Below are 144,179 nucleotides of genomic sequence, written 5' to 3'. Positions count from 1 at the left end.
GCAAAATAAAAAGACAGTTAGAGCGCATCGTGAAGCAGGCAACAAGCGCTTACTTACGTGCTTCCAGGCGCTTCTATTCATCACACGGGCTCCATCTTCAACTCACTTCAGCCCGTCATCCGCCATCGCCGGAACCCTGCAAAACAAGAAACATCATTACTAAAGACTTTAAAGACATTAGAATTACTCGAAACTTACCGTTCGTGCAGTAAACGACGGACAGCAGTCCTCTGAAGTCAAGAGGCCTGCTCCCCTTATCCAGTGAAGAAACTGGTTACAGCACCCTGCCCCGAGGCAGATGGAGAGCACAGCGTTCACTTACCTAAGGTGAGAGCGTTAACCTTTGGGGATCTACAGGAGAAGAGAAAGGGAAGAAGAGAGAGACATTCAATAACCCAGTTCCTTAATCCCATATTTTCTATCTGCAGGCATCTTACCCTTCAAGTCAGACATACAGTGCACAGAGGTCCAGCCCAAAGAGCCAGCCGTGTGTTACACATCACCTTTGCAGATACGGTATACGCCCAGTCAAGACCGGCGCCTCTACGGGAATCAGGTGAGCGTTACAATTGGCCCACACTCAAGTAACAAGGGTAGGATTTGTCAACACCCGATTGAAGCCCCTCTCTCATTTTGTTATGAAATTAGAATACAGCAAAGTCCCAACCATGAGTTAAAAACGAAAGGTGCTTTGTACATTCGAATGGATTGTACATTGGAATGGATATTGTGAAAGTGGAATGTCGGCTCATGGACATACAGTAATTAGCACCAGGAATAAAGATCAGGGTGTTAAGGGCCAGCATTGTGTGAAACAAATCCGGTATCAAATCCGGTATGGCATGCCAAATGCAGTAATTAGCACCAGGAATAAAAATCAGGGGAACATAAATGAAAGAAAATGATCATCAAAGGTCAGGAGAATGCTTCATATTTGTGCTAGGCAAAGGAAAACTACCCAACATAATGCCCATGTTGCTTCACACAACCAAGATAGTCCAGAGGACCAAAGACAACTGAATATCAGGGCGCACCAGGCTGGTTCACAGAGCCACCATGAGGATACTGCTGACTTCGGTGCAACAAATGGTGCAATGGGAAAATAAATGGAAGAAAATGCATGTGATCCCATACTTGCCAACCCTACAGATTTAGGAAGTAGGCTACTGCCTTTTAAGCAGTCCTACCGCCTACAGATTTCCGTGACAGATCCTACTGCTTTTTACAGTGGCGGCATGTAATTTTTGTGACTATAAGGCAGGCTTCAGGACAAAGCATGCAACACATTAGTCTGTCTATACAGTGGACTGGTAGGTGATTACTTTAATTGGACTCTGACCAATCCACTCAACTGACCACTACTTGACTCTGTCCAGCACTCTTGCCGGGACAACTCTTAGGTGAACCACCAGTGAAAGCAAGTGGCAGAGTGTAACACCATCACACAGCATCTGCTGACAATTTTGTGTTAAGTTACCATTCACAATTATTCAATTTTTACATTTCAACATCTTTCCATGTTGTGCTGTTTGCATGTTTTGTATTTCCCTGTGATGTCATTGTTATGGGAATTATTATTTTTGAAACTTGAAAAATGCTACACATCTTTTTGGTCACAGAATGTTGGCAAGTATGCGATCCTCCTCGCATGCGAGGGAACAAACAGCAGAATGTTTGGAACAAGGAAAATAAATGAACGAAAATGCGTGCGAGCCTCGCATGCATTTTCTTTCATTTATTTTCTCTGTTCCAAACTTTCTGCTGTTTGTTCCCTAAACAGCAGAATGTTTGGAATGTTTGGAACAAGGAAAATAAGTGAAAGAAAATGCGTGCGAGGCTCGCACGCATTTTCTTTCATTTATTTTCCTTCCCGGGACTCTAACTTCCTCTGGTAACCCTCGCGAGGGGTTGCCAGAGGAAGTTAGTTTCCAAGGTGCTCTTCCGGCAGCACTGCAGCAGGCAGCTGTGACTGGCAGAAGTGTCAGCCAGTCACAGCGTCGCTCAAGCTGTGACTGGCTGGCAAGCCTGTCAGTCACAGGCTTGCCTGACTCTGCCATGCCTGACCTCTTGATGGGCGGCCGGCGGGCTCATCTCCCGTCGCGTCTGTGTCGGGAGATGCACCCGCCGTGGCTTGGTGGGATCGGGGGGCCCCGGCAGGCCCAGCCCACTTTAAGCACTGCCTCTACCGCAAAACCACTGCATAACTTACCCACAAACGAGTTTGACTCGGGCAGTCCAACATCCCTGTTGGCCCCGCCTGACCGCATCTAGCCATGAGAGAGCCACCTCAACCTATGCACTGCCCTAGCTGCCCCACCAAAACCAAACATACCACTCTCTCTATGTCACCAACACTGACCTGCCCATTCACCATACCGCCAACTACTTTTCTGCGATCTTGATGATTTAACCTCGTCGTTCACTTACCCGGGCCATGGCCCACCAAGATGCCTGCACATATCCCCCTTATGCTGTCTGTCCCCTGCACCGGCCACACCAGGCATTCCTGCTTGTCGGCATGGCCCTATTCCGCCCACTCCTTGAACAGCCACAATGACAGCATCTAAGCCAAACAGTCTGCAGAACTGTCACAAAACACATGCAAACTATGCATCATAGCCACAACCACAGAACACTGTGCCCACTGCACCCTGAGCACTTCCCACCCTGAACAAGTCTCTCAGAAAATCACAACCTCCCAAACCTACACTCATGTCCACCCCACCCATTGCCCCAGCCCTATTCCACTGAAGCTGGCCCCCAACACTGAACCTGACTCAACCAAGCCTACCACCAGGCCTACCTCTCCGACCACTGTCCCCGTGGCACCAAAATCCGACCACTATGCCACACCAACAGCTACCTCTGCCCACCAAAGGAAAATCACCCACTTGCCCTCCTCACAAGGAACTCGAAGCGCACCGCACCTCCAGTACTGACCACTGCACCAGACCCAGCTCAAGCCAAGCCTACCAGTACCACGCTCACCACTGCAGACCCTAATAGAGACTCACACTCCATCAAGGAAGCTCTAATCAATGCTAGATCTGTGACTGCCATCTCAACCTATGCACTGCCCAAGCTGCCCCACCAAAACCAAACATACCACTCTCTCTATGTCACCAACACTGCCCTGCCAATTAACCATACCGCCAACTACTTTTTTGCCACCCTAATGATTTAACCTTGTTGTGCACCTACACGGGTCATGGCCCACCAAGATGCCTGCACATCTCCCCCTTATGCTGTCTGTCCCCTGCACCAGCTGCACCAGGCATTCTCACCTGTTGGCATGGACCTATTCCGCCCACTCCATGAACAGCCACAATGACAGCATCAAAGCCAAACAGTCTGCAGAACTGTCACAAAACACATGCAAACTATGCATCATAGCCACAACCACAGAACACTGTGCCCACTGCACCCTGAGCACTTCCCACCCTTAAAACATCTCTCAGAAAATCACAACCCCCCAAACCTACACTCATGTCCACCCTGCCCATTGCCCCTAGCCCTATTCCACTGAAGCTGGCCGCCAACACTGAACCTGACTCAACCAAGCCTACCACCAGGCCTACCTCTCCAGCCCCGTAGCACCACAATCCCACCACTATGCCACACCAATGGCTACCTCTGCCCACCATAAGAAAGAAAATCACCCACTTGCGCTCACAAGGAACTCGAAGCGCACCCGCACCTCCAGTACTGACCACTGTACCAGACCCAGCTCAACCCAAGCCTACCAGTACCACTCTCACCACTGCAGACCCTAATAGAGACTCACACTCCATCAAGGAAGCTATAATAAATGCTAGATCTGTGACTGCCCATGCGCTAGACATTACTGACCTAATTACTGACAACAAAGTAGATTTACTAGCCATTTCAGAAACTTGGCTCCATGTAGCCTCAGGCCCTGCTCTCTCCCTCGCTCTTACCCAAAACGATGACATCTTCCGCAAAGAGAGATCAGAGGGAAGAGGTGATGGGGCTGTCATTATAGCCAAGAACTCCCTAACCATCAGAGACACCAATACCCACATCTTACAAGTTGGAGAAATACTATCAGTCAAACTTACCCTCTCACATGCAGCCACGGTAACCTTTCATTTGATATACCAACCTCCTGGCCCTGTACTTTCATTTGAAGAAGACATATCTGATATCCTCTCTGTTAACTCCAAACCTAGCTCTAAAATATGAATCCTTGGACACCTAAACCTTGGCCTTTATGACACCACTGACTCTAACACCCTCTCTCTAGCCAACACCGTAGACACTGCTGGCTTCAAAAAGCATCATACATCCTACCCACAACTAAGGCCGAATCCTAGACTGGCTTTCTGACCTAAATTGCAGCGTCACCATCCTCTGTAATGCATCCTGACCCTGGTCTGATCACAACATCATCACCTTCCAAATACCCAGGCAGGTAGAGCATCTCAAACCTCCCCAACTGAACGCAATACAAACCAGAAATTCTAGGAACATCGTGCATGCAAACATTCTACCCTTCCTAAGTCCTCTCCTAGAGCAAGTGTTGCACATTAGCGACCCTACCATCTTGGTTGATCAATACAACCAAACTCTAACCACCACCATCAAGCAGTCGCCCCACTGAACAATCGGAGACCATACGCCCATGTCAAACACATGGTTCACCCATGACCTGAAAAATCTCTGTACAGCAAAGCGTAAAGATGAAACTTCATGGAGAAACAACCCTAATCAACCAAACAAAACCCAATTCGCACCTGCAACTAAAGCCTACAAGATCCCTATCCTTGAAGCGAAAAGTTCCACATACAAGGCCAGAATTGCAAAAGCTAACTCCAGCACTAGAGAGCTCTTCAGTAAACGCTGTGAGCTTGAATCCCCGGCCCCAACTAACACCAACTGCACCAAATCCAAGCAGACGTCCAAGGCCAAATGGTAATATGTTACAGTATAGCACTTACGCTTAAGCTCTTTTTTATAGAACAAATATGCATACAATATCACACAACCTGTGTTGGTACTCACTTATCGACCTAAGAAGGATGAAAGGCTCTTTGGAAAAAGAAAAAAAAAATTGAAAAAACACCATTTTTTTTTTCAATTTTCTTTTCTTCGAAAACTGGCCCAGGCATGGCCAGAAACCGGCCCCCACTCCTCAAGGACGATTACGGCCCGTCCACGGGCCAAAAGGCCGAGGGGCCAATCCAACCCTGTCTAGTACCATTCATCTCCTCCCTCATGAACGTATCCTTTGCTGCAGGCATTATACCAGCCAACTTAAAAGACACCTGGGTACTACCGCTCTTGAAAAAACCCATACTTGACCATGACATCCGAACAAACTATCTCCCCATCACCCCGGTACCATTAGAGGAGCATATCTGCAGATCTATGAACACCTGGAATCTAACAACCTTCTGGGCCTGAGACAATCTGGCATCAGACCAGGCCAAGGTACAGAACAGCCTTACCGGACCTAAAAAATCAGGTTGACAAATCTAGAGACTGAAGCAAATTTGCCCTCCTCCTACTGCTTGATCTCTCAGCTCCTTTGATTTAGTGGATCATAAAATACTATGCCAGCACCTACTCACTTCAGCCCATTTCTCTACAAAAGCCAACTCCTGGATCACCTCATTTTTATCAAACAGAGCAATGAGAGTCTTCTCCACCACTGCCTCAGGTCCTCGACACCTGTCACATGTGGTGTCCCACAAGACTCCTGCATGTCACTGACACTATACAATATATTTACGAAGCCACTTTGAAACCTTTGTGATGTCCAGGAAATCTCATACACCAATTACGCCGATGACACAAAGCTACTCCTACCCTCAACCGGTGACTACGCCACTGACTCTGTCTCATTGCAACAAGTCTACCAAACCATCCAAACTTGGATGGCATCGCACATGCTCTGCCTCAAAGATGAGGAAACTGAGCTGCTCATAGTCGGCTCTCCAACCTTACTGAACAAATTTGACCCAGCATACAAATCCTTTGATATCAACGGCATCGCTATCGAAGTTGCCAATCATGTCAAAACCCTTGGCCTTTACCTATACTTCATGCTATAATTTTCCAGGCAAGTCAATGCCATTGGCTTATCAGCAGCATACATCACCAAACTCATCTGCGCCTGTCGACATTCCTCTCCTCAGAATGTTGCCTCAACATTGCAACGGTGCTGATAGTGTCAAGATTGGATTACTGCAATGCCCTCTTTGCAGGTACCTCATCTGGGAACATAACCAAGCTACAAGTCATACAAAACAACACCTTACGAGCTGCACTGAACATTGCGAAAAAAGAGCACATCTCGCTGGCTAGAAGAAATGCTCATTGGCTCCCCATCAAAGAGCACATCCACATCAAAACTCTAGCCATAACCCACAAATGTTTGTCAAGGTCCTCTCCAAGATATCTAACTTCCAGATTCTCAAAAGCCTCAAACTCTAGGCTCACTTGCTCACCCTAAACAAATTGACTCAACACCCCCAGAATCCTCCTCGTAAGAGCTGGAGGAGTGAGCTTCCTGGTCATCGCTGCCAAGACTAGGAATGATCTCTCATCAACATTGGGACTTGAACACTCCTACTGGTCATTCCGTAAGCGCTTAAAACCCTCCCTTTTTTTCCCAAGATACTTAGCAACAACCTTCATCTACCAGCTAAGATCTATATCCTCACTCTTGTTTTTCACACCCCCTAAGACTGTTAACAATTCCATGTGTAAATATTTTACTGCCTGCATCAATGTGTCTTGATGCCCTCAGGCCTAATGCACTACATAAATACTAAAATAAATAAGTAAATAAATGATCACACATTATGCAAGCTATTTAGCTCTCCACCTACTTTTGCATATACACACAGTAAACACCTAAAATAACTTTTAGTGAAGGCAAATATTCCAAATTCACAACATTTGATTTTGAAACACAAATGCCTATTTCCCTGCCTTCAATTTGTTATTTGTAATATTGTAATGAAATGTGACACTATTTTCCATCCAAGTACAAGCAAAAAAATACAATATTTGCTGTTTTGCTACTTGCAATGCTTCAAATATTATTAACTCTATCCACTGGGCTTGTGGAATGTGTTACATTTATTATGTGAGACAATCAGGTAGGAAAGTGAAACTTAGGGGGAATCAAAATCGTTCAAATTTAAGGGCAAGATATTTGAAATTGTTGATATCACTCAATTGTTTGTTTAAGAATCATCACATTCCACAGATGTGGTTCCAGGTTCATGAGGTGGATTATCCACTGCACATAATTCTAATGTATTCTGTCTACTGAACCATCATATGCATGTTGAATTGACCATATACATGGTGTCATACCTTGTGGTATGAATGAGGAAAATAATTTACATTGCTTTTTGTTATTGTTTTTTGTGGATACCACAGCAGAAACTTGTTTCTTGAAACCTCTTCATGCTTTAGTGAATACCTTTGCAGAACCATTTCAAATACACACAAATCAATTGATTTTTTCATAAGTCAATTAAGTAGATGATCTGGTATTTTGGACATGTTTATACATGTTTTTCTTTAGTTTCACAGTCAGCCATTCATTATTGTATTTTTATTTTATATAAACCATTCTTGTTATTTACTTTTGCCATTTACATTTTGACCACAATTGTTATGCACAAGTACATACTGAGTGAATTTCATATTTACATGTTTTCTTTGCAAAAAAGACCAATATATTCTAGATATCCTTGTCGTCATGTACATTCAAGAAAACACCCTTGTGCATCATTACCTGGTGACATCATCACATTATGAGGATCCTCTGCCACCACCGCACTACTCACGCCCACTTCTCGCCCTCAGCCACTGCCTGGATAGCATCCTTCCTTAATGGAAGAGTGATGAGATTTTTCTGAGAGATCACCAACGCCTCTCACTCTCCTGTCACCTGCGGTGTGCCACAAGGATCCTGCATCTACCCTACGCTCTACAATATATTCACCTAGCCTCTATTCTACGCTCTAGATTCGCTTGGCATAGCTTACACTAACTATGCCGATGTGACACAAATCCTTATCCTCCTCTCAGGCAACTGCATAGAAGACTCTAACTCCCTTAACACACTCTATTCCACAATTCAGACCTGGATGGCAGCCAATCATCTGTATCTCAACAGCGACAAGACAGAAATCCTGATTGTTAGCCCTCCAAGTGCACTAAAGTCCCTCAATAATCAATATTCTGCCTTCACAATCGACAATTGCTCGATCCCTGTCTCTAACACCATAAAGACCCTAGAGGTCTATCTAGATGCATCACTCACCATGACAAGACTAGTAAGTGCCATTGCCTCATCGGCAGCCTTGTTACCAAGGTCCTTAATGCCGCCAGACTATTCATCTCTAAAAATAACTGCCTAACTATTGCACGTGCAATCATTGGCTCAAAGATTAATTATTGCAACATCCTATTCAATGGCACCTCTTCCAGAAACATACTCAAACTTCAAGTTATCCAGAATAACGCCCTTAGAGCAGCCCTCAACATCCGAAAAAGAGAGAACATCTCAAATGCTAGAAAAGATGCACACTGGCTCCCCATCCAGGAGCGAATCTTTTTCAAAACACTCTCCATGACTCAGAAGTGCCTATCGAACACAGCACCACCTTACCTGTCCAATAGAACTGCCAAAGTCCACTCTTCCAGACCCACTAAAACCCCCTACACAGATAGACTAATTGTACCCAAAGTGAAAAAATGCAAAGCTCTCCATATATGGCTGCCAAGCACTGGAACAACCCCCCAACCTCCTACCTTGAGGGCAGAGAAATCCCACTGGATTGTAAAACTCTAAAAACTCAGCTTTTTTCTTAAAACTAACCAGTAACTTTCTGTCCTACCCTACAACTGCCCGTTGTGTAGGATAATTGCCACCTGGTATATACTTGTGTATGTTTCTGCATGTTTTCTTTGATAACCTCTGTTTGCTCACCCTTTGACACTCTGTATTTGTATGCAACTTAACTGTAAAACTCTAGCTTGACTAGTACCTGCAACAGCGCTTCAATGACTGCGGGTTGCATGTGCGCATTACAAATGAAATAAATAAAATTGATTTACACAATTGCTGCAATTTTTATTTCAACACCACTTTAAAAGCAGGATTTACTGCATTGTTATTGATTTGAATGATTTTCTTTTTGTAAGTTTCTTTGCCAGAATAAAGGATATTATTTAATTTGTGTCTGGGTCACACAAGAATGTTTGACAAGGTGAGAGAAATTTGACATTTTGACTATGTGTATTACAGTGCAATTGGTTGATTATTAGAGGTTGATCAGAAGACATTGGAAATGTATCTGGTTTGCATGCATTATTTCAAGAAGGCAATACACAATCACTTACAGAGATATGACTTGCAACAGCCATATTCAGATATGTGATACTTTTCATGCTTCTAATGTTTCAGATTGTAACCAGTACAGTGGGTTATTCACCTTGAAGATTTTTATTTGTTATGTTAATGATTAATTGGAGTCCATATTTTAGTGCTATTATTTGTATGATTGAAATCACAGGTATGTATGTCTTTCTTTTTGAAATTATTTAAGAGTAGTTATACAGTTTAAAGTTACAGTTAGCAGTGATTTGTCTAATATTACATTACTATATATTTCATACATGTTTGCCGTGATGGAGAATGAGTTCATCAGCAATGGATTGGATCTTCGTGTCTGTCTTCTTATAACATATGGATAATGCATTATATAAGAAGTAAAAAGAGCAAACCATTAGATATGGACCGACAATAAATGATGTGCTACAATTATCACAGCCTGAGGTGGTATGTACGATTTGGCGCACCCAGCAATCGTTCAACTCATATTTACCAAAGCCTATTGCATATCTTTTGAGCCGGGAGGAGACCTCAGAGGCAACGGGTTTGTTTTTGAAGGAAGACAACACAGAGCAACGCAGGTTTGAATCCCAGTTCCGCGCATAGAGACTGGTCTCTGGTATTCAGTACGTAATAAAAGATGAATTAATGAATTAAGTCCCTCCATTTAATCCACAGCTCAGATATTGCTCCATCACATTAAAGACTCATATGTTTCATCAGCTAGCGCGCAGCTCCCCTCTTAGGGAATAATGGATATTAACTATTTCCAGTAGTTCACTGTCAGACGTCTGCCACACAACCTCTTTCTATGTGTAGTCTCAATTTCGTTTGCCCATCCAGATACCAACTGCATATTGTATTGTAGAAGCAAACCATTCAACTCAGCAACGCATATTTGAATGTGCCAATCGATGTAACTGTTTCTTTTATACAGTATATCTGTGGTATTAAATGTTCACCTGTATGTGGCCTGCCTTCGGCAACACCTAGTTATTCCTTTGTATATCAAATTGGCACTGTTTAATCACATGTAAAATATACGAACGAACAAAGCCCTACATTAATGGATAGGTCAATTAATAAAATCTAAATGTTAGATGTATTTTGCAAATGGAAGTGGCATATGGAGAGGAGAAAGGAATAACAATCTGTACAAGTTTTCACAACCTAAGTCAAGCATGATCTCTACTCATGTCACCAGATTATTTTGCATTGGAACTGTGGTTTTAGCACCTAATATTCAAGAATAATCAATAATGCAGAAACCACATCAGTATATCAGACTGTGACAGGCAATAATTCAGTTTTTACATGCAGTGGTGACTGGTGACATTTATAATTGGAAGGGCATATATATTTGCTATAAATATGCGAGAGCAACTGAGCATAGTGACAGAGCCCAAATCAATGAAGGGTGGCTTATGTGGGTTCTCCCCCAAAGCATTTTTTGACTAATGGGTTAAAATGGTGCATCATACCACTCACTTTCGGTGAAAAACTGGGTTAAAAGCCAAACAGATTGCAATTGGTTTTGTAGGGTATCTCAAGAAAGAATCTAATAAATACAAGTCACCAACAGTGTAGAGGAAAATGGCTGCAGCTGTATATGCCAGGAGTTCCCTAAACGAACATACTGAGTTTTGCTTTGCACATAATTCGAGTAATGATACTATAAGAAAACATGTCCAAGCTGGCTCTGCCAATATTTGCCAATACCTGCACATAGGAGCACACTCCTGTTGGCTCTTCCATTAAAAATGCCATGTCATGGGAAAACAGATTTGCTCAGTCTCTACCAGCCAATAGTCCACCCATTGACTACTGCCCCCCCTTCAGACAATACTATGCAGACTGGAAACGTGCCTCCATGGCAGAGGAGGATGGGTTGCCCTAAACAAAAACACTGGATGGAGGAAAGTAGGTCCTCCTCACAATGAATGGGAGCCTCTGGACCCTGAGAGTTTGCTGCAGTGACCTAGAGTACAGCCTTTGACCTGAAATAACCTACCTAGGAAAGATCTGGCAGAAAGCAATCAGAAGAAGACTGTGGGATCTATGAGTCTGTGTAAAAGGTTTAGTTACAGAAGCTGTGTAAAAACTCGTTATCCAGCTGTACAAAAATGTGTTTGGCCCCAATGTGTCAAGTTTGATACGGGGGGGTGGGATACCTGGGTAAGTGTTGTTGACTGGTTTAACTGTGTTCAAAAATAATAAAGAAAGGTTTTAAAAAAAATGGCATGTCACAATTAGAAAACATGTCCAACATGTAACAGCGCATGTCATGTTTGCTTTATCATAGATGGCCAGTAGATAATTCCATGCCACAGTAAGAAATTGTTAGACTGGATACACCAAAATGCCAGTCTCGCCACGTAATGACACATATGATGTGTTCTTTATCATACATGCCCAGCAAAAGATGTCATGCCACAATAAGGAATGGCTAGACTGCCTGCACCAAAATATCAGCCTAGCCATATAGTGACACTTATCATGCTTGCTTTATCACAGATCATCAGTGATAAAGCAAGCATTTTTATGTATTTATTTATTTATTTAAATTTTTAAAGTGCGCATACGGCCCTGGGGCATCGTGGCGCTGTTACAGGTTACTTGCATAGGACATATGGTATGATGTTATGGCACAGTTAGGCATTAGTGTAATCAGGCAGTGGTAATAACAGTTACATGGTAATGACAGAGTACATGGTAATGACAGTGTACATGGTTGATACAGTAATGATACATCACACTGGTCTACGGTTCAAGCAGTTACAGGGGTGGCTGACTGTACTTGGGGCCTGGTTAGTTGAAGAGCTTAGTTTTTAGAACTCTGCGAAAGGCAGTGAGGGGTGTCTCTTCCCTGAGAGCATGCGTTCCAGTTCCTGGGCACTAGGACGCAGAAGCTAGAGCCTCCTGCTTTGGATCTTTTGAAGGTTAGGACCGTTGGGACAGTCAGCTGGTTGTGTTATTACATGGCTAGACTGGCATTTTGGTGCAGCCAGTCTAGCCATTTCATACTGGCTATCTTTGGTATTTGGCAGGCTCACAGGTTATGGTAACATCAGCCGAACCTGCTGTAAATCTTGTATACCCAGTCACAACAGGATGGCACAAATGCTGCACACACAATTACACCCATTGAATGTGATCACCTTTCTTTAATGCAACTATGGGATATTCTTATTCCTAGACGTTGCTGACTACAAATTGCATGTGAGTGTGTGACATGCAAGTACATAGGTTCAGTTAGAGTCATGGAATTGTAATCCCCTCCCTCTAGCAAATTCTGACATTTCTTCCTTCCTAATCCCTGACTGATGGTGAATGTCATTAAAAGTGTTCACTATGATGCACTCTTCAAAATACTTTTAGCTGCATGAAGATGTCAATGTGCTTCATTACGACTTTGGAGGTAGCCATGGCGTTATTGGCGCAATGGCTGCCTCTAAAATCAGGTCCGGGTTCCCTGAATGGGGAATTTCCGGGCCATTCTGAGTTTGGAGGGCCTGGTAATTCCTCCTTCAGGGAACCCGGGCCCGGACGGTCACCATTCCCATTTAGGCCCCCATAGGGCTCAATGGGAATGGGTGTGGGAGCTAACAACGGGATGATTATGATCAGCCTGTTGTTAGCTCCCTGGTCCCCTCATGGGACCCGCTCCAGACGTCCACATCGGGTCCCGCGAGGGAACCTCGTAATATTGCGGAATGGGTTTAACGGCGCCGCCACCATTAGCGGCACCCGTTAATCCTTTCCGCAATAGTTATAATGAGGCCCAATGTATGTTGCACATTCTGTTACAGCCATTGAACGTAACCTGCCTTTAACCAATGCTAGTATTTTTTCTTTGCTAGTATTCTCTCTAGTATCAAAAGTATGGCAAAAGTATGGCACACCCACTAATCAAATTTCAATTTCCCACCTCTCCCTCCACTAAATCGTATTTCAATGTTCTTCCTCGCACTCAATTTAATCCTATGTCGATTGTGTGCCACTATTTCATCTAAAATCTTACATCAATAGTCTATATATGTGTTTCCTTCCATAGCGACCCCCTACTTCTGCCTCAGCCTAAAGGCTGATCACATTGTGCCACTGCACATGCCTTTATGTTTCCTGAAAAGCTGCACTTGTCCAAACCTCGAATGAAGTATTCAAAATAAGAGACTTGCCCTATCTTGGTGGAGATTCATGAGCTGTTCCAATTCTTTTGCCCAGGCGTAGTCCTGACAGCAGGCTTCTAGGTTGTGTTCTAGTAGAACATTATTAGATAGTTCTGCAGGATTTTGCTTCCAACGGTTTTTGGTTCTGTAAGTCATGGAGGTGTTATGATCCAAGTGTGTTTTGTGTGAAATAATCTACTTAAATTGAATCAAGAAGTGCCAATGCATCCTACAATGCTTCAATCTGTTTACAATGACAGAGATTACCTTGATGTTCCATAGCTTCACTGTGTCAGTAGGTCTGTAGTTTGATAGCCCTGGAAGCCTGCCTGAACGGCTTGGGCCACAGTTCTTCTCTTTCTAAACCTTTCCTGGCCTGTGCTAGACATGACATTTTTTTCCATATATAGCACAGTTCAGTTGTTCACCTGAACGAAAATATTGGGGTGCAATTTAGCAAAATCTTTCCAGGATTCGACAAGCGTTGAAAGCCAATTCATTTTGGTGCTTCGGAGTTTCACTATATAGGTCACCAAAGACTACTGGTTGTATTCCATGTTTTAATTTGTTTCGTGCTAGTTCTTTGGCTGTATGGAATAACATATGGTAGAGTCTATTGTCATGTGACTAGACTTACTGTCCTCTTGCTACAATATAAGTACCCGCAAAAGATCTAATTCTTTCTTAAAACATAAACAAGATATTTTAATTGATCTGTTTAATACACCAATGACAACACTTTGCCCATCTAGTTCTACATAAGTGATGAAACAGAAAAGAATAAGATCATGTATTTATACCTTCCTTACTAAAATGGAATGTTGTTACTTATAAATTGACCAGCATTTATTTACACTTTTAAATCCTACTTTTTTGTTAGCTGATGAAATAACTCACTCTCACTATGTATGGCAGTCGCTTGAGATATCATTAAATTGGGTCACTAGCACGGCATTTAGCACTATATTAGACTAGCAGGTGTACCCGTGCTTCACACAGTAATTCCTACTTCAGTCCTAGTTTGGCATTTATGTAATACACTAAACCAATGCTTCTTTGTAGAAAATATTGCTAGTCTTTCCTGTAGGAGTTAGTGTGAACAAATTGCCTTTGTTTCTAACTCTGGAGCAAGTCACATAAAGCCGACCATGAGAAAAGCATGAATCCCGTAAATCGGTTCCAGCTACTTTTAGTTGGAGTGTTGAGATTGCGCAGCAACATTACTGGTGTCCGGATTTACAGCTGAGGCTGCAGCGGCCTCATCATAAGTGCCGTACATGTAGAGCTGAAGCATGCAAGCTTGAAGTTCTGTACCAGTACGTTTACGGCTAAAGCATTTAACCTTTGCACTGTTGAGATGGCATACATTCATCAACTTCCGTTGGAAATTAAGTTTCTGTAATTATCATGAGAGATTTGCCACAATGTGACGCCCAACGTCATTGCGGACACTATTGAACCGACATGCCCCGTTTTCTGTCACCCACATTACTACAAAAACACCATACTGTGTCACCTACATGACTTCAGAAGTGTGTGCTGCTAATGTCAGCTAGAATGCTGATAGTGTGGAAGGTTTAGGAACAATGAACTGATGCAGTTTTCATGAACTGGTCAAATTTAGGAACAATGAACGTCGAGCTATGGCAGAGCTACAGCACAGAGAGCCAAATGGCAGAGGTGCGCAATGCAGACCGCTTAAAAATAAAATCTGAAAAAGGTTTCTTTCATACTTGTTACATTGTCTACACCATGGAACCTACCCACATGCCACATTTCAGGTTTGTTGCATGTTGGGAAGTATGCGGAACATCTCTAATAGAACCACACACATATCCACACATTGCCCTTTAATATATATATATATAGAAGACAAATATTAGACAAATACTTTTAAATAACATTATTATGAAAATCTGATATTATTACACAATTTGAAAGGCTGAAAAGACTTAAAAGGACCAAAACCCCTCCATTCAGCTTCCACTCACTTGCCACCAAAGACTTCTTCTTAAGCAGGCAGACTACACCTAATCATAGTTGAGGAAGTGATGGGGATAGATGATTACAACACCATGCAAGCTAGTGGGAAGACAAACTGCAAAACAAGCTGTCATTGTATTCCAGACATGGCCATGTTTCTCACCAAAATGACATCAAGTATTTCATGTATAAAAACATTGGTGTAGACATTTAGATTTGCTTTGTTTTGCTTTGATTCAAGGGGAATGAGAAACTGATTTGGAAGTAGGCGCTGCATCATTCCCTAAATTAGATGTAGGTGGAAAGGAGAACACAATTGACAAAAGTTTCTGTTGAAAGGATGGAACAGGATCAGCAGAGAAGTTGCTGTGTTGTAACCTCAGTATTCATTAGTATAATTTGAGACACGAGTAAGGAAAACATGTAATTAAAACCCATCTGAAGAAGGACAGGGATTGTTTGAAACATATTATGAAATGTAATCAGGCTTATGAAAATGCTTGAGATCGAATTTGCAATTCATTACAAATAATTTAAACTAACAGTTAAGAAGAAGAATTGCATTCGTATAGACTAATTAAAGGAAGTATAACCATTTGAATGACAAGTATTGCTAGAATGGAAATCATACGATGGGAGGCGAGAGGGATATTGGTTTCTCGATATTAGATATGTGACTGTCATGATTTGCTCTTTGCTCTCATGTCAACAACTCTCAGCCTTTGCTATTAAGAATCCATGGAATCGCCTTTTTATCTCGCACTACCCGTCTGTATTATGCATTGATTTAGAAGTACATGATCTTTGTTAGGTGCATATTGGAACGCACGCACCCCACCTGTGCAACAGCAGATCTTACCATTTTGAGAACATTTCATATTCAGAAATGGAGTGCCCTCAGTAATGAGAGGGCAGGTCCATGTATTCGCCCAACTTTGACTCTACTCAGAACAGGCGCAGAGCTATCCACATTGAACAGTAATCTCACTCCAACACTTGATTGTATTTTACACAGTTCAAATTAATTTCTGCTCCTTTGTCAGGGGTACAAATAATATATTTTCCAAAATATTTACAACTTTGCATGGCTGGCCCTTCATGATGAATTGTCCTCCTAGCACCCTTGTAGATCCTGATAATCAGGGGATAGAAAGCTGTCTGGCATGCATCTTATGAGCCCTGGATGTGCATCAATGTGTTGCAAGCCTGGCCACCCCTACATGCGTAAAACAGAGAGCCTGATTTACAGAGTGTTTTCCTATGGGAGTGCACCATTATAAAACGCTTCTGTGAATCAGGCCCATATTGTTTTAATGCATTTCTGAAACAGGGAAGGTTTGCCACAGTCCTAGTCCCTTTGCTTTGGTGCAAAAGTTCATTAAAGGAATATGTTACTTGCACTTGTGCACTTGGGGACATTTCTTTTTTTTGAAGAAGTACACATGTTGCATAATAGACCCCCCACCATTCCCCCCCACAACTCCACGAGCCACCAATTGTTTTCAATTAGGCCACATAAATGATCATACCTTAAAACGAAAAACAAATTAGATCATCTTACTTGAGCGACAGAATGCGGCAAAGAAACAAAAGGCTGAACAAAAGTGCGCCAACTGTTTAAACTTTAATGTTCTGCTCTTTAGAGCGTGCACCTTCTGTTTGTGCCCCCATGCTCTCCTCGGGGTGCAGCCACGCAGCTCAGGTACCTTCGCATTCGTTTCCCATTCAACGCAGGAGCCCGAATTTAATTACTTTATGTGTCATGTGTAATCTCGGGAGGGCTCCATTTTTTATTGAAGATTAATTAAACATAACAATAAACTCAGCATCTGATCAGCTTGACTGCATTCGGCATTCATCAGAACAACGGATATAGTAATGAATATATTTGATGTTAATGTCTGTCCTAATCGTGTCTGGAGACATTCGATTCGAATTTGGAATAGATAAACTGTTGCTCTGAGTGGTGGATCTACCCTACTGACATCATCTGCAGGAACAGCTCTTGAACAGAGCTCTGATCGAAAGTGAATACCCGAGCATTGTTCCCAATGTATCATGGCTTCCTTTCTGTTTCCATTGAGCTCATCTTCGGCTAATGTAATGGACGTCTGTCTTTGGAAGTCACAGAGCTTAACAAGCACTTCACCACTCGGCAATCACTCAGAATAAAAAACAGCTGGCCCCATCAAGAATTTACATCATGGAAGAGGTGCTGCCAGACATCACTGCCTAATCCTGCAAGTGCAAACACCATCAGTGTTAGGTTCGGTTTAAAAATAGCACATAAACCTCCCTTCTACCTGACCTGTGAGAGAGTAAAACAGGACATGACAACATTTCAGCCTGAAAAGGATGCCTAGAGTGTGGAACTGCTTCATGTGTTGTTTGGATGAAACGGCCTATTCTACTCCCTAATCTTGCTAATCCCCAGAGTCTGGTCATCCTGATCAAGGGTCCCTTCAGTGTTTAATCATTTGGGAGTTTAATGCTTTGCAACGTCTACAATGTGTGTCTTTATGTAAAAAAAAGTAGCATGTGCTCCTCTCCAGAAAGAACATGGCATGATAACCTGTTCTGAGATGAGAGTTTGCAGCACAGGCTTTTTGCTCACTGTACCTTTCACAGATGGGAAATATGTGTGTCTTTATCCTACTGTTTAGTTCTATGAAATCTCCTGTAAAAGACAATGGACCCGATTCATGGAATTATTTGTGCAGAAAATAGAGTACTTGCGTGGCAAACTGTGTGCAAATCTGCGTTCGTGATTCATGGAATGGAATGCATGTTTTTTTCCAGGACTTGTGTGGAGTTTGTACAGGATTGGCACGTCTCTGCGAGCCATCGGGTGCCTTGCACAAGACAACCACACAGAGAGTGGGCGGGGCCTAGGCAGAGGGTAGAGTAGGGGGCGGAACATGGAAAATGGGGAAGAACATGTGAAAAAGTAGGTGTTACTAGGGACGGCACACAGGCAATCCCTCACACGCCCACAATTGCGCCGATGACAGATATACATGGAACCACCCACGCAGACACTCGGCATAGTAATGGCCATGCAATTCCCTCGATCTCCACACCACCTGAAGGCACGGATAAGTACACTTGCACGTAGGAATCGCAGCGCGGAGGTGGGTATGCATGTCGGATAAAGGGGTTCATGTACACAACCGTGGTTCCGATCTCACATAGGGGTGTGTGTATGCAGTTTAGCAGGTTGCAGGAACTGTTTACGGGGTTTGCAAGCAGATTTCCTATGTAATCAATGAGTTATGATTTTTCATACGTATGTTGTCGGGTGCCAGCAACAGTTATGGGGGACACTGCACAGGGTCCCCGAAGGCCTGCTTGCAGGGAACCCCATGCACTGTTTGAAGGTTGCGTGCATTCGTGCCCGGTGGAGCACACAAAGGTAGTTGTTGTGGCTGTTTATGCTTTGTGTGTGGGCGTGTCGGGGACGTTCAGGCACAACTTGCAAATATGGTTACTTTGCGCAGTAAATTCCATGAATACGCTGATCGTGCATTTTATATTCTGCATTCAGGCTCGAACATTGGCCTTCTCAGCACGCTACCCTTGCAGGTGTTTCTGCACACATTTCAAGGAATCAGGCCCATTAGGAAATCATGGACAACATTTACGGGTAGCTCCGGATACTAGCTGGTACTTTCAGATTCCCCTTTGGTATCCAGGGCACTTTCATCATGTATCACGTGTTGTACTGCTATGGTATTCACAGACGCTATTCATAGAATGTTTGGCTTAGTTTCCTTTTTATAAGTGGTGCAGAAGGGTTTTAAATTACCAATATTTTGCGATTAGCAGGGTAATTCATAGAATTTCGCAGAAAAGTGTCGCAAGCGGCTGGCGCAGAGTGTCCGCGTGCGATTGTCTGCGCCAGGCACGTGCGCTAAAACCGATTTCCGCGCACAGCGTATTCATGGATTTCAGGCTCCCAAACCAGCCGTGGCGCAGAGTATCGCAGCGACCCTGCAGCAGCGCCAGTAACGCCCCCAAGAACGCCCTCGCGCAAGGAAAAGCCATCAAAATCGCTAAATCATCGCAAAGGGCTGCGCTAACCCTGGACCAGTCTACAGGGCTGCCAAACAAGGAACGCAAAGCGGGTAACGTGCATATCAGGGGTACGCGTGAAGTTATACACGCGATTAGCCAGGGTACGTGTATTACAGGGGTACGGGAAGTTCTACACGCGATTGGCCAGGGTACGTGTATTACAGGGGTACGCGTGAAGTTTTACACGCGATTAGCCAGGGCACGTGTATCACAGGGGTACGCAGGAATTATCACACGCGATTTGGCTGGGTACGTGTATAACAGGGGTACACGGGAAGTTCTACACGCGATTCGGCTGGGTACGTGTATTACAGGGGTGCGCGGGAATTCTCACATGCGATTTGGCCAGGTACGTGTATTACAGGGGTGCGCGGGAATCATCACACGCGATTTGGCTTGGTACGTGTATTACAGGGGTGCGTGGGAAGTTCTACACGCGATTGGCCAGGGTACGTGTATTACAGGGGTACGTGGGAATTATCACATGCGATTTGGCTGGGTACGTGTATTACAGGGGTACACGGGAAGTTCCACACGCGATTCGGCTGGGTACGTGTATTACAGGGGTGCGCGGGAATTCTCACACGCGATTTGGCTTGGTACGTGTATTACAGGGGTGCGCGGGAATTCTCACATGCGATTTGGCCAGGTACGTGTATTACAGGGGTGTGCGGGAATTATCACACGCGATTAGGCTGGGTGGGTCCTCACAGGTGTTCCCTGTACACCCTCCACGGCCCCTGCAGGCAGCCCACAAAACAGGGGACTACCCTGCACACCTGCTCATGTCCCCCTGCACCCCCACCCCCCAGCAGTGCAGGGGCAGCCTCCACCAGGCCCCCACCCATGTCTCTCACCACCCCCACCCCCCAGCCACCAGGGGCAACCTCCACCAGGCCCCCATCCATGTCTCCCACCACCCCCACCCCCCAGCAGTGCAGGGGCACCCTCCACCAGGCCCCCACCAATGTCCCCTATCACCCCCACCCCCCTGCCATCAGGGGCACCCTCCACCAGGCCCCCACCCATGTCCCCTATCACCCCCACCCCCCAGCAGTGCAGGGGCACCCTCCATCAGGCCCCCACCCATGTCCCCTATCACCCCCACCCCCCTGCCACCAGGGGCACCCTCCACCAGGCCCCCATCCATGTCTCCCACCACCCCCACCCCCCAGCAGTGCAGGGGCACCCTCCACCAGGCCCCCACTCATGTCCCCCATCACCCCCACCCCCCTGCCACCAGGGGCACCCTCCACCAGGCCCCCACCCATGTCTCCCAGCACCCCCACCCCCCAGCAGTGCAGGGGCACCCTCCACCAGGCCCCCACTCATGTCTCCCAGCGTGCTACGTGTATTTCAGGGGTGCGCGGGAAGTCCCACTCGCGAATAGCCTGGGCGCGTGTATTACAGGGGTGCGCGGGAAGTTCCACACGCGAATAGCCTGGTCGCATGCATTTCAGGGGTGCGCGGGAAGTTTTACACGCGACTTCAGCAGGGTACGTGTATTTCAGGTATGCGCGGGAATTCTCACACGCGATTTGGCTTGGTACGTGTATTACAGGGGTGCGTGGGAAGTCACACACGCGATTAGGCTGGGTGGGTCCTCACAGGTGTTCCCTGTACACCCTCCACGGCCCCTGCAGGCAGCCCACAAAACAGGGGACTACCCTGCACACCTGCTCATGTCCCCCTGCACCCCCACCCCCCAGCCACCAGGGGCAGCCTCCACCAGGCCCCCACCCATGTCTACCACCACCCCCGCCCCCCAGCCACCAGGGGCAGCCTCCACCAGGCCCCCACTCATGTCACCCTGCACCCCCATACCCCAGCCAGCAGGGGCAGCCTCCACCAGGCCCCCACTCATGTCTCCCACCACCCCCACACCCCAGCCACCAGGGGCACCCTCCACCAGGCCCCACTCATGTCTCCCACCACCCCCACCCCCCAGCAGTGCAGGGGCAGCAGGCAGTCGGGCAGCAGCAGGTGGGAGCGTGCTCGGGCTCTGGGGGGCAGTAGTTCGGGCTTCCGGGCAGGAGCGTGGTATTCCGTGTGCGTACGCGTGGCCAGCTTGGTACGGAGTGATTTTGCATGTGAAAATCCTGCACGTCAGCGTGAAAACTGAGGAAAGGCCCTCAGCGCGTAAGCGCGTCTGTGACGTGACCCGCACAGGTGTTTCCCACACAGCACGTGATGACAGAGCACACGTGGAAAGACTGCACGTCAGAGTGTAATCGCGTGTGATTGGTGGAAATGGCCCTACACGCAGAAGTGACAAAGCGTGTAATTGGTGGAAATGGCCCTAGCGCGTACACGCCGCGTAAGTGACGCTGGACGTGTGGGCCTGTATAAAAGGTACGTGTAGAACACGTTTTCCTTGTACGTGCTTTTCGTGGAGAGCGAGTGGGTGAATTCTGTACTTCTTGTCGTTTCACACGCGATTTACTTCACGGCGTTTCTAGTTCGTATTCCCTGTTACCTCTGACAGCTTTTTCTCTGTATTCTCCTTTACTGGTTTACCTGGGCCTGTTCCCTCAAACAGTGTTCCCTTCTACTGTTGTCCTGTCTCCTCAGACAGCGGACAAATCTTCTTTTGGCGGGGGTGTTGCCAACCAAACGTGCTCCTTTTACACGCTCGTTTACCTGGCAGACGGTGAGTCACGCACGTATCTAACATCTGTGATAGCCCCGTGTGTAGCCTACCCCTTCAGAGGTCATTCTAGGCTGCGTGTGACACGCATACGTTCATTCTTGTGTTTCTGGGTGCCACAGCGTAGTGCAGGTTTTTCTTTCTGCACACGTGGTCTAGGAGGGGTTGCGTGCACGTCATCTCCCTTTTTTGGGCCTCCTGTGCGTTGCGTGACCCGTCATCTTTCCCCAGGGGTTACATTCAGCCTTGCTAGAGCACTAGGGTACAATTACCATCTGGTACCCAACCCCTTTGACCCCCAATTGCCCAGGACAATAGTCTACATCCACTCCCATACGCACATTAACATCAGTGCCATGGCTGGGAGGCGAGGATTCCGTAAGGGTGGCAAAGGTGGAAGAGCCACAAGTGGTGGCCGTGGTGGATCCGGTAGGGGACGTGGTCGTAACTTGCAGGGTGAGCCTGTCCCCCCATGTGTGGAGGACCAGTCACGGGCACCCATAATCCCCCCCCCTCCCCCCCTCCCTTTGAGGCTGATGTGGCTGACACCATCCATGCTCAGCCCTTGTTGGACCAGCCCATTGTGGCACCAGACCTGGCTGACTCCATGGCTGACTTCCAGGTCAGCAGGGCTACGACACGTGCGCTGGTGCACGTTGATGCCATCATGCCACGTGGATCTGGGGCAGCAAGGTCATCTGCTGCACCAAGTAGGCAGGGCGGAGAGGCTGCAGGGGCAGCTGCGGCTCCATCCACCCCAGCCCCCACACACCCATCCAGGACAGTGTCGGTCCTAGTCCATGCTGCTGACATTCCCCCTGACACCATCACACTAGAGCTAATGCCTGCACCAACTCCCATGCTGAGTGTGCAATCCCACACTCCTGATACAGAGTCCACCAGGGCTCCTGCCCCTAGTGTCCAGAGCGGCGCAGGACACTCAGGATCACCACCACCTTCCAAGCGGAAGAGGAAGAGTGCTCGTCCGGCACAGGCTGATGCCCCAGACACGGCTACACAGTCCGGCCCGTCCAGGAAGCCCAGCTTCACGGATGACAAACTGAATGCACTTGTCGAGTATGTGTCCGGACATGACAACGAGATGGTCATTGTTGCAGGATCCAAGACCACACCTGCACAACGCCAGGCACACTGGCAGACCGTTGCGGACATCGTAAGTGCCCTTGGAATTGTGAGGCGCACAGCCAATGATTGCTATAAGCGCTGGAATGACCTAAAGCGCAGGGCAAAGAGTAAGCTGGCCTCAAGTCATGCCGCAACTCTAGTGACTGGAGGTGGGTCTCCAGTAGTAGACATGGAACTCACTCCACATGAGTCAGTCGCTGGGACCTACGTCACGGAGGAACAGATCCAAGGCGTGGGAGATCTGGCTGATTACGAGGCATTGTCCGGTGAGTGCACATGCATGTGTGTGTCATCCATGTGCATGGTGTGTGTGTGAGGGCTTCTGTTCGGGTGCCAGGTGAGAGTGTGTGCGCCTGAGTCGTATGGGTCAGCCATGTGCTTCATGCAATCCTTCCTGCGCAGCTGCATTTGGCCATAGCAGTATCCCTTCTGCCAACAGTAGACATCTAGCACAACTGCACGCCAGTTGCCCTTGAAGTGTCACCTTGACACAACATATTTGCTTCTTTTTCACTGTTCATTCAGTCAGTTTGTTTGCATTCCACCACTTTCACTAGGCATGTCGCTGTCCACTAGTCACATGTCTGACATGGGTATGGTAAAGTGGAGTGACTTTGTTACCTGGATATCATTTGTACACACATGTCCCTGTGCAATTTGACCATTTCAGACTGGCAGCTCCAGGTGAAAAATCTGACCTGTTAGAATTAGAAAAGCAATTACATGCGGGAACTGGACTGAATGAATAGGTGCTGCCCTCCTCTCCATCTTCACTCAATAGCAATGGTACATGCCATCTGTGTGATGGCATGTGTGTTTCACCTGCCAATCACAGGCCAATGTGTGATGCCACTGCCAGGCAGCATGCAGAAAATGTGTTCATCTTCCATCTTGGTGTCATCAGTGTGTGCCATTTGCCTGCACTTCATACGCAGTGAGGGTGCATGCATGGGAGGGTTTTAGTCATGTGGGACATGTGTCAATCAAGTACTGGTTCTCTTGCTTCTCAGCCCTCAATGTGTGCCATGGTGCTAATGCCTGTTTCCATTTCTTTGTTTTCATGTCTTTGCAGGGGAAGACGCACCTGATACTGCTGGGGTTGTGGAGATGGTGCAGACCCAGGAGGTGTCCCAGGGCCGACCAACCACCAGTGAGGGACGTGGTGTGGTGGTGGGGGAGAACCCACAAGTGCTGCAGGTCGTGCTCTCAAGGGGTGTCTCTGGCTGCACCTCCCCCGAGCTGTACTCAGGTGTTGATTCGGATGAGACCTACGTGCCGTCGCGGGTGAGTGTTCCAGGGAGGGATTCTGTTCTGTCTCACCCACCTGCACCAGGGTCAGTACCCTCCATGGGGATGTCAGTGTTGGCAGCTACGCCTTCGGTGGTTACGGATGCAGGGTCACACTCCGCGACATCTGATCCTGTTCCTGGGCCAGCAGATCAGAGGGGGAATGCAGTCCTGCAGCCTCAGGCAGTGCCGGCACAGCAAGGCGCAGTTCGCCTTGCCCCAGACAGGTGTGGTGCCCGCCGACGTGGTGGCCGTACGCCACCCGGCAATACCGCATGGGAGCAATCCATTTACGGTATGGCTACCAAACAGGCTGCATCATCCGAGATGATGGCTCAGGCCATGGATAGGGTGGCCACTTCCATTGTCCCCCCAGAAAGGCTGATGGAGCGACTAGAGCAGGCAACCGACTCCATCTGCCAGTCACACAGGGAGGACATGTTGGGGTCCAACAGGGACAGGCGGGCGGCACTGGCGACTCTGCAGGAGGCCATCTCCATTGAGTCCCAGGGCCACAGGGAAGCCCTGAGGCAGGAGCTCCTTCACCTCAGGACGACTCTTGTTGAGCTTGAGGCTTCAACACACCAAAGGACAGAACAGCAGCTGGAGCGTCTCACCCGTACGCTCTCAGCTGAGATGCAGGCAACGAGGGCGGAGGTCCGGGCATCCCGTGAGTTGTTGCATGGGGACCTCCGCACACTCATCCTCCAGAACCAGACCTACCACACCCGCATGCTTGCAGCCATGGAGGAGCAGACTAGGGCCTTGCGTGGGCTGCCTCCCATAGTGCAACCACCTCCGGATGCAGCTGCACAGGGTGATAATAGCGACAGCAGTGATACTCCCACAATAGGGTAGCCGTGTGGGCCATGAGCCCATGGAGGTGTTTTATCTTCCCAGGATCCACGCAGGTGGGTTCTGGTGTGCATCCTGTCCTCGGACCTCCTGGGTGGCCTCCCCAACCCCCCCGGGCCCATCAATGGCCATTTTTGATTGTTTCTTATTTTTATTTTTATTTTGATTTCTTTTATTCCCAATTTTTTTGGGACGATCTGTTGGCTTCGATCTGTTGGCTTCGATCTGTTGGCTTCCGTGGTTCCTGTGGGCATACGCTGCATTGTGGCTGGGCACATGCAGGCTTGTAATGTATTTGGTTCAGATGCTTGGGTTTGAGTCACACACACCCCTCCTGCTTCCCGTTTCCATGGGCTTGCAAAGGGTGTGCCCAAGTGACAGTGAATTACACAGTGACGTTGGACTCCCATGAGCTGTGTGGCCAGTCTGTAGTCAATACTGTGTATACATTCATAGTGCATATTGCTGTTGTGTTGTACACTGCATGTTGCATTGATGTGTAACTCTTCTTCTGTGTCTACCTCCCAATTTGCAGGTCCCTTCCTCATGTCCACACAAGGACCTCTAGTCTGGAGATGGGGACCATGTTGGCAGCAGTGCACCTACAACTCTACATGGCGACAACACTGCACAGTTGGTAGTGGTGGGAGTGCAGGCATTTCCAGGTGGTGAGACTACTAATATGTAACATTTGTGATGTCATGTTAATGGTACTACGTGCTCAAGTATGTTGTTGGTCCGGCATTGCTGTGAGCATTTCAGGTGTTGCAGGTTTCTAATAGTGCCACTGTACATAGTGAGACTGATGTCATGTTGTGGGGATTACTTTGTTTACCTGCAATTAGCATGACATGGCACGGTGTGTCGTGTGGCGGTGCTGGGGTTGGGTTGGCTGACATGGCACTGTCCTCTTGTTGCATTTTGCAAGTGGGTATTCATTTTAGCTGCTTCAATGTGTAACTTCACAAAACTGCATTGGTGGTGTCTGTGTGGGTAGGGATGCACACATTGTGACACTTCCAGGTGAACAATCTCAGGCTGACATGGTATTCCCGGTTCATTCTCCAGACATTCAGGATCAGTGTCAGGTTGAGTCATCATTGATTGTCAGATGGAATGTGCCAGGGCAGTGTGCACTCCACAGGGGTGTGATTTCTATGTGAAGTAATTAGCCACTAGCTGTGTACGGGCTGCCTCCCCCCGTGCCCTTTCCCCTCCCATGCGCAGCGGCTGTGCATGTGGTTGGGGATGTGGGGCCACCACCATGTCCACGGCCAGGCCCCGGCGTGTTGCAACGTTGTGCAGGACACATGCTGCCACTATGATCCTGCACACTACTGGGGGAGCGTATAACAGCTGCCCGCCAGAACGGTCAAGGGAGCGAAAGCGTGACTTTAGCACTCCGAATGTGCGCTCCACTATGCCCCTGGTTGTAATGTGGGCTGTGTTATATCTTACCTGGGGTGGCGTGGTGGGGTTCCGAATTGGCGTCATCATGTGGGGGCTGAGAAGGTAGGCACTGTCCCCTGTGGAGGTGGTGATTGGTATCATTGGTGGGGTTGTGACCTTGCTCAGTATCCAACATGCATGCATGTGCAGTGGCATACATACTCACCAAGCAGCCATGTATCGCCATGCCGCCCAGCCTCTAGGTCCCGGCTTAGGGTGGACATTCGGTAAATGAAGCTGTCGTGGGTGGAGCCGGGATAGTTGGCATATACTGAGGTGATGATTCCCTTGGCATTACATGCTACCTGCACGTTGATGGAATGCCAGTGCTTGCGGTTCCTATAGATGTGCTCAGATGCCCTGGGGGGACGTAGAGCCACATGGGTGCAGTCGATGGCACCTAGCACTTTGGGGAATCGTGCCACAGCGTAAAAATCCAGGGCGGCAGCATGCCTTTCTGCAGGTGTTCTGGGCAGGTATATGTGCCTGCGGACTGATGGGCGTGCAGTCATGATGTTCAAGACCTGGTGTAGGCAGCGTGACTGGGTGGCCTGTGACACCCCACCCACTATGGCACTTGTCCGCTGAAATGATCCAGTGGCTAAGAAGTGCAGTACATTGAGGACCTTCTCCAGGGGGCTGAGTGCTTGGGAGCACAGGGTGGGTGATGTGAGGTCATCCTCCCACTCAGTCACCAGGTCCAGTATGATGTGTGGTGGAAACCTGTACCTCCCATACACCTGGTCATCAGGCATCCCGAAAAGGCTGGTTCTGGGTGTGAATATTCTGGCCCTGACTATCCTCCTCCTCCTCCTTTGGTAGCCCACTGCCACTGCTGCTAGGAGAACGGTATGTTCATCCTGGCGTCTGAGGTTGTTATTGTTAAAGTCCGCAAATTTATGCTTTGCGGGTGTTCTAGGCGAGCGTGTGACCCGGGCACCCCTGGAATCCAGTTCCCAGTCCAATAGCGTGTGGATATTCACACGCACCACGGGATACAGCGTGTGACCCGCGCACCCCTGGAATCCAGTTCCCAGTCCAATAGCGTGTGGAAATTCACACGCACCACGGGATACAGCGTGTGACCCGCGCACCCCTGGAATCCAGTTCCCAGTCCAATAGCGTGTGGAAATTCACACGCACCACGGGATACAGCGTGTGACCCGCGCACCCCTGGAATCCAGTTCCCAGTCCAATAGCGTGTGGAAATTCACACGCACCACGGGATACAGCGTGTGACCCGTGCACCCCTGGAATCCAGTTCCCAGTCCAATAGCGTGTGGAAATTCACACGCACCACGGGATACAGGTTCGCTGACGTACTTGCGTGTGTAAGTGGCCGCGCACCCATTAAATACACGTACATAGGCCAATCGCGTGTACGCGCACTTTTGTCCAATTACACGCAATGAAATACACGTACATAGGCCAATCACGCGATGACACTCTGACGTGCAGTATTTCCACGTGTGTTCCGTCATCACGTGCTGAGTGGGGAACGCCCGTGCGGGTCACGTCAGACGCGCTTACGCGCTGAGGGACTCTGGTCCAATAGAATCGCGTATGCGTGCTGACGCGCTTACGCGCTAAGGGCCTTTCCTCGGATTTCACGCTGACGTGCAGGATTTTCACGTGCCAAATCACTCCGTATCAAGCTGGCCACCCGAAAACACACGGAACACCACGCTCCTGCCCAGAAGGCCGAGTTACTGCCCCCCAGTGCCCCGAGCAGCCTCCCACGTGCTATCTGCTGCTGCCTGCCTGCCTGCCTGCCTGCTGCCACCGTGCCCTGCCATTTGGTGCCTGCACATCAGCCATCTGCAGGGGTCCAGTTGCTGTGTCCACCCCTGCTGGAACTGAAGACTCCCAACTGGGATTACATCGCTCCACAGCCCAGCCCCAGGACCCAGTTGCCCACCCACACCTGCCTCTGGGGTTGCCATGTCGGGCACTTCCACATCTGGCACCAGTGGCAACCCCAGGCCAGAGGGGCAGAGGGGCACCAGCTTCACTGCCACCGAAGTTGGTGTCCTGGTGGAGCATGTCCTGGGGCAGTATGATGCCCTCTTTGGATCGTCCCGCGCCAGCAAGGAAGGACGGGAGAGGATCTGGGCCGACTGTGTGGTTGCCATCAACGCGGAGGGGGTGGCAACCCGCAACGTCCAGAAGATCAAGAAGCGCTGGGAGGACTTGAGGTCCAGGACCCTTGTGAAGGCCCAGCGCCTCGTGGAGGGGGGCCGGGGCCGCATGAGTTCCATCCAGAAGAGGGTCCTGGAACGCGTACGCCCAGCGCTCCACGCCCAGGTCCTTGAGAGGGAGGCCCGTCTGGAGTTGAGCGGTATGTGTCCAAGCATTACTGTGTGAGACAGGGCATGTTGCGGTGTGCTGGTTCTATGATACTTGCCTGTATGTGTGCCATGGGCCATGTATGCATGTATGTGTGCAGGGACATCATGGTAATGCATGTGCGACCAGTGATGTGTGACCCACATGGTTGTTGCATGTGTTGAAATGCGGCATGGGGAGCCCTATGCAGATTTTGGACATGAGAGCATGCCAGTCTCTGTACCTGGACATGGATGGGGGTGAAGGATGGGTGCTGATGCCAGGTACATATATGGTAGCCATGTCTGTGTGCCTGACCTGCGTGTCTGTGACTTGTGCATGCCATGGATGCATGACACATGTGTGTGACAATGCACAGATTCAGTGACGCACCCAACTTACCCTTGTTTCGCCTGTGTTCGGTGTGTTTGGGGCCAGATGGATGTGACTGAGGTGAAGTGTGTGCATGTGATATGCATGAGCCATGATGCATGTGAGTTACATATCATTGAATGTTTCTAGAGTCCATTGGACATGCATGGAAATGTCCATGGCATGCACCATGCCTGTTACTGTGTGTGTTTTGCCTGGACTGACCCATGTGTTGTGGAGGGACATGATGGAAGTGTACTTTGACAGTGGTGCTCATCTGCTATTGCTTCCTGTCTAGGGGACCATTGTACAGTAGCCTGATGCTTGTGTCCTTTGTCTCCCTCTACGCAGCGGCTAGTGAAGAAGAGGGCGGAGACGGCGCTGTGGAGCAAGGCGGCGGGGATGCCCCCACGGCTGCAGCGGAAGGGGTGGGTGAGCCCCCACAGGGGCCTGCTACGGTGGGAGACGGTGAGGAGCCATCCAGGTTGGTGGTTGCACAGAGGAGGAGGAGGCCGACACTGGTGCACACATGGGGCCTGGTGGGAGCATCCCTGCTGGTGCAAGTGGTGCAGTCCAGGGCCAGGGGCAGGAGGCAGCACAGGTCACCGTGGAGGGGCCTGTGCATGTCACTGTCCCTGACCCTGTGAGTGCACCACCATGCACCAGCAGGGATGCCCCGTCCCAGGCCCGTCCGCAGGTAGAGGGGATGTCCATGTCACCTGACTCCCCTCCACCTGCGGACGTGGTAACCCCTGGCCGCGTGGAGAAGGTCCTGATTGGGGTCGCGATGCGCACGGCTGTGATTCGTGATGACGTGCGTGCTTCCCGGGAGGAGCACGCACGTCATCACGAAGTGCACCGTGCCGACGTGGCCCAATTGGGATCGGCCATGTTCGGGGGTTTCCTGCATGTGTTGGCCAATCTGACGGCCCTCTCCTCCTCTGTGCAGGCTATCCACCGGTCGTTCTCCTTGCCGTCTTCCGGCCCAGATGCCACCAGGGCCCCCTGTGGACCTGCCCCGACCAATGCAGCCAGCTCGGTGGGGATCCCATCCCTGCCACAGTTGGGAGTCGGAGGTCCAGCAGGGGTGGACAACACAGCAAGTGGACCCCAGCAGATGGAAGATGTGACGGCATCATCGGGCAGGGCACGTGCACGACGGCGTCGGTGGTTTCCATCAGCCTGGATGCCGTCGTGCTGGCAGAGGCAGTGGCGTCGGAGGCAGCAGCGGGCTCGACGTGGGAGGCATCATGGCTCGGGGCCATCAAGATCAGAGGGGCAGGCATCGGCCGGAGGGCAGGGCAACCCTGGGATGGTGGTGTGTTCCGTGTGGGAGGAGTTTGGCCAGCGGATAGGTGCGGAGCGGCAGCGGGCGGAAGAGGAGCGGCTCGCCATGGTCAGGGCGGAGTTCTCCATGCGTCGGGCATTGAGGCGGGCTGAGTGCCTCGAGGAAGCTCGCAGGGAGTTTGAGGTGGACATGGGGTTGTCCCTGCGAGACCTCGGGGCCAGGACAGAGTCCCGCCTCCAGGACATCGACATGGAGTTCGATGATGCCCTGGCCAGCAACATCACCAAGTGAGCCGCAGGACTTGCCCGCTGCCTTTGTATATAGTTATTTAGTTAGTTAGTGCTAGGTTTCCTTTATTTATTTTTATTATTTTGGACCGCTCGGACAATGGCCACTTTTTTGTACATATATTTTACATTAGTTAGTGGTAGGTTTCATTTTTGGTGTTGGGCTCATGGACCCTGGAACATTCCTGTATATAGTTTGTTTTTTGGGGAGATACATTTTTTTAATTTCTTATTGTTTTCACCATGACGTAATGGTTTTTCATTAATTTCCTATGACATGACATTGCTTTGGACAAATTCATTTTAATTTTTTATTCCTTTGTTTCTTTGTTTATCACTTTTGTTCTCGGACATGGACCATTTATTTACTTAGCCACATCGTTGTATGTTTGAAAAGTTCACTTATTTTTGGTATTTAATACATTTTTTATATTTTCTTACACTTGTGTTATTTTCTCATTGGTTTGTTACATGTCATGATATGGGTTTTGACATTCACTTGCACCCATTGTGTATGTGTGTGTGACGGACATGTGTTCTTTTGCATACTTGGCATTGGGGTTGTGTCATGTGATTGCATTCACTATGTGGGTGGATGCAATCCTTGCCTGGGTGTTTGTGCTGGGTATGCTGGCCATTACTGCCATGATTGTGTATCGTCAGGACCTGGGGCCAGGGGGACATGTGTGGGGGCCTGCTGGCAGGTTCCCCACAGTGCTGGGGGGTGGGGGTGGTTGGAGACATGAGTGGGGGCCTGGTGGAGGCTGCCCCTGCACTGCTGGGGGGTGGGGGTGGTGGTAGACATGGGTGGGGGCCTGGTGGAGGCTGCCCCTGGTGACTGGGGGGGTGGGGGTGCTGGGAGACATGAGTGGGGGCCTGGTGGAGGGTGACCCTTCACTGCTGGGGTTTGGGGGTGGTGGGAGACATGAGTGGGGGCCTGGTGGAGGGTGACCCTGGTGGCTGGGGGGTGGGGGTGGTGGGAGACATGGGTGGGGGCCTGGTGGAGGCTGCCCCTGGTGACTGGGGGGGTGGGGGTGCTGGGAGACATGAGTGGGGGCCTGGTGGAGGGTGACCCTGCACTGCTGGGGTGTGGGGGTGGTGGGAGACATGAGTGGGGGCCTGGTGGAGGGTGCCCCTGGTGGCTGGGGGGTGGGGGTGGTGGGAGACATGAGTGGGGGCCTGGTGGAGGGTGACCCTGGTGGCTGGGGGGTGGGGGTGGTGGGAGACATGGGTGGGGGCCTGGTGGAGGCTGCCCCTGGTGACTGGGGGGGTGGGGGTGGTGGGAGACATGAGTGGGGGCCTGGTGGAGGGTGACCCTGGTGGCTGGGGGGTGGGGGTGGTGGGAGACATGAGTGGGGGCCTGGTGGAGGGTGACCCTGGTGGCTGGGGGGTGGGGGTGGTGGGTGACATGAGTGGGGGCCTGGTGGAGGGTGACCCTGCACTGCTGGGGTTTGGGGGTGGTGGGAGACATGAGTGGGGGCCTGGTGGAGGGTGACCCTGGTGGCTGGGGGGTGGGGGTGGTGGGAGACATGGGTGGGGGCCTGGTGGAGGCTGCCCCTGGTGACTGGGGGGGTGGGGGTGCTGGGAGACATGAGTGGGGGCCTGGTGGAGGGTGACCCTGGTGGCTGGGGGGTGGGGGTGGTGGGAGACATGAGTGGGGGCCTGGTGGAGGGTGACCCTGGTGGCTGGGGGGTGGGGGTGGTGGGTGACATGAGTGGGGGCCTGGTGGAGGGTGACCCTGCACTGCTGGGGTTTGGGGGTGGTGGGAGACATGAGTGGGGGCCTGGTGGAGGGTGACCCTGGTGGCTGGGGGGTGGGGATGGTGGGAGACATGGGTGGGGGCCTGGTGGAGGCTGCCCCTGGTGACTGGGGGGGTGGGGGTGCTGGGAGACATGAGTGGGGGCCTGGTGGAGGGTGACCCTGGTGACTGGGGGGGTGGGGGTGCTGGGAGACATGAGTGGGGGCCTGGTGGAGGGTGACCCTGCACTGCTGGGGTGTGGGGGTGGTGGGAGACATGAGTGGGGGCCTGTTGGAGGGTGCCCCTGGTGGCTGGGGGGTGGGGGTGGTGGGAGACATGAGTGGGGGCCTGGTGGAGGGTGCCCCTGGTGGCTGGGGGGTGGGGGTGGTGGGAGACATGAGTGGGGGCCTGGTGGAGGGTGCCCCTGGTGGCTGGGGGGTGGGGGTGGTGGGAGACATGAGTGGGGGCCTGGTGGAGGGTGACCCTGCACTGCTGGGGTTTGGGGGTGGTGGGAGACATGAGTGGGGGCCTGCTGGCAGGTGCCCCACAGTGCTGGGGGGTGGGGGTGGTGGGGGACATGAGTTGGACATGGGTGGGGGCCTGCTGGCAGGTGCCCCACAGTGCTGGGGGGTGGGGGTGCAAGGGGACATGAGTTGGTGTTCATTAGTTCAAGGAGACATGTGCCTTTGCTGGGGGGCATGCCCATGGTGGGTGGGCTGCCTGCGGGACATGACCAGGGATGCAGGGTAGTCCCCTGTGGTGTGGGCTGCCTGCAGGGGCCGTGGAGGGTGTACAGGGTACACCTGGGAGGACCCACACTGTCAAATCACATGTGGAACTTCCCGCGCACCCCTGAAATACACGCGCCCCGGCTATTCGCGTGTGGAACTTCCCGCGCACCCCTGAAATACACGCGCCCAGGCTATTCGCGTGTGGAACTTCCCGCGCACCCCTGAAATACACGCGCCCAGGCTATTCGCGTGTGGAACTTCCCGCGCACCCCTGAAATACACGCGCCCAGGCTATTCGCGTGTGGAACTTCCCGCGCACCCCTGAAATACACGCGCCCAGGCTATTCGCGTGTGGAACTTCCCGCGCACCCCTGAAATACACGCGCCCAGGCTATTCGCGTGTGGAACTTCCCGCGCACCCCTGGAATACACGCGCCCCCAGGCTATTCGCGTGTGGAACTTCCCGCGCACCCCTGAAATACACGCGCCCAGGCTATTCGCGTGTGGAACTTCCCGCGCACCCCTGAAATACACGCGCCCAGGCTATTCGCATGTGGAACTTCCCGCGCACCCCTGAAATACACGCGCCCAGGCTATTCGCGTGTGGAACTTCCCGCGCACCCCTGAAATACACGCGCCCAGGCTATTCGCGTGTGGAACTTCCCGCGCACCCCTGGAATACACGCGCCCCCAGGCTATTCGCGTGTGGAACTTCCCGCGCACCCCTGAAATACACGCGCCCAGGCTATTCGCGTGTGGAACTTCACGCGCACCCCTGTAATACACGTAGCCAGCTACCCCAGGCCCGATCGCGTGAGGAACTTCACGCGAACCCCTGTAATACACGTAGCCCGCTCCCCCAGGCCCGATCGCGTGTGAAACTTCACGCGAACCCCTGAAATACACGTAGCCCGCTCCCCCAGGCCCGATCGCGTGAGGAACTTCACGCGAACCCCTGTAATACACGTAGCCCGCTACCCCAGGCCCGATCGCGTGAGGAACTTCACGCGAACCCCTGTAATACACGTAGCCCGCTCCCCCAGGCCCGATCGCGTGTGAAACTTCACGCAAACCCCTGAAATACACGTAGCACGCTCCCCCAGGCCCGATCGCGTGAGGAACTTCACGCGAACCCCTGTGATGCACGTACCCTGCTGAAATCGCGTGTTAGACTTCCCGCGCACCCCGGTATACACGCACACGTATTTTTTGTCAGCGGGTGTCCGTGTTTGTGGGTACCCCTTTGCACGTCATTTTTCCTGGAGGGCCACAGTATGGGACATTCATCATGGCAGTATATAGGTGCTATTTGTTGGCGCACCTTTTGGCGCACATTTCTTACAGCCGCAGAGACGCTACCGCCTGCTTTCTTGTGGCGGTCGTGTTTGTGCCTGTGCGCTGGTTTGAGCGTGCGCTTTTTTGCCCTATTCTATTCCATGAATACGTGTTTTAGGCGAGCGTGTGGGCGTTCCGCGCACTTGTGCCCTGTACTTCCCCCGTGACGCCCACGTTTTGGCAAGTTGTTCCCCATTCCGAGTGTTACGCCCGTGTTACGCCTACTTTTGTTGCGTGCGCCGCGCTATGTGCGAATTTCGCTGTGGCCTGTGCGATTTTCGCTGTGACCTGGCGCACGCTGTTAGATGGCCTGTGCGCCAACGTGCGCCGCGCACTTTTTTATCGCACATCCGCTGGTTTTCTCGCGCACGGCCTTCCATGAATCGACGTGCGCTGCTTTTCGTGCGATTTTCGCAATTGCACTGCGATTTTCGCTATTCCACTGCGATTCGCACGTTTTTGCCCACTTGCGCCGCGCTAATTATTCCATGAATCGTCTCCTAGATTTCTTGCTGACATATTTTATCAAATGATGTCAGAATTAGAGCAGAAGTTTAGACCTGTGCCCCCCCCCCGCAACAGATCAGAGCGGGGCTGAGAATGGGCTGTTTCCGCTGTTCGGGATTGCAAGCAGGCAGGCATTACCTAAGCACCAGAGTACCATTCACGCCAATGTCAGAGTAGTTGTTGGAGCAGAGGAGTAGACCAGGCCGCCCTGCAGCACAGTGGGCCAAGAGTAGGATGTTCTCACGGTTCCAGAGGGCCCTGAGCCCTTGGTGACTCCTGTACCTGATCTGAGACTTTTCTTTGGAGTGCCTATTCTCCCTTTGTGATCTGCGATGAGCGAAACGCTCTACTGATTATTTTCAATACACAATTGAATATTCGGGAAGAACTAATAAACAGGTAAGGGCTGTGTTTTTTTGCTGTGCAACAGGTGACGAGGACAACACCTTCTGCTGCTGTGGCAACCTTACCCCCAGCCTCTCCTAAAACGAGTCTTACTATTGTCTGTATGAGCTTTGGGGGATAAGGTTATTTGTAGTTGTTGATATCTGAAGTCCTGGCTGGGTCTACAAGGGTCTAAGAACAATTGTTCTGTGGAGGTGAAGTCTCTTTGTAGATGTATGCAGCAGCTGTGAACTAATGGCCTTCCAATTCCACCTGCCCAAGTGCCCCGGTAGTGGGAAAGAACTCAAAAAGAGGGCTGATCAAGCAGCCCCCATGGCCGAATACAAAGATTCTGGCAAACTCATCAATACCCAAACGATGCTGGGCTCTAATAGCGCCATGGTTGCCGCCAGTATTTTACCGATTCCGCCATGGTGAATGGCGGAATTACCGCCCCATTCCAAGGTTGGCGGGGCGGTAATTCCCCATTCACCATTGGCCCTTCCCCATTTCCATTTTTGCCCCATAGGGCTCAATGCAAATGGGGAAGGCGGTAGTTACAGTACCGCACATTGCGGTACCATAATTACCTCCAAGGTTCCTTTTCAGGTCCAATCCTTAACGGCTGGTAAAACCAGCCGTTAAGGTAGGGAGCCACAAAGGGACCTTGTAATTAGGCGGTAAGGGGTTAATGGCGCTGCCACCTTTTACGGCATTGTTAACCCCTTACCGCCTGGGTCGTAATGAGGCCCAATGTGTTTGTCAATGCAATATGCAACAGATTTAACTAATCCAAGCCACAAGTTCTCAGTTCCTTTCCCTCGCTAGTTGGAACTCATGAGGGTTTAAGCATTTAACAAATACTAACCAGCACCAATTGAACAATTATGATGTTGTACTTCTGCAGGAAACTTGGTTATGCCTTGCCCGAATGTGGGTTGGGTATGAGGTATTCCTGAATCCAGCTATTAAATCAATGTTGGGAAGACCAATTGCAGGCCTACTGACTGCTATTAAAATCAAAAAGGGTCTTGCATCTAAGCTGTGGGCGATACCGAATGACTTTATGATGCTGGTGAGAATTGAGGCGGGCTTGGGTAAATATGCTGTCTTGAATGTTTATTGGAATTATGTTGCCATAAGTGATGAGTGTTTTTTTAAAGATCTAAATGACTTACTTGACATGGTAGTAGAAGATGGCCACACAAGGTATCTCATATTAGCGGGCGATTTGAATTTGAAGTGTGTGAACATAAAGAACAAGCAAGTCAATCAGAGACTGCTTCGATGGAACAGTTAATAACAAATAGAGGCTTGCATATGCTTAATGGTCCATTTGTTTCTGATACACCGCCGGCACCCACCTGGCATAAAGGTTCACTAACTTCAATCATAGATTATATTTATGTCAATTTAGATCTGTGGCCTGATGTCTGTGAATTCAAGATTGTAAACACCAATGCCAGTGATCACAACATGTTGACAATTAAATGAACTCACAAATTTTACACAAATGTATTTCAAAGGTATCAACGAAGGGCTGTTTAGTGACTACCATGAGAGGAAACCGCCTCTGATGGACGGAGGATGCTTTAGTTCACTTTAATGAACTACTAGAAACGTCAAGATTTGAAGATAATAATACAATAGAAAATGTTGGCATTATATACAGCAATGCCATTCAAACATTTCAGCAATCCAAAGGGTCATACAAAACAAAAACATTTACATGTTTTTGATAATATGATTCGAATAAAGAAGACGGTATATCGAGCTGAATGAAGGAAAATCAATAGGTATCCTCCGTATCTCAGAACGGTGCTCTCTAAACAACTGCGCAATGATTACAGGAATTGGGTCAAGAGTCACAGATCTGCTTTATATCAAAGAGATGGAGCTAGAATGTTGCATACTCTTGCTAGTAAATCTATATCCAAAATGTGGGCTACAATAAACCAAACTGTAGGTCAACATCAAATTGTCACGCAGACCTGTGCAGTTAGTACGCAACAGTGGGTAACACATTTTAGTCAACTTTATGCTGCCCCTAAAGAACAACCTAGTCTTGAACTAGCAAAGATACCCATTACTTTCAATTTACCCTTTGATGAGTTAAAGATTCTTAACTTAATTAAAAGAGCCAGTAAATCTAAAGCTGTTGGACCGGATGGCTTGTCTAACTTTGTTATGCAAAAGCACCCGGTGCTTTGGGCCTCTATATTATTTAAAATCTTTTGTGCGAATAATAACAGCCAAAAACGACCACGCACATGGACTGAGGCGATAACAGTTCCCATTTATAAAAAGGGTGACCGTCAGTCGCCGGATAGCTATCGTCCAATTTCTTTGTTAGATGCCCCAGGCAAAATATTCTGCAGAATAATACTCAAGAAATTGAAGATATGGGCTGAGGACAACTCGCTATTAGATCCATTCCAAGCAGGTTTTGTGAAGGGCCTACGCACTATGCCCAACATATTTGCACTTTCAATGATTCAAGCTGGCCAATCATCTCAAAAACAACCGCTTTATATAGGATTTGTGGACTTTAGAGCCGCGTTCGACTCGATCAATCGAACAGCGCTCTTGATGAAATTAAGAAAACGAAATTGCCCCCCCTCTCTGTTAGCACTAGTTGCCCTCTTTCATAATAATACATCAATGCGTGTTCGAGTGTCGTTAGATGGCGAGTTTATACCTCCAATCGCCACTCATAGAGGCTCGAAGCAAGGCTGCGCCCTAGCTTCATTTCTGTACAACTTTTATATCCTAGACATTGGTGACCATCTCACAGATTGTGTGGGAGATCCCCCAAAAATCGGTATACAGCAAGTTCCATATTTACTTTACGCTGACAACTTTGTCCTCTGGTCTCAGACACCAATAGGGCTACAAAATATGCTGGACCGGTTAAATGCGTTTGCCAGAATAAATAATCTCAGTATTAATAATCTGAAGACCCAAATTCTTAGCTGCACCCCTAATCGAGGATCAAAAGCACGCAGATGTGATTGGCACTTGCATCAGTATAAACTAATGAATACATGCCTATATAGATATCTTGGAGTGTCAATCCAACACAACAAAACATTGATACAATATATGTGTGAGCTGAAAACCAAGTTACAATCTCTGGTGTCCCAATCTAAGATACTAATCAAAAAATCTGGCAAGTTCTCAATGAAACATATCATTTTGTATTACAAAATGAAAGTTACACCTATATGTTGTATGGCATTGAAGCAACTTTACCAAAGGAACGCCAGTTTTGGGACTCCATAGAGGCATCGTATTGGAAACAAGTATTACAACTACCAAACAGTACGCCGCTCGCGATCATCCAATATGAACTAGTTCTCACCTCCCTAAACTCACATGTATACTGGAAGAGGTTTGCTTATTTTCGTAAATCCCTAGAAAATTTAGATAAACCTTCTATATTGCAAGTAACAGCCCATAGTTTGCTCACATCAACAAGTGACTATCCTCAAAAATGGCGTGAGCACATTGTAGACATTCTGAGCAATGCAGGCATCTCAATTCAATTACTGATGGAAAATCCTGATAGAGCTCAAATCAAAATATTCCAACATGATTGGGCGGAAAATTACACAAAATGTTTGTCACATAAAGATTTTGACATTTATATGTTTGGAACCAAGAAACATGGGATAACGGCTGAATATCTAATTAAATATCCGTGTTTACTGTTTTGTAGGAAATATATGAGATTTAGATTGAATTTGTGGAAGACTTGCGATATACTACTGAGGAGGAAAGTCATAATGTGTGAGCAAAATGACTGCCGTTACTGTCTAAATGTCACCGAGAGCGAAACTCTAAAACATCTGTTCCCTGCTAATTCTTCGCTGAAACTGCACTGTATCTGCAAGTGGCCCACTCTCACCGCCCCCGGTCCTGGGCCCAGCCACTCTCCACTTGCACTGCCTCCCTGGCAACCCCTGCACTGCGGGACTGTCTCTGTAGCCCTACAGCCCCCCCCTTCCCAGCACTTGTCTGCACTTACCTTGCACTTGCCACCAGCTGGCCCTTTTTATTTATTTTATTCTACTTACCTTGTACTGCACTTCTCCCCTCCCCTTCCCCATGCACTTTCTCCCTTCCCCCTACCCCTGCACTTGCGCGATCTGAATGACACCTGGCCTAGTAGGATCGTTGTCTGTCTTCCCCTTGTTCCCCCCTCCCTGCCTCGTCGTGCCTTGAAACACTCGTTTATAGGTGCGTTACAAATGCCATATCATATCATATCATCATAGATTGCGAGGCCCTAAATAGCATGAGAAGCAGATGCTTTAAGAACAAATTATTATTTCAGAATCACCTCACACAATTGGAAAAATGGCAAATACTATTCTCGAACGCCAGAATTACAATACAAATAGCAATTGTTAAATTTCTGAATATTGTTTTGCCATCCACAGCGTGTAAGACAATCTGCAAAAACTCTGTTTGATAATCGGATTCGGTAGTGATAATAGAAAACAAGTTTTGTTATTTTATAATTATTTGATCTTGTATATATGTGTTCAAACTGTATATAAATGGAATGTTATTTTATTTGTATGAGTTAGAAATATTGTATTGAAATGTCTATTTGTAATTGTAAGAATAATTTGAAAAGTTGATTCATCAACTAACCAAATAAAAAAAATAAAAAAATGACTTTACACACCCTTTTTCTTTGAAGGTCCAGCACACACCATATTATGTGGAGTGCTGGGGGGTTACCTAGTAGCCCATTATCCTATTCTCTAATGTAACATGTGTATGTTACCCTCACAACTTTAAATGCGTGGTGGCAGTGGTTTAATTTTTCCTACCATTGTGCTTTTCTACCGCAGGCCAAACCCTCAGCTGCAGTACAGCACTCATGGGTGACCATTTTGGCAAAATTGCCCCTTTCATCTTTTTTCTCTGTTTTCTGTTTATGAGGTCTTTCTTGGGTTTTACTCTGTGCGTTGAGACAGATTTGAGCCCTTTGTCTTGACTATGGTGGGCTTCATCCCTGAAGCTCGCCTCTGGCTCCAATGTGTCTGGAAGGACATGATGTGAGGGGGGGGGGGTCCCAAAACTCTCCTGTCCTTTGTCTCTAGGAATGCCTGAATGAAACTTGTTCTGATTGGCTGGCTGGCTGTCCTTTCTGGACAGCCACCCTGCTGTGTGATTGACAGACTAGGCTGTGCATGAATGTAAGAAACCTGCTTAAAAGGCGAGGGTTTTGGGACTAGAGGCAGAGTCGACCACTGGGAAAAACACCCGATGAAGAAACCATGAACGAAGCTTGCTGCATGCTCCTCAACCTTTGAATTGCCCGGTGCGGTGAAGCCCTGCTGATGTGCTGAAACTCCTTTTTCAATTCGACAGAGAAGTTCCAGAAGGGACAACCTCTTCCCTTGGGTTAGTGGGACCAACTAACCCTGAGACGAACTCCACTGGACCGTCTTCCCTGGCTGGCTGTAGTTCTTTGCTGCTGCAAGAACTGAATGGCAGGGGTCAAGTAATCTGTAGTCAAGTGCAACGTCTGAAATCTGGCTAGAAGCACCAGGAGTCTCCTAAGGGCCCCCCAGTAGCAAGACAACCAGTGCTTGAGTCCCTTCACCAGAGTGCAGGACCCAAGGAGTGAAGGAAGCACAGCCGGTATCCGAGATCTGCGACGGTGCTGTTTGCTAAGCGCCGAAAATGTGAAGTGCTGCTGAACTGAAAAGATCCTGTAGCTGCCGATGACCTCCCAAGTACCACCGCAGGAGTCCTCCCGATGTCTTCCCTCTTGTCCTCATGACTGAGGCTCAGGAACAGGGGGTCTGCACAGCTTTAGCAAGACAGAATCCAGCTGGACCACTCTTATTCAAACCAGAGGTACTGTTTAGATTTGGGGTACTTATCTCATTGGCCCTCATTACGACCCTGGCGGAGTGGGTTTACGCCAGCGTTATTCGCGGCGGACCCGTCCGCCCTACTACGAGTTCCCGTAGCGCCATGCAACGTTTTCCGCCTGGTTTTTCCGGGCGGAGAAATCCATGGCGCTACGGGACCTTGATGTTAATTACGCCACCGTATTTTGCGGTGGCGCAATTAACGCCTTCCCCACTCCCATTATACCCTATGGGGCAAAAATGGGAATGGGGAAGGGTAAAATGGGGAATGGGGATTTACCGCCCCGCCAAGGTCGGCATGGGGCGGAAAATCCGCCAACCTCCATGGCGCTATCGGCAGCTTTCCGCCGTGCTCCGCGGTGCATTTAGCACCGCGATTTCCGCCAGGGTCGTAATGAGGGCCATTGTCTTTTAGCTGTGCTTTTCTCAGTTGGGAATTGCAGTGGCTTTCCTTTCCAACTCTCTTTTCACAGGCTTAACAGCTTGTGACCCTACAAGCGATTTTTTAACAAACTCTCTAACTTAGTGCAAGACTTGGATTCTAAGAAGTGCCTCAGCTCTATAAACTGTTTCAAATTGACTTTGGCTCTCCTGGCTCTCTGCAGACTCTTCTAGCCCATTGACTTTGATATTGATTGTCCCTCTATGGTGGTAACTTGTTTCTAGACTGTTACTGCTGGGAAAGGCTTGTCTAGATTTCATTGGAAGATTTACGTGTCCTCACATATACGGAGAACCTGTTTAACCTTTTGCTTCCTTAAACCTTTCTTTCTGCAACCTCATAACCTGCAAAGTATAAGTAGTGTGATATACAAATAACATTACTGTCCTTGTGAATGAAGTCAACTCAGGGTGTAGTAATTGTGTAAGAAGCATATCCAAAGATTACCCACTAACTTGCTATGATCCTGAAAAGTAATTTTAAAGTGTATTTACATTGTTAGATGCATTGCCTTTTTAAAGAACGCTTATTTAAAAATTGATGTTAAATAAATAAACAAATAATTATTTATAACAGAAACCTTGAGTGTAAGTGTTACTTGGCTACTTGTATTCACAGATTTCATTGATACTGCTCTACATCTCACATTTACCCCTCTTGAAATAGGCCTGGCTGCTAAGTCACACTACCAACTTGTGTAATACAGACATATACCAAAAGGTGGGTTACCTAATACCAAACAGATAAGTGTTATGTAGTCTCACACAGTGTGACTGCATCAATTCTTACCTAACACCCATGGGGCCATTGTAAGAAGCCTGAGCAAAGCAAAGGCTTTAACGGAGTACTGGGGCATTACCTGACTGATAATGTCCCCCCGAGGGTCATATTGCTATTAGTACCACGGCACATCGTACTGGGGTACTAATTGCAATCGGTCTCAAGTTAAGAAATGCTGCTGCGATTGTTTCTCGACACAAGAAAAAAAAGAAAATAAATGTCTGCCTGGGATCAGAGAGAAGGGACTACACGCAGTCCTCTCTCCCTTTCCATGGCAGCCATTAAAATCAATGGGAAAAAGTAAACAAAGAAAATGGGCGCCATTGAAATGGTGAAAAGTCTACATGTAGTCCTTTCTCCCTTTCCATGGCGACCAGCCGCGGAAAGCACTCCGGACGCCACGAAGGAGAGAGCCTTCTCGGGCATGTAATGCCCGGACGAGGGTCAATGAACTTGCATTTTATAAGCTCATTGACGCCGGGTACTAATGCTGAAAATGTGGATTCTATTATTTTGGACAGCGAGCAGATGACTTATGCTGAAGTCCTGCTGAACATGGCTAAAGAGCTAAATCTTAAGAAGGCAGATTTTACTGAGACACATCTGAGGTCTATGAATTGTTTTAATAGTTTAAAAAAACATGTGCTTAACTCACTGTTAATTATGGATGATGCTCTAAGCGTTGAACAGAAAGAAATACAGTCACTATCCTTGTTACTCCAACAATGTTCTGGCTAATCTTGGACCTTTCCATGGTCCAGTATCCTCCATTACTATGAACCTGCCTACCCTGGAGCTTTTATCTTTATCTTCAATTCGCCTCAAATAAGCAAGTCAGAAGGAAAGTCACAGTGGCCCGAAGACCTTAGTTGAGATTCACAACAAAACTAACACACAGAAATCTGTCCCACAATGAACCCCATTAATTGCATGGAAAGGAGCGATAGCCCCCACAGTTTTAATTTGCCACCGGCAGCATAACCCCTGCTTGGGGTTTTGGTAGGCAGGCAACATCTGCCAAGCTCTCCTAAAGAAACAACCCCTTCCCTAATAAATACCACAACTCACTGGATCAACACAAAAGTGGCTGGGTTGACGACAAAATGAAAGCATTTGGGTGAAATTGTTTTGTGGCATCATTTTTTAATCCGCTAGCTATGTTCTTAACTCTAACATTAGTTTTGGGGTAGCAAACGTACATTCAAAATGTTATCACTGACGTCTTTTTATCCCTTGTTTTCTAATTCTAGTACCTCATGGCATCCCAATTTGCACATAGCGACAAATGCACATAATGTGCTGAAAATAAAGGTATCTGTATACAATGTTGAATACAAAAAGTCTGCTGCAGATATGAACGTTTTTCTGTTTGTTAGCATTTTAGTTAAATGTAAAAAATACTGAAACATGTCTCTGTTGTTCTATTTAAGTGAACCAGTACATATCATGGCATTTTTTTTGTTATTTAACAAATGTTCTATTTACCTTCATTTTCTTTCTTAGCCGATTTTTTTCTGGGTTTCCATACTCACGCGAGATTTTGCGTATTCACTTTATCTTCAGAAGTGCGCATTCTTAATGAAAAATACTGTTAAACGCTCGTATGTTGATTGTGAGTTATTGGTTTTTCATCGGCATTCATAAAGCATAAGTAATTGTAGTTTGATGCCGGTTTTAAGGTTTTGCTGGTTTTAAATACTTTTCCGATGCTCCATACTGTGTGGAAATTGTGCCTGTGTCACAAATTAAACCCTCCCCCATAATAAAGTCTCCCTGTTCTTCAGTCAAGTCTCTGTTGAAATATTGTTGAGCCATCACCCTGATGGGGAGAGACTCTGTAGAATAACAAACGCTCCCTCTTGAAGGGGAGACTCTGTATCAGAATAAACTCTCCGTCTTGATGGGGGAGATTCTGTACCAGAATGAACTCTCCTCCTTAAAGCAAAGACTCTGTATCAGAATAAACTCTCCTCATAGAAGTGGGAGACACTGTATCAGAATAAACTCACCCTATTGAACGGAGAGATTTTGTATCAGACTCAACGGTAACACTTAAATGAGAGACTCTGTTGCAGAATAAACTCTCTCCCTTGATGAGGGAGGCTCTATATTGGAATCATCTCTTCCCTTTGAAGGGTAGACACTGTAGCAGAATGAACTCCCCCCTTGATGGGGAATACTCTGTAACAGAATAAACTCTCCCCCTTGAATGGGAGACTCTTTAGCATAATACACTCTCCCCTTGATGGGGGAGACTCTGTAGCAGAATACATTCTCCTCCCTTGAAAGGGGAGACTCTATAGCTGAATAAACTCTCCCCCTTCAAGGGGAGACTCTGTATCAGAATACACTCTTCCCCTTAAAGGGGAGATTCTGTATCAGAATAAACTCTCCCCCTTGATGGGCGAGACTCTGTACCACAATAAACTCTGCCCCTTGTAAGGAAAATGCTATGTCAGAATATACTCTCCCCACTGAAAGGAGAGACTCTTTGCCACAATGAACTCTGCCCCTTGAAGGAGAAATGATTTGTCAGCATATACTTACTCTCCCCTTGAAGGGGGAGACTCTGTAGCAGAATAAACTCTCCCCCTTGAAAAATGACACTCTGTATGAGAATAACCCCCCCCCTTGATGGGGGAGATTTTGTAGTAGAATACACTCTTCCCCTTGAAAAGAGAGACTATGTACCAGAATACACTCTTCCTCCTTAAAGGGGAGACTCTGTATCAGAATAAACTCTCCCCTTGATGGGAGAGATTATGTATCAGAATAAACTCTCCCCCTTCATGGTCGACACTGTAGCAGAATAAACTCTCCGCCTTGAAAGGGGAAACTCTGTACCAGAATAAACTCAGCCCCTTGAAGGAGAGACGCTGTGTCAGGATAAACTCTCCCCATCGAAGGGGGACACTCTGTAGCAGAATAAACTCTAGCCCTTGAAAAGGGAGACTCTGTATCAGAATAAACTATCCCCTTGATGGGGGAGACTGTAGCAGAATACACTCTTCCCATTGAAAGGGGAGACTATGTACCAAAATACATTCTCCCCCAAGAAGGGGAGACTCTGTAGCAGAATAAACTCTCCCCCTTGGTGTATCCATGTCCACTTCATTTCAGAGGTGCATGAAACAGCTATGTGCAACAACTGAGTCGACTAAAAGTTCTCCCCAGGCATGTCAGGCATGTGAAACATGCCAGACGCTGGGTGAGTAGGGTACCTTAATAACCATAATCACAATAATCATTTGGAGATTATTATTTCAATATCCAAATGACATGGACCCATGGATGCCACTTTTATTATGCAATTCTGTTTCATCATACAGTTTGTAAACATTGCAAAGCTGTTCCATACAGGTTTTGAGGTTAGTGTTTTATGAAACTTGATGCAAACAATGATAAATCTTTGTAATATATTGGTTTTACAGCAAAAGTGCAACATATTCCTTACCACTTAATTTAAGATACTCTACCTGTTATATTATAGGTTTACAGATGAACGTGTTATTGTTTCCTCATTGAATTGAAATGAACATAAAGCTCCAAGCCCTGATGATGGATGTCAAATCCGAAACGCGTTGGCAAACTTATAATCCAAATTGGAGTTGATTGGTTGTGAAAAATTAGAATTTTGTCTAAACACAATTAATTATTTTGATCTCTGTTTAACGCTGAGGAGAATTGGTTGTTACCTTCTCTGGATTTGCAAAGCGTTCTAAGACTACAAATGAATATGGGCCTCATTCCGAGTACGGCGCTAACCAATGGCGCTATTAACGCCTTGGTTGACGCCGTACCCGGACCGGCAGCGCCTTGGTGGATGGCGGAATCACCGCCCCATTCCAAGGTTGGCGGGGCGGTAATTCCCCATTCACCAAGGCTCTTCCCCATTCCCGAATGAGCCCCCCACTCTGCATGCCCGCATTTCCACCACTGCATACGTCAAGGCCTGAGAGGGCAATTGCACAACTCAAGTAAAAAATTAAAAAACAAATATAAAAGAAACCTGGAAAGGCCAACTAAAAAAAAGCCTGCGGTCTACAAAAGTCGCAAATAAAAACAACTAAAAAAAATCTTAAGTGTCCATCATGGACGTGGGGTCCACCCAGGAGGGGGCAGTGGTAGGGTGCATATCAACAGGTGGATGTCCAATAATAAAAAATAAAAAATCATAAAAAACAAAAACCCCTTCATGGGCTCATGGACCTCACGACTACCATGGACCAGGGGGCATGTCTGTGCTGGCAACCCCATCCTGCATTGAATCTGCAGATGGAAGTGGTGCTGGAGGCTGACAACGCAGTGCCCTGGCCTGGTCCTCAGTGGCAGCCATCATGCATGACACTGATGAATGCAACAGCAGACTGAGGGCTGTGAGGTCACTATGCACAACCACACAGGTTGCACAGAGTTCCTCTGAGATTGTCTGCCTCAATGCTAACACCTCCTGTTGGAACAGTCTTCTGGTGGCTGCATGTTCATCACAGATTGCAGCCCTGTGGGCTAGCATCTCACACCTCAGGGCATCCCTGTGTGCACAACCCTCTGCAAGCAGTGATTCCTGCAGACAATGCTTATCTGCCCATCAGTCCCTGATGTTGGTCTCCATGCACAGCCTGTGGGAGAGGCATGTGGACCGCAGGCCCTGCAGCTGGTGTTCCACCTGTGTTGCTGGAGGGTCATGGAAGTGGCCACCCTATCCAAGCCCTCAGCCAAACTCTCAAAGGCAGCACGCTGTTGGTGTGTGGAATGCAAAATGTGCTACTCCCACTCCCTCTGCCCAGGCTGCACACAAACCCCATGTGTGCATGGCCCATGACTGCCTGGTGCAAGGGAGTATGGCCCTTACTGTGATGCCCCTGTCCTTGGCTGCAGGACTGCAACCCTCCCTTGGACATCTGGTCCAGAACCAGAAACCAATACAGAAACCAATACATGGGAGGGTGGTCTGGCAGCCATAACCACTGCAGATGGAGGGGGGACAGCTCACTGGCCTAGTGAAGGCACCTGGCCACCTGCAGACTCACGGGCCACAACTGATCCACCCATTGGTGCACTCTCCTCTGCCAGCATTGAGGGCTGCACATCTGCTTCAGCATCAGAGCCAGCTGAGTCCAAAGATTCCGAAGAGTCTGCAGCATGGCTGAGGATGGCGGGAGCACCTGTGAGTTCTCACGGCCTGCCATGCCACATCCTCCAGTGGTGGTCTTCTTCATCCTCCTCCCCCTCTGCATCTGTTGCAACCTCACATGCTCATGGACAGAAAGACATGTGGAGTCATGTGCAATGTGTCTACATTAAATATGTGTATCACATACCTTTCATACAATTAAATGCAGGTCATGAAGTCAGAAGAAATACAGCATCCACAAACTATGGCCAACAAGCAATGTGAGCATGCCATAAGCAGACTGGCCAACACATTCACTGCACAGGATCATGGTGCCAGTGGAAAGATTGCCAACCAACAGGGTTGTTAAGAAGCACGTTGGGGTCATGATACATACTCACCTTTGACTAATACCAGTGAAATGGGCATGGAAATCAGTCTCTGTGATGTGCAATTACATTAAATGGCAACAGGCAGCCACACATATGCACATGCAATGCTGCATCCATCACATGCCACACCAGTTGACTTCGTACAGCCCCCACCAAAATAAGATGTATGTACAGTCCCTGAAATTAACGGAATGTGTGGCACCCCCAAAAAAACCTGTACTCCACTTATCCATCTCCTCCCCTTAGCATGCACGTCCGGAGTTGCTTTTACACATACTTATGTGTTTACGAATATGGCATGCTCAATGTCTGCGTGCAGCACGTGTCAAGTAAGTTACGTGCTGAGGGCCTTTCCTCTGTTTTAACGTCACTCTGCTCTTCTCTGTTTTTACGCGCAATATTCCTTTCACTCTTTTTTCGGCTGACTTCATTGTGAGACATGGAAGACTCACGCTCCTGCCGCTTTTCCATTTTAACTGCCTCCTTGTGCCCTGTGCTGCCTCCAACTTTGCCAACTGCTGCTGCTTGTACAGTGTGTGTGTCTGCTGCCCAACCTGCACTGCGTTTGGAATGCCTGCTGTCCAGCCATTTCCTGTGCTGCTGTCTCTGGCCCTGTGACCATCTCAGCTGCTTTATTGGACTCCCATCGTGTCATACCACCACCACCACCATTTCACAGCCCAGCTCCAGGACCACGTTGCCCACCCACACCCGCCTCAGGGGTTGCCATGTCAGCCACATCATCCTCTGACCAGAGTCGCAACCCTATGGCAGCGAGGCAGAGGGTTGACAACTTATGCGCCAGAGAAGTTGACATGCTGGTGGAGACAATCTTGGAGCATTATGATGTCCTCTTGAACCCTCTGATGCAATGCAGCAAGAAAGGACGTCAGCAGATCTGGGACGGGAACACGAATGCCACCAACGTGGAGGGGGTGGCAGTCTGCACCTTCAAGACCATCCATAACCACTGGGAGGATCTGAAATCCAGGACCCATTACAAGGCCCTGAGATACATCCAGGCTAGTGCTACTGCGGAGGAGCACTGTGCACGCAGGTGCAGGTTGTCGGGTAACAACACGCAGATCCTGGAGAGGTTCTACCTAGCGCTGTATTCCCAGGTCAGCGAATTATGCCAACGTTTGGATTTGAATGGTGAGTAGCCATGTGGTGCACTGCTTTATGGTGCATGTGTGTTATGCATGCACATGCATGTTGGCAGAGACACCTTTAGGTTTGCAGCAAGTACGTTTCTGAGGCAGATGTCTGCATTCATGCTCAAGACATTGCTCTCTATGTGTGCATTCAGACATCTTTGGATTTTAAATGTGCTCTTACTTGCATTGTGTGTTGCAGTGCTGGCTTGCAGACCATGCACATGCATTGTTACTTGTGTATGAGACATGCAAGGATGGCAAGTGTGCCAGTTAAGGTAGCATTGCCCACATCATGTGCATGCCCAAAATGGGAATGTGTGACCGGGTATCACACCTGGATGCAACACATGCATTCAGATGTCTGTCTTAGTCACGTTGAGGCATTGCAGTTCCCGGGACTCTGATGTGATTGGTAATGGCTCTGCCTGGGCCCTCTGAGATTATGTGTGTTCATGACATGTGTATGTGATTGGTGTCATCACATGCTCACATGTGCATGTGCAATTGATGCATGTGTGTATAGCATACACAATTGATTGTGACAGTGGCATGTAGTTTGATGTGATTGTGTGGAGTGATGGCCAGGCAGGTGTCTGCATGGATGTGGATTGCATGTCCATGTGTGTGGGTGTGGAGGTTGATGGTTGTTCCCTTGGCAAGTCATGTTCCTGTGAATGTTGGTGATGCCATGCTTGCTTTGGTGCAGTACACTGATGTTTCTGTTCTATGTCTCCTTTTCCAAAGTTGCATCTGATGAAGAGGGCAGAAGCAGTGCTGTGGAGCATGGATGTAGGATGCAGGGATGCCTCCACCAGGCAGAGGCGCAGGCCACAGCCATGCACCCATGACAGCTCATCTTCGGGGAGCGATGTGGCTGTGGCAGCACCAGTGACATCGGGCATGGCTGCTGGGGGTAAGTCAAATAAGGTGAAGGTGGGAGTGGACTCCTCAGCAGCAGTTGGGCCTGGTGATGCCACACAGGGGCCATCCATGGTGGAAGATGCCTTGGAGTCACCCAGGTTGATGGAGGTAGGTGGGGGTATTGAGGTGGGCATTCTTACTGCAGTCCTATCCCAAGGGCATGAGGCTGTGCAGGCCACTGTGGAGGTGCCTGTGCAAAATCCAGTCCCTGGGGCATTGAATGCAGCAGTGTGCGCCTGCACCCAGACCACCCCCCCCTTGGCTTCTGGTGTGTCCATCCAGACCGATACCCCCTTGCCATCTGGTGGGTTCATCAAGGATTATGTGTTGCCCCTGCCCGCCCAGTTGACGAGGCGGAGAGGTGTCATCTGTGATTATGGGCGTGATACTCGTAGTCTGCTTGCCCATCATCACAGTGAGCTATACCGCCTCGTGTCCTGACTTGCAGCATGCCTGTACCGTGGTGCACTCCATGGGCTGTTCACTGCTGTGACCACCTCCTCGTCTTCCTCCTCTGTGCACCAGTCATCCTCCAGGGTGCCTTCCGGCAAACAAACTAGCCAGGCTCCCTGTGCACCCGTCCCACCAACAACGCTATGTATGCCGGAGCTTTCATCCCTGACTGTGGTGGAAGTCCCAGGCACAGCAGCTGAGGTGGTCATTTTGCCTAACCAAGCACTGACAGGCTCACATGCAATCATGGGCGTAGGACATGGGCGGGACAGGGGGAACAAATCCCCCTCACAATTTTAAGTGGGGGGGATGTAATGTCATTTATCCCCCCCAGAATATGTCTTTGGTGTGTCGTGCAGGGATCTGTTTTTGAAGTGGGGGGAGGGGCTGCTTACTATGTAAACTGCCCTCTCCCTCCTGCCCCCAAAGCATGGGGGCAATACCCTGGGGGCAGATGGGTGATCATCTGCCCCCAGGGAAGGAGGGCAAACCAAAAAAATATATATATTTTTAAAACGTAGTTTTGGGTGAGGTGGGAGCGGGTGGGACCACTAGCCACCAGGGATTTTTGACAGGGGGTGGCACTCTCCCCCCCACCTTAAGTTGAGGGGGGCACCTTATGTAGCCCTCCCTGGGGGCAGATTTCTGCCCCTAGGAAGGGGTACATGAGAGGCCCTCCATCCATTTGGGGCGGGGGAGAGGCCACTGCAAATATTGGCAGAGCCACCCCTCCCAAGCCGGGGGCAATACGTTTTGACCCCCCCTGGGGGGCAGATGGCCACACACATGTGCCCACCTGCCCCTAGGGAAGGGCAAAACAAAAAGATATATGTATATAATAACTTGTTTTGGGTGGGGGTGCGGGGGGGCACTAGACCACCAGGATTTTTTGTGTTTGAAAGCCCTCTCCCCACCCTAAGTGGATGACGGGGCACCTTATGTAGCCCTCCCTGGTGGCAGATTTCTGCCCCTAGGAAGGGGTACATGAGATGCCCCCATCCATTTGGGGTGCGTGGAGAGGCCACTGCAAATATTTGCAGAGCCACCCCGCCCCCCAAGCATGGGGCAGTATGTTTTACCACCCCCCTGGGGGCAGATGGTCACACACATGTGCCATCCGCCCCTAGAGAAGGGCAAAACAAAAATATATAAATTACAACTTGTTCTGTTTGGGGGTGGGGGCCCACTAGACCACCAGGATTTTTTGTGTTTGAAAGGGGGGGTGGCCCTCTCCCCCCACCCTAAGTGGATGGGGGCACCTTATGTAGCCTTCCCTGGGGGCAGATTTCTGCCCCTAGGAAGGGGTACATGAGATGCCCCCATTCATTTGGGGTGGGGAGAGGCCACTGCAAATATTGGCAGAGCCACCCCCCAAGCCTGGGGCAGTACGTTTTGCCCCCCCCAGGGGGCAGATGGCCACACACATGTGCCCATCTGCCCCTAGGAAAGGGACAAAACAAAAATAAAACAAATTATAACTTGTTTTGGGTGGGTGTGGGGGGCCATTAAACCACCATGGATGTTTTTAGTGGAAAGGGGGGTAGCTCTCCCCCCCCACCCCAAATGGATGGGGGGCATCTCATGTAGCCCTCCCTGGGGGCAGATTGTTAGCACAATCTTCCCCTAGGAAAGAGGCAAAACAAAAATAAAAAAAATGATAACTTGTTTTGTGTGGGTGTGGGGGTCAATAAACTACCATGTATGTTTTTAGTGTAAAGGGGAGCGCCCACGGGTGTCTTCTTTTCGGAAATGCATGGGGTTATCTGTTTTCCTTGGTGGCTTCGACACCCTAGGCCCAAATCTGTAGGTTGTCCACATGAGCAAAATCTGCTTTGCCGAAAGGCTTGGTGTTATCAGTGGGTTAGCCTTTTTCCTTTGCTCCGAGGTAGGTGCATCCACACATGTGAGGTACCGTTTGCGTCGGGACACCTGTGGGAACACGGGAAGGTAGGATATCTGTTGTTGGCGGTGTGTTTCGGTGGGGGGGCAGAGGGAAATGTCTCTGAAATTTGGTGGAAAAAGACAATTTTCAGACATTTCACTCTGGCCCCCCCTACAGCAAACCTGGATTCCTGGGTGGCGTTACGACCACCAACATGTGGGAAAAAAGGGGCCAACTTTGGCCGAGATATCTCATGTAACAAAGAAGTTACAAGGGATTGAATGGCGACATACCAAAATCACCAAAAAAGGCCTTGGCACTGGGGGGAAATACCGATGACAGTTAAGGGGGTAAAACGGTAAAGCCCCAGAGGAGATATCATTTGTAAGGTAGCTCAGTTAGTTAATTCTCCAAATGCAGTTTGTGCACAGGAATAAGTAACACCTGTGTTCAGCACCTGGCTTAATCTTCCGGTGGGATAATAGGCAGAGTGAATGCATTCAGCTTCCGATGCAACACAGCATTTTCCAGGTCAATTGGTTCAGAAAAAGTGGTGGAAAACACTATTACTGTCGCTTTTTCAAATTGGCCAGATTTTTGTGCATTTTCTGGGTGGAGTTCGGGAGCCGAGTGGACACACCAGGACCCCCTGTATTTCCCGCTCCATCAGACAAATGCGGCCTTACTGCCAGCATAGATTCTCATGCTGCAAATAAGGAAAGGGATTCCTCTGGGATCTGCTTTGAAATGAAACCTGGTGTCCAGAGGAAGCCATTGTCAATTTCGCCAGCAATCGCTAATTGCGTGAAGTATTTACACTCTTCCAAAGTGGAAAAGCAATGTGATTTCACCTGCCTTTTACGGTGAAATCTTCCATTTTGTGGCAGAAAAGTAAAAATGTGCACCAATGGAAGTGGTCCACTCCATGCATTTTACTTTGTGCCTTGATGCTTGGGGGTTTTGCGTGATGCTGCACATGTAATAAATAAATAAATAAATACATTTAACATGACCCCAGATAAATGCCAATTTGAGATCAGAATGAGTGAGCATGGCATGTCGCTGGTAAGAGGGTGTCCTGTGCTTTTTGAGTGCGTTGGCAAATGCCCTTAATTGCCATCTCGCGTTAAGCAGGTGCTGAAACCCATCAGTGTGGATTGCGCAATAATAAGTCGACAGAGATATTTCAAATGGCCAATTTCGCTCTTTGGGTGACATTGTCAAATTGGGAGCATGTTGCCCAGCATGTGCCACTCTCTCTGCGGAGTGAATTGTGCCCACCCCGAGGAAGAAGTGTGAAAAACCCACAAGGGCACTGTGCCCTGCTCTTTCTGTGTGTGTCTTCCCCACAGGGCGACAGATGCTGACTCAGACATGGGTAAGTCTCAGGTGGCAAGCCTGTACCCTAATTGATGTGGCAAAGGATTCCAGACTTCTGGGGCTGATAACATTAGTAGCACTGAGTTACATGCCACCTGACAGGTATGTGTGTTAAAGTTGCAAAGCAGAGCTGTTAGTGGGCTAAAGCAGGAGGCAATGTCTGCCTACCCTCAAAGGGTACGTACAAGCAAAAGTAATAGGCCCCTCCCCCATCATGGCTGTAGGGGCCAGGCTCCAAAACAGGGCAAGAATGTCCTCCAATCATCCATGCCCACGAGTAGGGTACCCCTCGTGCTCCAGGAACCGTGTTGAGCAACCTCTGTGCTTTCCAGGTGATACTAACTGTATTTAAAGCCGGAAGTCTAAAAGGCAATCGCTTAATTGCAGCTGGAAATTAGCTCCTGGCGTGATCAAAATGACTTAACCAAGTGTGACATCATCCCCTTCCTTTATAAGCAATATGTGTGCTCTCGCGTTTCTTCATCCACTGAATTACTTTTAGAAACAAAGGCAAGAGTTATGTCTCTTGTGTAGGCATTAGGAAGGCAGTTGCCAGCCTCCGGCATAATATGCCCATGTTCTTCCAATATTGGCTAGCTGTTGCCCTCTTATGGCCAGGTAGAACCATCATGGCAGTGACTGGCAAATGGCTTTCCCCTGCAGACAGAAAAGCGGAAATAAGAGAAATTCAAGACACGGAACAAATAGAAGTTAAGACAGACTGCAGCTGCCTTTGCTGCGTTAGGGAGAATATGTTGAGTGTTCAAGCAAGGAGGTATGTATTAAGCAAGCAAGCAGTGAGACAAGGGAGAGGCAAAGAAAGGCCAGAGGGGCTCTTTGAATAATGTAACAGGGCAGAGGACCCATGCTCTGCTGTCCTAGTAACATATGAGAGAATCAAATAGATCAAGCTTTGCAACAAATGTTAAACGAGAAAAGAACAGAGTCCAGCTCTGCATTCAGAATAACAAAGACAAAGAAAGGCTAGGCTCTGAAGCCAGCATGAGATGGAATAAGAGGGACCAGACTCATCGTGAGAGGCTGGCCCGGCCCTCACAGAGGCGCTAGAGGGGCAGCCCACATAGCAGGCTGCCCCTCTGGCCACCCCCTGCGTCCACATACACCCCACCTACTAGGCATCCCCCGGGTCCGACACATCCGGCCGCGGTCCTGGGGAGTGCTTATAAGGGGGTGGGCTTGCGATCACTCATCCTCCTTGTTTGCTGTATCCCCCCCGGGGACAGTCAAAGCAGCAACATCACACACCTCGTCCCTCTACTCCTGTAACAGGGCTTACTCAGATTTCCACTTTCTTTGAAACCCCCATCTTTCCATTCCAAGAGACAAACACGTCTACTTGCCCCATACAAAAAAAGTAGCAACTTGCAGTTGGTAGAAAAGGCTTCAACTCCTTTATTTGGCAGGAGTCCACTTACAGGTGATCTGCCTTTTAACGAGCTGGCGTCCCAGCTGTGGCCCACTGGAAGTAATTGTTATTTCCTCTCTCTTACCATGAGCTCATAGTCAGATGAAAAATCCAGAAATGTAACATACAAATACATGTTCTTTGCTGCTGCATGCTTTAATTTTCTTCTGTTTTCTTTTCTTCTTTTCTCTTGTTTTATACAGTGATATTTGTAATTTAATATGTACTGCTATTTTCATTCTAATTTTGTGACAAGTCCAGTTCTTTGACTAAAACACAATAAATAAATAAATCCCCAAGATATCACCTGTCCCCCCCAGATTTTATGTGTCTCCTACACCCCTGCAGGCAATGGAGAGACAGCAGGCACCTATGAGTAGTGCAGGTGCTTTATGCCCCCGGGGATCGTCATGAGCTCAGAAGGCGTACCAATGTAGCAGACAGCAGGTGGCAAAGAGGGGGAGGTTGCAGGGCAGACCACCAAAAGGATGCAGGTGGAAAGTGTGGGGCAGGAGGTATACATGGACATGAGAAACAGAATGTCTTCCATGTTCCAGCAGTATGAAAGGCAGATCGTGGCAGAGATGCAGCAGGCACAGGAAGCAAGAGTACTGATGGGCAGGGCTGAGATTGCACTGCGTTAGGCAAGGAGGCGGGCTGCCATCCTGGAGGCCACTTGCAGGGAAGCACGAGTGAAAGAGAACCAGATGCTGGATGACCTGCAAGCCCTCCAGGCAACAACAGAGACCCGTCTGAGAGGGGTGGGGTGCGCAGTGTTGAACCCAGCCCTAGTTGAAAGGCTGAGTGAGATCAGCGGGGTGGACTAGCCCTCTGCCTTTGTACATAGTTATTTAGGTGTATGTTTCCTTATTTTATTTATTAATTTCCCTAGACTTTTCAGACTTACCTTCCCAGTTCTTCATGTACTTGAAAAAAGAAAAGGAATCCGAGGAAATCGTTTTTTTAATATATATTATTGTTGGTACAGTAAATAGAACAAATTTGTCTTGTGGATTGATAATAGAATTCAAATAATTCGTGTTCCCACAAATTTGTCTTGTAAATTGATAATAGAATTCAAATGTGTTCCCTCGACATGCGTTTCTCCACCTGTTTTGTGGTGGTTCATCAGGAGGGTTGCAACAATACAAAACAAGTATGTGACCTAGACCAAAAAATGAAATGAAATAGATATAAAGACTTCTGATCAGTTATGACCATTCATAATATAGTGAAATAAGCTTTTGATTTCAGACTCAACAAGTGTGTATTATTAGTAGTACTTACTATACTGATTGGCTTTTACGCTCAATGTTCATTCCATTATAGCCATTTGCAATTTGGAAAGCATGTGTTGTAGTTTTTCTCGTAATTTTATTCAATTCTATTTCTATATAAATACAGACAAATGTATGCCTGTGAATTAGGTAAACTCTTTTTTACATTTCAAAATGTCTAATTACAATGTTGGCATCACATTCGCTTACCTTGAATTTAGAATTTCAAGCTGGTTTCCCATTCGAAAAAGTTTTGCGACATGATAACCACAGAGAATCCAAGATGGCTGCTTATTTATAGTGGTGCAATGACACAGCCGCGTTTATTGTGCACTGCCGCATCATCACATACATGCCATCTTGGGTTGGGCTCATTTTAGTTGTTCTTATATGCAACACTTATCGTATATACTATCATATATATTATTAATGCAGATTTGAATATGCAAGCCATTTGGTCAACTGGGATCAAATGATGTTAAATTATTTAGTGAATAGGCTTTAGTTTGTATGTCGGTCTGAAATCAAATGTTATTATTACATCATTTTGAACATAATAGTACATTTCTGTTGGCCCATTTTTTCACACACTGTATAACCTTAAATATAAATCATACAGAATGCATTTGCGTGCAAGGGCTCTAGCATGCATTATATAAACAAAAGAAAGAATATAACACCAATCGTTCTTAATTGGCTGAAAATGCTTATCTTGTATGGTGATGCTGTTAGGTGTCACTGATTAGAGGTATTACATTTCATAACAAGTGGTGCATCTCCATATCTGAATTTAGTCCTGCTATGCAAGTGTCCATTAGACATATTCATTGTGCTTCTCAGCATCTTAACCGTTTTTGCCGATTTCCTCTTCCAGGCGGCATATTGGTTTTTCATGTATATAGGTATTTAGGCATAGGGTTTTTATTTAATTTTATCCCCTGGACTGCTTTGACCTTCATTCCCCATTTTACTTGTCCATGTTTATATTCAATACATCTTTCATTTGGTTACATTCCACACTTCATGCAGTTCATTTGTGAGTCAGCAACTTTTATAGGTCACTTTTTAGCCAGTGCATCTCTTCATTGCAAGTCCTCTGTCTTGTGGCGTGCATGGATGTGTGTTGTTGTTGTTGTGACGGTTGCTGCTGGAAGGATGCACATGTGCCTGACATGTGGGGGTGGGTCCATCGGACTGCTGGGTCTACACTATACGTTTCCAGGCCTATGGAAACTCAATACACATATACGTTTAAATTTGCATTTACCTGTGCTGCATCACTGTGTGTTTGGCATCAGTGTGGTTGGGGTGGAGGGAGGTGTGCTCACTGTGGTGGTGTTCCATGGTCATGTTTATGTGTTTGTCATTGCTGTGTTAAACCCATGTCATTCAGACACGCCCACCAGCATGTGTGTCACACACTGCATTATCTCATGTGTTGCTCCACCTCGGACTCTGGAATGCAGTAGTGAGCCATGTTTGCTCTTTCAGGGTGGAAGCACAATTCTCCAGTCTCTGTGACTCATGCACTCTCTGACTGCCCTCCCATCACCCACACATGGCCCTATCATGTTATTGTTCAATGACAGGTATTTTGACACACCTTCCACCCAGGTCACTGATGCTCAGGCTGTGACGTGCCTGGCCATTGTTTGTGGATATTGCACATTTTTTGTATGTTTACTTCTGTTGTGGGCACACACTCAGTTAGTCTGCTTTGATGCCTTGGAAATGTGCCATGGCCAACATGCACATGGCACTTGGCATTGCATTCACTTGTCACATGTGTATGGGGTGGGCTGATTAAGGTCTGGAAGGGTGTGTCAGCAGATGCTCCAGTCCTGGATAGATCTCCGGTGCTTCCTGTTGATCGTGTTTGCAGTGGGCACGGTGGTGTTCCACTTCAGGGTGCTGGCAGACCACGGAAGATTAGGTGAGCTGCAGACATGCATTGCACTGGTATTGTGGGAGACTTTCAGGGGGCTGCCTGGGGGAGTGTCACAGGTGAGGGTGGCTGGTGGGTGGTGTCCAGACTTGAGGGGGCTGTTGGGTGGTGTCACAGGTGGGGGGCCTGGTGGGTGGTGTGCAGACTGAAGGGGACTGCCTGGGGGAGTGTCACAGGTGAGGGTTGATGGTGGGTGGTGTCCAGACTGGAGGGGGCTGCCTGGGGATGTGTCAGGGGTGAGAGGGTTTGGGGGTGGTGTCCAGACTGCAGGGGGCTGCCTGGGGGGTTTTCACAGGTGAGGGGGGCTGGTGGGTGATGTCCAGACTGGAGGGGGATGCCTGGGGGTATGACAGGTGAGGGGGGCTGGTGGGTGATGTCCAGACTGCAGAGGACTGCCTGGAGGGGTGTGAGAGGTGAGGGGGACTGGTAGATGGTGACCAGACAGGAGGGAGCTGGTGGTTGGAGTCCAGACTGGAGGGGCTGCCTGAGGGGTCTCACATTTGAGGGGGGCTGGTGGGTGGTATCCAGACTGGAGGGGCTGCCTGGGGGTATCACAGGCGAGAGGCCTAGGGGTGGTGTCCAGACTGGAAGGGGCTGCCTGGGGGGGTGTCACAGGTGAGGGGTCTGGTAGGTGGTATCCAATCTGGAGGGGGCAGGTTGGTGGTGTCTGGCTAAAGTGGTTGATGTGCAGTAGGATGTATGCCGCCAGAATGGGTGACAAGGGCGCAGGGGGTGGACTCACATTTTCCCAGGGATGCAGCCTGGGCTTGTCAGGAGGGCCTGTGTTTTTGCAGGGGTGCAGCCTGGGCTTTTGACTTGAGGTGTGCGATTTCGATGGGGTGCAGTCTGGTCTTGTGAGAGAGGGTCCGTGTTTACGCAGGGGTGCAGCCTGAGCTTGCGAGGTGAGGCACGCGATTTCACTGGGGTGCAGTCTTGCCTTGCGAGGGAGGGCCTGCGTTTTCACAGGGGTGCATCCTGGGCTTGCAATGTGAGGCATGCGATTTTGCTGGGGTGAAGTCTGGCCCTTGAGGAAGGGCCCGCATTTTTGCAGGGGTGCAACCTGGGCTTGCAAGGTGAGAAGCGTGATTTTGCTGGGCTGCAGTTTGACCTTGCGAGGGAGGGCTTGCATTGTGGGATACATTTCCCCACTCAGCTGTACTCCCTTCCAGAACCAAGCTGCACTTCAGCAGAAGGAGCAAAATGGCTGCGCTGCCTCCTGTGAGCACCACTGCCCCACGGCAAAACTACGTTTTGCAACTACAAAAATATGGCTGCACGATCTTGCCAAGCACATATTGGGCAGGATGGAACAAGGGGACACACTGAGAAAGCCTGCCAGTGTGTTCGTACATGTACAAAAGAAGGGGAGTGAAAAAGCAGCGTTGAATTTGCTTCAAGCACAAAGTTCCCATTTCAAAAAGGGAAGTATTTACATTTAAAAATGTTTCCGCTCTGATGTTTTTTTCCTCTTATTCCTCATCACACTACTTTTATTAATGAGACCCTGCCATGCCCATCCACATTCACATTGTGTTCCAACAGAGAAGAGCAGTACCCCTGAATGACAGGCTGTTGTGCAGATCTAAAGAAATCAAAAGAAGCTTTACTTTAGCTACACAGGAAACACTTTACTTTTGGGGCTACAAAATATCAAAAATCAATGTGTCAAAAAGGCCCTGGCTCTCTGGGCCCATGGTAATTTCAATGCATCTGTGTTTAAACAAATTGCTGCATCCAAGAAATTAACTCTGGCTATAAAACATTGTGGGATTTCAGAGGGAAGAGAAAAAACGAATTTGCAAGGAAAATGTTAGCAGGCATCACATGTTTATATGTACTTTTGCAAATAAAGAAAAATACTTATCTAGCAATGAGAAGGGGTTTTGTGCTGTGAAACATATATGGGAGATCTTATTCAACAGGCTTTATTCTGACTTATAACAAAAATAAATAAAACAAGGAATTAAATTGCATTGGCTGCATGGGGGAAATCAGCCCTAAACAGGTTTCTGCTTGGGGGTTGCCAGCAACAGAAGGCCCCTCACAGTAGATGCTAGAACACACAAGTGCTAATCGCTACCTTGGCAGACTTTTGTCTGGGCTGAGGCCTCTTACAATGGAACTTCTGGCACACTAACTTGTGAAGTGGAGGGGCCCATAAACATTCAATCAAACTGGGAAGCTCCCTCCCCATACTGGGCTGAATTGACAGATGGTGGTAGATGAAGAGAAAAAAATTGTTCCAGTGAAGGACAAAGGATGCCCATTTGTTTCAAAAGACAATTTTATTAGAAAACTTTTAAGACAGTTATTTTTGCAACAGAAATTCGCAGGAACGTAAAAAGTTAACAGATTTAATGTAATTTTGTGGGTTTTAATTTAAGACGTTGTAGTCTTCACAGCCACCTTGGGAACAGAAATGGCAGAGAATTGGGTATTCCATGGAAAGTGTACCTGATGCCAATGTGAAAATAAATACTGATATGCCTAATGAGGATCCATACACATGTATAAAGTTATAGAATTTTAGGTTGAATATTTCACAGTAAAAATGACTAAAAATGATTAGAAGTGCGAAACAATGTCTCACAAACTGGAGAGTTGGACTGGCATGTCCTGCATAAAATATGTAACCTGCTTATCTAATTTGTTAAGAGGCCCCAACTGTACAAATGTGCCATTTATGGCAAAACTGGATTTTAGCTTAAGTAACTGTGGGAGGTTCTGGACATTGTAAAACTCACATCATAAATCTGACGCCATGCCCTTGAAACCCAAACAGTTAACAAGCAGGCAGTAACAATCACCCCTGTCCAAACCAGTTGTTTAGGGGCGTACTCAGCTAAGCCTGACCTATCATATAATACTGTGATGTCACCATGTTTTATATAAAGGATGGCTGACAGAACTCTTAACAGACTCTCTCCTGAATTTCCAGCACCTACATTCCTGATCTTCTTCATCCATCTTGGACCATTCTGGTGGTGATAGTGCGCGGTACAAATATCCTTTAACAATTACATTAACAGATTCCAGATTCCACTACAAGGCCAAAGCACACCTGATCCTACTCCAGCCAGGCCAAAGCATAGCTGACCATACATCAGCAAGGCCTTGATCTAACAAGCCCACTAACCAAGAGGGAAAACTGTGGTATGCTTTGTGGGGAGCATTCAGTAACTGTGCTACTATCCAGTGACCTGAATTGCCCAGCTGTTCGCTACCTGACTGTTCCAAAATCCCAAATTCAAGCGTGGACTGTGAGTATTCTACCCATCCCATGGAAACACATAACCTATCCCATATTGACCCTTTGTCTTTGTTCCACTCTCTCAGCAGCCCAATCCATACCCTGATAACTTGTATAGACTGTTATAATTTTCTGTACACCGGGTTCTTGTTTCCTAGTGTAAGCACAATTCTTTCATTCATCTCATCTTGTAACTCATTAGTAATATTTGGAGTCATTTAAATTAATTCCCACATTGATCAGAACCCGATGGGAAAAGGTTGACGTCACAAATCAATCTTTGAACGTACCATCGCTTTCTTTAACAATATAGTCTAAATAATTTAGTTTAAGTAAATTTTGCATTTAATTTTTAAAACCGATTTTCTCTTTTGAACTGCTCTATTTTCCTAAAAACGAACCTCATTCTACCTTCCAAATCTCTCTCAATTCACCAGCGATAGCCCGCCTTTCACTTCTGTATTGGCCCTGTGCTGTGTATCTCTCACCGTGCCCAATAACCGCATTCCGATTCAGTGTTTTTCACCCGTTTTATAAAGAAAAAAAACTTTTGGCATCTAAAACTGTAAACCAGAAAAAAAATCAACATTTCCATGTGTGAATTCGGCTGCACTGGGTTTTCAATTTCAATATGTTTTGTGAACTGTATGCTTTTGTGATACCTTACCTTATGGTTGATAGTGATATAATATCCCTAATACTGTGATAAAACATATGTATATCCTTATTTAAACATAAATATAATTATTTGTCAAAATCCAGGTGTCATTTTAGGCCTTTGCCTCTTATTTTGTGAGGGAAGGTCAGATTTCGATTCTGTTTGCTGCCTTTTATCCTTGACTACCTGGTGCTTCGGTTTATCCCTAACACTGTGATAAAACATATGTATATCCTTGTTTAAACATAAATATAAGTATTTGTCAAAATCCAGTTGTCATTTTAGGCCTTTGCCTCTTATTTTGTGAGGGAAGGTCAGATTTCGATTCTGTTTGCTGTCTTTTATCCTTGACTACCTGTTGCTTCGTTCTATCCACTCAGAATTTGATTATTTGTGGGTTGAGGGAACATTGCAGGGGGAATCTTAACTTGCGTGCTATCTATTCCAATTTAAAAAGTACACCTATTCAAATGTGTTTTGGATATGTTTTACTAGAAGGTTTACCAAGTGCATTGCGTCCATTTCCATTGTCATTATCACCCCATTGGCGATTGCCGCCCAATCTTAAAAATGTGTGTGATTTTTGTGAATTTCAAAAATAAATAATATTGCATTTTCACCAACCGGCCTGGTTCATGGTCCATTGTGACCCGGGGTATTTGTAAAAGGGGGTGTGAGAAGGTTCGGGTACCGGCTCAATTTGAATTCATTGATATTAAAGAAATAGCATTCCTATTGAGCACCACATCCCAGTCTAAGACCAAGTGTCCCGGTCCAGTGTGTGATGCCCGATTGGAATCCCTAACAAATTGAGCGCTCAAATCTGCGATTGAGTTTGGTTATTCAACCGTGACAGCCTAACACAGCAGAATAACCTTCAAGGTAGGAATACTTTGTGTGGCTGGAACACTGTGTTATGCTGTAGAAGCGCCTCCCCAAAACAACAATCCTAAATACCAGGCATGTAAAATCAACCCTAAAAATAGACAAAAAGCAATAGAAAACAGATTACCCTTACATAAATAAATTAATAAAGAAAGAACACTCTCCAAAATGGCCACAGTAGAGATCAACATAGCTAGGGAACACCTTCTGCACAAACTATTTGTCAGGGGGGAATGGCCAAAACAAGATGAAAAAGTCTGACTAGAAGGAATGACGCAACAGGTCACTGCCATAGACATGGATACATGGCAGGACGGTGGCCTGTTACACCAAGCTTTGAGCGAGTTACACATGACTCCAAAAAATAAAGAGGAGCAGACTACAATTGTCAGAATGGCGGCCTATATGTATCTGCATATAGTAGTGATGCGGGAAAAGCATGAGGAAAATACAACTCTTGCGCAAAATCAATCCGAACTTTTAGCTCAGATACAGACTGAACTAAAATAAGCAGAACAAAAATCGCAAAAGAGCCAAGGTTTTGAGGCAGAATCTAGACATTATATTCAAAAGCTAAAAGAGGAATTGGTTCTCCAACAGCAGAATAATGTAGACCAAGAGACCCAGTTAGATGCATTGACAGAGGAGTGTAGGGAAAAGGTTGACTCAGTGCAGAAGTTAAATCAACAAATAAAATATAATAGAGTCTGTGCAGAGCAGATAGTTACTCTACAAGATCATATAAAAACATGGAAGAGGAAAATAATACATTAATTATGAGAGACTGCCACTCCCAAGCAGAATTTGATGAAGAGCGCCAGAAATTAGGCAACACATCACAACAAAGGGATTACCTGGTTGAACAAAGGGGTGTTCTGTATCAGGAGAAAGAGGCCCTCCACCAGGAAATGTGTAATTTAAAAAACAATCTGGAGAGAAAGGAGTCAGACCTTCAGGGACTGACTGGTCTAAAAGAAGAATATGATAAATTAGTGGGACTTAGGAGACTAATGGAACTTGAGTTAGAGCAGGCCATAGAGGCACTAAATGTGCAGAAAAAGGAGACCCATCTCCTACAACAAAAATTGGCTCAGGGTGCCCAAACTATACAGGCAGCACAAAGAGATAATGAGGTCCTCTGTGAGGAGACTGATGTGCTCCACAAACAAGTGGCAGCTCAAGAGCGGGTCATAGAGGCCAGTAAAACCCTGATAGCCGAGCAAAAGGCTCAGATCTTTGCCTATTACCAAGAGATAGGGGCTGAGAAGGAAAAACTAGCAAGGTTGGAGAAAGAGTATTCTAGATCCAATAGAAACTGGAGGGACCACGAACAGGAGGACAGGGCAACCCCTGATCATAGTATGATGACCTTGGTGCTAAGGGACTCAAACCCATTTAACACATTGAACACTGCTGACTTCCTGTCTACTGGTTCACATGGACAAGAAACCATGAGGCTGGCGGAATTAAATAGGTTTAGTATGATGGATTTGACAGGTCAGCGCCCCCCAGAAATTGATGGAGGGGCATCCCAGTATAGATACCAAAACATTAAGATTGATGTCTCTGACCAGGAAGTCTCCTATGAGGGGAAAGTCAGGGAATTAGATCTACAGAAATTCTTCCTTCCAAGGGACCAGTCGGTTCAATTTGTAGAAAAAACGAATAAAAGGAGGCCCAAAAAGAGCATTTTGAAGACCTCCACAAAATCAGGGCAGTGGGGGGTCCACCACCAACCCTGAAAGCAGGGGGGAGTCAGAAGTCTACTCTCCTGTGCTCCACAGGAGAGTAGAAACTAGGCCCCACCATTTTGCAAGCCCCTCCCAAGCTCAAAGAATCAGGGAGTGCCTAGAAGATTAGGAGGGGTCCTCCAACAGGACCGCCTCTGAGTCTGAGGGTGAGTTGACTCGGGTGACTAAGCCAAAGAAGGCAAACAAACTAAAGAGAGTTATGGCAAAGGACCCCATTAGGCAGATTAAGGCCATTAGAAGTTTCATAACCCCATATCACAAAAATGCCAAATATTCTGTCTGGGAACATTTGGAACTCTATGAGCAAATGATGGACACTTTTCACCTTAAAGACAACCAGAACGGCATAGAGTATGCTAAGTGGACGTTCTCTCTAGAGTACTTCAGCTTCTTTGATGGGCTGCAGTACCAGAACCATTCAAGATGGTCCACCTACAAGGCGGCCATCTTGAAACACTTTTCCACCCACAGAAACCCCCAAGAGGCTCGCAAAGCAGCCTACGATTTGCAGTGCGGGGAAGATCAGGCCCCACGAGAATTAGTGCAGGGGCTTAAATGCACCTTTGCAAAAACCACTAGTAGGGTGCGCACGGATAGCAGGGAGTTTATAACCACCTTCTTTCATGCGCTCCCAAAATATATCATGACCCAGCTGGTGAGAGATTTCCATGATAAAAGATCTCTGGACTGGGTAATAGAGCAGGCGACCCGTATTTATGAAGTCCAAAAACCTACAGAAAATAAAAACCAGACCTAAAACCACAAACCAGCCAACACCCCTGCTGCTACTAAGGTAGACGAGGTGAAGGTTGCCCCCATTCTAGACCTAGAAATGGGGGAGCCTAAAAATGCACCAATCCCAAACAGGCAAAACCAGAGACCAAGAGGCCTTCAGGCCAATCACAAACAGGTCACAATCAGGGAGGTAATCCCACTAATGGGACCTCTAATTCTCCTGAGTATATAAGTCACAGATACAAGGGCGACCAGCCTATCTTGGGGTATGTATGGACTCCTACAGCCCAATGGAGGGGGTCCCGCCAGGTTAGTACTCCCCCAGGAAACTTCCCTCCTAACTTCCCTCAGAAGGGCAGTAATTCCCCAAATCCTGAGTTACATTTCTTTCCCCAGTACCCTCAAAACCCCAACCTGCAGGGCAACCCTCCTTTCTTTCCCCGGTTTCAGGAGCTCAGACAACCCAATCCGGAGAGGGGAGGCCAAGGGGGGAGGGCTACCAAAATACACAAAATCCTGGGTACTACGGGAGAAGGGATAGTTATCCTTCCCGTGAACAACCGAGGTATGAGCAAAGAACCCCGTACCAGATGTAACGGGTGTCCCAACTGGAGTGCCAGGTCCAGAACCTCACCCAGGATCTGGGTCGCATGTTGAGGGCTCAACAAAACCCTCAGATGAACATGGCGGCACAGAACCCAACAAACCAAGTGTCTGGCCCTCCAGAACAATGACGAGGAGAGAGCCCCGACAATTCACTGGTTCCAGAGGAGGAGGTATGGTGAAAGGGAGGTGTAAAGCCCTAGAGGAATCTTCCTTCCTCACCCGTGAAAAGCCCCTGGACACCCTGGAACCGGAACTAAAATCTCCTGACCCTTAAAATCTGCAACCCAGGGAACAGAGGGTGGGTAGGAGAAATAAAGACCTCAAACAGGCCTATTTTGTGGATGAAGTTAGTGTCCTCCAATTTGAAGGGGAAAAATCCTTAAGATTCTGGGAAAACAATTTTCTCCTTCAGGGATGGGGGAACTCCTCCCAAAGAAAAATGTGTCTCAGGAGATCCAAATGAAGACTAGATGGGTGTGTGGACTGATGCAGAGTCACCCATCCCTGAACCCCAGGACTGTCATCCTGAGAAGAAAATAGTAATAGAGGGATACTCCCCACAAATTGGTTGTAGTGACTGCCACCCGGTAAACGGGGGCAGCACAGAGCTAAGGGAAACAGGGGATTCCAAAATCTCCACTATTTCAGGATGTCAACATTGTATTACAGATCCCCAAACTCTGACACAGAAAATTGTACAAGATGCCACTGTGTCCAAAATAAAGAAATTGACCACCCAGCTTGCCCAAAATGCACATTACCTTTTCCCACTAGAGGAGAAGGAGGGTAGATTTTATGCACCGGTCCAAGTGCAAGGGCAATGTACATTTTTAGCACTGGTGGACACTGGATTCTAAGCCACTCTTCTGTCAAAAAGGGCCATTGATCAGCTAAATTCAGGAAAGGGGGAGAGATACCAAATCCCTCTCACTCCTCTTCCTGGACAACTCAAAAACTTTGACGGTAATGAAATTCATATTGTGGGGAGAGCAGATTTGGAAATAAAAAGAGGGCGACACAAGATGAAGCACCCGGTCATAGTCGTGGCTCCAGAGGGAACCCCATGTCTATTAGGGAATGACATCCTTCATAGGTTGTCTCCCCTAATAGACTGTGTGAAAAAGGTACTCTGGACTCAGACTCACAGGCCAATAAAATTAAAACAGAGTGTCAACCATGTTAGTCTAAATGGCACATGCCACATGGTTGAACAAAAATCAGATCAAATTAAGTTTCATCTTCAAAATAATAAAATACCCAATGGTGCAATAATCGCTGTAGGACAACAAACTACTGATGGGAACTCCTCTCCATTCCTGAAAATCAATCTTCCTTCCAGTTTTAAGTGGCATTCCACGCTATAAGGAAATACATTGAATTTTATACCGATTCACAATCTGAAAAGCCCAATTCTATAGTCAAAATTGATGACAAACCAGCACAAAGAGTAGCTGGCATTCAGAAGAAGGGCGAACAGCTCTTCTTCCCGATTCAGTTAAATGAGGGGAAGGAGTCTGTTCTCATCCAAGTTGACTTAAATAGCGAAGAAAGCTTCATCAGCGAAGTATTATTTAGGAAACTCCCAAAAGACCAGACCCTGCCCGCTGTTGAGTCAGTTTATCAGTGGGTATGGGGCCTGGAAATTTCCTGTTCCAAACATCTACTGCTTAGCAGTTGTATGCTAAAAATGTCTACAGGTGACAAAAGCTTAGGACATAATTGTTGGGTCGTGCGAGGTGTTCCTTCTGCCTTTTACATGGGCAGTCATATCCTCAACCGACTCAAAATTAATTTGGATCCCAGTTATGGCCAAGCCCAGTCCTAACTGGAGTGTAAATCTCAGGGCCCTGGCAATCCTAAAGAAAGCTTTCTGGTCACCCCGTTGCTACCATAGACAACTGGAGATCAAAAATGGAGACGAGATCACCATCCCAGGCCTCGCCAGAGAATCCACATCCCTAAAGGAGAACTGACAGAAGAGAAATGGGTCCATATTAATCAGTTAAAAAGTTGTCACCCTAGGCACACTTTGCAGCAAATAGAGGAGACATCTGGAGAATGAGAACCAGGAAAAGAAGAACCAGAAGGGGTCAGATAGGTTTAGAGGTATAATTATTTAACAGGGAGTATTTGTTTCATTGTTAGGACGAGAGGGATTCCCCAAAATTCTAGCCAAATACATAGTTGTCTGTGTCTTGGGACTGATCAATTACATTTATTGTCTAAAAACTGTCGTTATTGTATGTATGTGTGTCCCACTGTTGTCCACCTCCCTGGAGGGCCGTCAGTGGGATAATGTAGTAAACGTTTCTGATTTATTTGATAGATTCGTACTGGTTCCACCCATTCATCACCAAGCAGGACATCCTCGGGGACCGGGGAAGGAAAGAGCCAAGGCCAAACTGGGGGTGTTGCTCCACACCATAAAGAAAGACCTAAGGGGAAGATGCGGGTGTCGCTCCACACTAAAACTAGAGACAACGGGAGGATCGTGGAGTACCGCTCACTGATGATGGAAGGACTCCACCTGATGAACCCCAGTTTGCCCTACCGATGAATCCCACTTTGCCCTAAACTTCCTCGACAAGGAATCTCAGAAGAGTCGGGGAGGGGGGGGGAATTTGTTGGATATATTTTCCCAGTCAGCTGTACTCCCTTCCAGAACCAAGCTGCACTTCAGCAGAAGGAACAAAATGGCTGTGCTGGCTCCTGTAAGCACCACTGCCTCACAGCAAAACTGTGTTTTGGAACTACAACAAAAAAATGGCTGCACCATCTTGCCAAGCACATATTGAGCAGGATGAAACAAGGGGGCACACTGAGAAAGCCTGCCAGTGTGTTCTTACATGTACAATGGAAGGGGAGTAAAAAAGCAGCGCTGCTTTGCTGCAAGCCCAAAGTTCCCATTTGAAAAAAGGAAATATTTATATTTAAAAATTACGCCGCTCTGATGTTCCTTTTCCTCTGAATCCTCATCACACTACTTTTATTACTGAGACCCTCCCATGCCCATCCACATTCACATTGTGCTCCAACAGACAGGAGAAGTACCCCTGAATGACAGGCTGTTGTGCAGATCTAAAGAAATCAAAAGAAGCTTTACTTCAGCTACACGGGAAACGCTTTACTTTTGGGATTACAAAATATCAAAGATCAATGTGTCAAAATGGCCCTGGCTCTCTGGGCCCATGTCAATTTCAGTGCATCTGTGTTTAAACAAATTGCTGCATACAGGAAACTAACTCCGGCTACAAAAAATTGTGGGAATTCATAGGGAAGAGAAAAAACTAATTTGCAAGGAAAATGTTAGCAGTCATCACATGTTTAAATGTACTTTTGCAAATAAAGAAAAATACCTGTTTAAAAGTGTATGTTGGATAAGGCCCTGCCCTTATCTAGCAATGTGAAGGGGTTTTGTGCTGTGAAACATATATGGGAGATCTTATTCAACAGGCTTTATTCTGACTTATAACAAAAATAAATAAAATAAGGAATTCAATTGCATTGGCAACATGGGGGAAATCAGCCCCAAACATGTTTCTTCTTGGGGGTTGCCAGAAACAGAAGGCCCCTCACAGTAGATGCTAGAACACACAAGTGCTAATCGCTACCTTGGCAGACTTTTCTCTGGGCTGGTCCTCTTACAATGGAACTTCTGGGACATTAACCTGTGAAGTGGAGGAAGGCATAAACCTTCAATAAAACTGGGAAACCCCCTCCCCAAACTGGGCTGAATTGAGTCGGTGGTAGCTGAAGAGAAATAAATGGTTCCAGTGAAGGTCAAAGGATGCCCATTTGTTTCAAAAGACTATTTTATTAAGAAACTTTTAAGACGGTTATTTTTGCAACAGAAAACTGCAGGAATGTAACAAGTTAACAGTTTTAATGTAATTTTGTGTGTTTTAATTTAAGACGTTGTAGCCTTCACCACCACCTTGGGAACAGAAATGGCAGAGAATTGGGTATTCCACGGAAAGTGTACCTGATGCCTATGTGAAAATCAATACTCATATGCCTAATGATACTCCATACACATGTATAAAGTTACAGAATTTTAGGCCAAATATTTCTCAGTAGAAATGACTAAAAATGATTAGAAGGGCGAAACAATGTCTCACAAACTGGAGAGTTGGACTCGCACATTCTGCATAAAATATGTAACCTGCTTATGTAATTTGTTAAGAGGCCCCAACTATACAAATGTGCCATTTATGCCAAAACTGGATTTTAGCTAAAGTATCTGTGGGAGGTTCTGGACATTGTAAAACTCACATCATAAATCTAACATCATGCCCTTGAAACACAATCAGTTAACAAGAAGGCAGTAGCAATCACCCCTATCTAATCCAATTGTTTAGGGGCGTACTCAGCTAAGCCTGTCCTACCATATAATTCTGTGATGTCACCATGCTTTATATATAGGGTGGCTGACAGAACTCTCGACATACTCTCACCTGAATTTCCAGTGCCTGTGTTCCTGATCTTCTACATCCATCTTGACAGATTCCAGATTCCACTACAAGGAAAAAGCATAGCTGATCCTACTCCTGCCAGGCCAAAGCATAGCTGACCCAACTTCAGCAAGGCCTTGATCTAAAAACCCCACTAACAAGGGGAAAAATTGTGGTACCCTTTGTGGGGAGCATCCGGTAACCAGACCAACTTCTTGGCTGCTAACTCCATGCCCGCTATACCTCTGTCATCCAGCTGTACTGCTATCCAGTGACCCGAATTGCCCAGCTGTTTTCTACCTGGTAACCCGAGCTGCGCAGTAACCAGAACCCGGTTGACTGTTCCAAAATCCCAAATTCAAGCGTGGACTGTGAGCATTCTCCCCATCCCATAGAAACACATAGCCTATCCCATATTGACCCTTTGTCTTTGTTCCACTCACTGTTGAGGTCACAAATCAATCTTTGAATGTACCATGGCTTTCTTTAACAATATAGTGTAAATAATTTAGTTTAAGTAAACTTTGCCTCTCATTTTTAAAACCGATTTTCTCTTTTGAACTGCTCTATTTTCCTAAAAACGAATATCATTCTATCTTCCAAATCTCTCTCAATTCGCCAGCTATATCCCTCCTTTCACTTCTCTATTGTCCCTGCACTGTGCATTTCTCACCCTCAGGTTTTTCACCTGTTTTATGAAAAAAACTTTTGGCATTTAAAACTGTAAACTAGAAAAAAATGCAACTTTTCCATGTGTGAATTCGGCTGCACTGGGTTTTCAATTTCAATCTGTTTTGTGAACTGTATGCTTTTGTGATACCTTACCTTATGGTTGATAGTGATATAACATCCCTAATACTGTGATAAAACATATGTATATCCTTATTTGAACATACATATAATTAATTAATTGTCAAAATCTGAGTGTCATTTTAAGCCTTTGCAAAAAGGTTTAAAATCAGTTTTTGCCTCTTATTTTGTGAGGGGAAGGTCAGATTTTGATTCTGTTTGGTGCCTTTTATCCCTGACTACCTGCTGCTTCGGTCTGTTCACTTAGAATTTGATTATTTGTGGGTTGAGGGAGCATTGCAGGGGGAACCTTAACATGGGTGCTATCTATCCTAATTTAAAAAGTACTCCCATTCAATTGTGCTTTGGATGTGTGTTACTAGAAGGATTACCAAGTGCATTGCTTCAATTTCCATTGTCATTATCACCCCATCGGCTTCCCAATCTTAAAAATGTGTGTGATTTTTGTGAATTCTAAAAATAAATAATATTGCATTTTCACCAACCGTCCTGGTTCATGATCCATTGTGACCCGGGGTATTTGTAAAAGGGGGTGTGAGATGGGTCGGGTACTGGCTCAATTTGAATTCATTGATATTAAAGAAAAAGCATTCCTATTGAGCACCATATCCCAGGCTAAGACCAAGTGTCCTGGTCCAGTGTGTGACGCCCAATTGGAATCCTTAACAGCATTTTTGCAGGGGTGCAGCCTGGACTTACGGGGTGAGGCACGTAATTTCACTGGGATGCAGTCTGTCCATGCAATGGAGGGTCCGCTTTTTTGCAGGGATTCAGCCTGGGCCTGCAAGGTGTGGCACGTGATTTTGCTGGAGTGCAGTCTGGCCTTGCAAGGGAGGGCCCGCTTGTTTTTACTTACGCAACGGCTAGTAATGCACCTTTGAATCCATTAATACGTGGGCGTGCAATATCTTTTTGGCACCACGGCTCGCGCAGGGGTCTTCTTGGCACATGGCCCTTATGCCATTTCTGCACCCTAATCCATGAATTGGGCCACCTGACCTGTGCAAATGACCCCTTCCAAACTGTTGTCTACTTTTCAGAAATGTATGCCTTTCTGTCTTCCCATTCAGCTTTCCTACCCTACTCTTCCATTCCGTCCACACATGCCCTATTGGAAAAAAAAGAGAACAATCGCCTACCTCTAACAAAACTGATGCTAACCTTATAAAAATATGTTTTTTTTTGTTTCCACTCTGTTCTTGAAAGCCTGGAAAATGGAGAATTCAGAACAGCAAACCATTTTTTCCTAGCTCTTACAAGGAAAAAACAGCAGGCTTCTTTGTACATCATGTCATTGGCATTTTCTGAAAAACACAAAGGGCCTCATTACGAGGTTGGAGGTAGCGCCTCCAAAACCCTTCCGACTCCGCCCTGGCGAATGGAGCAATTACTGGTGCATTCCGAGGTCGGAGGGACCGGTAATTACCCATTCACCAGGGCCATTCCCCATTCCCATTGAGCCCCCAGAGGGCTCAATGGGAATGGGGAAGGTGCTAATAACGGTGCCGCACATTGCGGTACCGTTATTAGCTCTAGAGTCCCTAGCGGGTCCCGTCCATAACGCCTGCAAAAATCAGGCTTTAAGGAAGAACCCGCAAAGGGAACTCGTAGTAGTGAGGTAAGGGATACCGGCACCTGTGCCCTTACTGGTGCCGGTAATCCCTTACCTCCCACCTCGTAATGAGGCCCAAAATGTGCACATTATTTTGTTATTTTCTCTCGCCCCCATAAAGCAAACTAGGATTCCTTGGTGGCTTTAATGACCACCTAGATGTGGGAAGAATAGGAGCCACATTTGACCATGGTATCTCATGTAACAAAAAAGTTACAAGGGATTGAATGGGCATTTGCAGCACATAGAGAGGGATAATTCATTTTGTGGGGGGCACAAAAGTATTCCTCCCCCCAGAGATTCTATTTTAGAAGAAAGTCTCTGGGTAACTTTCCTTTTGTTTCAAGCAGCAGGGTTGCAATTGTGAAATAACATCGTAATACTAGTCCTCATAACAAGTTTGCTGGTCTGGAAACAACAGTGTTGCTAAGCTTACCAGCACCATTGTTTCCCGACAGACACACTACGAATCTGCCTGCAGGAGCCGCTGTGTCCACAGGTCAGAACCTGTGGGACACAACGGTCAAGGTAGGCAGACCATCACAGAAGCACTGGCAATTAATAATGGTGCCGGTGTCTGTCACGATCTTGGCCTTGCGCGGAGGTAGCACGTACACCTACCTCCCCGTTGGGTCTTGGGGCCTGGGGTGTTAACAACACAGGCTTCCGCCACCCTCCGGGGAAAGAGGGTTAGGGTCCACTGGTTGGTTAGGTTGGGGTGGTTAGGAAAACCGGATAACAAGGGAGGAAAGGGAAAAAAGGAGGGATAAGGGAAAGCTGAGTGGTTTAGATGTGTTGCCGCTCCTGGGGTTTTGTTAAGCAATTGAAACTTCGCCCAGCACTCCTTCACTTGAGCACATATTCTACCTCAGAACCTAGATGCTGCTTTCTCTCTCTAGTTGCACAAATGAACAATTACACTATCTAGCAGTATGAATATTACAGCATACCCACTGATCTGCAAGAACATAAGATCACCAGACATGTAAATCACATTGCAATAAGGTAACAAAGGAAAGCACTTAGCTTCGGTTGTCAGCAGGAGACTCGGGGTTAATTCACCAGTGTTCTATCTTGCTGTGCGAACAACGGAACTCCGCTACAAGAACCAAAAAACAGGAGTGAGCGTACATACGCTTGAGAAACAGATCACACATTGACATGCCGCCGGAACCCGGCATAAACGTTAGCTACATTAAAGTTTAGACCAAGCATGAGTAACTTCTGTCTGAGCTCCGGCTCGCAAAGTAGCGAATGAACAGTGCCGGTGCTCCGTTCTTGAATTAACAGTGCCGGAATTCCGGCCGTAGGGTTTGCAAGGGTTAAAGTGTCGGAGAACCCGACTCCGCTTCGCTACTTGGCATGGAGCTGCGCGGCTTCAAATAATCACAATGCCGGGCTCCGAAGCGCCACTGACTGTGAAGCGTAATTCACTCTGTATTAGCGCTCGGACTGGGTAAGCAACAAGGATAAAAGTGCACTTATCTGTAGGACTCAGCGGGGCCTGCAGAGTTCGCAGGCGGGGTGTGGCCCCGCTGATAGCTGCCTGCAGAAGCCCGCTGGAAACATGTCTTGCCTCTTCAAGATCCCGTAGCGCAAGCGACGCCCCAAGTGTTCCTGGCGCGCATGCGCGTTTTGCAGGACGGGGTCCAGAAGCTTCCCGGTGACTCCCCTGCACGCGAGGCTGCTGGGAAATGTAGTCTGGTTCCTCCTTTCCTTGTTTTGAAGGGCTAGGGGGCTGGTTTGCCCACACCTAGCCCTTTGCCTGCAAAGGACACAAAGCAAGGTCCTAAAATAAAGGGGTTTTAACCTCTGTGTCACTCTTTTCCCGTGATTGCCACCACTCACATTACTTTGATGCTGCATGCTCCCTCCAGCCACCTGGGGTATCCTGACAGTACTCCCCCTCCCAACAGGTCCTGGTTTAGAGGGATTGTTCAGGTGAAATGTTCGAATCAAACGAGAATCATGGGCATTAGTAGCTGGCTCCCATGAGCGCTCCTCGGGACCATAGCCCAACCAATCCACCAGGTAATGTAAAACCCCTCGCACAACACGAGAATCTAGTATGCATTTCACTTCAAACTCTGGCACACTATTTACCATAACAGGTGGAGGCTTACTAAGGCGCATTAAGGCTGAGGCAGGCTTTAACAAGGATACATGGAAAACCGGATGTACATGCATTCTAGGTGGTAAGGTCAGGCGAACAGCCACTGGATTTATGATTTTCTCGATGGTAAAAGGGCCCAAAAATCGGGGTTGGAACTTCCTAGGGCCTTGCAAGTGTAAGTTTCGTGTGGCCAACCAGACCCGATCCCCAACTTTATATGGTGGACTAGTTCGTCTTTTCCGGTCTGCATAAGTCTTATATGTCTGTTTAGCTTTCTCCAAATTTGTTTGGATGACATGCCATACTTCTATTAAATGTTGCCTATGGTTCTGGATTGCTGGTACTGAGTCTGTAACATGGGGCACAGCCTGGAACCGTGGATGATACCCATAGGTGCCATAAAATGGTGTCACTTTAGTGGAGGAATGCATAGCATTGTTATACGCTAACTCAGCTAACCAAAGGGTTTCTGCCCAAGAAGAATCATTGTCGTAGGTCATACATCGCAGGTATTGTTCTAGAGTCTGGTTTACTCGCTTGGTCTGCCCATCGGTTTCGGGGTGGTAACTGGTGGACAACCGCAAGGTAATTCCCAATGATTCACAGAATGCCCTCCAAAAGCGAGAGGTGAACTGTGCACCTCGATCAGAGATCATGTGCTGTGGAATGCCATGTAGGCGTACTATATTCTGGAGGAAAAGGTCTGCAAGCTCTTTCGCCGTGGGGATCCCCTTGCAAGGTATGAAATGTGCTAATTTGCTGAAAGAATCTACTATCACCACTATGGTGGTGAAATGATGACTTGCTGGTAGGTCCACGATCAGGTCCAAGGAAACAGTATGCCAGGGTACTGGAGGAGTGGGTAGGGGTTGCAACATGCCAGCCGGTTTTTGGTGGTCTGACTTGTTTCTTAAACAGCACTCGCAAGTATGTACATACTCTCGGATGTCTTTCCTCATTTGAGGCCACCAGAAATGACGCATTACCAATTCTTGGGTTTTAACCACTCCAGGGTGCCCTACAAAGGGTGAGTCATGACACCACTTAATGGCCTGTTTACGCATTGCAGGTGTTGGTAAGTACAAGGATGACCCAAAGAAGGGTAAACCATTTTTAATTGTTTGTTTTTTCCCTGGATTATTCCATTGCACTAATTCTTGAGCTGACATGGCTTTTCGTATGTTATTGAACATATCATCTACTACAATACTACCCACAATACGCGTGGGTGGTACCATTGGCTTCGGTTCCTCTTTTTTATCCAGACTTGGGTCGGGTTCTGGGTAACGAGACAGAGTATCAGCCATTCTGTTCTCCGTACCCGGACGATATGTTACCACAAAATCGTACTCGGCAAAGTGCATCGCCCATCGAAGCTGTCGGGGACTCAAAGCCTTGGCTGATTTTAGGAACTGAAGATTCCTATGGTCCGTCAATATTGTAATCGTATGCCGAGCACCCATCAAGTAATGATGCCACTCGTCAAATGCTACCTTGATGGCCAGGAGTTCTCTATCGGCTATCACATAATTTCGTTCAGCTGGTAACAGGGAACGTGAGTAGAAGGCCACCGGATGCAATTGTCCGGAATCGTCTCTTTGGGATAAAATTGCACCAAGAGCATAGCTGGAAGCATCTGTTTCTATGATATAAGGACACGTGGGATCGGGATGGAGTAGTAAAGGAGCAGTTGTGAATGCAGTTTTTAAAGCTACAAAGATTGCCTCTGCTGCCGCATCCCACTGGAAGGCTACGCCTTTCTTGAGTAAACGGGTGATGGGCTGTACTTTGGCTGCGAATCCTCCTATGAACCGACGATAGAAATTCGCAAACCCCAACACCGTTTGTACTTCCTTTACAGATGTGGGAGATGGCCACTCCGTGAAGGCTTGGACTTTCTTCGGATCCATTGTAATGCCTTCTGGCAATAAAATGAACCCTAGAAATTCTATTGAGGTTTGGTGGAACGCACATTTTTCCAGTTTTGCATAGAGCTGATGCTCACGCAAGCGCTGTAGCACTGCTTTTACGTGAGCCTGATGTTCCTCGATGTTGCGTGAGTAAATTAGGATGTCGTCAATATAGACCATAGTGAACACGTCCAAATATCCACGCAAGACCTCGTCCAGAAAATGCTGAAAGGCGGCGGGCGTGTTGCAGAGGCCGAATGGCATGACTTTATATTCATATAGACCGAACTTGGTTCGAAAGGCAGTCTTCCATTCGTCCCCCTCACGCACCCGCACCAGATGATACGCTCCTCTCAGGTCTAGCTTGGTGTATATCTGAGCGTCCCTCACTTGGTCTAATAGAGTTGGTATCAGCAGTAAGGGGTAGCGGTTCTTTATGGTTATCCGGTTAATAGCCCTATAATCTATACATGTTCTTAGGTCCCCGGTCTTTTTAGGAACGAAGAACAAAGGGGATGACACAGGTGACTTAGAGTGACGTATGAAGCCATTGGCCAGATTCGTCTCAATATAGTTTTTGAGGTGCTCGTTTTCAGATTCTGTCAGTGCATAAATCCTACTACAGGGCAAGGCCGCTCCTGGTTCCAAATCTATTCTGCAATCGAATGTTCGATGAGGTGGCAAGGTTTCTGCAGCGGCTTTACTAAAAACGTCCCTAAAGTCCTGATAGACAGATGGTAGGCCAATTTCAACACTCCCAATAACATGTTCTTCGTAGGACACTAAACTTTCGATCTTATCAAGGTGGCAGTTTGTTTTACAATGGTTTGACATGAAACGCACCGTTCCTTGGGTCCAATTGACTTCGGGGTTATGGGTCCTCAACCATGGCAGACCCAGAATCATGCCAAACTGGGGCGCTGCTATCACGTCAAAGCTGATGTTCTCAGAGTGTTGTGGACTACATTCTAAACGTACCCACTGAGTTTGCTTGGTAATTAGGCCTGAAATCAAGGGTGATCCATCTACAGATTTTACCTCTTCACTCTGTTCCTTGGACAGTAACGGAATCCCCAATTGAGTTACTAAGGTTTCATCGACAAAATTTCCAGTAGCACCTGAGTCTAGCATCAATGACACCGGTATCCGATGATCCTGCCAAGAGATATGGCCTGAAACAGTCACGTGTGCTACTTTGCTTTGCAGGGTATTAGCTAAGGAACTAGGGGTGTTTTCAGATTGGCTCGCCGGGGCCACCCTCACTGACGAGCTTTCGCGTTTCCCGACTGCTCACCTTTGGGTTTTGCCAAACATTCCCGAACAAAATATCCGGCCTTCCCACAGTAAAGACAGAGCTTCTCTCGACGTCGTTTGTCTTTCTCTTCCTTGGTTAAAGGGCCTCGAACCGTCCCTATTTGCATTGGTTCGTCTAGAGGTTTTTCGCTCTTACCGGGTTTTGGTTGGTGATCCAGTCAGACCACTTACGCTTATCTAGCCTCCTCTCATACTGTCTTTGATCCAACCGTAAGGCCAGATCGATCATAGCGGAGCATGTTTCGGGTTGGGGATCTACCTGAGCTATCAAGTCTTTTACCTCGTCCCTTAGTCCTTGGTAGAACAGAGCTAGGCGCTTCTCCTGAGGCCAGTCTGTCTCCACAGCCAACCGATTAAAGGTGGTTACATAGGAAACCAAATCCTTACCCCCTTGACGTAAAGTTAGCAATTTCCTATCCTTAATTAGAGTTGCAGCCCTTCGATTGAATATTTTCCCAAATTCCTCCAAAAACATGTCCCACTGATAGAGAAGTGCGTCATCTTTAGTAACCAGCGGAGTGGCCCATGATGCTGCATCACCCCCAAGATACGAAATCATAAAGGCCGTGCGGGACTGAGCCATGCAAAACACATTTGGTTTTGTGATGAAATGCAATTGGCACTGCATTACAAACTGGTTGAATTTTTGAGGATCCCCATGATAACGTTCTGGAGCTGACAAGGGGAGTGTAGGCTTGGTAGATACCTGTACTTGGACTGGGGTGGGTGGTGCATGGTCCGCGGGCAATGGGGTGGCCTGGGCATTTGCCTGAACAGTTAACGTATGGACCTGGCCAGCCAAATTAACATAGTCCTGCCTTGTGGCAAGCAAATCAGTTTTCAAGTCTCTTAGGGCATTTAATACCTCCTCCATGGTGACATGCTACCTGGGCGCTTAATGATACATGGGCTTGCGCTCCTGTCACGATCTTGGCCTTGCGCAGAGGTAGCACATACACCTACCTCCCCGTTGGGTCCTGGGGCCTGGGGTGTTAACAACACAGGCTTCCGCGACCCTCCGGGGAAAGAGGGTTAGGGTCCGCTGGTTGGTTAGGTTGGGGTGGTTAGGAAAACCGGATAACAAGGGAGGAAAGGGAAAAAAGGAGGGATAAGGGAAAGCTGAGTGGTTTAGATGTGTTGCCCCTACTGGGATTTTGTTAAGCAATTGAAACTTCGCCCAGCACTCCTTCACTTGAGCACATATTCTACCTCAGAACCTAGATGCTGCTTTCTCTCTCTAGTTGCACAAATTAAAATTAACAATTACACTATCTAGCAGTATGAATATTACAGCATACCCACTGATCTGCAAGAACATAAGATCACCACACATGTAAATCACATTGCAATAAGGTAACAAAGGAAAGCACTTAGCTTCGGTTGTCAGCAGGAGACTCGGGGTTAATTCACCAGTGTTCTATCTTGCTGTGCGAACAACGGAACTCCGCTACAAGAACCAAAAAACAGGAGTGAGCGTACATACGCTTGAGAAACAGATCACACATTGACATGCCGCCGGAACCCGGCATAAACGTTAGCTACATTAAAGTTTAGACCAAACATGAGTAACTTCTGTCTGAGCTCCGGCTCGCAAAGTAGCGAATGAACAGTGCCGGTGCTCCGTTCTTGAATTAACTGTGCCGGAATTCCGGCCGTAGGGTTTGCAAGGGTTAAAGTGTCGGAGAACCCGACTCCGCTTCGCTACTTGGCGTGGAGCTGCGCGGCTTCAAATAATCACAATGCCGGGCTCCGAAGCGCCACTGACTGTGAAGCGTAATTCACTCTGTACTAGCGCTCGGACTGGGTAAGCAACAAGGATAAAAGTGCACTTATCTGTAGGACTCAGCGGGGCCTGCAGAGTTCGCAGGCGGGGTGTGGCCCCGCTGATAGCTGCCTGCAGGAGCCTGCTGGAAACACATCTTGCCTCTTCAAGATCCCGTAGCGCAAGCGACGCCCCACGTGTTCCTGGCGCGCATGCGCGTTTTGCAGGGCGGGGTCCAGAAGCTTCCCGGTGACTCTCCTGCACGCGAGGCTGCTGGGAAATGTAGTCTGGTTCCTCCTTTCCTTGTTTTGAAGGGCTAGGGGGCTGGTTTGCCCACACCTAGCCCTTTGCCTGCAAAGGACACAAAGCAAGGTCCTAAAATAAAGGGCTTTTAACCTCTGTGTCACTCTTTTCCCGTGATTGCCACCACTCACATTACTTTGATGCTGCATGCTCCCTCCAGCCACCTGGGGTATCCTGACAGTGTCCATGGGCATGTGGACTTACAATTTACCAGTGCCTGACTTTCCGGACCGCCGGGATTGTTATACCTCGGTATTTCCAGCAAATCCGGTGCCGGACTCGTAATGAGCCCAACCGTGTTGAGTACCCGTTCTAATATCGATTTCCATGTTGCACTTCTGATATTGTTTCTTTGCTCAAACTAAAAGACTATTTGCAGGTTAAGTGCTGAAATGTTTCTGCATTCCCAAATTGACTATTTATATACACGTATTTGTGATTTTGTAATGGCGTTTGTGTTCAGTAACTCACTTTTCTTTCAAAACCATGCTTATTAAAACTGTAATGTGTGTGTTTTTTTACAGTGGAATCAATGTTCGAAATTTTGCGCTGTATGTTATTTTTGTACGTGTGAAATTCGATCATTTATCCCATACATACTTTTTATTTCGACAGTTTTCCGTACATCTCAAAATAAATACTCCAAAAAGATACTTAGATCACAATGAAAATCAAATGGTGATTAATGGGAACTTGCCAGGCCACAAATCTAAAGGTATTGGTCCTAGTGCTCCAGATAATACATGGAATTTTTTTCCCAAGCTGCATGATAGAACAAAATTGATTTGAATTGTCTTCACTGAAGGAAGTGGATTGAATACATATTCCCCACCCCGGTCTGTTATCTGAGTCCATAACAACGGAAACTCAGTCCTTGGATAAGAGTACTGTCGATCCTTTGTTATTAGTGTCTTGGAATATAATAGTGCTTCAAATACATTAAAAGAAGATGATGTATTGAGGTTTTTAAGTGTACATAATTTTGTTCCATGAAATGTGGGTGTTGCCGAGCTCAGTTATTCATGGCTTTGTTTCCTATCAAATTCATGCATTAAAATATCTGTGGCAGATAGTTCAGTGGACTGGTAGCATTTATTAAATCTACAATTCAATCCATGTTGATTCCTTATCAATCCTCACAGAATATTGCACAATTACATAAATTGTCTATTTCAGGTAATGACCAAATCATATTGATCAACTTTTATAATTATCATCAAAAACACAGCAATGCATCTAGTCTAACACAGTTTAAAATCTATATGGGTAATGTTATGACATCCATACTAAGAATGATTGGCATCTACTGGTAAGGGATTTCAACGTATGATTGAGAAATGGCACTCCAGCAGAGCTATTTACTAATAATGAAGATCTCATTTTGGGCCTTGAAGGACTGTCCATTAGGGACACTATTGTTTGTGGAAATGGTCTCCAATTGCATGGCTGGTTGCTTGTATGGGGTTTAAAACTTCTCAATTGGGTGATAACCTTTAAAGGCCAAAGGGGCTGCTTGACCCTTGAGTATTTCTGTATGTCTGGGGAGAAATTGTCTTCTCTAATTGACTTCAATATAGTTGATTCTGTAATCAGTGATGACCATCCTATGGCTCTATCGATTAATTAGAATATACATGTATGTTACCCAAATATTTACACTCATGCAGCCATTGCTACATTAGCCTCTAATGGCAGAGGACTCAAATGGGAGGTATCTAATGAGCAAAGAATACTTGATGTCCTTAATACGCCTAACATTCGCTGTTGTGAGGCACTGCTAGGACTAAAACCTAATTTTATCCAAGCAGTGTTGATTTATCAGGGTCTAACTTCCAATCCCTCCTCTTCTTTTTTGAAACTTGAAGGCATCAGCTCTTCCTAATCTGAGAGGTTGTTTTAACATAGATTGCAAAACAGCTAAGTGCAACCTTCGTATGACACTAAAAAATCCTGATACTCCCAGATGCATGATCATACAGGATCAGACTATTTGCAAAAAAAGCATTTATTGCTCAGAAGAAAGTCTCAAAACCACTGTACCCTCCTCACCTGAATCACTTTTTGCAGATGCTGAGGAAGGTCTTTCTGGTGTAGTTGCAATGTTCTTTCTTCTGGCAGATCTCCGTCCTTAATAGAGAAAGGGTCTACCCCGAGAGGAAGCCACTATGCACAGCTTAAGTGACCAGCTGAAGCAAGGGATCTCCCCTCTGATGTAGCCCAGCATGGGAAAAATGCCAAAGTGGAAGAAAAAACCCTGAAGTCTACAATGCACCTTAAGATGGTTGGAAGACACATAGAGGATGTTGCAGATGCTGGCTCTGTATGGTATCTAGAGAAGGCTTGTTGTTTATAGTAGGAGTGGCAAGATCTGTTAGGATAATGCTGGGAAGTAGTTCTGCGAAATGGCAGTCGCGGAGCAAAGAAGGCACAAAACACTCAGATGACTGGAAGTTGGAGCAAATAAGTGTGAAAGAAAAAGGAATAACAGAGAGGCAGGATGTTGTGGAGAAAGCAGCAAGGAGAGGGGAACCACAGAAAGCAGCGCAAGCCAAGGCAGAACAGAGCTAGCGTAGAGGGAAAACACAAACAAGAGAGTGTACTACTATCTTAACCAGGAGAGAAAACTGGAGGGTTGAAACATGAGTCCCGGATTGTTCCGGCTGGCTAAAGGCAGTCGAGTGGAGCCATGTTGGAGGAAACACTAGACCAGTAGCCCACGCTCAAACATCAATGTGACGGGACGTCAATGGTGGCTCGAAGTGTACCACAACTTCCAGGGGGAGTGATTTGTGACAGAAAAAAATAGATATTTTTGCATGGGCCAACTTAATTGAGGATACTGGTTCAAAAGATGTCAGGAGATGTTTGGAAATGTTATCTTCAAGCCCCATTTACGAGCATTGCCCAAGTGGTCTGGAAACGACTATTGAAAATGGCACCTGGGTTAACCATTTCTCGTCTCTATTTAAATCAAGTCAGCATATTCCCAAGGAAAATTAGCTACTAGCAGCTCAATTGCATACCATCAATGATAGCACTGGCCAAGTTACTCCCCACACAGTTACAATTCCACTCCATGAGGAGGGAGAAGCCATTACTAAACAAGCAACTTGTCCTTGTCTTGACCTTGATGGCGTACCAGTCGATGTATTCAGACACGAAACTGAAATATGGGCCCTTTTTCTTTTTTTAAACTCTTTATTTATTAATTTAACCATACAAACACTGTTACTGCAACTCATAACCCCACCTCCCCCCAACCCCACCCAACCACTGGTAACATCTCAAAGCAGTACATATTCCCATCCCATCTCGCTCTTCGACCACAGTTGAGATCACTTCAGACCCCTAGTCCTGAAGGTCCACCTTTTTCTCCCCACCTTTCGTCTATAAAATTGGGGGCCTCAAGTAATTTTGCTTACCAGAGTCATTCCAATTCACTGCTCGGTGAATGTGTCCTAGTGTCCAATCCAGACAGATAGCTTCGGAATGGGGGCCAGTAGTCAATTGGGCGACTTGTGGCAGCATAGTTGCAGCATATTTGGTTTCCCTGCGTTTACACTGTTTCATGACTTCCAGCCAGGCACGAAAGGTTGGCGGATTCCTCTTGCCCCACATCTTGGCCACCAACTGCCTGGCAACCCCCACCACCATTCCCAGCAATCTCTGTTCAGTACGGGAACCACCCTCTATCAGGGCTAACATCCACACAGCCGGTGTGTAGAGTCGGGGTGTAGAGAGCATTACAGACATTGCCCCTTCAATCTCCCTCCAGAACAACCCAATATGCGGACAGCTCCATGCCACATGATAAAAATCAGCTGGTTCCCCACCGCACCTCCTACACTCCGGAGAGCTATTGGGATAAATTCTGCTCAATCTCATCGGGGGGTAGTAGACCCTATGTATAAACTTGAAATGGATCATTCTATATCGAGCATTCAAGGATATCTTATGCGTCTACATGCATATAAGTTTCCAATGTGTTTCGCTCAGCACGCTGCCCAAAGAGGTAGACCACCCATTGTTGAAGCTACCCTGTCTCAAGCTCATAGCACTCCGAATCATTCTGTACGTAGCCGACACTAACTAGTAGTTTAACTATATATTGCTGTACCAGGCTGGGGACAGGAGCCCTCGGGAACTCGGGCCATTTTGTTTTTAATACTCCTCTGATTCTATAACATAGCAATAGGGTCACTGCATTATAATATGGGCCCCTTTTCTGACCATATGCTACAATGCTATGGTGAGGGATCCGAATATTACTGACTAATGTAAATACACCATCATATACCTAATATTCGTAAAAGGGAGGAGAGATAATCCAGCGGCATACAACCTATCTGCCTCCTGGACTATCACCAGAAAACTTTGGCAGGGTGATCCTAGCCAAATTAGGTCCTGGGTCAAAGATAATAACATCTTGACTGACATTCAGTTGGGCTTCTGTCAGTTCCTAGGAACCACCAAGCAGATTCTTAACCTATATATAGTTATAGCTAACTCAGTGTATATTAAGCAAGCGCCGATCTACCTTGCATTCATAGATCTCAGGACTGTCTTCAACAAAGTAAAGAGGGTAAAATTATGGAGGATGCTGGGATCCATGAAGTGCCCCGATGGGTTTGCTGAACTCATTGATTCATATCCATCAGGATATCCATGCCTGCATTACAAGTTGAGCATATGGGGATTACAACCTAGACTTTCAGATAGATACTGCAGTCCAACCAGGCTCTGTAGTTCCTCCACTCCTTTTTTCCCTATACATCAATGGTGCAAAATGCTTGGCTGTCTTCAAGTGCAGATGCTCCAATCCAAAAATTGGCTCCAAAAATTGGCAATCACGTTATTCTGGCACTGGTGTAAACAGATGGCACTGATTATGGTAACAACTCCTCAAGCTCTTGGACAACTTTTTACAGAATTCACTATATTCATGAATTCCTTGGACCTAAAGATCAAAGCCGAGAAATCAGCATTACTGATTGGCTGGGCAAATAGAAGAATATTCAAATGCCTACAACTTATACCAACAACGGTAAAATGTCTTAGGTCTCAAAATTCAACCACTTGAGAATGTGATTTAGGGGCTGATTCATGGAAGAAATGTGCACCGGAAATCTCTGCGCAAGCTGGCGCAATCGTTAAAAAGCAAGCGCACGCGTGTGTTTCAAGGAAGGGCCGGCGCAAGTTTTCCCCAGGGAGTGGCCAAATCCGTGTGTGGCACACACGGGCGCACATGTCATTGCAACATCCCAAACACCGTGCGCACAGGGAAAGCGCACAACGCCGGCGCACACACCAAAAAGGGTGCGGGACACAGGGTGTAACACACGGAATGGGGAACAACGCATGACAAAGAAGGCGTAACTGGGGAAGTACTGCAGGGAAATACACAGAACGCCCACACGCACACGAACAATACGTATTCATGGAATCGAATACGGGAAACCCGCGCACGCCAAAAGACACGCATAGGCGTCAACACGTCCGCCACACGAAGGCAGGTGGAAGCGTCCCCGCGCACAGTATAAAAGTGCACACAAACAACAAACACATATATCCAGCTACGATGAATGCCCCATTTGTCACAGCACTGATCGTGGGACACCGCAGGAGGAGGAGAATAGCCAGGGCACGCATTTTTGTTCCCCGGACTAGCCTTTTTGGGATGCCTGACAACCAGGTCTATGGCAGGTATAGGTTACCACCCCGTGTCATCCTAGACCTGGTCAGGGAGTGGGAAGATGACCTTACATCACCCACCCTGTGCTCCCAAGCATTGAGCCCCTTGGAGAAGGTGCTCAATGTCCTGCATTTTTTGGCCACTGGGTAATTTCAGCAGACAACTGCCATAGTGGGGGGGGTCTCACAGGCCACGCAGTCACGCTGCCTACACCAGGTGTTGGCAATTATCACTGCAAGCCCCTCAGTCCGCAGGCACATATACATGTCCAGAACCCCTGCAGAAAGGCAGGCCGTGGTCCAGGACTTTTACAGGGTTGCACACTTTCCCAAAGTGCTCGGTGTCATAGATTGCACCCATGTGGCCTACGCCCACCTAGGGCCACTGAGCACATCTATCGAAAACGCAAGCACTGGCATTCCATCAACATGCATGTCGTATGGGATGCAAAGGGAATCATCACCTCTGTCTATGCAAACTACCCTGGCTCTACCCATGGCAGTTTCATATACAGAATGTCCGCCCTGAGCCGGGCCCTGGAATCTGGGCAGCATGGCAACACATGACTCCTAGGTGAGTGCCTGTGCACATGCATGCATGTCACACACAGCCAAATACACAAACCCCAATAATCACAACCATTATCACCTCCCAAGGGAACAGTGCCTACCCTCTGAGCAACCACATGATGACGCCAATCCGAAACCCCACCGCACCACCCCAGGTAAGATACAATGCTGCTCATATAGCAACCAGGGGCATAGTAGAGTGCACATTCGGAGTGCTCAAGTCACGCTTCCGCTCCCTTGACCGCTCTGGCTGCCAGCTACCATATGCACCCCAGTAGTGTGCAGGATCATTGTGGCAGCATGTGTCCTGAACAATGTTGCAATACGGCAGGACGTACCGGTGGACATGGTGGTGCCCCCACATCCCCAACCACAGGCACAGGCTCTGCCCATGGGAGGGGAAAGGGCATGTGGCGAGGCAGCCCGGACCCAGCTTGTGGCCACATTTTTCACCTAAACTCACACCCCTCCGGAGTGCACACAGGCCTGGCACATACCAGGTGACAATCAATGATGACAAAGAGACAGTCAACTGTCACAACCTTACCACCCTGAGAATGTTGCCACGGAAGTGCTACATTGTGTGCATCCCTAGCTACTGAAACATAACCAATCCTGTGTGACCAAAAGGAACACATGCAAGGTGTGTATCAGCCCCCCCCCTGCAAAACAGGCCATCACAATCTCTGCGATGTCACCCAAACCCTCCCAACCCACATCACCCTTGTCTGCCACACCATGACATGGCATGCAATAGCAAAAGTCCAACACATGACCAATAAGATACGAAGTGACATGTCATAAATGAAAACTGGCACGAGACATTGATGCCTGACATGGAATCAGATGAAATGACTGACCAACAACCTCCCACAAATACAAAGTCAGACACAAATGCTTTCCACCAGTCGTAGCATGAACACAACACTGAATGCCTGTTCACATGCACATTGGGCATGGCAAAATCCCTACTCCCAAACCTGTGTGCTCTTGTGTCTCCTGCAACACACTGCTCAGCACACAGCACATTGATCAGCCATTGTGTTGCAGATAAACCTTGAGCATCACATGAAAATGACAAATCGAATCAATAACCAAATGACACATGTACAGGATACCCAAATGGTAATAGATCATGCGCTGCAGGGACACAGCGGGCCCGAGAATGCAATCTGTGTGCACCTGTGGCCATGGAAGGGTGGTTGTACGTGTGGTGGATCATTGTGCAACTGTGTGTGTCATTAGGGACATGCACTCAATATATGCATGTGAAATAAAGTGACCCTCAGTGTCCTGTACACATCACATGTGAACATTGCCCATGTGAACACCCCAGAATGTCAAACCACACCAATCCCCTGACACCTGAAAAGTAAAGACAACACAGGAGCAGGCATTGACCAGCACAACACATCATCTACATAGTAACACACAATTACAATGCCAGAGTGCCCAAAACACTCTAGCCCAAGCCAACTGTCCAACAACAAAAGGCCCTCCCTCATTTACACATCACCGTGACCTTCTGAACAACTGTGTCTGGGGTATGTAGCTTTCTTCCTTCAAGTCTACCTGGCTACAGGATCACCCTACCCCTTTGTCTCCATGTTCCAGCTTGCGTGTAAATAGGGTCCAGCCCCCTCAGAGGCCACCTTGGCTGGTAAAAATACCAAATCACAGAGAACTCCAAGGAGCCAAACCCACAAGCCAGGGAAAAGGCCTGTAGGCACCAAAAAACCCAGGAAGATTATCCAGTAGATGACTTGAAGTAGCAGGAAATGTCAAAGCACATGTACAAGCACAATGATAGAACAACCAAGGTAGCACAGTTGAACAATGGTCCTACAGGATGGGTCCTATTTACGGTACATAACATACAATGAGGATGCAACAATTGATGGGTAGTGTCACAGCTCCGGTGTCCAGGCGCAGGAGTGGCACGAACCAACAACCCCCTCCGTGGTGTGGGCACCGGAAGGTCAAACTTACACAGGCCTCTGAGACCCCGGCGGGGAAGGAGGGTCAGGGATATGTTGTTTGGGCAGGCATTGGTATGCAGGATAACCAGAAAGAGGGGCAGGAGAGGGGAGTCGGATTGGCAAGGGAAAGTAGTTAAAGTAGTAAAAACTACTATTCACAATAACACATACTCAATCTGAGAAAACATGTTCATCATGCACATTGTACCAAATGAGTCAAATTCAAGCCAAAGAGAGACTTATCTCTGGGGTGAGTGCTGGCCTCCTGTCTGCGCACTCTCAGGTCTGGTAACAGGAGCAGTTCAATGCTGCAAAGAGAGCGTGAGTTACTAATCTGAATGTGTGTTAACAACACACACACACAACACCATCCATGCCCAAAAGTAAGTGACTCCTCCACAAACAAACACTCCTGTCTGTTGCTTTGTACCCATACACTAGCTTGGCCCCCTCAGGGTTCATACACTGTGAATGCAGTAAGGCAGGCGCATGTGGGCGCGTGGGAAATGGAAGAGCAATGCATCAAGAATCACACATGATGCAATGGTCCCTGGGTGAGCTGCTACACGCGTATGGCAGGTGCAACTTCAGTACAAGTTGTGTTCTGGCAGCCGCGGATTTCAATAGGTAGTGCAGGTGGCAATTTGCACATGCAAATGATATGCACTGCACACGAGTCTGTGCCTCGCAAGGTGTCCCTGTGCGCTTCATCAGTTACTGGCTAGGAACGCTACTGCCCTAATATAACAATGGAGCAGGGGGTACTCGAGGATATGTTCGATTGGCCCCTGCGTGTGCCCCGACAACTTGTAAAGCCACTTTGCATTTGGCCCTCAACGCATGTCAGCTGTACTGTGCGCTTTTCCAACAATGCTTGGCAAAGCTCCCCAGCACTGGTGTTAATTAGCATACATGTGCAAGTGGCCTGGTGGAAGGTTGGCTGTGGTGTGGGCCCTTGTGCTGCTCACCTTGCCTGGAGCTCCTGGAAACACGTCTGCTTCTGTCGGACGTCTGAACACAATCCCTGTGCTTCTGCTTGCGCACACATGCACACGTCTGCACCACCGAACGTGGCCATTCATCAGGATTACTCGTTGCTCTGTCTGCTGGCAAAGGTAGTGTGGAGGCTCATTTCCCTGCAGAAAGGGCATAAAAGATATTAATAAGGCTTGAAAGTTTCCTGTGTGTGTGTCTTCATGCTGGTTGTCACTGGGCCCTGTTACAGACCTACATCCAAACTCCTCCGACCATCAGTGTGACTTTGACAGGCCAAGGGTGCAGGCTACTGTCTACAGCATAAAGGGAATCAAGCACATATACAGGCAAGAAAATAACATACATCACAATCTACATCAATTATTGGAGACATCAATCACATACTCACCCAAATTGATTACAGACATGGTGTGGATAAAACCCACTCAATCCCCACTAGGGGTGTTAACACAAGTAGTACAGCAGCAGATAGGCCACAGTTATGACAAATGTCCAAAGCCCTTGTGTAAATGTTTGTAACACCGAACCATCCTAGCAAGCCCATGGATAAGTGAAGCAGGAGTGGCCTATGTGAGTCAGGACCCCAAGCTGCAAACACATACACAAGACACGCTTGAAGGGCCCAGCTGGAACAGACAGTGGATGCTTTCAAAAGCCACAAAGCACCACATTGTCACATGAATGCACAATAGACAAACAATATTAAACTATATTAACTAATTAAACTAACAATGAACAACCTACATAACCTAATTAAAATAACTATCAAATAGTCAATATTAACTAACTAAACTAAAATCAAAAATCAAAAATAGCCACATACAACCTGGGGGGAGCACCTAGGAGGGGAGAGGTAGAGGGTGCACCTCAACACCCACATGCGATGATGTTGAGACAAAAAAAAAAACTCCATGGGCTCAACGCCTGCACAGCCCGACCTATGTGGGAGATATCTCGTCGTCTGAGTCTGGCTCATCCTGAAAAGGAGGACATGGCACAGGAGCCTGACCACGCCTAGCTGCAGCTTTCCCCTCGTCGGCAGCAAGTCTGCCGGATGGGTGAGCCTGGTTCTGTGTGGCGATTACACATAGGTCTGCATGCAGAACCTCCCGTGATATGCATGCTTCCTCTTGCAAGGTAACACGTGTAACACAGAGTTCTTCTTGCAAGGCCTGGCTGGACAACTGATGCACCTCCCGGCAAGCACGTAGCTCAGCCGAGATGGTACACTCAAGCTGCGCAAACCTCTCCTCTGCCCACTCCCTCTGGGTCATCATGAGCACTCCGAGAGTGGATCTGAGGGAAGCATACTCAACCTCCATGGCCTACATGTGTGCCTCTGCGTGAGCAGCAATTGCTTGATGTAAAGACACCATTTCAGCCTGGCGTGCCCTGTCTGAGGCCGCCATGCCCAGCCTGAGCTTGCAGGCCATGGACTGTGCTGCCTGCTGCTGGAGAAGCACCTGCCTAGCAGGGGGGAGCACAGATTGGGCCACACGTTCCATGCTCACAGCGATGTTATCAAGTGCTGCCCCCTGCCGTTCTGAATTGGCAGTCATGTCTTGCTCCCACTCAGTATACCTCGGTGGCGCGCGGCCACCGCGTTCCTGGGCTTGAAACCTGCGGGACCCAAGGACCAACCGTCCTCGTTGGGTTGGCACCGCCCACGGCTGCAAGACTACATGCCCCTGTCGACGTGATGGCCCAGGCACATCAGCGACTGGTGTGGAGGGTGACCCTGCATCCCGATCCACCACAGGCGGAGGTCCCACCACTGTCTGGCCCCTCAGTGCAGGTGTCGCGGACAGAGGAGTGTCCACATCAGAATCACTCACCCCTGACGTATGGACCTGATGCACATCCAACTCGACATGGACGTCAGAGTGGTCATCTGGGCTGGACTCATTGCCAGCCAAAGACAAGATGGTCTGTTGCACATGTGGGTTCTCGTGGTCTACCACCCCACGAGCCCCACTTCTGCTGGGTTGCTGTTGTCATAACAACCCTGTGCCTGGCATGACAACACCATCCTCTGGCTCCATTGCATCAGCATCTGAAAAGTGGAGAGAAAAAAACATTAGTACACATGTTAGAAGCACATAACACACACACACATACACATCACACAGACAGCCAACACATGAAGCAGACATGTCACATACAAAAGAGAACCTGCCATGCATGCCAGGTCAATTTGACATTGCATCAGTGAGTAGGCATGTAGAAGGGTGTTATACGGCCCAGAAGTAGGTTGATGCAGTGCAGAACATGTGTACGTTACTCACTATCTATATGTACAAGTACTTCATGATGTGTATCAAAAAAACGTGAAGGCAGTGCAAGGGCAAGTTCAGGCATCACGTGCAATGTGCATGCAATGGGTTGCATGGCTACCAGCAAATACTCCCGCCCCCCTTAGTGAAAATGCAGGGATGCCTTGCATGGTAGCAAAAGGGTGACCAGAGACCTGTGTATTGGCAGACAGTGTTGACTAGCATCAATTGCATCATCTGAGTCAAGTGACAACACAGCAGATGATGATGGGACTGTAAGCAGGATATATGATGAACCCTCAGTAGTACACCCATGTGTGCAGAAGCCACTACACCAGTTGGACAGAGATAGTGGGCCTGAAACAGGGGGATGACTGTGCCCCACACAGACTGTGACACCCTAAACATGTGTGTGATGCAGGACTGAGCCAGAGTGGGCATGGAATGGCTGAAGAAATGCCATGAAATGTAGCTCATCCTGGACAGGTACTACAATGATCATCCAGTCAAGGACACATAGGGGCATGCATTGAATGCACATGGAGCATGAATGGGCACTCATGTCCCTGCGGAGCATCTGCATCTGCACAGTCCAAGTGAGACACCCTGCATGAAGGGCAGAGGATGTACCCCACTGCATGTGTCTGGCAGGTTGCCTGGTGGAAGTTAGCATGTACACAGGAGGCTTGAACAGGCCATTGCAGTATGCCAAACTGATGCACACCAGTGCAATGTTGAAATTGGGGTGCAGGGGGGGTTGAGGGGCAAGGGGGCATGCCTACGTGGAGTACCCGTATGCAGGCAGAGGACACATGCATGTCAGTCATGCAATGACATAGTCCCAGTGCGGAGAGGAAAGACACCCCTGGCTACATGCAGAAGGGCCAGTGAGCTGGAACATGGACCGCATGGGCATCGGGGTGACTAGCATGTGAGTAGGGTGCAAGTGTGGTGATGAGGACAGTCCCCGTCTGCTCTACATGTCCACCATCCTGCACAGCATGCACGCATCAGTGAAGCATTGCTTGACTAGCACATGAGAACCATGTACACATAGCATGTAGTGGCAGTCAAGCACAACACATCACACAGGCAAACCACACATGGGCTGGACATACACGCAACAACACTTACTGGATGGGGCCTCAAAGTCCTGCATCTCTCCCACTCCTTCAACCGATTCTGCCGGTATGAACTCCGCAACGAGTGACTTGTGCGGAGTGAGGTCATCCTCCTCAGGTGGTGGCCCACTGCCAGTCACCAGAGTCATGCTGTAATTAGAGGCACGCTTGGCCTTAGCACTGCGTTTGAGGTCATCCCAACGCTTCTTGCACTCGGCAGCTGTGTGCACCTCATGGCCGAATGCACCAACATTATCCGCAACATGCTTCCAGTGGTTATTCCGATGGGCAGCCGTAGTTTGACAATTCGGCCCCACTAGCATGTTACGGCTGTGTTCCCGCACGTAGTCCACAAGGGAGTCAATTTCCTGTGCACAGAAAAGCTTCTTCCTTGACGTGCAGGAGGCCGTGGCTGTGTCTGGGGTCCCAGCCTGTGTTGCAGGTGCAACCTTCCTCCTCTTGGGTGGTGGTGTGGACCCTGGCTGGCGAATGCCGCCCTGATCAGTATGGCCAGTGGCACCAGTGGATTGAACCAAGGGAGTGGCAGGTGGAAGGACGACCGAAGGGCTGACTTGCATCAGTGGCTGCTGGGTGCCCTGGAATGGACCCTGCGCAGCAACATCCGCTGTGCCAGGGTCATTGACCGCGACTGTCCTGGTTGGTAGACTCACAACCGGGATGTTGTTGGCTGCATCTGCCCCTGCAGTTGCCAACACCCAGCTGGTCGGGGCAGCAGATGACATTACTGCCCCAGGGACACCTGCCTCGGTCAGTGCAGCCCTGCGTGCACGTACGGTGTTCCTCCTGACCTGCTGGAAATCTTCCATGGACTCTTCTAGTGCCAACGCAGCCTGCGCTGGCAGACCCTGAGCCTGGATGGTGGTGTCCACAGCTGCACCTGCAGCTACCACCACCCTTGGGCCCGCGGCAGTCGATGAAACAGACTGCTGGGTCACATGGGCACCAATGCCAGAAGCATGAACTGCATCCCGGGAGCCGCAGGGGGTGGTGGCATGACTGCACCAACACGTGGCACAACATCGTCCTGAGCTACCGCACCCCTGCCTCTTCCCCCTCTGCAGCCACCCTGGACACCCTGGAGTCCCCTAATCCCTGGTCACCCAAGCCACGTCCCTGACCACGCCCGCCACGAGGAGTACGCCCAGCTGAGGTGGCCCTCACCTTTCGTGGCTTCCCAACCATGGCACAGATGGAGTAGTGCCGGCACAGATGGAGGAGTGCCAATGGGAGGTGTACACGACAATTGTCCTGGGCAATTGGGGTGAGGGTGGTGGGATACAAGATGTTAAAAACACCCATGCACCTGCAATGCTGTATGTGACCCCGGTGATGAAGTGACGGGTCACGCAACGCTCGGGCACCCCAAAACTGCAGTAAAACCATGCATGCAACCCCCGGTAGCCCACGTGTGTGAAATTAATCTCCCGCAGTAAGCAGTGGCACCCAGGGACACGAAAAACACGTATGCGTGGGACACGTTGGCTACTATGACCTTGACAATGGGTACGCGATACACTGGGGCACCCACAGTGGGAAAAATAGCATGCGCGACTCACCATCAGAGAAGCATGATAATGAAAAACACGCGTAGCCAATACCCCTGCCAAAAGAAGAGATATATCCTTGATCCGCTGTGAAGTTGTGATGGTGCGCAAAACAACACGAAGTAGCAACACACATGTCGGTCTCCATGAAAGGCACATACAGCGAACTGCTGAGGGCAACGCCCGCGTGTGTCACGTTACTTAGCGGTTAGGCCCTTTCCTCGGATTACACGCATTAACACGTGGATGTGCTGTTTTTTCACATGCTGAATCACTTTGCACCCATCACGAGGGAAATGCCCGTGCGCGTAACGTCACAGATGCGCTTACGCGCTAAGGGCCTTTCCTCGAATTACATGCTGATGTGCAGTTTTTTCACGTGCCAAATCACTCTGTATCAAGCTGGCCACACAACAACACACGGAAGACCACGCTCCTGACCAGAAGGCCATTTTCCTGCCCCACAGAGCCCCGAGCACGCTCCCACCTGCCATCTGCTGCTGCCTGCCTGCTGCCGACGTGCCCTGCTATTTGGTGCCTGCACGTCAGCCATCTGCAGGGGTCCAGTTGCTGTGTCAACCCCTGCTGGAACACAAGACTCCCGACTGGTATACCATAGCTCCACATCCCAGCCCCAGGACCCAGTTGCCCACCCACACCTGCCTCGGGGGTCGCCATGTCGGGGCCAACACCATCTGAGACCATTGGCGACCCCCAGCCATAGAGGCAGAGGGCTACCAGATTCAGCGATAAGGAAGTTGGTATCCTGGTGGAGCAAGTTCTGAGGCATTATGATGCCCTCTTCACACCATCGTGTGCCGCCAAGGAAGGACGGGAGAGGATCTGGGAGGACGCAGTGGTTGCCATCAACATGGAGGGGGTGGCAACCCACGACATCAAACATGTCCGGAAGCGCTGGGAGGACTTCAGTTCCAGGACCCTCAGCAAGGCCCGGCGCCTCTTTAAGGCAGAGGATGCAGAGGGGTGCCGGGTCAGCCTGACCAACATCCAGATGAGGGTCCTGGAACGCATTAGCCCAGCGCTCCACGTCCAGATCCTTCAGAGGCAAACCCATCTGGAGTCGAGCGGTAAGTGGCCATGCATTGCTGTGTGAAACAGGGCATGTTGCAGTGTGCTGGTAGTCAGCTACTTGCCTGTATGTGTGACATAGGCCATGTATGGATGTGTGTGTGCAGGGACATCATGGTGCTGCATGTGAGACCAGTCATGCGTGAACCACTTGGATGGTGCATGTGTTCCAATGCAACATGGGGAGCAGCATGCGGAATGCACACATGAATGCATGCCTGTCTCTGTTCTTGGACATGGATGGGGTGTGAGAGATGGGTGCTGCTGTCATGGACATGTATGGTGTACATGTCTGTGTGTCTGAGTAGCGTGTGTGTGACTTTCAAACGTCATGGATGCATGACACATGTCCGTGATGATGTGTTGATTCACTGATGCAGTCTAGTCATCCTTGTATCCACTGTGTCTGAGGTGTATGAGGCCAGATGCATGCCCCTCCGGTGATGTCTATGCATGGGATCAGTATGACCCATGATGCATGTGAGTTTGAAGACAACATTTATGTCAATAGAGATCCCTGTACATGGATGCTAATGTTGATTGCATGCACCGTGCCTGGTTATACATGTGTGTTGCCTGCATTGACCCATGTGTTGTGGAGGGACAGGATGGAAGTGACGTTTGACAGTGCCAATCATGTGCTATTGCTTCCTGTCTAGGGGACTATTGTACAGTACCCTGATGCTTGTGTTCTATGTCTCCCTCTACACAGCGTTGAGTGAAGAAGAGGGTGGAGACAGCGCTGTGGAGCAAAGCAGCGGGGATGCCTCCACCGGCCGGCGACGCAAGGCCCAGCCACCCTCCCAGGAATTACCATCATCCGGGAGCGAGGGGACTGGTGCTGCGTCTGCCACTACGGCTGCAGCGGAAGGGCCAGGTGAGCCCCTACAGGGGCTTGCGATGGTCGAAGACGGTGTGGAGCCAACCAGGTTGGTGGTCTACACAGAGGAGGAGGAGGCTGCTACTGAGCCGCACATGGGGCCTGGTGGGGGTGGTACCACTGGTGCAGGTGGTGCAGTCCACGGGCAGGAGGCAGCACAGGTCGCCGTGGAGGGGCCTGTGCATGTCACTGTCCCTGACCTTGTGACTGCACCACCATGCACCAGCAGGGATGCCCTGTCCCAGGCCCGTCCGCAGGTAGGGGGGAGGCCCACGTCATCTGGCACTCCACTACCTGTGGACGAGGAGACCCATGACCATATGGGGTCCGTCCTGATTGGTGTTGCGTTGTCCATGCACGTCATTTGTGATGACGTGCGTTCTTCCTGGGGGAACCAAGCACGCCATCACGAAGAGCTGCGTGCCAACATGGCACAGTTGGGAGGGGCCATGGTCGGAGGGTTCCTACATGTGTCGGGCAGTCTGGTGGCCCTCTCCTCCTCTGTGGAGATTATGCGCTTGTCGTTCTCCCTGCCGTCTTCTGGCCCAGATTCCACCAGGGCACCCTGTGGACCTGGCCCGACCAATGCAGCCAGCTTGGTGGAGATCAGATCCCTGCCACAGTCGGGAGTCGGAGGTCCAGCAGGGGTGGACACCTCACCAACTGGAGACCAGCAGATGGAGGATGTGCCGGCCTCATCAGGCAGGGCACATGGACAGCAGCAGCAGGCTCAAGGTGGGAGCGATGATGGCTCGGTGCCATCAACATCAGTGGGGCAGGCATCAGCCGGAGGGCAGGGGGACCCTGGAATGGGAGTGTCTTCTGTGTGGCAGCAGTTGGGCCAGCGGATCGATGTGGAGCATCGCCGGGCAGAAGAGGCACGGCTCACCATGGTCAGGGCGGAGTTCTCCATGCGCAGGGCATTGATGCGGGCTGAGTGCCTCGAGGCAACTCGCAGGGAGTTGGAACAGGCCATGACTGCATGCCTGTGAGACCCCGGGGCCAGGTAAGAGGCCCACATCTGGGACATCGACATGGAGTTCGATGATGCCCTGGCCCGGGACATCACAAAGTGAGCCGTAGGACTTGCCCGCCGCCATTGTATATAGTTAGTTAGTGTTAGGTTTCCTTTCTGTTTTTATTTATTTTGGGATGCTTGGACAATGCCCCGCCTTTTTGTATATAGTTGTTCATTAGGTAGTGTTTTTTGTAGGTTTCCTTTCAATGGTTGGGCTCATGGACCCTGGATTTGTACATAGTTCAACACTGGATTTCACTTTTTTTTTTCCATGGATCAATGGTTTTGTCTTGTTTTTTCACTTTGGATTTGTTTTGAGGGACAGACACTTTGGAGCCATTTGCTTTTGGATTGATTTGGATTCTGCTTTCACACATTTTGATTTTATTTTTTGGACATGCAGCTTTTTCTTCATTATTTCCATTATTGTGTGTTTCATTTAATTCCCTTGCGTTTGTGTTTAATACATTTTTATTTCATAATTCAATGTGTGGTATTCTCTCTTTGGTTTAATGCATGTCACAATGTGTGTTTTCTCTACCACATGCACCCATTGTGTGTGTGTGACGGAAATGTGTTGATGTGCATACTTGCCATTTGGGATGTATCATGTGATGGGGATTTCAATGTGGGGTGGATATGATACCTGGTTGTGTGTTTGGACTGGGGTGGTGTGGGGTGTCATTTGGGTGGCCATGAGGTCCATGATTGTGGATCGTCATGACGTATTGGGGGGGACATGAGTCGGGGCCTGCTGGCAGGTGCCTGTCACTGCTGGGTGGGTGGGTGAATGGGTGAATGGGTGGGGGGACATGAGTCGGGGCCTGCTGGCAGGTGCCTGTCACTGCTGGGTGGGTGGGTGAGTGGGTGGGGGGACATGAGTCAGGGCCTGCTGGCAGGTGCCTGTCACTGCTGGGTGGGTGGACATGAGTCGGGCCTGCTGGCAGGTGCCTGTCACTGCTGGGTGGGTGGGGGTGCAGGGACATGAGTCGGGGCCTGCTGGCAGGTGCCTGTCACTGCTGGGTGGGTGGGGGTGCAGGGACATGAGTCGGGCCTGCTGGCAGGTGCCTGTCACTGCTGGGTGGGTGAGTGGGTGGGGGGACATGAGTCGGGGCCTGCTGCAGGTGCCTGTCACTGCTGGGTGGGTGGGGGTGCAGGGGGACATGTGTCGGTGCTCAATTGTGCATGGTGACATGTGGGCTGGCTGGGGGGCATGGCCAGGGTGGATGGGCTCCCTGTGGGGGCATGGCCAGGGGTGCAGGGTAGTCCCCTGTGTTGTGGGCTGCGTGCAGGGCCTGGGGAGGGGGGAGAGGGCACACCTGGGAGGACACACACTGCCAATTCGTGTTGGAGCACCCCAGGAATATACGTACCCCTCCCGCGGCAGCAGAAACGCATGTTAGACTCCCCGTGCACCCCTCAGAATACACGTACCCCTCCCGCAGCAGCAAAAACATGTGTAAAACTCCCCGCGCACCCCTCAGGATACATGTACCCCACTCGCACAAGGCCTATCGCGTGTAAAACGTATCGCGCACCCCCAGAATACACGTACCCCTCCCGCGGCAGCGGAAACGCATGTAATACTCCTGCACACCCCTCAGAATACACACACCCCTCCCGCGGCAGCAGAAACGCATGTAATACTCCCCGTGCACCCCTCAGAATACACGTACCCCGCTCGCATTAGGCCGATCGCATGTAAAACTTCCCCCACACCCCCAGAATACACGTACCCCTCCCACGGCAGCAAAAACCCATGTGAAACTCCCAGGGCACCCCTCAAAATACACGTACCCCTCTCGCACAAGGCCTACTGTGTGTAAAATGTACTGTGCACCCCCAGAATACACGTACCCCTCCCGCGGCAGAGAAAAAACGTGTGAGAAACTCCCCGGGCACCCCTCAGAATACATGTACCCCACTCGCACTAGGCCTATCGCATGTAATACGTCCCGCGCACCCCCAGAATACACGTACCCACCCGCGGCAGCGAAAACGCATGTGAAACTCCCTGCGCACCCCTCACAATACACGTACCCCGCTCGCACAAGGCCTATCGCGTGTAATACGTCCCGCGCAGCCCCAGAATACACGTACCCCTCCCACGGCAGCAAAAACCCATGTGAAACTCCCAGGGCACCCCTCACAATACACGTACCCCTCTCGCACAAGGCCTACTGTGTGTAAAATGTACTGTGCACCCCCAGAATACACGTACCCCTCCCGCGGCAGCGAAAAAACATGTGTGAAACTCCCCGGGCACCCCTCAGAATACATGTACCCCACTCGCAGTAGGCCTATCGCATGTAATACGTCCCGCGCACCCCCAGAATACACGTACCCACCCGCGGCAGCGAAAACGCATGTGAAACTCCCTGCGCACCCCTCACAATACACGTACCCCACTCGCACAAGGCCTATCGCGTGCAAAAAGTACCGCGCACCCCCCAAATACACGCAGGCACCCCATCCACCCTGGGCATGCCCCACAGGCACCCCACACCACAGGAGGGTGATTTTTCTATGCTATTTACCTGGCGCGAGTGGGGTACGTGTATTCAGAGGGGTGCGACGGGAGGTTGAAGTGAAGGTTCGTATCACATTCAGACTTGCAGTCATAACGTTTAAATGCAGTTTGGGCATGATGCCAGCCTATCTGCAGGATCACATTTGGGAAAAACCTATCTGTAAAAATCTGAGGTGGAGCAATCAGAATTATCTCTTTCTGCCAAGATGTAAAACCGAGAAGGCACAGACGGGTGCTTTCTTCAGTGCCGCTCCGCTGACATGAACTCATTGCCCCCCCTCTCTGCGAGCTCATTCATCTCTTCTCCTCTTTAAGAAAGATCTCAAGACCTATTTCTATTTCATTGATCAGCCGAGGGAGTTCTAACCAGTACATTCTAGCTCTTAAGCCTCTCGCTTCTGCGGTGGCCATCTTCATGTTCTTTGTTCCTGCCTGTCTTTGTCTGCGCCCCCATGCCTCAGGGTTAATGGATGCGCGTTACAAATAAAATTAAGTAAAAAGTAAAGTAAAGTAACTAAGATTGGTAAAATAGGTACCATTAAGTATCATTACAACAGGGAAGTTCAAGGCAGGCCTGTACCACTGAAAGCTCTCTAGGCATTGATCAGACCCATTTAAACATCATCCATTAATATTCCTGAGGGAACATCAACCTTTGAGTATCGTTGAGGGTTGAAATATTACAGTAGAGATAGATCATGATATGTCTGTAGCTCAGAATAAACTGCCATTGGGAGTTAAAGTCGCTCATATTTCTTGCAATTTACAGCCATTCCTACTTATGAGTTTGTTAAAATGGGTATAATCGAAGTGAGTAACATGACAATGGGGACATTTCAGAGCATGCAAGTACTCCTGGAACTTAGTCGAGGTATGTTTCACTCATTTAAATATCAAGCATGTGCAATGTAACCATTCTGCTTAAGATGCAACTTAAATGAGTTTCATTTAGGTTTGTAATATTACAAAAGAAAGAGTTTGTGATAGGTCTCTAGCTCTAAAAAGGTGGAAAACAACATGCAGAGTTAGTCACATGTCAGGTCTCATTGATAGAGTAAATTATCATCATGGTTTCACTTAAATGGTCACAATTTAGGAAGAGAGCGTAACAAGTAGTACCGTCCCAAACAGGCCTATACAGCAAAAGCATCTCTCTAGATTTGGGAAGTTTTCGGTCATATATCAGTAATGTTTATGGGATCCCTTTGTGATAATATTGGAAGAGGATGACCACAGTAATCCCTTGGAGCTAGTTTATAGCCACTACTTCCTATCATAGTAGAGAGAGAACAGGAGAGAGCTAGAAGGGTCATCATACACTCCATCTATGTGGTGTTTTACTATGAACAATAGTGATGGACAAGCCCAAAGCGCCCGGGCTCTAATGCTGCCAAAGTGCGGCACTCTTCCCCTGCCATTTAGCCTGCCATCTTAAAGTGGTTAGTCACCACACCCACACCCTCAGCCATCTGTGTATGTTCCCAGAGAGGGAGGCCACATAGGGGCCAGAGAGGCTCTATCAAATTACAACAATTAATCTGGACCTCAAACTATGCTATGTGGTCACAAAGAGTTTTTATTTTTACTTGAAGAGAATACCTGGAGAACAGTTGCCCCGATTGAGATGGACGAAGAAAGCATGTTGCTCTTTGAATAGTCTGCAATGTAGGATGATTTAATCAGGCAACATCTAGTTCAGGGGAATTGTTCCCCCATCACAAATTAGGTATGGAAATTTTGTATTTATTTAACAAAGTTCTTTTTATGTCCCTGGGATATCACAGTCTAACTGTATTGATTACCTACAGCCCCCTCCACCTCTTTGGTATGGTATGGTAATGTTTATTAATGTAGAACCTATGCACAAGACAAGTGTTTCAAAGCGCTCAAAGAGGGGGGAAGCAAGGAGAGAAAAACAGACAGTTATTTAGGGCCCTTGAATTCCTGAACGATACAAGTTTGCCTACAAGGCAGAGCAAGTGCATAAATACATTTAATAGGGAAGATAAAAGCAAATGGGTGTGACAACGATTCTGCAGTTTTTTAAGAGCATAGGGCACAACCATGCAGGAGGCGAGGCAGGGGAGAAAAAGGTAGGTGTTCTTCAGGCATGGTACGATCAGATCGTGCAAGTGCAAAGGTAATAAGGAGAGGGGAGGGGGATGGGGGATGGATGTGGGGGGAACACGTGTGACTGTTTAGTCAGAGTGCTGGTAAGTGCTGGGAGAAGACAATCTCAAGGGTCACTGACCAAGTGCAGTAGCAGTGGGGCAAGTGCAGGACCAGAAGCAAGTGCAGGATGACTGTTGAGGGAGCCAGGGACCTTCGAGACTCTGAGGTATCCCCGGCGGCCATTCGGTATGCTGTGTGGAAGGGGAAGGGGAGCGGAGAGGGGGGGTAGCAGGGTAGAAGGAGAGATAAGGAAGAGGAGAAGAGGAATGTCTTGAGGATTTTCGGGAACTTAAGGAAATCAGGGTCAAGACAGAGGGTGGCAGGGAAGCTGTTTCAGTGGGAAGCACCACTTTTAGGACAATAAGGACACAGATATGCACAGATGATCTCTTTATTAAGAATAGACATAATCAGACCAATAAAAAAATAAACACATTTTACATTTTTATCATCTCTATGAAATCCCTATATCAATGGTTACTACAATGATGAATGATCAATGCACTGGCCAATTCAACTGTCAATCTTGCACTTAACTTGGATAAATACTTTTGTGAATGCACCCATGTCACCACATGTACATTTGATTTATCATAAGTGCACATTCACCCTGGGTTGCAAAGTGAATCAAGGTGCAGGGCAAAGCTTTCATTTGATAGAACACAAAATTAAATCAGAACATCCCTGCCTATGTAATTTCTCTATATTTCACTTACTAAAATTAAATAGCTCTTTTTTTCTCAATGGGTATATCAGTGTTTCATGCAGCATTTTAGAAAACACAATTTACAGACAAGCTACCTTCAATCTATACATGGAGCCGCTGGGAGCCCTCCTAGCCACACACAACTGTCGTAAATCACCAAGGTATCTTTTGAAAGGATATGATAATCAAAAAGGATACAATTGGTAGGGCTCTTCCGGATCTTTATTCACACGACTTGATAGTAGTGAAGTCAAATTAGACCTTCCAAATGATACCACTCTCTGACCGATGAAACAGGCAGAGAGAGGGATCACTGGAAAGGGCGTGGGAGCTTTATAGGAAGTCAGCCTAGGATAAATAAAGTATCATAAGAAATTGTCCCAAATCAACTGACTATAGAACAGCAATATCACTAGTTAACAACACTGACCTGTGGGCTTAGAACTGAAGTCTTCACCAAGTCTCTGAAGAAATCCAGGAGTTGAAACAACGAAAAGGAAGGGAAGGTTAGTAAGGGAGACTTATCCCGAACGGCACGAGGCTCACGCTAGATACCGGGTTGGTGCACCACAGGATAGCGTCCAAAGTACTGTGCACAATCACCTTCAAAAGAAATACTTCCTTTGCCACGTAGAAACAGAAATAAGATGAACTGAGTCCACCTGTTATCTCTCACAGGTGCGAGGGATTCATTCGAAAGCAAAGAATAGTATGCGTATGGAATTACACGTTCAACAGAGTTCAAAAGCCTGTGTGCAGGATTACATGTGACATAGTTCACGCGGCCGGGACAGCCGCTCTTGCAAGTGTGAGGAAAAAGCCGCGTGCAGGTTTACACGCGACAGAGTTCACGCAGCCGGGACAGCCGCTCTTGCGAGCATGAGGATTCACATGCAACACAAGGACACACAACTAGGACCACAGAGTCTAAAGAGTAGAGTAGCTCGCGTGCGATAAGCAAGCAAAAGTGCATACAGTCAGAGCAGCCGTACCTGAAGAGTTCCAAAATCCGCGTGTGCATTACCCGTGAACAACGTACACGCAGCCCAGGATAGCCGCGCTTGGAAACAGCGTCCGCGTGTGATTTCCACGCGACCAACTTCACGTAGTCAGGAAAGCAGCATGCGAAGAAATCAGGAACTCGCGTGTCAGAATACACGCGACTGAAGAGCACGCAGAAAGTGCGGCCAACCTGTGACTTCCAGACAACAGCTCCAGGAATTTGTGTTTGGAAGGAAATACGTCGAAGAAGCCAAGGAAGTAACTGAAGAAAATGCGAGGACGCAGATCAAGGGTTTCAGCTACCAAACGCCATAATGGTTCAATCAGAAGCAGCAAGCAACGTATTCATGCTGCTTATTAACGTACTGCCAAAACACAAGTGACTAACCTAAATCACGTGAATTTAACGACGTGAATAATGCAGACGTCGTTTTCCCGGCAGTGCATCAAACAATCTCCATTTAGAATAGGACGGTCTAGCAGTTCTATGAGCATAACTCGTTCTGCGTGAAGATGTTGTTCCAGGTCCAGGGGTACTATGTCCAGCATGCATGATAACAACATCCGCCAATATGCTGACGACACACAGATATACTGCAGGATCAACTCCATCAAGGTCATCCACAGGCACAAAACCTGCACCTCACTGATCCAGTCTTCGATGTCCAGTGCATATTTGAAGCTCAACCCCTCCAAAATCGAATTCCTGCTCCTCACCAACAACACCAAACACACAGACCTGGCTATCAGCCATGAGCCTTGAGGGCTTCACACCTAAGCACACCTCATGTGCCAAGTACCTCAGGTTCCCCATTGACCAACTGCATATTGTAAATTTCTGCCAGAGCATGTACTATGCTCTAATGTCCTTGTTTTATCTCGATGACTGATGTGACTGTGCAAGCCCGAGGATTGTTGCCTCTTAAATATATCTGTGATCCATCCAATTAGTATAAATGGCTCTTTGACTTATTAAAGTCAGCATTAAAGTCAGCATTAGACAAATGGATATGTATACCATTATCTTTTCTGTTGCAGGAGATGCCTCCAATTGCTGGTAGATAAGAGAAGATTGACGGGTCCTGTGAAGTACCATTTCAACAGGAGATTTGGTGCCCATTTGTATTGACACATTGAATGTAGAGTCCATTTGATGCTCTCTCATGTGACTTTTTTTTATTAGACAATAGTGCCATTTGCTGTTTTTAGACAGCCCCTGAAAAATGTCCTATGCACCTTATTTACATCTGAATGGAAAGAAACATGTTGCGATGACTTTGAGGAAGTAAGAATGAGAATGAGTGAGATATGAGTAGTATCAAAGCAGTGCTTGATGTGGTTTACTGCTTGAATTTTGCATAGCACAAGACACCTTTCTATAAACAAAAACAAAAAAAAGGGTTGCAAACTAAATGCCCAAATTATGATAAACTGTTTAAGTTTTTGCACTGTGTATATGACCAATTATTGAGTAATGGTCACATATTAACCTGCGTATTTTGATTGTGTTTTTGAGATTGTTTTGATATTAATAAAATCATTATATTTTCTGATAGTTGTCTTGTGAGTTTAGTTGAGGCATCTGGTTCTCTTAACCAATGTTTGGTTGGCATTCATCTCTAAGTAATAGAGTGGTTCGCGGCCCAAGCACTGTTTTGTTTGTTGATAAAGGCTTCTCAGCCTACCTGAGGGATCGCTAGTTGTGGGCTTAATTTTCCCTTGTACCTCCTCTCTTATTTTTTTGGTCCCCATCGACCAACACCTCTCCTTCAAGACCCACATAAATAAGAAAACTCAGACAGCCTGGTATCAGCTCTCCCTGCTGCGGAAAGTCAAGCCATTCCTCCCTGCAGACACATTTGGATCCACTGTTCAAGCATTGGTCCTATCCCACGTGGATGGGGGCAATGCCCTCCTCGAAGGACTTCCGTTGTCCACCCTTGTGCCCCTGAGAATTGTCCTACACGCGGCGGCATGCCTCATCAAGAGTAAGCAAATACGACCTCATCACCACCGACCCTCATTGACCTTCACTGGATCCCACTGCACGCAGAAATCACCTTCAAGTTTTCCTGTGTCATCTATAACCCAGTGGCCCTTAAGGTACCCAGCTTCCTCGCTGAGAAACTCAGCGTCTCTGGTGGACAGCACACCATCAGAAGCCAGGACATGTGCAGACTTGAATTCCACTGCTACAAAAAGGAAAGGACCAGAAAACAAACCTTCTCTGCCTACAACCCAAGACTATGGAACCTCCTCTCCATCAGCATCAGACTCCCCCTTATGCTCCTACAATTCAGAAAAGACCTCCAGACCCCCCTCTGGGAGTTAATGACAGCCCCAGCATGATAAAAGGAAAGGCCAGGTTAGGCCTTACTGTGAAATACATTGGTCTGATGGGAACAGACACACTGGAATATACATGCCAGCCCAAACCTTAACACAGTTAAGTGGCCTAGTGAATCCCAAATGTGTGTCTTGTTGAAAACGACACAATGAACAGTGTATCATGGAAAATATGTGTCTTGCTGAAAGGTGACACAAGGATTATGTGAAGATGGAAAAGGCACATTGTTGGCTGAGAAACACAAAGTGGCATTTGTCATTGAAGCTGCCACACATCAAAATGCTGTGCACGCTCAAAATTAAGCAACACAGAAACTGACATTATGTTGAATGGGAAGCCGAGTGCATCTTGCAGCTTAAGTTACAGATACATGGAGTTAAAAATGTTTCTAAGGGTGAAAATGCATTTACAAAATGACATATTTTCTGTTGCATCATTGATAAACTACTGTTGTGCAAAAAGAAAGACACTGATTCAAGAGGGCCTTTCAGTAGTTTAAAAAGGAAGAAATTGATGTTACATGAAAAGCAGTGATCTCTAACACTAAAACTGCAATGTCCAGAGTAATGTGTATTTAGCAAAAAATTGAAAAATGTTGCTAAGAATTAATCTATTATGATAAGCCGAAGAACAGCAATGTGTAAATATGTTGAAAATAATAGGAAGGCCACATGTCTAAAGAAAGATATTGTTATAAGCGAAGCACAGAATGCTGGTCAGTGGGGCTGACTTCAACACAGAGAATCAAATCACCTTCCCCCACGGCAGGTCTGTTGGGCTCCTTATTTGGAAAGGAGATCTCCTTACAGTTCCTGCATGCCTGGTATTTATGATGAGCTAGATCCAAACAGGGCCGGCCTGGCTAGGTGAACATTAAAAAAAATAAAAACTATTATATCAGAATTGTGTTCAACTCAAGATAGTAAGTGTAACGACTGGAGGGTGGTATCTGTACTCCTGCTCTATATATGCCAGAGTAGAAGCACAGAACACCCCAGCCAAGATTCTATATATGGTAATGTTGGATGAGCAATCAAGGCTTAAGCTCTCAGGAAGTGATGCAGGCTGGTTCTTAAGTACAGTGTAGTCCCCAATCCATGAATGTCCACACACTATTTTAGTGATAACAGAGTTCTTTATATAAATAAGGTTCAAGTTATATACACACAAACACAATAACACACTTTGTGCTCAGGCAATATTATAATGATAAATGTACAATTTCTATGTGGTACCACAATTACTCTTTGACTCCCTTAAAATGCACCAACTGCTGACAGTTTCAAATGGCGTACAAATCAATATCAAAAGTATCAACCATAGACTTGGGAGGAAAACAAGTGGGTTAAACATTTGGCAGAATACTGGGCCCCTAGGCACAGTTCTGTGTGAGGGTCCCACCAACTGGGCAACCTGTAAATAAATTATATTGACAAGCCCAGTCCATATATTATTTAGCAGAGCCTTATTCTCTTCTACAAAGGTTATACTACCCCAATGTGTTAGACCAGAAAAGTAACCCTTATAGTCGAAGGATACGTATAATATGTTGGCCAGAAGCCAATTGCAACATGTGACAAACATCGCGATCTAAGAATCGTAATTGTAACCAAAGGGCGTCCATTTTGTGAAATGTCGGCCATTTGCTTTTTCTTTTGTGTCAAAACGCTTTGCAAAATGTATTCTATGCTTTAGACTCGCACACTGTGTGAGGCCACGGCTTGAACGCGGAACCACTACCAAAGACACGAATGTCAAACTGTGCAGAAATACATTGTTTTTCTCTTTCCCTAAATCCTGGAAGTCGAGCAGAAGCCGCAACTAATCAGCAGACAAGGTGCTGGTTTGTCTTGCAAGCGCTGTTGTAAAAGGCAGTTAAACATGAATTACATTCTCCTAGCGGTGCCCCTTCATGGATAGTGGAATTTTCTGCTTCAGGACTATCTGACCCTTAGCTCATGAGCTGAAACACACAGATAACGTAGTAAGGAATGTTTCCCTGCTAAGAACACAATATCCTCGCTGAGCCAGAGCTCCATGTTCCCCATAACAGAAAGCTGTCTCTGCTGCATAAAAGAACTATGTTTAGGCTGAATGAAGACTTGTCATAATGTGTCATAATTGTCATAATTGTCAATCACTAAACCCTAGCCTGTATGACATGTATTTGGGCAGGTCGAACTGCCTTAGCAAAGGTTATGTCTAATGTATATATATTGCTGCTTGAGCGCTGATCTCGCTCTCTCGCATCTCAAGGTGTTTGATAACACACGTCGTGAGGCGTTGAGACCCAGTCGGTCGACTGAGAATACTTTGAAATAAACCAGACTTGTTTGGAAAACGAATCTCGTGTCTGACGTGTCATTTTGGTATATGGTTATTGTGCCTTAGTTTCCATATGTGGTCTTTATGGCCTAGCAAATAGGGCGCCCAAACAGGGACCCTCCCACTAATGCTCCATTGTATACGTTGAAGTTGAAGAAGGCAAAAACGAGTCGAGGACGAAGCCGTCGAGCCGGGATCGGAAGGTGTTCGCGCGCCCCTGTAGAAGTGATGATAGACTTCTCTGCAGATCTGTACACAGCCGATCCCTGATCAACGAGCAGCGCCCAGAGAGCATCATGGCGAGGGTCCTGGAACGAGGCAGATTGAGCCAGACACGCAGTCACAACGATTCTTGGTTGCATCTGTATATGGGTGAATTGCGTCCTGAGTGATGAATTGGTTGATCAGGTGAGTCGTGCCCCGATTCTTAAACGTCCTGATATTGGTTGATTGTTGCTCTTGCAAGATCAAACGGCCAGTGTAAGAAAAGGGTAAGAATAAACCGTGCCTGGGAAATCGTCTTCCTGTTTAGTGAGTATTTTCACTGCGGTAGACAATCTTTGGAAACTGGCCAGGTCGCGCAACCCAAAGGGTCGCCGGCACACGAAATGTATATCAAGTACAGTATAAGGGCAATAGTGTTTAATGCGATTTGGCATAGGCAGACCAGACGTGTATCAGACCTTCAGTGGCCTAATAATGGGAGCTTTGAATTAGCATGTATAGAACACCTAGAATCAGTATTGCTAAGAAAAAAGGCCTGAACCGCAGAGTTTTTCGTTGTAAGAGACTGGAGGAAGGAAGCTAATCTCCGTTTGAGAAGTAGGGAGAAACACGTGCGCAGACATTGGGCCACATTACACGTAGTACGGTAAGGGTTTACCGGTACCGGTAAGGGCACCGGTACCGGTAAGCCCTTACCGCCTTACTACGAGGTTCCTTTGCGGGTTGGTACTTTAATGCCTGCTGTTTAGCAGGAGTTAGAAACCAACCAGCAAAGGGACAGGGTGCTAATTACGGTACCACAATTTGCGGCACCGTAATTAGCGCCTTCCCCATTCCCATAGAGCCCTATGGGGCAAAAATGGGAATGGGGAAGGGCAATGGGGGAAGGGGGAAATACCGCCCCGCCAATCTTGGAATAGGGCAGTAATTCCCCTTTCCTCCAAGGCGGTGCCGGTATTTTACCAGCATGGACCAAGGTGCTAATAGCACCTTGGTCCTCCACCTACTGTGTAATGAGGCCCATAAAACGAATGTAGAGAAAGCGCTAGAGCATGACCAACATCAGCAGACAGAAGCCATTAGGAACATGGACAGGGCTTTCCAATTAGATGTACAGAAAATATATCCTCAGCAAGATTTGCATACATCAGATGAACTAATAAACAAAATATTAAATGAGCGAAGAAATGAACATCAAAGTACTGACCCAGTTGCACCTCCTACTTATGTACCTCCCATTCCCGTTATTCCATCTGCACATGCAGTAAGCAGTTGCTCTCCCCTTGTGCCTGTGACATCATTTCCTCGACCACTGCCAGAGCATGAGTTAGCCGCTTTAGCAGGCAGTTCTACAGAGATGGGGCCTGCACAAGGAAGCATCAGACAGACACGTAGCACGATTAGCAAACGAAGGAAAGAAGAACTGAAAGAATGGACAAAAACGTATATTGATGATGACAATGAAGTGGCTGTGCAAAGTTCCACATCTGATCATAGAGGCCTTGGTGAACAGCAGATATTGTTAGAATGCATGAGGAATTATCTTGTGAAAATATGGAGTGATACAGTGGTACCGCAAGAGTTGCATGATTTGGTTGTTCTTTCGAATTTGCAAGATAATGCGACAAAAGTACGAGAACACGTAGGCCGAATATTTGTGTATAATCGAGAACTTGATCGATTGCATAAAGAATTATTGAAAGAAGATAAACCGCATATGTTGTATGTCCAGCAATGGTTTTTGCCACCGTTGAAACCTGTTAGGGAAGAGATGCAAATTTGTACGCGAGATGCGCTCAGATGGATTATGGATGCTGCCATTTCCCCAATTAAAGTGCATGATACGTTGAGTCAGTATACACCAGAAATGCAGAGAAAGGTATTACAGGTTATGGTAGAGTACCTACAAGATGAATATATGAAAAATAAGATATGCTGTCCCGCTGATCTGATGACAATTTATAAAAGAGCATTTTAACCTGAAACTGGAACAACTGTTTTTTCACCTGATTTTGCTTTGCTGCTTAATAGACGAACAAATGTAGAATCGCCTAGTTTGCAATTACCCATGAGGGAGGTGCCTCCCACATTTGTCCCAAAAGTAGAGGTTGCTGCCTCTGGAGGAACTCCAGCGCGAACGATAGAAGCTCATTATATCGCACAGTTTGTACATGTCCCTTTTTCTAGGCAAGAGGTAAATACTATAAAGCAGACGATCCCTGATATTAGAAAAAACCTGTTATGATTCTATAAGGAAATTGAATCTGTTTTGAATTCATCTGTTTTTACATAGAGTGACATTGATTTATTGTTTCCCGTGATTCTTTCAGTAGACATATGGAAACAGGTTCGAAATATAAGTGACACGCTCATGTTAGGCGAAACATGGGAGAATTTGAATAGAATTGATAGTGAGAGAAAGGCTGGAGAGAAGCCATAGCAGGTAATGTTGGCTTTACCATCGCGAATAGTAGAGAAATTGCAAACTTTGGTGTCCGAAAAGAGAATAGTTTGGGATAAATTGACTGCTTGTGCAGGGCAAAGAGGAAGAAGCGACTGATTATTTTAATCGATTTGAAGAAGTATTTGCAGATTTTAGGGGTCAAGATCTAAGGAAGAGATTGTTTGTTGATAAATTTGTGTGAGGGTTGCTATAGAAAATTCAAAGTTTAATAATGACATCTGAAAGTGCATGGCAAGCAAAAACACAAAGTGAAGTATTACATATGGCCCAGTATTATGAGAACAGAGTAAATTCAGAAAAGGATGAGGAACTAAGGGACAAAGGGAATTTAAAAACAAGAGTACTGTTACAGCAAGTAGCGAACAATAATAAAGGTGGTGGGAATGCACTGTCCAGAGTCCAATTTGCATCAACGTCCAATATGCAAGGGGGTCCAATAGGGATTAATCAATGTTCCCATTGTAGACAAGAAGGCCATTGGCGAGCACAGTGCCCGCATATACAGAGTAGAAATGGGACTTTTCTGAGAAGAGAGAATAGAGGTCGTCCGGGAATATAAGGACAAAATAAAAACAAAAGAGTGCCAGCATTTCAGGAAAATCAGGTTAATCAGAATCAGAATCAGAATCAACAACAAAACAATACAAATGGTGGGAATGTTTTTGACAATCAGTCCAATGTATATTACTCTGGCGACTTTACATCTGACGATGTACTGTTCTACTGGGACAGCCCGTGACACGGGTTGGAACCAGTATCTATTCCCGTAGACCAGAAAGGGGCCTATGTAGAAATGAAGGTTGGGAATAGGGAGCACATTTATTTAGAGGACACAGGTGCACAAAAATGTTCAATTGACCATCAGCGGGTTCCAGAAATACCATAGTCAGGGAATAAGAATGTCTCATTAGGGTTCTCAGGTACGCCAGTAATTAGTTCAGTGTCACAACTAGTACCTGTAACACTAGGTCCATTCACTGAATCTTGCCCAACTCTTTTGACGAAAAATTGCAGCGAAAATGTGTTGTGATTAAATTTATTGAAGAAATTGAATGCAGTCATTTATTGTTCTCCTGATGGAGTGTATTTGACAACCTCGCCACAAGAGACTCCTGTATCACAGTTTGTATCTAAGCCACTACTGACTGAATTGAGTAAAGTACCGGCTTGTATATGGGCGGTGAACAACAATGATGTTGGTTGTTTGAAAGTAGAGCCAGTAAAAGTTGTTCTGAAAGAAGGAATAACATTGCCGCGTATTCCGCAATATAAAATTTTGTCCGAGGGAGAAAAAGCGTTGAAATGCATTTTATCAGATTTGATTAAAAGAAACGTAATTGTAGAAACTTCTGGTAGTACTTCCAATAGTCTGATTCTTCCGGTTTACAAGAAAGGAGGTAATGATATACCTTACCGTTTTATAATTGATTTACGCAGAGTAAATAAAGTGGTTGATCCACAATTTCCATTAGTTCCGGATGTGACTACAATTTTGACTACGATTCCAGCCTCTGCATCGTATTTTACTGTAATTGATTTGAAAAATGCATTGTTTAGTATCCCAGTGCATCCAGATAGCAGATATTTGTTTGCTTTTACTCTAGGAGGACGTTCATTTACATTCACATGAATTCCACAAGGCTACACTGAGAGTCCAAGTATTTACAGTAGAACATTGAAGGAACAACTAGATATGCTTGAACTACCAGCAGGCTGCGTATTACTACAGTACATAGATGATTTGTTGATAGCAGCAGACACAGAAAAATGTGTAAAGAGAGAACAGTTGCATTATTGACACATTTAACAGCACATGGACACAAAGCTTTGCTAAAAGAATTCCAGTATTGTCGAAAGGAGGTGGCCTACTTGGGCTACCTCCTTTTGAAGGAGGGAAGAAGATTGACACCAGAAAGAATAGAAAGCATCTCTGATAGGCCTATTCCAAATATGCAGAAAGTAATCAGAGCTTTAATTGGCATGGCTTCATATTGTAGGCAGTGGATCGCTAACTTGTCAATGATCGTGAAACCAATAGTGGCATTGACAAGGAAGGATGTTACCTTACCTTTGCCATGGAAAATGAATGTCAAGAAGCATTTGACCTGGTCAAGGCTGCATTGTGTTCAGCTCCGGTTTTGGGCATGCCAAATTACAACAAGTGTTTTAAGTTATTTGTGCATGAAAACAATGGATGTGCTTTGGCTGTTTTGACCCAGGAACACGGGGGGAGAAATAGACTATGCGTCTTCTCCACGTTGGATCCTGTTGCATGTGCTTTGCCGCGTTGCTTGCGAGCTGTTGCTGCAGCCACTGCGTCAGTAAAACAAACCGAGGGAATGGTTTTAGGTCACGCTTTAACCATAGTTGTACCTCACTCAGTGGACATTCTTTTAAATAGAACGCAACACCTTACATCAGCCAGATTAAGAAGGTATGAAATGGTTCTATTTGCACTGCAAATCCAAATTAAGAGGTGTTGTGCTTTAAATCCGGCCGGGTTAATGCCCCCTCCACATGAGAAAGGGGGTGAAAAACAATTCCCCCATGATTGCTTAATGGTTACTGAACAAGAGACAAAAGAAAGAATTGACCTAACTGACACCCCACAGAAAGAGCCAGATGGAGATCTGTTTTGTGACGGTTCTTGTTTTAAATTACCAGATGGCACATCAACTGCTGCTTATGCCATCACTACACTGAAAAGTATTATAGAAAGCAAAAGAATCCCATATAACTCAGCACAAGCTGCAGAAATAATAGCGTTGACAAGAGCATGCAAAATTTCTGCAAACCTCCATGTAAACATATATACTGACAGTCAATATGCCTTTGGGGTGGTACACAATTTTGGTCGATTATGGGCTGAAAGGGGTTCCCGGACATCACACGGAACCAAAATCCAACATGGCACTTTGATAGTGAAACTGTTGTCAGCACTTGCGCTTCCCAAGCGATTAGCGATAATGAAATGTGAAGCACATAAAAAATAACATGTAATGTTGGAAAGGGAAACGCATTTGCAGACAAAATTGCAAAACAAACTGCCACTGATTTACACACAAAAATGTATGTTGAAAAAATAGAAGTACCCTGCATGATAGAGAATGGAATTGCAACAGTTAAGGAAATAAAAGCAGAAGCTACTGTAGATGAAATAAAAAAAACTGGTCTGAAGGTCCAGCAGAATTAGATTCTGAAGGTTGTTGGGTGTACAAGAAAAATAACTGATGGATGTTACCAAATGCCTATGTCATGACAATGGTCACTATGGCCCACAGTCCGACACATATATGTGCTATAAAAATGATTGAACACCTGGATTCTGTATGGCAGAATCCACACATTAGAAAAACTGCTGAACGATTGGTTCAGAATTGCAGGACTTGTTTACAACATAACATTGGAAAGGGAACAGTGATGCCAGCAGGAAGTTTTGGCCCACCGTCCATGCCATTTGAAGTCATCCATTTTGATTTCATAGAAATGTAGAGGTGCCAAAACTATAAGTATGTCCTTGTGGTGGTCTGCATATTCAGTAAATGGGTAGAGAGGCCTATCTCCTGAAAGATTGTACAGTTATGTCTGCAGCTAAAACCATGCTAAAAGAATAATTTTCCCATTTCGGGCTACCACGTGTCATATGATCAGACAATAGCCCGCACCTTCTTGCAGCCGTGATATTGAAAATTTGCACAGGTCTCCAAATTGATAAACGATTCCATTCGGCCAGACACCCGATGAGTGCCGGTTTAGTAGAACGTCAAAACCGTATCTTGAAAAACAAGCTAAGCAAAATATGCACAGGGAGAAATTTTAAATGGCCCGGTGCACTACCACTAGCTTTAATTTGCATGCGAACAACTGTACAGGTGAGGACTGGTCTCTCCCCTTACGAGATCATGATGGGGAGACCAGCGAATGTTTGGAATGTTCCTCGGCCAAAACGGTTGAGGGATATAGAGTACCCATTACTTATTGATTACTGCCAACAGTTGACTCAAAACTTACCTGTGATTCATAAGCAAGTGCAGGAACAGCTTCTTGTTAGATATACCAGCTTAGGACATTCTCTGCAGCCTGGAGACTGGACTCTTGTGAAACATTTTGAAAGAAAATCATCACTTGCTCCACGCTGGACGGGACCCATCCAGGTGCTACTGGCTACACAGACTGTAGTTCGAGTGAATGGCTGCAAGCACTGGATCCACGCAACACACACGAAAAAAGTTCAGTTTCCTTTGCCACATGAGAAAGAGCTTGATGATCCTGACGTCGAAAGAAATACAGCTGCACTTGATCACAAAGATATCATTGCCAGTTCTCTGTCAGAAGTGCTTCCTAAGCCCGAGAAAGGGCCTGGGGAGATTGCAACGAAGATCAAAAGGCCAAAGGTGCCTCAACTTTGTCCGACTGCTTCCTCATCATCACGCAGTGCATTTCAAGTTGGCACTGATCCTGCATCTGGAAATGAGAGTGCATTGTTCATCGACCATATGGTACCTGGAGCTGTGAGGTACAAACTACGTTCACAAAATCGGAAATGATCAGCTTTTGTTTCGCCTTTGTTCCTAGCTCACGGATGAAGTTGGGAACGGAGGCTTAGGGAAAAGGAGCGTATGAGCTGTATCAAGTTGAAAAGCTCTGACACGCGGTTTCCCAGTGCTACCATTGAAAAGTGAAGGACCATTGCAACCTAGCACAGAAAAGCGGGGGCATATGGTACTGACACTATCAAATTGAGACTTGCTCCTGCCTTTTTGGAGCTCTGTGCAAATTCACATCAGCTTGCTATAATCAATGAACAGGCTAGCCTGGAATGGCCTGAACGTTTGTTGCTAACGTGTGTTGCTGTGGAAAACTTTCCCCGACGGATACTGAAAAACTTTTCCTGAGATAAACATTACAGCCAATGCCTATATTCGCTCCTGCTCCCTCCTGCACCAATGCTGTTGATGATATAGAGATAGAGATTAAGCCTAGTGCAAGAAAGACTTGGTTCGGAAAGAATAAAATGCTAGAGATTTTGATACCGCTTTGCATTTTGATTACACTAGTCCCAATATTTCTGTATCTACAAACTGTGCATCCTTTGAACTCTCTCTTGACTACTACCAATGCTCCTACTATGACCAGCCCAGTACATGCGCTCTCTTACACTCTCCCCTCACAAGAAGTGAAACATAGAAAAGGGTATGACAATAATACATTGCTACTGATTATGAATATGACCCATGCTATCTTGAATAGGTCCAATTGTTGGGTCTGTTCCCATTTACCCCAGCACAGGGAAAGAGGAATGGGTTGGTATGTACATCCTTTGACACTTAATACCGCCTGTTATGCATCATTAAGAGCGCTATTTTTCGGAAAATAGAATGATAGTATCACTGGTCAGTTTTATGGAACAAACATAAATGAATTTGAAAGATTGTTATTGGAACCGTTGGGTTGTTCCGTATTTACAAGCAGAAGCAAAGTAAAACCGGTAACAACGAGTCCAGTAGATAGGCTCTCTAGACCTTACAAGTCCCTATTCACTTTTAAAATGGCTCCGGTAGGAAATAACGCTGCTGTGCCTCCCTCTTATACTATTAATCATAGTCCACGTTCTGTCCCATTTAGCTTACAGAAAAAGGGTTACTAAATGCATGAACATTGCTGTGCTTGAACAAGAAGAAAAACCATTGTATAGAGGAGGTTCTGTCTATTTTATATGTGGAGATCAGACCTAGCCATGGTTACCTAGAACTGGGAAGTGACCTGTTATTTAGGTATACTTTTACCTGGTTTATTTCTTTCCAAAACTTCTGAAATAGCAAAACTATCTAGATCTCGGCCACATCGAGATGATACCGCCGGACAGATCATAGGGGACATAGCGAAATCATTTATACCATTTTGGGGACAAGCAATAAATTCATGGAATGTAAGAAAACTGCCCAGGGTGTTAGAAAAAATGAAAAATGGAACAACAGATATACTGTGTAATATGACATTGGAACAAAAAACAATCAGATTAATTGCACTTCAGAATAGAATGGTGCTTGATATAATTTTGACTGATAGTGGAGGAGTATGCAAATTGGTGGGGACAGCGTGCTGTGTATTCGTAAGTGATGCCTCCCCCACGATATTTGAAGCAATTAAAAAATTGCATGTCCTAAATTCTGAAATTCATGTTCCCACAGGTGGTTGGAATCTGAATATAAGTTCATGGTTTTGGGAACTGCTGCGATCATGGGGATGGAAACTAATTGCAATTCTGGTTATGATATTTGGAATCTTCATGTTCTGCTGCTGTTGCGTACAATGCATGCCAGTCCTCTGCTCCCAAATTACAGATGAGTGAGTACATTCAACGAGAACGAAACCTCCTCGCAGGTTAAGTGAAGGTGCACAACATGAAAATGACATAATTAAAGAATTCATGGCAATTAATATTTCTGATGACGATAACAGCAGCATGGGTAGTTTGGAATTGAACACATGGTCTGACGAAGACGCAATTTATGGATGATGCTATAGGCTTATGGCCAAAAGGAGGGTTTGTTAGACTAGAAAAGTAACCCTATAGACGAAGGATATGTATAATATGTTGGCCAGAAGCCAATCGCATCATCTGACAAACATTGCAATATAAGAATCGTAAATGTAACCAAAGGGTGTCCATTTTGTGAAATGTCAGCTATTTGCTTTTTCTTTTCTGTCAAAACACTTTGCAAAATGTATTCTATGCTTTAGACTCGCACACAGTGTGAGGCCACAGTTTGAACGCGGAAACACTAACACAGACAGGAATGTCAAACTATGCAGAAATACATTGTTTTTCTCTTTCCCTAAGTCATTGAAGTCGAGCAGAAGCCACACCTAATCAGCAGACCAGGTGCCGTTTTGTCTTGCATGTGCTGTTGTAAAAGGCAGTTGAATTATATTCTCCTGGCGGTGCCCCTTCTTGGAGAGTGGTATTTTCTGCTTCAGGACTATCTGACCCTTAGCTCATGAGCCGAAACACACAGATAACGTAATAAGGAGTGTTTCCCTGCTAAGAACACGATATCCTCGCTGAGCCAGAGCGCCATGATTCCCATAACAGAAAGCTCTCTCTGCTTCCTTTGCTAAAATAACTATGTTTAGGCTGAATGAACACTTGTCATAACATGTCATAATTGTCATAATTATCAATCAGTAAACCCTAGCCTGTATGACATGTATGTGGGCGGGTCGAACTGATGTAGCAAAGGTTATGTCTAATGTATATATATTGCTCAGTCCAGATCTCACTCTCTCCCATCTCAAGGTGTTTGATAACACACGTTGTGAGGCGGTGCGACCCAGTCGGCCGACTGAGAATACTTTGAAATAAACCAGACTTGTTTGGAAAATGAACCTCGTGTCTGATGTGTCATTTTAGTATATGGTTATTGTGCCTTAGTTTCCATATGCAGTCTTTATGTACCTGGTTTACCAGAGTTCGGGTCATTGACGAATCCTTCTTGAGTGAGCTCCCTTTAAGGCAATAGCCATGGATCATCGAGATCCCTCAAAGAAAAGGTGAACGATCTGGTCGAGGCGGCATCCTCAGTCATTGCGTTACTCATCGAAGATCGGTCGAGATGTCCTGTGAAGATGAGGCATGCAGTGCACCTCAACGGCAATAGTTCAGAGAAGAAAGAACGTAGGCCCAGAAAGGGAATCGGGTCAGCAGCGTTTGGCGTCAGCGATCGGGACTCGACGGCATTTGAATGGCTGGCTTTTGGATCTTTTCAGCATCTTTGAGGGCTTTTGGTGGCGGGAAACCCACTGGCGGATTCTCCTTGGTGCATTGGCAACCTGACTTTCTCTGGCGGGACAAAGCAGTCGACTGTGATGAGCAGGGGAGTCCTTGATTCAAATGTCTTAGGCAATGGAGCATTGCAGCTCCGGTCGACGATGATGGTCGTCTACGGTGATGGACTTCAATGTCCGGGCGCTTCGCTTCAGATTCCTCGGCGGTCCCTGTCTCTGGTCGGCAGCCTTTCGAGGACTCATGTCCAGGGAGCCTTGGTGAAGGTAAGCTGGTGCATGATGGTCCTTTGTAGCTCGGGAAGAGGTCTCCTAGCTAGGTCCTCTCTTGGATCAGTCCTTGACAGACACAGCTTTCAAATTGGTGAAGGAAAGCAGCAGCAATTCTTCTTCTTCCAGCGAGCTTCAAGGATAAGCAGCTTCAAGTTTCAACTTTAGCTTCGGAACTATTCCAGTAACTGAGAGGTCCCCAGATGTACTGTTGTGTCTCTCATTCACACTGCTAGGCGAAGCTCAGCAGCCAATCATTCAGAAGGGCATTCAGGCAGGCAGGTAGACAATCAGGCTCACATCCTTCTCCATCCAGACACTCTCAACAAGGAATGTGGATTGGGACAAGCACCCAGCCATTCAGCACTCCACAATGCATTCATACCAGTTTTGGGCAGGGCTGTCTCATTCGTTGTGTCATATACCAGAAACCAGACACCCATAACATTAAATGTATATGAGTCACACACTCCATTCACCCAGGTACCACCCCAAGGGCGTACCCACAACATACAGGCATTGGGAAGGATCCAGGCAGTCTGGCCTGGACTCCCCCACAATACCGCATATGGAACTTCCACCCAACAGCCACTCAGGGAAAGGGACAGAGTCAGGGCTTCCCAGCCAGGTCTTTGGGAAAACAAGGTAACAGGTAATAGAAAGCAAGAGGGCATCTTGTCTCCTATCAGGAATCAACTGATTCCAATAGCAGGGCCTGGGTATCCCAAAATGGAGGATACACAGCGCACCTGTCAAATTCAGCATGGAGCTGCCACCAGCCCATACCCTGCTCAGAGGGCCACACACAGGTGCCCAAAAACATACACTAGGGTACAAGTTTGTACCCCCAACCATGGGTGCCATAAGGTTATCCCAAGGGTCTGTTCAGCACAACCAAAAAGCGGAAGAGCTGCACTGCCAGGAATCCCACATGGACTCCTGTGCAGAAAATAACACAGAACACACATGATAAGGGAGTACAGAACAAGGACATGGAGGCCCTGTCCCTCCAATGCATTTCCAGCATCACAGTAAGGACAATGGGCAAATACTAGCACAGCCTCATAATGTCAGAGACCATCTAGTGACAGAGATGCCATCTCTTTATTGTCCATTAGCTGGCTTTGGACTCCTCCAGAATGATTGATTATTTTATTGCATGCTAAATCAACATTCAGCCCAGAAATTTGAGATGCCAGTTTTTAGGGAAATGTGACCCTTAATCAAAAACAAAACTGCAAATATATGTAAAAATATGTGGTCATTGACATACATTACATATGTAATTTCATTCAATAACTTTGGACCATAATACTTACAGAGTTGTGACAGATCTAATGTTAAAGCTGTTGATATGGCAATTGTGCTGCTGTATCTGAATCCAATGTTGCTAATAGCTTAGATAATGAAATATGTGATTAGGAAGTTTCATATTGCCAACAATGTTAGTTTTCACAAACAGGGAAAAAAGACCATAGCACACCTGTGCAATAACCTGCTCAAATTAAAGTAACCTTCACTGGTTCATCTTGAGTAGGGGACCATTAATATCTATATATTACAGCATTTATCAGTATGTTACTAAAATTTGCTATGTATGGACTTTTGGAGGGGAAAAAGTTATCATGAAAAAATTGTAAAAGATAGAAGGTGTGTACTTCTCCACTTCACTTCAATCATGGGACTGATAATGCCTATAAGGGAAGAGAGTGGTAGGCTCTGGGTAGGAGGAAGAGAGGATAATCCTCTGATAAAAAAGTTAGAACCAATAAACTGGCACCTACTAATTCTAATAATTGCAGGTGTGGTTTACACATTAAAAAACACTTGCTCAATGCAGAAGTGGGCAGACAAGGAAAAGAGAGACATAAAGACCTGCCAAAACCATCTTTGAGGAGTGCTGCTTAACATTCTATAGAACTTGCCTATGATCCACCTGGATGAATCCTGAGACAGCTGCCTGACCTTCCTTGGGGAAACCTACATTGAGATTCCTTAAACTTTGCATCGAAAAAAGACAGATAAGGAAAAACACGAGAGCGGCTAAACATCTTCCTGGACCTGCCTATAATCTACCTGCATTTTCTCTGGTAAAAAGAATAAAGGGGCGGTTTGGTCTTTGGAGAACAAGGCGATAGGAACTGTTCATTCCATGGTATACTTTGGTTTCCAGATAAGTGCTCGGCCAGGGCAGTACAATATTAGAGAAGGTATTTAAATAGAGGCAAGTTCTTGACTAATCAAGCCTTACAAATCAACAGAAAATATGAGTGTTTCTCGATTAAACCTGTCTTAAATTTGTTTGCAGGTAAGATTGTCCCAAAAGTAATCTATGGTCTGGAATTGGCTGATGAATCCACCTTTAAAGTTCTGGATCTCAATGATGCACAATTATGGCGCACAGTCCTGCAAGTACCAAATACTATTCCATTAGCAGCAATAGATTTGAATTGGGTAGTATTTCTCTGGGGGTACAAGTGGAATGGCAGTTACTTTCGCTATTCTGGAAATAAATTAATTGCCCTTGTTGCATACTCCCTTTATGAGCAATTAGTGAAATAATTAATTCTATGATAGAAGAATAATAGAGATTTTCTCTATCCGCTGGAAGCATGTGGCTTTGCTATCCTAGAGAATCTGGCGATATATAGGGCTACTTTGTGAGCCAACTAAGAGAAAGTAAAGAAATCCCTTTATGATTATGATAGTGTGTGTACCACCAACATATTGTATTTGTATTATTCTTTGAGTGACCTTAGATTTGAATATAGAAGTCAGGGAACCCCATCTATGATTCTGGTGCAGTTTCTAAATAATTATTAGAGAATGATTTTACCTAGATTGAGATGGAACCTACTTTTAACGAAATACATCTTATTTAGGAGTCAAATTATTACTGAGCAGGAGATTAGTTGTAGGCTGAAATTAGGGTACAATGGAAATAGCAAGACATTTGGTTTTAGAATATGAGGTCCTAAATAAATGTAGGATTACATTATTTTTAAAGTTATGTCATCTATCGACGGGGCTCATTAAATTGTGACTATATTTGGAAAAAATGTATTCATATAAATTCGGTAACAGAAGGTTTAGCGGCGGCAGGATTTATTAGGACTTTGAATGTTATGACTTGTACTTAAATAATCTTTTTTATTTTTGATTAAATGTTTTAAGGTAACTAATATGGTATTGATTGCTTTGTGAATGTTTTTACTTCATGCACCAGTTTCTTTTCTATGCATGGTACTGACTTTGTAAAGTTTTTTTTAAAAAAAACCAAATAGAAATAAAGAATAACAAAATAAAATTAAAATAAATAAATAATCTACCTGAGTGGATCCTGGGACAGCTGCCTGACCTTACTTGGGTAGGCCTACATTGAGAGCTGGTGATGCTCTCTGACATCGGTTAGCAGACACGAGCTGGTGTCCCAGAGGAGCATGGCTGTCTTCCCTGAGCACCCAAAATTCATAGTGGGTGCAGGGGGAAATTGTGCAGACTCTTAGCAGATTTTACTATATATTAATTTAATTAACTGCCATAGATTTGCGCAGAGCGAGTTTGGAGGAGTTTGAAACCCCCAGCAACTTTGTGGAAACTAGAAAAGTGGTATTAAATAGCACATTTTCAAATTTGCATAGATATGATGCACAATTGTTGAATGCAAAGAGAACTTTGAGAACAGTTTGAGGAGGTTGAAACAAAATAAAGTGTGGGACAATTGGGTTAGATCGAGAAAATATTGAGCACTGCAACAGGATGTAGAATTGATTCTTCAAAAGATTGAACTAAAAAAGACAGGAGAAAATGTCCAGTTGATGAAATCCTTGACTGCTCCTAAAGGGGCATTGTTGACTAACGTGATTCCAGAAGGGCGATGGGAGGACCACTTCTCGCTGTTCTAGAACAGCATTGATGCTGCGATGAGGGTGGATGTGCAACCTAATAACGAATGGGTATTCCCTATTGAAATGGATGATGTTGTTGATTCAATTAAGAAAGCCAGTAATTCTAGGGCCCCTGGTCCAGACGGAATGGCGAATGGAATTATTTCATTATTTAAGAAAGGTTAGAAGTGTCCCGCAATCATGGAAGACATCTGTGGTTGTCTCGATTTTCAAGAAGGGCGATAGGTCGAATCCTAAAAACTACTGGTCGATTGCCCTTCTTGATGTGTCTGTGAAGATTTTTGCAGCTTTACTGCTGAAGAAACTAGCAAAGTGGGCTTTGACATCTGGGAACGTTTATCGCCTACAGTCGGGTTTTGTCAAGGAAGTGGGTACATCATTGTATTTCTAAATAACATACTGAAGTCACATGTGTTTGGAAAGAAAAAGAAGATGAACTTACCCTATATAGATGTGGCACAAGCATTTAGCACTATAGACAGAAACTGATTGTGGGCGAAGCTTAGGTCATGCGAGTGCTCGAGTGACATTCTTAAAGCACTTAAAGAGCTATACTCGGACACGTCTTTCAAAGTAAGATTAGATGGGAGGGGTATACTCTCTGATGCCATTCGGACTGAAAAGGGTCTTGAACAAGGGTATCCACTTGCACCAGCACTTTTCAAACTATTTATCTCAGACCTAAGCAAAGGAATGGTGACTGTGAAAAGCTTCTCACCTATCATTGATGGCAAGCCCTTGGATAGGTTGTTATATGCGGAGGATTTAGTCCTATCTATCAAACCTTGTTGGGTTGCAAAGGCAGTTAAATGCACTGCAAACTTATATTGGGGACAATGGACTAAAGATAAATGTTTTAAAATCTAGAATTTTGATTTTGCAGTCGGCAAACACTAAGGGGAGATGCAAGCACTCATGGTACTTGGACAACGAGAGCTTGTTCAAAGTTAACACCTTTGTATATTTGGGGATGCAGTTGAACAACAGCATCAGGGATGCCTCTAGGGAAGCAACCTTGCAGATGAAAGCTAAAAACCTGGTGGCCCAAGGACGAGTAATCCCAAAAAAATATGGGAAATTCTCACTCATACCAGTCGTTTCTTTTACTGCATGAAGGTGGTGCCCATTTTAACTTATGGTGCAGATGCTCTTTTTTGATCTTGGCACCCGTATCGCCAGCACTTCTTGAAGGTATGTTTTAGAAAAGAGTATTGAAATTGCCAACATCTGAGCCTGTTCAAGTAATAAGAATGGAACTGGGCCTCACATCATTGTATACTATTGTGGTTTGGAAATGTTTTGCACTATATCTAAAATGTATAGTATTGAACCCAGACAGGGGTTTTACTATGATAAATGGTGCTAGAACAAAAATTTCAGAGCCAGATTTAATTGAGTGGAAAGAAATTTGCTGTGCAATATTGGAATATCTGAATGCTTCCGAAGAAGCTTTTGTAGGTAATCCAGCTTTGGTTAAATGTAAATTATGGTCTAAATACTGAATAGTGACTCAACAGCAAATGCAGTCTTACAAATTGCTGCTAAATCAGTTGGTCAGATGTTGTCCCCCCTATTTGTGTTTTTGAAAAAATTGTATATTCTTTCACTGATTTAGAATTGGTAACCTCAGGTAATTCTTATTGAATAGCCTGAACCGGTTCATTGTCTTCTAGGATCTCTTGCACTTCCGGTCCCCCGTCATAATGTCAATAACATCATCTGTCATTTTAATAGGAGTTATATTAACAGTGAGCATGTCAGTCACTCTCAGGCCGATCAGGCTCTTGTCACCTTCTGAGTGAGCCCTACTGGACCCCATTGTTACTTGTTCTTTATGGTGAGAGACAGTTTGCGCCCCGATGTACACAAAATCGCCTGATTTTGAGTAACCGCAGTGTGTTTGCTACTTGCAAGTTGGCAGTTCTGCGTCTGTTGGTCATCCAGCACTTGTGTCTTAGCCTTGATGGAATATACCCCCTTGTGATAAGCTAATGCTGTGTACAACCTTTGAAGTCTCCTTTTGTTTTTGTCCTGGATGATTGGCTCCAGGATACTATGAAGTATGTTTGTAATTTATGCAGGCTGCTTATCCATGTTGTCTTGGACTGCTGTTACAAAAACCCTCGACAAAAAGTATCTTTGAGTGCATCACTGCTAACAGCATTGTATGATTCTGTAAACTGGTCATGCAAACTTTCATAAAGTTTTGTGAAGGGTGCCATTGTAATAGTTAGTGCTTCCAAAGTGTTAAAGATTTAGGGTGCATTTCTTGGCCTTCAGTTTATTGAACTGCAGATACCATATTTGATTATGTGGTCATTGGAGAACCTCTACTGTATTTAATTAAGTCTATCGCATCCTCCAAAGAGCTTCCCCATGACAGCTTTGGCCTTTTGTTGTTTCTTTCAACAGTCGTGCAGCCTAACTAGCACCCAGGTCATTTGTAGTTGTATAATTCAGTTTTTCAACTTTTTCAGTTCATCCAATTGTTCATAACTAATATTTGGTGCAGCTGACCACGGGTGGACTGGCTCACAATTCAACTCTGCAAAATTCTATGGACTCTGCTCCTTTGATGTAACCGACTCATTACTCTCAGTAGCATCCACACTTCATAGGCGTTCCATCATAGATGTAATCTCCAGATCCTGATGGATACATTGGATAATATTCTCTACCTCCTTACCACTGTCTCTGTTACTACTGATGAAGGACTTTTCTTCATCCTTTCTTTCCTTGGTCTCAGTGGTAGATGTATGCAGTATATGCATGCCTGCTGAACAACTTAGTATAGTGCTCATGGTTTCCAGTAAATCATCATCCTGCACTTCAATCCTGTGGTCATGCATTAGGCCTTGTCTAGGTGCTAGAACCAACTTCACTTCACTTTACCAGGCATCTTACAGTAGAAAAACCTATGTTTTTTAAAAGGTTCGCCCAAGCCCAAATCCATCGGCTTCCAAATAGACTTAGTTTTCAAAGTATTATCTGGCCCCCTGCGGAATGTTTGTGGTCGATTTCATTATTGTGCCAGGGGTTTCCTGATCATCATTCCAACCCAACCCACATTCATCCCTTTTTGTTATCCCCAAATCTTCGGGCAAAGTTATTTTATTTTGTTGCACTTGAGGGTCGTCTATTGTGCAAATGCCAGATTCCAGCCCTAGAGATTGGGCCCTCTTTAAGTCATCGATGGAGAAAACAGTTGATGCAGTGATTTTCACTGAAACATTAAAAGCCAGCCGAACGATGAGGCTGTCTGTGGAAAACGTTTCTGATCATCTTGTTCATGCTTTGACTCACCCCCAACAGGTTACTCCGATGTCCTCTGTTCATTTTTCAATCTATCCAAATGCACATCCTTTATTGTCTTTGATGGCGGCAGCTCTTAGAGCCTACAGTCCCCAAAGACTGTCTTCACCTCGTCTCAGCTCCACGAATGCTCTGCGTTCAGAGCAGGGTATTTTCACAGAAGGCCTCCTGCTCTAGTGCAATGCAACAGCAGACAGACTCACATGCAGCACGGCACAGCAGACTGCAGAGACTGTATCACCTGGTTTCAGCTCCACGAAGGCTCCACGTTCAGAGCAGGGGATTTTCACAGAAGGGCTCCTCCCCCAATGCAATGCAACAGTAGACAGACTCACAAGCAGCACAGCATGGCACACTTCAGAGACTGTCTCAGCCCCCCTCAGATCCGCAATCATCTAGGCCCAATTAATCACCATTGTCTGGTGGTAAAGCTGCATTATTTTAATATCATTTGCATGTGGTGGGGCACTTTCTGATGCTCTCCTCTGGTTTCTGGCTCTACACCTTTCATCTTTACCTATGGGCCAATTAGGACTCAAACATAAGGTGGCCTTTTGACAGGTTCCAAAGGACCGGCTTAGGGATAATAGCAGAGATGGAAGCTACTGCCCACTCGGCTCTCTAGTAAGGTGTAGGCCTTTGCCTCAGATGAATCACTCAGTGGCTGAAGAGACTAGGCTGGTGTGACTACACACTCTCTTGGCAATTGAGCTGCCAGCTATTCATCTCTGCTGATACCGGAATGCCAGATGCCACTAGTCCTGTTCAAACCTTTCCAAAAGTGATCCACAAGCCCCCACAAATCTTCCAGTGACATTAGGCTATGTCCGCAAGTTCCTGTAGATTTTCCTTTCAGTCCGTATCTGCTTGAATCTCATTTAAGGCCACAAATCTTCATGGAAATGCAGTAGAATTTTGGGCAGGATCATCTAATTCATGGGAAAGAACATACACAAAATAACATAAAAGGTTACAGGAAGGGATAGAGTGGTTAGGGGAAAAGGAGGGATTGGGTGAGGCTGGGAGGGGGGTTAGCAAGAGGTAATTGAGTCCTGCATCTGTGAATATTATCCAAGTTGAACAGCACATTAAACCCTGTAATAAAATGGCTCGAGTAATGCACCTACGGCAGAGAGTTAAGTGTAACATGCATGTCTCAGGTTTTAATCTGACAGCTCAGCCTTTCATCTTTCCGAAGTTGATCAAATTAGTAAAGTTGAAGTAGGGAATTATAAGATTGCATGGCCGACTGGCGTAGTCAGTCAAATGTCAGACATGCATCGGTATCTGTTTCATCATGCAGAGGTTTACATAGTGAGGTTTATAATATTACAATATAGGGAATTTATAAAAGTAATGGGCATATGGAAATCCTATAGGCTGCAGAAAGAGTCAGTTGTGCATTAGTGGTGCATCACATTTCATCCTGCTGAGTTTGCTTTCATGTGGGGATTTATTTAGTACAAGGAAGAGTCCATGGTTGCAGGTGAATGATCTCATAACGATCAGTAGGACTAAGGCATAGTCAGTCACATGTCAATCCTTTGTGATGTTGACTCTGACATTCCTTAAAGGAATAACATTCATTCAGATAAGATTGAAAAGAGTTGTGTTCCTGGGAAAAACATGCAACATATATCTACATTAAGAAGCATATTGGGGCATGGAGCACCATATAAGTTTTGGACACTAATGTTTTCAAGAGACCAGGCCAGCACAGCATTTGTGTAGCAAAAAAGAACCCTGGAAATGTGCACAAAGGGCACCTTAGTGAATAAGTAAACCTGCACATTTCTCAAAGTAATGTAAATAAGTATATATGTCTTCTGCACATTTTTTATTTCCATTACCTTTTGTGAATTTTACCTTCCAATTTTTCTAAAATGTGAAATGTTTGCAAGCTTCAAACAAAGAATGAGCCAGGTGCAAGTCATTAGTAATTTAGACACTTTGGGGTCATTACGAGGTCGGAGGTAAGTAACCGTCCTTACCGGCATGGAGCAAATAGTGTGTCCGTGTAGTCAAGAGTCCGCTAATAGAGGGCTATTACGAGTACGCGTGCACAAGTGTTGCGCTATACCGGTAATGACATTACCGCCATGCCTGTAAAGTCCCAAATATGGCCCTTAGCGGCATCATGTAAAGCGCAGACAGCACTACCGGCACGAATGAAGACGGCATTATCGGTCACCGCTGTTAGCGGGTCACCGTAAATAAGTGGAACCGGAAGTAGTGTCATCGCACAGGAATGGGAAAGAGCACGGCGGCCATCTTTAAAAACACAATCTATTGCCATCCTCAGCACGCAGGACCTGGAGTATATTGCTGTGTACCAACATCAACCCACAACTACTATATAATGCCCAAGGCAATGAAAAAAGGCGCCTCCCGCCAGCGCAAGGAGCGCTTTAATGAAGACGAGCTCACCATGATTGCAGAGACCCTGGCTGAGAATGCCGATGTAATATTTGCTCAGAGCCTCAAGAGGGAGGCAGTTATCAAGAAGAAGGACATCTGGGCACTAGTTGCACAAAAGGTCAGCGCGGTTGGCAACACCCTCCGCACAACTAAGGATGTCAGGAAGAGGTGGGATGAGCTGCGCCTGCGAGTGAGCAACATCCTGTCCACAAACAGGAGCCAGGCCATGGCAACTGGCGGCGGAGAAAGCTCGCCGATGAAGCTGTCCCAGTGGGAGGAGATATGTGCCAGCCTGATCGGCATAGAGGTCATTGAAGGCGTGGTTGACATGGAGTGTGGCGTTACCTCATCTGAGGAAGGGAGTGTCCTAAGAAAACACTGTAATGCAGAGTCTGATGATAGTCCACCAATATGTCCGTCTAAAGAGGCAAGCCATGCGCCAATACACCCACAATCCCAGCCTAGTTGTCGTCCGCAGCACAGACACATGCAGATGCCCACAGCAAGGCAATGCCATACCTCACACAAACCACACTAAGATTTTAATGGCATAAGTCACACTGCATGCAGGCCACAACAAATATGCATGTCACATAGCATACGGCCGCCCAAACATGAGTGACCCCGACGGATGCCTGCATTACCCACCCATATAGCAAGCAACATGATCATCCAAACTCCACTGCATATTCCATTCTATTGTGTAGATGAGCAATTATACAAATGTATGCATGATGCTTCTCAAACCATCACTCATGCCGTCCCTCTCCTTGACCCCCACAGGCTCCGATCCTGATATCGAGGCCAAGGACTCACCCCCACTGCCGACCACAACCCGGAAGAGGGCCCGGGATGAAGGCAACAGACCTTCCACCTCCAAAGCCCCACACAAGCCACAGCAGGCACCGAAGAGCAAACCACCTTAGGATGCCACGGCACTGGTGCCGCCCATCACCACTGTACCCACAACTCCAATGACACTGGCACAGGAGAGAGTAGAAGGTGCACTCTCTGCAGAGAACAGTTCTGTCGGAGAGGCGGCAGCCACAGCACCGCCGAATGATGACGACATGCGGGGAAAGGTGTGTGTGCCCATGGAGGATGACACCTCCGACCTGCCGGCCACACCAAGTCCGGCACCATCCCCCCACCTCACATCGGTCGACTCCGACCACAGCACCACCCCAGAGCAGTCTGGGGGGGAGTACATCCAAGCGGGCATGAGTCCCATAGGGGACACATTTGAATTTGAGGATGACATGCAAGCACCCTCCACCTCCCCTGGTGTACCGGCGGGGGTGCAGCAGGCAGGGCAAACTTCACAGTGGCAGGAGGAGCTAACTGCCTTGGTGAGACAATTTGTTACTGACAATGCCCAAGCAAGGCAGGAGTGGCGCGAGAACACCGCCTCTCTGAGGAAGATCATCGCCGATAGCACCAGTAGACTGTGCGAGGAGGTATCAGCCCTGCGGCAGGTCCTCAGCCGCATTGCAGATGCAATGGAGGCTGAGCGTCCAGCCACCCAAATGGAGCTGGCGGTCACCCCATCATCCTCGAGCTCCACGCAGACCGGCCCACTATGCAGGTCGGCACGCAACCTGTGCTACCCTGACATGCCGCCACCAGGTACAGGGAGTGGCAGGATGTAGACTGGCCAGCCTGATGAAGGCAATTGACAATTGTTTGGACACCATGGGCCTCATTATAAGGCTGGCGCTCCCGGAATGAAGGAGGCTGCTATGGGACCGGCCCCCTTCATTACGGGAGCGCCGATTATGAGCTTCCCTTCACGGGACCCGGATCAGACGCCCTATAGGGGCTCAAATGGGAATGGGGAATGGTTCCTGCAAGGAGGAATTACCGAGTCCTCCAATGTTGGAATGACCCGGGTATTCCTCATTGCAGGAACCCGGTAAATGAGCCCGGTTTGGCAGTAGCCATGGAGCTATTAAACTCGTAATGAGGCCCCATGTGTGGGGGAGTTGTGGGGGTAGGGGGGTGAGGGTGTGTGGGGGAGTTGTGGGGGGAGGGGGAGGGGTGTGTGTGTGGTGGAGGGTTAGTGCAATTTCATCTTTATTGGACATTTAAATACACCCGTTGTGTGAAAAAAAATATCTTGAGTGGATATTCATCATTGCACATGTGTCATTTATACATATACAGTGCATAGTGTACATGTAATCCCACACCCAGTGCCCTCAGTCCAACTATCATGTCAGCCTCTGCAGCCATGTGTGTCAGAAATATTGTGCAATCACCTGACTGACGCACAGCACTTCCCTCCTATGCATCGGCACCGCGATGATGTGCAGCCACATCTACATCCCCTTCATCATCACCAGGTGGTTGCAGTTCAATGTCAGGGGGCAGGGGCACGTTCCGTAGGATACACATACTGTGTAGCATGACACATACCATGATGATCTTGGCCACTATCTCATGCCTGTAGAGGAGTGCCCCACCCGACCGTCTAAGGCAACGAAACCGAGCCTTTAACAGGCAAAAGGTCTGCTCTATGACCACAAGGGTACGGGTGTGGAAACGATTGTAGTCCTCCTCGTGCCTGTTCTGTGGGTTTCGGACAGGGGTGAGGAGCCACGGCTTCAAGGGATAGCCACTATCACCTGCATGGGAGACAAAAAAAGGTATATGTCAGTCGATTCATGATGGACAGCTGTACTAGTCACACATGCCTGCAGATTATTGATGGTCACATGCACATGTCCCTGGTTGTATGCATGCCATTTTTATGCCCTCAATGTGTCCGGTGCCATGGACTAATGGTGTGGGTTGCATCTTCAAGATGATACACGGTGTGCACTGCCTTCATGTTGCTCATGCATTGTGGACGTATACAGCTGTGTTCATGTCAAATGTGTGATGTGTTGTGTTCTGTAAGATTTTCTGACTGGAGCGTTGGCAGTAGGCTCTGCAATATTAGGCATTCAGCGCTGATTTTTCCCATGGTGACATGCTGCACTCCTGTGGTTGTGGTGGCCCTGTGACAGACAGTGGATTCCCTTGGTGGTTTTGTTCAATGCACTCCCATGGATGCTTGTCCTGTGTGGTGATTTGCTGGAGACAGCAACATAGTGCATATTCACTGCATGTTGCTGGATGGTGTTATGGAGGGTGAGGTCCGCTGATGAGTGGTGCACGTGTTGTGGGATGTGGGGTGGGTTACTGTTTGGCATGTTGTGATAGGTGTCGACCTTACTTCATTCCTATGGGATTTGGTTGTCATGTTCTGTTTGGGATGCTTTGGGGCACAGTGTTTAGCGATGTGCACATCATGCTGTCACATCAACACTGACACCATGGTGGTCTGTGCATCTCTCCCCCATTTCAGTGCCATGTGCCTGTCATGCCACTTACCAAGCAGCTAGGCATGTCGTCCTGCATGTCGCTCCATGAAGCGTGGTAGCGAGGAGTTCCGCAGGACCATTGAGTCATGAGTTGATCCGGGATATCCGGCACAACAATGTGTGATGCTCTTGCTGGCGTCACATACCATCTGCACTTTGATGGAGTTTTATTGCTTGCGGTTGCGGTAAACCACTTCCATGGCATGCGGGACAATCAACTCCACGTGGGTGCAGTTGAGGGCACCTATACAATTTGGCATGCCTGCCAATGCATGGAAGCCAACTTTTGTATCAGAGATCTCCTGGGGAGTCCGTGGTAGGGATATGTAGTCCCTTGTGTGCTTGAGCAGGGCATCCAGCACTTGGTTCAGAATGCGAGAAAATAAGGGTTGTGATATGCCATGCATGTGCCCCACTGTGTGCTGGTAGGTGCCTGAGGCAAGGAAGTGGAGCACCAGCACTACCTTCAGTAGAGGAGGGATGGCAGTGCATATTTCAATGAGGCTGACTATGTCGTCTTGTATCATGTTCACGATGGTGGTGATGGTGTCCCGGTCCAGATGGTACAGGGTGTGGATCTGCTCAGGGGTTATGTTGAATGGACTGGCTCTGATGCGAGGTATTGGGGGCTGCCTGCGTGTTACCACTGGCTGCACTGGTGGGGCTTGCTGGGCTTGTCTCACCCTCCTTCCCCTCCTGTGTCTCCTCTGTGGTGCCTGCTGTTGCTGTTGTTGTTGCTGGTGTAGCAATGCAAGCATGTCCTCCATCCCCAGTATTGCTACTAATAGTGGAATCCTTTTGGTGTGGGAAGGGATGTGGTGTGTGGGTGTGCTCCTTTTGTGCTGGCCCAGACTCCATTGCCTCCACCTTTGCTGATTGTGTGCACCTGTGGCAGTTGGGAACACTGCACATAGCATTTTATGGTTGGTTCACAATGCGGATATTGCCGGCATGCCGGTTTCCCCTATCAGCGGCTTCATGATGTCGGTATTTGCATGTCCACCTGACTTGTGATGTCCTCCCATTAGCGGCATGCCAGTATTGCCGGCATGATGGGCCGCGTGCCCGCGCCCTTGCCGCTATTAGTGGCACCATTGTTAATGGTGCCTCTAATACCGGGACTTAGTTCAGAATAGCCCGGAGCGGTATGCGATGCCGGTAATCCTTTAGCGGCATCGTTTTTCCATTACCTCCAACCTCGTAATGACCCCCTTTGTCTTCGATGAGCATCTCTTGCAGAAACGGTTCTGAACTTCTGACCAATTCCATTATCTTTTTTTGCTTTGAACATGTGCTCAAAAGAATAGGTCTGACCTCTTCAACCCAGTGTTTGGAACTACACCGCATAGGCATGAATTGTCAAAAGCCTAGCCTGAATATGTCACCCGAATCCCTTAAAAGTTTGTCCAAACATGTATAAAGTGACAATTTGGCTGATTCAGTGTTCGCCAAATGTATTCACCCACGCTTAGTTGCCACTTGATTATTTATTAAGCCTGTATTGCCAATACGGGATTCTCTGCTTCAGTGATTGCCTGACACTAGCAGATAATTGAATGCATTTATCAAGTTTCTAACAACAGTGAACCACAGCATACCCCCTCTCTGCCTGCCAGTTCTGAGGCTCCTATGCATACAGAACGAGAGAGAGAGAGAGAGAGAGACACAGACACAGACACAGAGACAGAGAGAGAGAGAGAGAGAGAGAGAGAGAGAGAGATAGAGAGAGAGATGAGCAGCCTTGGGGGGACAGGGAATCTACCTGAAGAGGATCTATCCCATCTACTTCGAGACAGTGAGAGGATGGCTGGACTATTATATGTATGGCTTCATGTCCAGTGAGAAGCAGTCATTGTAGCTGTAGGTCCATCCCCATCTAACATCCAATTAAAGGACTGGACCCCTGATTACACTGTGAGAGGAGGAATATTGCCATCCAAGAGTTGCCGGGGCCCTTTGATGCAGTATCAGCAGGAAGTCGTTAAGGTGAAGTTTCTGTTGGCAAATGGGCCTCTTGAGCATTGATATAATTGTCTCAATGTCTATCTTAGGTACGCCACTTGCTTAGAGATAGATTATATAGATTGTTTAGTATTTCTGACTGGAGGCGGAACTCTTGCTTCAGCTGGCTCCCTCTTATGGAACAGCCTCCCCCTTCCTCTTCGTCTTGAGCCGGACCTCCTCAAATTTCATAAGATCATCAAGACTTTCCTTTTCACTTCATCTTTCCCTTCTTCTCTTCTCTGCTAATCTCACAGTTGCTGTGATTGGTGACCAGGGCCGTTATGTGTACTTCGGGGCCCTGACCTCCGACACCCGATCATCCCAGCCTCTGCCCACACACAGCACTTGCCTTGGCACCGACTGGCCTACACCACTGTAGGCCTACACATACCTACTTAGCATAGCTCAACGCTCCCTAGCATTTACTATACTTGGCACTTCCATTTGCTGCACACTCATGAGCACGGACACTCTTGTACTTAACTCCACTCCCTCTTACCTTCTTCTCTCTCTGCACTTGTATGTTCTAAATACTCACAAGGTCTAGTAGGTTTGTCTCTATCCTGTAGTGTATTTAATGTTCAAAATCCCATGTTCCTTTCCTGTTTCCCTGTGGGTGCTTTGAGACACAATTTACTTGTTGCATAAGCACATTACAAATGCACAATGAATAAAATAAAGACATATATTAGGCTGCAATTATCTTTTTTTCTTTTTCTAGCAATGGTACTATATTAGAAATGGAATGTTTGCCCATTTCTGACAATTTGCAAATTCCATCCTAAGTTTCTAGTTGTATTGTGGACTCCTCACTGCCCTATGATTATTCACTGAACACTGGAACATTTTGGGGTTGGGGTGTGGGACAAGGACCTATACATATTTGCAGGTGCCTGTTAAGAAAGTTGGATAAGGACTTGTCCCTCTGACCCTGTGGTATGAACTGTTAATGATGTCTAGATGACACCACCTTATCACTGCAGGCACATGGCGGCAGGTCATGGAAATATTTGCAGGGGTGTGTCTGCACCCTCATCGGTGAGGTGTAGCTTGGGCCTCTATGCAGGGCAGACTTGGGAGTCAGGTCTCAGGTCTGGGCATACCCAGTTCACTAAGAGTGACATAAGCACAACTGTGGGTTGATGGCTCCAAGGGTTTGAAGAAATCATGGCCACTGCTCTGAGCATCCCTCCAGAGCGTATCTTTGTTCAGTCTGACATACTGTTGTCTCTTATGTTCCCTGCCTTCGTCCTGCATGAATTCTTGCCTGAGAAAATGTCTGTTGGAATGTTATGCATGTGGAATGTTGTGGTGGGAGTGCCCCTGTAAGCTCCATGAATATCAGTTGGAGTGAATCGGCCTGTGTGAGAGTAGGCTGGTGGATGTCTCCTGTGTACCTTCCTACTTACTTACCCTTGGATTTACCTGATGTATATTCCTTGTCACTGGACCTTGGTAAAGAAGTTCACTTCCCTTACCTGAGTATCAGATCTTTCATTTCACCCCGCAACACTGGCGATGAGCTGGCTTGAGGGAAGGGCCAGGGACCTACAGCTGTCCAGAGTGAGCAGTGACTAGAAGGAAGGAAGCGTTGAGACCAAGGCCACCCCCGCCCCCAAAGGTGAGCTGACCCCTGTCCCACAGCCCAACAGCAGTTGCATGGATGGAAGGGGGCAGTTGGGTGCAGGAGTCGACAGTATAAAGTAGATGGAGCAACAAGGGGCCCACCTTTAAGCATTTGGCCACTGGGGCAGAAATCACCAGATGGCCACATTGAAGTTTTGGGCCACTGGAGGCAGATGGTGTTTTCAGCCTGCGAGAAACTAAGGAGTTAGAGCACGATCAGTGGGGCCACCTTAAAGTGTATTGGCCAATAAAGTAAACAAAAAAAGACTAAGGAGCTAGAGCAACAATAATTGCAGCCTAGGAGAAGTTGACACAGTTTGTACAGCAGCAAACCCCAGCCTGGGAGTTGCAATTGAAGTGTGGGTGTAACAGAGCTGCAAGGAGCATGTCCGTAGAGGTTGGAGCGCTACATCTGTAGTGAGGCCAGCTAGGAATGCATTCCCCATCAATGAGAACATGGCATGTGGGGTGTCAAGCAGTTACCATATCCCTCGAGAGAATTGGGAGAGTAGAGGATGCATGCCTCTTACCTTAGAGGAGGAGAGCAGTTAAGGAGAAGGTCCACTGTCACATTGAGAGCTGTTGGTGCCAGACCAATGGTGGTAGCCAAGGAGCTCTGTGCTCCACCGCCACCTTAAACAAAATGATGATGTCAGAGAGGGAGCCTGCGGGCATGACATTTGCTGGAGGAGTTTCCGAATCGGGAACTGTGACGTGTGAAGTGCTCTCCTAACGGCGGCGCTGCATGGCGTACGCATCAAAAATTAGAGGTAAAGGCCTGCTCTGGTCCTGTCAACGTGATGACACTGCTGACTTACTTTTCTTACAGTGCAGGGGGTGACTAGGCATCGTTTTATGTTGCTGGAGAATGTATATTAGTTGCACTGGGTCGCAGAACATGGCCTGCAAAGATTAGCAGCAAGCCAGGCGCTCTAATCAGAAGTGGTTTAGTATAATTGATGTGACTTTAAATATTCCTGCACAGCTGCTGTGAATGCCTTACTGGGATGTTCGAGACACAGTTACCAATGCGGCATGGAATACTGCACCAATTTTGTTTTGGAGCATAAGGTAATGATCTGAATTCTCGGTATGTGAGGGATGCTCTGCTGTCCATAGCAGCGATTTGTTTCAACATTTTAGAGACTCTCTGCTGACCATTGGTTGTTTTATCAGATGAAGGGAACATATAAAGTTCAGTAGATGAGACCCTGAGTATGGTGTTATGCACACTATTAGATCTCATGTGAGGCCTGTTTGTGAGAGGTTGTCAAGGACGTATCTAGCATGAAGTGGGGTTTGATGATTGTGGTATGTGATCTATATGCAATTGACGTGGCCTCTGTTTCTAGTAAAATAATGTGTGACATGACAGCAATGCAATTTTTTTAATTTGTTTTTAATATATTTTCATTGGCATTTGTTAAACATTCTGAAACAGAATTTCCCTGCCCTTTCCCCTCCCTCCCGGCCCACCCCCTCTTTGAGGAGCCACTCACCAATTTCGATTTGTGATATGCCTTGCACTAATGTTTCTTCCACAGGACCAATATGTACTTTATTGACTTTTTCACAAAATGTTTAGAGTTTCAATATTTGGATTGCAGATTATCATCCTGTGTGTGGTTGAGGCTGATGGGTGGGTAGTACACGTGATGTGCATTGGTAAAATGTTGAACGTTTTGCTTTTTTAACCATTTTGGGGGTTTGGAACCTGGCACACATTTTTATTGGGGTGTTCTGTCACCTGTGCCATTGTATTTGGGGGTTGGAACCCGGCACTGGTTTTATAGGGGTGTTCTGTCACCTGTGCCATTATATTTTGGGGTTTGAACCCGGTGCTGGTTTTATAGGGGTGTTCTGTCTCCTGTGCCATTGTATTTGGGGTTTGGAACCCAGCACTGGTTTTAGAGGGGTGTTCTGTCACCCGTGCATTGAATTTGGGGTTTGGAACCCGGCATTGGATTTTTAGGGGTTTTCTGTCACCCGTGCCATTATAGTTTTGGTTTGGAAACCGGTTCTGATTTTATAGGGGTGTTCTGCCACTAGCGCCGCTAATATTGGGGTGTTGGACACCGCACTTGAGTGGGTTTCCCACCTGTGCCTTGGCGAGTTGGACACTGGTAACTTAGGGGGTGGTCCTGAAGGATTATGACTCTACATTTCAACAGTTAGACTCATAATTTCAGCATGCACATTTTAGCGAGGGTTTGAACTTCAAGTGGGGCCCAGGGTGTGAGACTCATCGATGGACTCAAGAGTGTGCCTTTGCATTTGCGCAACAAAATTTGGAAAAGGCTGCAGACATTGCAAAGACATATTATACAAAGAAGAGTATGTAATAGGAAACCAGGTACGCAAGATTAATTTCGGCAAGGGGAAACATAAACATTCTATATTCCTTGCAGCATGGGAAGGGACATATAGAATTGTAAATAAGGTTTCACCTGTGGTCTACAGAATTGCTATAAAGGAACGAGGATTGACAGTGGAACAGTTTGTCCATGTTAATCAAATTAAGCCCTTTCACCTGAACTATGAAAAGAAAAGAGACTGGAGGGAGTGGAAACTAGCAGGGAGTTAACAAAAATACTGGAGTGGGTGGATAGTTGTAAATAGTGTGACAATGTGAAAAGGAGATTGAAAGAGGTAAACAAAAAAAAGTAAAATATATCAAGGTTGGGAACTTAAAAAACAAGTAAACAAATAAGAGAAAGGAGTGTTGTGTTTGAGACTATTATCTGAAAAATACCATATGATATTAGTGTGCTTAATTGATGTTGTTTTTCAGTTAATCATTGGCTGCATGGCATGTTATTTGGTATAATCTGCATTTGTGTGCATAACTGAATTTGATTTCAGATGTTCCAGTGGGAAAGAAAAGTAGGGTTCGATGTGCTTGATACTTAAGTTGTCCTTTCTTTTTACTCTAGAAAAATAATTGTCTTCCCTGTCAGTGCCGGGTCCTTGGAACGCTGGAACCCTGGAGGATACCACTGGATTGGAGACCCCTGTAAAACACCCTGGACTGAAGAAGGGGGTGAAGATGATGACCCCAAATATGTAAAGATGATGACCCCGAAAGAAGTCCCATGAAGTCCCGGAATGGAGCAATACCACCAAGAACGGTTTCTTCTGTCATTTTTTTATTATCACACTCTATTTTTATCACAGAATTGTTTATATTTTTCTCACAAACTATTGTTATCACAAACAATTTTTACTATTATAATGAACTTCGTTTTGCTGATTTTGCTGATGTTTACATCTGACTGAGGCCAATGGCACAGTTTTATGAACTTATAATGTTTTTTAAATTATTTTCTAAAAGAAATTCCAAAAAACAAACAAAAAAAGGATCACCAAATAAAAAAGTACATAACAGATAAAGGTGTAAAAAACACACACAATTTTTTTTTTGTTTTCTTAAAGATTTTGTTTCTTTCTTTTGCTCAAGACTCATAATTACTTTGCCCAAGACTCATAATTATGTTGTCTCATGTATGGATATTACCGTTTGCATGTTATTTATTTTCAACTATTAAGATGTAGTTATTGGGAGAAGCACGTGGTTTTTTTCAAGCATATGTGTTTGTTTTTCCTGCAGTGATTTCGGGTTATATCCCAGCAGTAAAAAAAAGGAGGGAGTGTAGGATTATGACTCCATATGTCAACAGTTAGACTCATTATTTCAGCCTGCAAATTTAAGCGAGGGTTTGAACTTCAACTGGGGCCCAGGGTGTGAAACTCATTGCTCGACTCAAGAGTGTGAGTCTCAGGCATAATTAAATAGATGCCAATGCACAGAGCACATGCTTGAAATTGCAGTTTGCTTCAAGATGTTATTTCAATGAACTGCATTGAACATAATACTAACCTAAATATAACATACTAATTAACCCAACCCCATTTAACATGTAACAGGTTCCCATAATAATGTTAAGTGCAAATTAGCTCTTGAAATAAGCTGGATGCAGACTGATGAAAATGCAAAATGCTCTGAAAATGGGACTTTAGACGCGCAGGCTGGATTTGCGTTGTCTGGTAATCTGAAGAATGTGAAGATCCATTCTGCTAAGCCATAGCTTAGTTTTGGAGCAGGAAGCACAAGAGAAAAATTAAACATGTTTCTCTTCAGCAAAGAAGATGAAGGGTGTACTGATGTTTCAGTACACCTTAGTTGTTGGCAGCAGGATGAACGACGGTGCTGTTTTGAAATTGTGTGGCATGGTGGTGTGTTGAGAGTTGGGGCTGGTTCCTTTGGTTGAGTGTCTGTTGTGAGGCCTGCAACAGATTTTTTTTGTTAGTGTTTCAGATGGGTTGGACTTATTTGTAAGTCATGTAGGGATGAGGCAGGTCGGGGCATGTCTCCTTGTTCTTTGGAATGGAATGATTGGGGTTTGGATTGAAGTTTTGGAGTTTGGAGTGGAGGTGGTAAGAGTGTTGTTGGTTACATACTTTGCTCACATTACCCAGTGTAGTTTCCCTTGCACTTCTTTCTGTACCTGATCTTTCTGGAGTGGGTCCCTGCATCTGTCATTCCTACATTAGCTTCCTCCTCCTTTTAATGCCTAGTCTGCAAACTATCTATCTCTCCTGGCCTCTCTCTTACTGTGGCCAGCATCTACAGGCCATCTGACCAGGACGCCCTCTTCCTCTCAGAATGGGCTGACCTCTCTTCTTCTCTGATTGGCTTGACCTCTCAACTTCTCCTCCTTAGAAGCCTCAACATCCACATGCAATGACATCATAGAACAGCAAGGCCCTATGCAAACCAAGGTTCAGCCCCACCCCAAAAAGAGTTGATTCAGCCTGAAATGCAAGGTCACATCTCTTCTGCACGAGACCACCAGAAAGCTGAGACATGTTTCAGTCTCAATGGGCTTTGACTATGAGGTGTATAGCTTGGGTCATTTGGCCTAGCTGGGTTGGGACATATGTCAAGACATACCTCCCACTCATTGTGACATTAACGAACTGAAATGTGTTGGCCGAAAGAATTTCAATATTACTCTGGGCAAGTTGCCACTTATATTTGTGCAGATTGTCTAGTGTAAGATGTCACGTTTGCACTGCTAAGCAGGTGCAACTTAATTATCGCACTGGTCATTCACTTCCAATGTTGTTGCAAAAAGTTCCCTACAATGGTGGACATGTTGTCCTTACTAGAACAAACTTAAGAAACAAAGATACACTTAAGTAATTTTATTCAAATATGGTTCATTCTGAACTTGCTTTCAGAACCCTTGTTCCAGGAATCTCATGTGCAGTAAGCACCTCGTAATTAGGAGATGACACTTTGAAGCGGAAAACCACATGTAAAATGTAGTTCCAAAAATATTCCCCACCCCACATCTTCCCCACCCCATTATGTTGAGAAATGTGTGTGTGATGATAAGTGAAGGTATTTGCTAGCATGAACCTTCAACTTTTAAGTCAAAACCATGGTAAGAGCCCTAAAAGAAAATTATAATGTGATCATCTCAGCTGCCCACATTCACCCCTCCCCCACCCCCCAATGCAGCATAGTGCATAGCTGGTTATTTACTGGCACTGTTGTGCATTATTCTTCATGATACAGTAGAGAAGGTATGAACCGTTTCTGGGGCACATGCATTTCCATCATTCAAACAGATGGAAAGGCATTTTCAAAAATATATATTCTTGACAGAACAGGAGCTTTTCAGAAATATTGTAATCAGAATATCTGAAAAACTGCCTGTTGGAATGAATTTCCAGCTCTACTGGCACTAAACTCATAATCCTGTAGGCCGCTTATATTACCCCTTAGGGTAAAGGTAATCATTGTAAATGAAAAATGCCCTGCAGTGTTGCAAAGTTAACGTTATATGGGTCAGGTGTTAAGTAAAATAACACATTTGGTGTATTTATTTCTGTGTGTCCACAAACAGATTCAAGTATGGTATTTAAAAGCCTTTCTTATGATTGGAATAATGATGAATACGTATATAATTTTATTAAAACTGATGATAGTAGGAAATACTCTGTAGGGCACATCATTCACTAAAGCTGTCCTTGACCTTTAAATAAGAGCAGACTAAAGACATCATTGCCTACATGATAATGGTGCCTAAACACATGTGTTTTCAGGTGCCACAAGATAAGATGGGTGGAGGGGGGGGGGCGTGGGAATCAAAAAGTAAAACAACAGAAACGCTTACATTGACCATGTGACAATCCTACCGTACAAGTGCGTGACAAGGTGTTAAGTGCAAGGAGGAGGGGGTAGAGGTAGAAGTGCAGGAGTGGGGTACCCCCAAGGGTTGGGGGTGGCTATTTGCTGGATGGGCCAAGGTGGCAAGTGCCAGTGGAAGAGCGGGAAAGGGAGAATGAGTGTGGTGGACAGGGAGGACCAAGTTGGACTAGTCCGGGAAGGGGAGCCCAAGGGCAAGTGCTGGGAAAGGATGCTGGCGGGACTAGTAGTGGGCGGTCTGGCCCCTGTAACGACTCTGAAGGGACCAGGACCCAGATGGATAGTTAGCAGGGGAGAGGTAAGGAAGAGGAGAAAAGGAAAGTCTTGAGAAGTTTCCAGAACTTAAGAAGATCTGACTCAAGTCTGAGGGGCGGAGGGAGGTTGTTACAGAGGGAGGAGCTAGCAGAGGAAACGGATCTACCTCCCACTCTCTGCATGGAGAATCATTTGACCTGCAGAGAGTTGGAGCCAGAAGATCGAAGGACTCTGGTGGGAAAGCATTTAGGGAGGGAAAGCTGGATGTGGGCCTCGTTGATGACATCACTTGTTTCATTGCAAATGATATCCATAAAGGATTTCCATCTGTCAAGGGTGTAGAATCCCTGGCTTTATTTATTTTTATTAATAATAAAAAGATGCAGGTTATAACTCCCCCGAAGTGGCAGCCTGCTAACCAGATCCCCCCAGCCCCCTTTCGGCAAACTCCATGCCAAAAGCATGGCTGAATCATTATCCTGGCCGGCAGCAACTGCTATCAGGTGGCACAGACAGGTTCATATGTCACAGGTGCCCTTCTGACAGCTGCAGAGAAAAAAAAAACACACTTCATTGCAGGGGCTGCATATAAGAAATTAACTTCTGTTCCCAAATCACATACCTATTATAGTTATTATCCTGGCAGATGTTGTCCACTTTAAATATAAGCTATTACATATTTTAAGATATGGTGGCTAGTATTCCTCATAGGTACTAAAGCCACATCAAATTGATATAATACTGTTGTCAGTCCTGTGAGCCCTGTCCCTGCACTGGTGCTCTAGCAGCACCCAGAAAAAAAATGGGTAAAAGAGCTAATTAGAGCTGCCTGTCTTTTGATCCTACATGAAGTCAGGTAACACTTCTCACCAGCAAGCTAGCCACTCAGTA

Source organism: Ambystoma mexicanum, chromosome 7q, assembly GCF_040938575.1.
Source record: "Ambystoma mexicanum isolate Mex_15411 chromosome 7q, UKY_AmexF1_1, whole genome shotgun sequence".
Taxonomy (NCBI): domain Eukaryota; kingdom Metazoa; phylum Chordata; class Amphibia; order Caudata; family Ambystomatidae; genus Ambystoma; species Ambystoma mexicanum.
Note: the sequence above shows the minus strand (reverse complement) of the source record.